The sequence below is a fragment of the Rhinatrema bivittatum genome, chromosome 1 (assembly GCF_901001135.1).
Source record: "Rhinatrema bivittatum chromosome 1, aRhiBiv1.1, whole genome shotgun sequence".
NCBI lineage: Eukaryota > Metazoa > Chordata > Amphibia > Gymnophiona > Rhinatrematidae > Rhinatrema > Rhinatrema bivittatum.
Genome location: NC_042615.1, coordinates 5,258,392 through 5,402,570, shown reverse-complemented (window position 1 = coordinate 5,402,570; position 144,179 = coordinate 5,258,392). Strand labels below are relative to the sequence as shown.

The following is a 144,179-nucleotide window of genomic DNA, read 5'->3' as shown; positions in this document are numbered from 1 at the left end:
AGAACCTGGCAAGTACCCAAACACTAAGTCTATTCCATGTTACCATTGCTAATGACAGTGGCTATTCTCTAAGTGAACTTAGTAGCAGGTAATTGACTTCTCCAAGAACTTATCCAATCCTTTTTTAAACCCAGCTATACTAACTGCACTAACCATATCCTCTGGCAACAAATTCCAGAGTTTAATTGTGCGTTGAGTAAAAAAGAACTTTCTCCGATTAGTTTTAAATGTGCCCCATGCTAACTTCATGGAGTGCCCCCTAGTCTTTCTACTATCCGAAAGAGTAAATAACCGATTCACATCTACCCGTTCTAGACCTCTCATGATTTTAAACATCTCTATCATATCCTCCCTCAGCCGTCTCTTCTCCAAGCTCAAAAGTCCTAAACTCTTTAGTCTTTCCTCATAGGGGAGCTGTTCCATTCCCCTTATCATTTTGGTTGCCCTTCTCTGTACCTTCTCCATCGCAATTATATCTTTTTTGAGATGCGGCGACCAGAATTGTACACAGTATTCAAGGAGTGGTCTCACCATGGAGCGATACAGAGGCATTATGATATTTTCCGTTTTATTCACCATTCCCTTTCTAATAATTCCCAACATTCTGTTTGCTTTTTTGACTGCCGCAGCACACTGAACCGACGATTTCAATGTGTTATCCACTATGACACCTAGATCTCTTTCTTGGGTTGTAGCACCTAATATGGAACCCAACATTGTGTAATTATAGCATGGGTTATTTTTCCCTATATGCATCACCTTGCACTTATCCACTGTCAAAATAGGAAACTCTGAATCTACACCCCGCCCTCTATCCCAAGGAGTCCCTCAAGGTTCTTCTCTCTCCTCCACCAATATATATCTATTTATATATATTTTTATATATTTATATATTTATATATATTTATATATATTTATACATATATATAACTTTCTAATCTTCATTTCCCTTCTCATTCCAAGTTATTGTTTTCCTTGTTATATGTAACTGCTTTTCTGCACTATTGTTTAAATGGTAAAGTTTATTATAATTTCACCCCTGTTTCTTGTGAACCAGCATGATGGGACCACTGTCTTGAATGTTGGTATATAAAAAACTTAAATAAATAAATAAAAATAAATATCTCACGCCCCTTTGCCAACTCCTCACTGACCTAGGCCTCAAGTTCTTTCTTTATGCGGATGACATACAGATTATCATCCCTGTCCACAATTCTCTTTCCAAAGCCCTCAAGCATTGGGACAAATGCCTGGTATCCATAAACAACTTTCTCACCAACCTCCACCTTGCCCTGAACATGTCCAAAACAGAAATGATCCTTATTTCACATCAACATTCCACTAAACTTAAATCCATCTCCAATGACCCGGCCTTCAGCTCTCTGTACTCGCAGTCAAGCGTAAGAGACCTAGGGGTCTTCCTAGGCCAACATCTCAGCCTGAAAAAGCATATCAATTTAACACTTAAAGCAGGCTTTTTCAAACTCAACGTATTAAAAAAACTCCGCCCTCTACTCCACTACCAAGACTTCCGGACCGTCATACAGGCCACCCTCTCCTCCAAGTTCGACTACTGCAATTCCCTCCTGCTTGGGCTCCCCTACTCCACCATTAAACCCCTACAGATGTTCCAAAATTCTGTAGCTAGGGTCATCACCAACACTAGAAAAAGCGCACATATCACACCGATACTCAAAGACCTTCACTGGCTCCCCATTCCCTCACGTATCTTGTTTAAAATTCTCACCATCATCCATAAAGCCATCTACAGTCATAACTCCTGCTGGCTAGAAGAACCTTTCAGCTTCACTCTATCTAACTGGCCCACTAGAACTGACAAAGCAGGAACCCTTCAAGTACCCTCTCTCAAAAAGGCCCACCTATCTTGCACTCGGGAGCGCGCTATTTCCATTGCCGGCCCCATGCAGTGGAACTCCCTCCCCTCAACCCTACGGCTTGAACCCTGCTCCAACAAATTCAGGAAGAAACTAAAGACTTGGCTCTTTGGACAGGCCTACCCTGAGACCTCTTCGTCCCTGTTAACGCCCCTCTGAGCCCGCTCAGCAGCACTGCTCTTTATGTAATATAGTCCCCTTGTATTAATTTATCTTTACCCAAGTTATTACCTTCACCTGTTATTACGTTGGCTGTTCCATTTTCTTTCTTCCTGCCTTTTCTGCTCCTCCCGTTTCCCCCCTCCCTACTTGTTTTAGCTCCTCCCGTTTCCCCTCTCTCTACTTGTTTTATGTATTTCCTACTTTTAGTTACAATGTAAACCGGTATGATGTTGTATACTAATGTCGGTATAAAAAAGTCCTAAATAAATTAAAAAAAAAAAAATTTCATCTGCCATTTGGATGCCCAATTTTCCAGTCTCACAAGGTCTTCCTGCAATTTATCACAATCTGCTTGTGATTTAACTACTCTGAACAATTTTGTGTCATCTGCAAATTTGATTATCTCACTCGTCGTATTTCTTTCCAGATCATTTATAAATATATTGAAAAGTAAGGGTCCCAATACAGATCCCTGAGGCACTCCACTGCCCACTCCCTTCCACTGAGAAAATTGTCCATTTAATCCTACTCTCTGTTTCCTGTCTTTTAGCCAGTTTGCAATCCACGAAAGGACATCACCACCTATCCCATGACTTTTTACTTTTCCTAGAAGCCTCTCATGAGGAACTTTGTCAAACGCCTTCTGAAAATCCAAGTATACTATATCTACCGGTTCACCTTTATCCACATGTTTATTAACCCCTTCAAAAAAGTGAAGCAGATTTCTGAGGCAAGACTTGCCCTGGGTAAAGCCATGCTGACTTTGTTCCATTAAACCATGTCTTTCTATATGTTCTGTGATTTTGAGGTTTAGAACACTTTCCACTATTTTTCCTGGCACTGAAGTCAGGCTAACCGGTCTGTAGTTTCCCGGATCGCCCCTGGAGCCCTTTTTAAATATTGGGGTTACATTTGCTATCCTCCAGTCTTCAGGTACAATGGATGATTTTAATGATAAGTTACAAATTTTTACTAATAGGTCTGAAATTTCATTTTTTACTTCCTTCAGAACTCTGGGGTGTATACCATCCGGTCCAGGTGATTTACTACTCTTCAGTTTGTCAATCAGGCCTACCACATCTTCTAGGTTCACCGTGATTTGATTCAGTCCATTTGAATCATTACCCATGAAAACCTTCTCCATTACAGGTACCTCCCCAACATCCTCTTCAGTAAACACCGAAGCAAAGAAATCATTTAATCTTTCCGTGATGGCCTTATCTTCTCTAAGTGCCCCTTTAACCCCTCGATCATCTAACGGTCCAACTGACTCCCTCACAGGCTTTCTGCTTCGGATATATTTTAAAAAGTTTTTACTGTGAGTTTTTGCCTCTACAGCCAACTTCTTTTCAAATTCTCTCTTAGCCTGTCTTATCAATGTCTTACATTTAACTTGCCAATGTTTATGCTTTATCCTATTTTCTTCTGTTGGATCCTTCTTCCAATTTTTGAATGAAGATCTTTTGACTAAAATAGCTTCTTTCACCTCCCCTTTTAACCATGCCGGTAATCGTTTTGCCTTCTTTCTACCTTTCTTAATGTGTGGAATACATCTGGACTGTGCTTCTAGAATGGTATTTTTTAACAATGACCATGCCTCTTGCACACTTTTTACTTTTGTAGCTGCTCCTTTCAGTTTTTTTCTAGTTTTTTCTCATTTTATCAAAGTTTCCCTTTTGAAAGTTTAGCACGAGAGCCTTGGATTTGCACACTGTTCCTCTTCCAGTCATTAAATCAAATTTGATCATATTATGATCACTATTGCCAGGTGGCCCCACCACCGTTACCTCTCTTACCAAGTCCTGTGCTCCACTGAGAATTAGATCTAAAAATGCTCCCTCTCTCGTTGGTTCCTGAACCAATTGCTCCATAAAGCTATCATTTATTCCATCCAGGAACGTTATCTCTCTAGCATGACCCGATGATACATTTACCCAGTCTATATTGGGGTAATTGAAGTCTCCCATTATTACTGCACTACCAATTTGGTTAGCTTCCCTAATTTCTCTTAGCATTTCACTGTCGGTCTCACCATTTTGACCAGGTGGATGGTAGTATACCCCTATCACTATAGTCTTCCCCGACACACAAGGGATTTCTACCCATAAAGATTCAATTTTGTATTTAGTCTCATGCAGGATGTTTATCCTGTTGGACTCTATGCCATCCCGGACATAAAGCGCCACACCTCCTCCCGAGTGCTCCTCTCTGTCATTGCGATATAATTTGTACCCCGGTATAGCACTGTCCCATTGGTTATCCTCCTTCCACCATGTCTCTGAGATGCCAATTAAGTCTATGTCATTTTTATTTTTATTTATTTATTTAAGGTTTTTATATACCGGCAATCATGAGCACATATCTTGCTGGTTTACATGGAAAGGGAGTGCATTAAATACAACAACTAGAACTGTGGTGATCGAAGGAGCAGTTACAAATAACAAGGGTAGCAGAACTTGGATAAGAAGGAAGAGATAGGAAAGAATAAACGGTTAAACGGTATACAAATAAATTAAATGCTATGTAAAAATGGCATGATTAATGGCTGAATATTTGAAGTCCTTGGTCATCATTCACTGCTATACATTCTAATTCTCCCATCTTACTTCTTAGACTTCTGGCAATAGCATTCAAACATTTCAAAGTTTGTTTTTTGTTTGTATTTTCATTCTGCTTTTTAATTGATAGGGATAAGTTAGAATTTTTTAGCTCAGGTGAGTTTTTAGTTACAGGCACTTGGACTCCTTTTCTTATTATTGGAACCTCACTGTCGGGATGCAACATTAGTATCCTTTGAAGATACCTCTCTCTGAACCATGCGCTGCTGAGCGACTGTCGGCTTTCCCCTTTGTTCTAGTTTAAAAGCTGCTCTATCTCCTTTTTAAAGGTTAGCGCCAGCAGTCTGGTTCCACCCTGGTTAAGGTGGAGCTCATCCCTTCGGAAGAGACTCCCCCTTCCCCAAAAGGTTCCCCAGTTCCTAACAAAACTGAATCCCTCTTCCTTGCACCATCGTCTCATCCACGCATTGAGACTCCGGAGCTCTGCCTGCCTCTGGTGACCTGCGCGTGGAACAGGGAGCATTTCAGAGAAAGCTACCCTGGAGGTTCTGGATTTAATCTTTCTACCTAAGAGCCTAAATTTGGCTTCCAGAACCTCCCTCCCACATTTTCCTATGTCGTTGGTGCCCACGTGTACCACGACAGCCGGCTCCTCCCCAGCACTGTCTAAAATCCTATCTAGGTGACACGTGAGGTCCGCCACCTTCGCACCAGGCAGGCAAGTTACCAGGCGATCCTCATGGGCACCAGCCACACAGCTGTCTATATTCCTAATAATCGAATCACCAATTATGATGGCCGACCTAACCCTTCCCTCCTGGGCAGTAGGCCTTGGGGAGATATCCTCAGTGCGAAAGGACAATGCATCACCTGGAGAGCAGGTCCTTGCTACAGGATCCTTTCCTGCTGCACCTGGTTGATGCTTTCCCATCATGAGACCTTCTTCCTCCAAGGCAGCACCAGGGCTGCCAGTCTGAAGTTGGGCCTTGGCTACTATGTCCCTGAAGGTCTCATCTATATACCTCTCTGTCTGCCTCAGCTTCTCCAGGTCTGCCACTCTATCCTCCAGAGGTCGGACTCGTTCTCTGAGAGCCAGGAGCTCTTTGCATCGCATGCACATGTACAACTTCTCACCGGTGGGTAAAAAATCATACATGTGACACTCGATGCAAAAGACTGGGAAGCCCCCCTCTTGCTGCTGGACTGCCTCCTTCATCTCAATTTTGAACAGTTCCTAGTTAAGGTTTAGGTTGCTATGGGAGTAGGAATGTGTCTAACTTCCTTTAAATGTATTAGTGAATTCACTATATGTCTGGTAGTGGCCTACAAGGGACTGATCAAACTCTCAATAAAGTTTTTGTTGTTGTTTTTGTTGTTTTTTGTTTTTTTGTGAAAGTGGCACCTGCCTATAAATTAAGGGATGAGCTAGGGGTGGGTGGGTTGGGAAATCCAAATAGTCTAACTTCAGTTAGTCAGCCAGAGTGACTCACTGCTCTCTTGATTAACAAATGTTGGTACCTATTCAAACCAAGTCACACTACCTCAACACCTTTCCAAGGTGAGTAACTGTGCAGCACTTTTCAACCTTTTTACTTAGATATACACTGCTCCTAGCTTATTTCTAGCTTCTGGCTACTTTTTTATTTTTAAATACAAACACTCAGTTCTGCTTACCAGCTGCCTTACTGACTGACTATTTAAAAATACAGTCTAATTTGTTTATTTGCTACCTTACTGACTATTAAAAGCACAAACACACTAAATAATATTCCCAAAAAGTTAACTTTGCCCCAGTACTTTTAAAAAAAGACAATGCCCCAAGCAAAAACTTACTGATTCCTTTCAGCCACCAGCAAGATGATCCTCTCCTCTCAGTGTTCCCACTGGAAATCATCCATTGTACCTGAAGACTGGAGGATGGCTAATGTAACAACAATATTTAAAAAGGGCTCCAGGGGCGATCCGGGAAACTACAGACCAGTTAGCCTGACTTCAGTGCCAGGAAAAATAGTGGAAAGTGTTCTAAATAATATCAAAATCACAGAACATATAGAAAGACATGGTTTAATGGAACAAAGTCAGCATGGCTTTACCCAAGGCAAGTCTGCCTCATAAATCTGCTTCATTTTTTTGAAGGGGTTAATAAACATGTGGATAAAGGTGAACTGGTAGTTGTAGTGTACTTGGATTTTCAGAAGGCATTTGACAAAGTCCCTCACGAGAGGCTTCTAGGAAAAGTAAAAAGTCATGGGATAGGTGGCGATGTCCTTTCGTGGATTGCAAACTGGCTAAAAGACAGGAAACAGAGAGTAGGATTAAATGGACAATTTTCTCAGTGGAAGGGTATGGGCAGTGGAGTGCATCAGGGATCTGTATTGGGACCCTTACTTTTCAATATATTTATAAATGATCTGGAAAGGAACACGACGAGTGAGGTTATCAAATTTGCAAATGATACAAAATTATTCAGAGGAGTTAAATCACAAGCAGATTGTGATAAATTGCAGGAAGACCTTGTGAGACTGGAAAATTGGGCATCCAAATGGCAGATGAAATTTAATGTGGATAAGTGCAAGGTGATGCATATAGGGAAAAATAACCCATGCTGTAGTTACACAATTTTAGGTTCCATATTAGGTGCTACAACCCAAGAAAGAGATCTAGGCGTCATAGTGCTTAACACATTGAAATCATCGGTGCAGTGTGCTGCGGCAGTCAAAAAAGCAAACAGAATTTTAGGAATTATTGGAAAGGGAATGGTGAATAAAACAGAAAATGTCATAATGCCTCTGTATCGCTCCATGGTGAGACCCCACCTTGAATACTGTGTACAATTCTGGTCGCCGCATCTCAAAAAAAATATAATTGCGATGGAGAAGGTACAGAGAAGGGCTACCAAAATGATAAAGGGAATGGAACAGCTCCCCTATGAGGAAAGACTACAGAGGTTAGGACTTTTCAGCTTGGAGAAGAGACGGCTGAGGGGGGATATGATAGAGGTGTTTAAAATCATGAGAGGTCTAGAACGGGTAGATGTGAATCGGTTATTTACTCTTTCGGATAATAGAAAGACTAGGGGGCACTCCATGAAGTTAGCAAGTAGCAAATTTAAAATTAATCGGAGAAAGTTCTTTTTCACTCAACGCACAATTAAACTCTGGAATTTGTTGCCAGAGGATGTGGTTAGTGCAGTTAGTGTAGCTGTGTTTAAAAAAGGATTGGATAAGTTCTTGGAGGAGAAGTCCATTACCTCCTAACTCCTATTAATTAAGAATAATTAGAAAATAACCACCACTATTACTAGCAACGGTAATATGGAATAGACTTAGTTTTTGGGTTCTTGCCAGGTTCTTATGGCCTGGTTTGGCCACTGTTGGAAACAGGATGCTGGGCTTGATGGACCCTTGGTCTGACCCAGCATGGCAATTTCTTATGTTCTTATGTATTCATCTGGTCTACCCTGCAGATCCTTTCTCTGTGTGTGTGTGTGGGTGGGGGAATGGCCTACCCTGCAAGTCCCTTATATACATTCCTCTTGCCCACCCTGCATCTCCCTTCTATGGGGGGAATTATACATTCATCTGTCCTTCTCTAGATATCCCTTCTATCAGTGAGGGGATGATATAATCCTCTTCCCTCCACTTTATTTCCCTTCTTTGGGCACAGGGATGAAACATTCCTCTAGCCAACCCTTCATGTCCCTTCTATGGAGGTAATGTAGCATTCCTCTGATACACCCTGCATGTCCTTTCTATGGGCGCAGGGATGATACAGTCTTCTTGCCCAGCCTGCATGTCCCTTTTATGGAAGAAATAATACATTCATCTGTCCCTCCAAAGATGTCCCTTCTATGGGTGAGGGGATGATACATTCCTCTTGCCTCCTCTTTATTTTCCTTATATCAGCGTGGGGATGGTTCATTCCTCTGGCCCACCCTGCATGTCCCTTATATGGGGGGAATGATACATTAATCTGTCCCTCTATGGATGTCCCTTCTATGGGTGAGGGGATGATACATTCCTCTCGCCACCCATTTATTTCCCTTCTATGGGCACAGGGATGATTCATTCCTTTGGCCCACTTCTATGGAAGTGATGTAACATTCATCTGTTCCACTCTGCATGTCCCTTCTATGGAGGTGATCTAACATTCCTCTGATCCACCCTGCAAGTCCCTTCTATGGAGTTGATGTAACATTCTTCTGGTTCACACTGCAAATCCCTTTTAAGGGTGGTGGCATGATACATTCCTTTGGCCCAGCCTGCATGTACCTTCTATAGAAGTGATAAACTATTCCTCTGGCTCATCCTGCATATCCCTTTTATGGGTGGTGGGATGATACATTCCTTTGGCCCAGCCTGCATGTCCCTTCTATGGAGGTGATATAACATTCCTCTGGCTCATGCTGCAAATCCCTTTTATGGGTGGTGCATGATACATTCCTTTGGCCCAGCCTGCATGTCCCTTCTATGGAGGTGATATACTATTCCTCTGGCTCATCCTGCATATCCCTTTTATGGGTTGTGGAATGATACATTCCTTTGGTCCAGCCTGCATGTCCCTTCTATGGAGGTAATATAACATTCCTCTGGCTCATCCTGCATATCCCTTTTATGGGTGGTGGAATGATTCATTCCTTTGGCCCAGCCTGCATGTCCCTTCTCTGGAGGTGATATAACATTCCTCTGGCTCATACTGCAAATCCCTTGTATGGGTGGTGGGATAATTCATTCCTTTGGCCCAGCCTGCATGTCCCTTCTCTGGAGGTGATATAACATTCCTCTGGCTCATCCTTCATGTCCCTTTTATGAGCAGTGGGATGATTCATTCCTTTGGCCCAGCCTGCATGTCCCTTCTATGGAGGTAATATAACATTCCTCTGGCTCATCCTGCATGTCCCTTTTATGGAAGAAATAATACATTCATCTGTCCCTCCAAAGATGTCCCTTCTATGGGTGAGGGGATGATACATTCCTCTCGCCTCCTCTTTATTTTCCTTATATCAGCGTGGGGATGGTTCATTCCTCTGGCCCACCCTGCATGTCCCTTATATGGGGGGAATGATACATTAATCTGTCCCTCTATGGATGTCCCTTCTATGGGTGAGGGGATGATACATTCCTCTCGCCACCCATTTATTTCCCTTCTATGGGCACAGGGATGATTCATTCCTTTGGCCCACTTCTATGGAAGTGATGTAACATTCATCTGTTCCACTCTGCATGTCCCTTCTATGGAGGTGATCTAACATTCCTCTGATCCACCCTGCAAGTCCCTTCTATGGAGTTGATGTAACATTCTTCTGGTTCACACTGCAAATCCCTTTTAAGGGTGGTGGCATGATACATTCCTTTGGCCCAGCCTGCATGTACCTTCTATAGAAGTGATAAACTATTCCTCTGGCTCATCCTGCATATCCCTTTTATGGGTGGTGGGATGATACATTCCTTTGGCCCAGCCTGCATGTCCCTTCTATGGAGGTGATATAACATTCCTCTGGCTCATGCTGCAAATCCCTTTTATGGGTGGTGCATGATACATTCCTTTGGCCCAGCCTGCATGTCCCTTCTATGGAGGTGATATACTATTCCTCTGGCTCATCCTGCATATCCCTTTTATGGGTTGTGGAATGATACATTCCTTTGGTCCAGCCTGCATGTCCCTTCTATGGAGGTAATATAACATTCCTCTGGCTCATCCTGCATATCCCTTTTATGGGTGGTGGAATGATTCATTCCTTTGGCCCAGCCTGCATGTCCCTTCTCTGGAGGTGATATAACATTCCTCTGGCTCATACTGCAAATCCCTTGTATGGGTGGTGGGATAATTCATTCCTTTGGCCCAGCCTGCATGTCCCTTCTCTGGAGGTGATATAACATTCCTCTGGCTCATACTGCAAATCCCTTGTATGGGTGGTGGGATAATTCATTCCTTTGGCCCAGCCTGCATGTCCCTTCTATGGAGGTGATATAACATTCCTCTGGCTCATACTGCAAATCCCTTTTATGGGTGGTGGGATGATACATTCCTTTGGCCCAGCCTGCATGTCCCTTCTATCGAGGTGATATAACATTCCTCTGGCTCATACTGCAAATCCCTTTTATGGGTGGTGGGATAATTCATTCCTTTGGCCCAGCCTGCATGTCCCTTCTATGGAGGTGATATAACATTCCTTGGGCTCATACTGCAAATCCCTTTTATGGGTGGTGGGATGATACATTCCTTTGGCCCAGCCTGCATGTCCCTTCTGTGGAGGTGATATAACATTCCTCTGGCTCATCTTGCATATCCCTTTTATGGGTGGTGGGATGATACATTCCTTTGGCCCAGCCTGCATATCCCTTCTATGGAGGTGATATAACATTCTTCTGGCTCATCCTGCATATCCCTTTTATGGGTGGTGGGATGATTATTTATTTATTTATCTATTTATTTATTTAAGGTTTTTCTATTCCGGCATTCATGATAAGATCATATCATGCCGGTTTACATATAACAGGGGGTGCAAAAACTGTTCTTTTAACAAGTGCGAAGGAAGCAAAAGTTACAATAAAACAAGGTTGTAGAACTGGGGGAGGAATGATACATTCATTTGGTCCAGCCTGCATGTCCCTTCTATGGAGATGATATAACATTCCTCTGGCTCATCCTGCATATCCCTTTTATGGGTGGTGGGATGATACATTCATTTGCCTCAGCCTGCATGTCCCTTCTATGGAGATGATGAAACATTCCTCTGGCTCATCCTGCATATCCCTTTTATGGGTGGTGGCATGATACATTCCTTTGGTCCAGCCGGCATGTCCCTTCTATGGAAGTGATGTAACATTCCTCTGGCTCATCCTGCATATCCCTTTTATGGGTGGTGGGATGATACATTCATTTGGTCCAGCCTGCATGTCCCTTCTATGGAGATGATGAAACATTCCTCTGGCTCATCCTGCATATCCCTTTTATGGGTGGTGGGATGATACATTCCTTTGGTCCAGCCGGCATGTCCCTTCTATGGAGGTGATGTAACATTCCTCTGGTTCATCCTGCATATCCCTTTTATGGGTGGTGGGATGATACATTCCTTTGGCCCAGCCTGAATGTCCCTTCTGTGGAGGTGATATAACATTCCTCTGGCTCATCCTTCATGTCCCTTTTATGAGCAGTGGGATGATTCATTCCTTTGGCCCAGCCTGCATGTCCCTTCTATGGAGGTAATATAACATTCCTCTGGCTCATCCTGCATATCCCTTTTATGGGCGGTGGGATGATACATTCCTTTGGCCCAGCCTGCATGTCCCTTCTATGGAGGCAATATAACATTCCTCTGGCTCATCCTGCATATCCCTTTTACGGGTGGTGGGATGATACATTCCTTTGGCCCAGCCTGCATGTCCCTTCTATGGAGGCAATATAACATTCCTCTGGCTCATCCTGCATATCCCTTTTACGGGTGGTGGGATGATACATTCCTTTGGCCCAGCCTGCATGTCCCTTCTATGGAGGCAATATAACATTCCTCTGGCTCATCCTGCATATCCCTTTTACGGGTGGTGGCATGATACATTCCTTTGGCCCAGCCTGCATGTCCCTTCTATGGAGGCAATATAACATTCCTCTGGCTCATCCTGCATATCCCTTTTACGGGTGGTGGGATGATACATTCCTTTGGCCCAGCCTGCATGTCCCTTCTATGGAGGTGATATAACATTCCTCTGGCTCATCCTCCATGTCCCTTCTATAGGAACATACTATGTGTTTTAGAAGTCGGCTGATTTCTGCCTTTTCTTTTCAGAGGTTAGATTTTGTCTTTGACTGAGGCCCTGGGTTTACCTGTACTGCACTTCCATCTGGAAATCAATTAGTGATTGAGAATTTGTTACATTTAAGGTCCAACCTTGTGTCCATGCTCTTTGCTCTCATTGATTCTCTGACACTGACTCACAGCTCGTTTAAGAAATGACTTGGACTAAGCCAGGCGGGAGGGGCACAGCTTGCCTGCAATTAGTGCTCCATGAATGCATCTCTGAGAAGCAGCGGACAGGAAGCCAAGGCTGCATTAAGCTCGGCCACACCTGGTGACCTCAGCTTTAGACTTGATGTGACCCTGGACAGCAGGGAGTTAAAGGGAGCCTGGTCAGAGACCTCAGCCTCAGTGAGGACCTGCAGCGGCTCCCTCTGCTTTGTGTAATTAGAGTGGTTCTGAAAGTGGGCATTTCACAGGCGCAGAGTGCATCCTCTTCTAGATCCAGGAAGCTTTCATGCCATGTTTTTCTGTGCAGTATTCTCAAAGGACAGTGAGGAGATTTGTGGTTGACACAAAATTGTTTTGAGTTGTTAAGAAGGCAGTGGATTGTGAAGAACTGCGTAAGGACCTTGTGAGACTGGCAGATGCAATTTAACATGGAAAAGAGCAAAGTGATGCACGCAGGGAGAATAATCCCAACTACAGGTACGGGATGCTGGGCCCATGTTAGGAGCCTCCACCCAGGAAAAGGACCTCGGAGTCTTACTGGATGATTCCTTTAAATATTCAGTGCGGCGGCGGTGAAAAAGGCAAATAAAATATGAAGAAACATTTGGAAAGAAACATAGAACAAAACTGAGAATATCCTAAATAATGTATTTGTACAGATCCATGGTGAGACTGAAAATTAAGAATTTAAGAACATAAAATAAGATGTGCCATACTGAGACAGACCAAGGGTCCATTAAGTCATGCTGGGCTGGATGGACCTTGCTCTGACCCAGCCTTGCAAATTATATCGCAATGACACAGAGGAGAACCCTGGAGGAGGTGTGGCGCTTTATGTCCAGGATTGCATAGAGTCCAACAGGATAAACATCCTGCATGAGACTAAATACAAAATTGAATCTTTATGGGTAGAAATCCCTTGTGTGTCGGGGAAGACTATAGTGATAGGGGTATACTACCGTCCACCTGGTCAAGATGGTGAGACGGACAGTGAAATGCTAAGAGAAATTAGGGAAGCTAACCAAATTGGTAGTGCAGTAATAATGGGAGACTTCAATTACCCCAATATAGACTGGGTAAATGTATCATCGGGTCACGCTAGAGAGATAACGTTCCTAGATGGAATAAATGATAGCTTTCTGGAGCAATTGGTTCAGGAACCGATGAGAGAGGGAGCAATTTTAGATCTAATTCTCAGTGGAGCACAGGACTTGGTGAGAGAGGTAACGGTGGTGGGGGCTGCTTGGCAATAGTGATCATAATATGATCAAATTTGATTTAATAACTAGAAGAGGAACAGTGTGCAAATCCACGGCTCTCGTGCTAAACTTTCAAAAGGGAAACTTTGATAAAATGAGAAAAATTGTTAGAAAGAAACTGAAAGGAGCAGCTACAAAAGTAAAAAATGTCCAAGAGGCGTGGTCATTGTTAAACAATACCATTCTAGAAGCACAGTCCAGATGTATTCCACACATTAAGAAAGGTGGAAAGAAGGCAAAACGATTACCGGCATGGTTAAAAGGGGAGGTGGGCAGTTGGAACTGGACTAAGACTCTGGGTGAGATTCTCCCTAAAGCGATACCATCTCTACTTCCTCCGTTTCGCCCCGATAACGTCATCAGGAGGGGCCCACGCGCCATAAAAGAGGCGCGAGAGCGGTGTTTCACTGCAGTTGCAACTGGACTAAGACTCTGGGTGAGATTCTCCCTAAAGCGATACCATCTCTACTTCCTCCGTTTCGCCCCGATAACGTCATCAGGAGGGGCCCACGCGCCATAAAAGAGGCGCGAGAGCGGTGTTTCACTGCAGTTGGAACTGGACTAAGACTCTGGGTGAGATTCTCCCTAAAGCGATACCATCTCTACTTCCTCCGTTTCGCCCCGATAACGTCATCAGGAGGGGCCCACGCGCCATAAAAGAGGCGCGAGAGCGGCGCACCGCCAAAGCCGCGCGCGCCCCTTAGGCGCGCGCGGCTTTGTCCGGCTTAGTCCGGAATAGACGGAGTAGGCGGAAAGTGTCTGAACCACCCAGCTGCCATAGAGGAGAACATATAAATAAAATATATGTCACACTGTAACAGAGGTTTGGCTTGCCTGAAGATCTCAACGGGTGGCTAACATCAATGCCCCCAAAGAGGAAAGGTCGGGTGAGGGTGTATCCCTCAACACCCTCTCTACCACCCGGGCAAAAGACTATCCCCGAACTTACTGCGATTTATCATGAAGGAGGAGCTAAAATCCCCGTTGACGAAGCACTGTTGGGAGCATTGCGATCGCCTGGGGAAACAACATTAAGCCCTCTAGATCTGAGGATTCCAATTGCTCCAGGTCAGTCTCCACCTTTTGTGACCATCAATTTGAACACAGTACCGGTGAGTCCAGTGAACAAATTGGAGGGAGTGGACACAATGAGTCAGGAACTGGGTTTATCTAGTGAGCATGGAAGTTCAGAAATGCAGCATTTGGGAGAAAGTAAAGATGGAGAAGATCTGGTTGGGGTACAAGGAGGAGCTGCAGCTTCTGAACTAATTAGGGAAGGCCCGGTAACCCTTGAGTCTCTTTGGGAATTAGTAGCCTCATATGGCTCACGTTTTCAAGGGCTAACGAGGCAACTGAACTCAATGTCTGGGAAATTGGACAAGATGTCCCAAGAACATGATGTAAAAATTAGTGAAAATTCAAGCAAAATTACGAAATTACAAACAGCAGTAAAAACGTCTCAGAATTTGTGTCAAGTGTTAATTCAAGATAAATTAGTTACTAACAGAAGAGTGGAATTCATTGAAAATAGTCTTCGTAGACTGAATCTAAGACTTTTGAATTTTCCAAAAGTTATAGGGGAATCTCCCCGAATTACATTAAGGAGATATATGTTAGAAAGTCTGAAAATGTCAACTGACCAGATTCCGTGTATAAATAAGATTTATTTTCTACCATTTAATAGGAATAGAGAAAGCAATCCACCGCAAGTAAATTTTAGTAACCTGACAGAGATATTAGAATCCTCTATAGAAATATATGAAAGGGCGACTTTACTGATTTCTATGACTACAGAATTGGATGTAAGCTTGTTTATGAAGTGTTATTTTCAAAATATTAATGAGAGTTTTATGGGCCAGAAAGTCCAAATATTCCCAGACTTATCAAAAACAACTCAGGAGAGGAGAAAGGCTTTTCTTTCTATGAGACAGGAAGTGAATGAACTTGGGGCTAAGTTCCTTCTAAGATACCCCTGTAAAGGGGTGGTTACCTATAATAGAGACGTATATATTTTTTATGCCCTGGAACAACTTAGAGTTTTCATAGACTCTAGAAAGCAGGCCTTTATTACCTCCTCTCCTAATCAGGAACCGGGTTGACGTATACAGATCATAAGGGAATGAGGTAAATTAATGAAGTGTGACTTAATTTCTTGATAGATTTATTCAAATTTCCTATTGAAACTCCCAAGGTTTCCTTTCTCCTCTATTTAGTTTTATTATTTTCCTTTGTTTGTGGTCTAATATAAAGATGATGTTTCGAGAGTATTATACAATATATATGAAAGTAATGTTTCACATTTCTGTACAAAGTATTTTCTTTGTAATGTTAAAAAAAATTAATAAAGAATAAATGAAAAAAAAAAAAAAAAGGGGAGGTGAAAGAAGCTATTTTAGCCAAAAGATCTTCATTCAAAAATTGGAAGAAGGATCCAACAGAAGAAAATAGGATAAAGCATAAACATTGGCAAGTTAAATGTAAGACATTGATAAGACAGGCTAAGAGAGAATTTGAAAAGAAATTGGCTGTAGAGGCAAAAACTCACAGTAAAAACTTTTTTAAATATATCCAAAGCAGAAAGCCTGTGAGGGAGTCAGTTGGACGGTTAGATGATCGAGGGGTTAAAAAGGCACTTAGAGAAGATAAGGCGATCGCGGAAAGATGAAATGATTTCTTTGCTTTGGTGTTTACTGAAGCGGATGTTGGGGAGATACCGTAATGGAGAAGGTTTTCATGGGCAATGATTCAGATGGATTGAATCAAATCACGGTGAACCTAGAAGATGTGGTGGACCTGATTGACAAACTGAAGAGTAGTAAATTACCTGGACCGGATGGTATAAACCCCAGAGTTCTGAAGGAACTAAAAAATGAAATTTCAGACCTATTAGTAATAATTTGTAACTTATCATTAAAATCATCAATTGTACCTGAAGACTGGAGGATAGCAAATATAACCCCAATTTTTAAAAAGGGCTCCAGGGCGATCCGGGAAACTACAGACCGGTTAGCCTGACTTCAGTGCCAGGAAAAATAGTGGAAAGTGTTCTAAACATCAAAATCACAGAACATATAGAAAGACATGGTTTAATGGAACAAAGTCAGCATGGCTTTACCCAGGGCAAGTCTTGCCTCACAAATCTGCTTCACTTTTTTGAAGGAGTTAATAAACATGTGGATGGACCTTGGTCTGACCCAGCCTGGCACTTCTTATGTTCTTATGTACAGGATGCTGGGCTGGATGGACCTTGCTCTGACCCAGCCTGGCACTTCTTATGTTCTTATGTACAGGACGCTGGGCTGGATGGACCTTGCTCTGACCCAGCCTGGCACTTCTTATGTTCTTATGTACAGGATGCTGGGCTGGATGGTCCTTGCTCTGACCCAGCCTGGCACTTCTTATGTTCTTATGTACAGGATGCTGGGCTCGATGGACCTTGGTCTGACCCAGCCTGGCACTTCTTATGTTCTTATGTTCAGGATGCTGGGCTGGATGGTCCTTGCTCTGACCCAGCCTGGCACTTCTTATGTTCTTATGTACAGGATGCTGGGCTGGATGGACCTTGCTCTGACCCAGCCTGGCACTTCTTATGTTCTTATGTACAGGATGCTGGGCTCGATGGACCTTGCTCTGACCCAGCCTGGCACTTCTTATGTTCTTATGTACAGGATGCTGGGCTGGATGGTCCTTGCTCTGACCCAGCCTGGCACTTCTTATGTTCTTATGTATGGGATGCAGGGCTGGATGGACCTTGCTCTGACCCAGCCTGACACTTCTTATGTTCTTATGTACAGGATGCTGGGCTCGATGGACCTTGGTCTGACCCAGCCTGGCACTTCTTATGTTCTTATGTACAGGATGCTGGGCTGGATGGACCTTGGTCTGACCCAGCCTGGCACTTCTTATGTTCTTATGTTCAGGATGCTGGGCTCGATGGACCTTGGTCTGACCCAGCCTGGCACTTCTTATGTTCTTATGTACAGGATGCTGGGCTGGATGGACCTTGGTCTGACCCAGCCTGGCACTTCTTATGTTCTTATGTTCAGGATGCTGGGTGGATGGACCTTGCTCTGACCCAGCCTGGCACTTCTTATGTTCTTATGTACAGGATGCTGGGCTGGATGGACCTTGCTCTGACCCAGCCTGGCACTTCTTATGTTCTTATGTACAGGATGCTGGGCTCGATGGACCTTGGTCTGACCCAGCCTGGCACTTCTTATGTTCTTATGTACAGGATGCTGGGCTGGATGGACCTTGGTCTGACCCAGCCTGGCACTTCTTATGTTCTTATGTTCAGGATGCTGGGTGGATGGACCTTGCTCTGACCCAGCCTGGCACTTCTTATGTTCTTATGTACAGGATGCTGGGCTGGATGGACCTTGCTCTGACCCAGCCTGGCACTTCTTATGTTCTTATGTACAGGATGCTGGGCTGGATGGGCCTTGCTCTGACCCAGCCTGGCACTTCTTATGTTCTTATGTACAGGATGCTGAGCTGGATGGACCTTGCTCTGACCCAGCCTGGCACTTCTTATGTTCTTATGTACAGGATGCTGAGCTGGATGGACCTTGCTCTGACCCAGCCTGGCACTTCTTATGTTCTTATGTACAGGATGCTGAGCTGGATGGACCTTGCTCTGACCCAGCGGGGCACTTCTTATGTTCTTATGTACAGGATGCTGGGCTGGATGGACCTTGGTCTGACCCAGCCTGGCACTTCTTATGTTCTTATGTACAGGATGCTGGGCTGGATGGACCTTGCTCTGACCCAGCCTGGCACTTCTTATGTTCTTATGTACAGGATGCTGGGGTGGATGGACCTTGCTCTGACCCAGCAGAGCACTTCTTATGTTCCTATGTACAGGATGCTGGGCTGGATGGACCTTGGTCTGACCCAGCCTGGCACTTCTTATGTTCTTATGTACAGGATGCTGACCTGGATAGACCTTGCTCTGACCCAGCCTGGCACTTCTTATGTTCTTATGTACAGGATGCAGGGCTGGATGGGCCTTGCTCTGACCCAGCCTGGCACTTCTTATGTTCTTATGTACAGGATGCTGGGCTGGATGGACCTTGCTCTGACCCAGCGGGGCACTTCTTATGTTCTTATGTACAGGATGCTGGGCTGGATGGACCTTGGTCTGACCCAGCCTGGCACTTCTTATGTTTATTTATTTATTTATTTATTTATTTATAACTTTTATATACCGGCATTCGTAAAAAAAACATCATGTCGGTTTACAGACAACTGAGAAAGGAAATTACAATGATAGATGGAGGAAGGATAGGAAGTTAAAAGGTGACAACTTTACTGTAGAGCCAACGGGCGCCACAGTTATTAAATGAGATTACATGTGGTTAACCAGGTTGGACATAAATTAATTATATACAAGAGGCGACAGAGTGGGGGGTAGCGCGGGGTGGGGGATGAAGCGCATAGGGGAGGCGGGGTGGGGTAGGAACTGTACAAGGGGGCAGGTGGTGGTGATGGGAAGGAGAGGTGGTGACTGAATATCAGGAAGCCATAAAATGGATGGGGTGGTGAGGGAGGGAGGGTGTGTGGGGGGGGGGGGGGACACTGTACTAGGGAGAGGGAAATAATGAGTGTTGAGGAGAAGTCAAATGCTAGGGTTGAGAGGCGTTGGGATAGGCCTGTTTAAATAACCAGGTCTTGATTCCTTTTTTGAATTGATTAAGTGAAGGTTCTAGTCGGAGCTCGGTGGGGAGGGAGTTCCAAAGGGTGGGGCCGGCGATGGAGAAGGCTCTCGCTCTGGTGTTTGTGAGGTGAGCAATTTTGAGTGAAGGGGTGTGGAGGGTGCCCGCAAGGGAGTTTCTGGTAGGACGGTTGGCCTGGTGGAAGTGTGGCATATCTTCGATCCAGGGGGAGTTATTTTTATATAGCGTGTTATGTATGATAGTAAGTGTTTTGTATTGAGAGCGATAGGTGATTGGTAGCCAGTGGAGGTTTTGTAATATGGGAGTAATATGATCAGTCTTTCTTGAGTTTGTAAGGATGCGAGCCATGGCATTTTGTAAGATTTGGAGGGGTTTGATTGTGGAAGCTGGAAGGCCTATTAGCAGTGAGTTGCAATAGTCAAGTTTTGATAGTATAGTGGTTTGCATAACGGTACGGAAGTCATGTGCGTGGAGGAGAGGCTTAAGTTTTTTGAGGGTTTGGAGTTTATAGAAGCCCCCTTTTAGGAGTGATTTGATGTGGGATTTGAAGCTAAGTTGTGTATCTAAGAGAACTCCTAGATCTCTGACAGTGGACGGAGGTGTGAGATTTTGTGAAGTGTTCTGTTGCAGTTGGTGAATGGATAAGCTGGGTTGATTAGTAATAATTAGGATTTCAGTTTTTGAAGTATTGAGTGCAAGGTGTAGGATGGAAAGGAGGGCGTTGATAGATGTGAGGCATGTCTCCCAGAAGTGCAGGGTTTCGTTGAGGGAGTTTTGGATGGGGATAAGTATTTGTACGTCGTCAGCGTACAAGAAGAATTTTAGTCCCAGTTTGGATAATAATATTTGGATTATGTTCTTATGTTCAGGATGTTGGGCTGGATGGACCTTGCTCTGATCCAGCCTGGCACTTCTTATGTTCTTATGTACAGGACGCTGGGCTGGATGGACCTTGCTCTGACCCAGCCTGGCACTTCTTATGTTCTTATGTACAGGATGCTGGGCTGGATGGACCTTGCTCTGACCCAGCCTGGCACTTCTTATGTTCTTATGTACAGGATGCTGGGCTGGATGGACCTTGCTATGACCCAGCCTGGCACTTCTTATGTTCTTATGTACAGGATGCTGGGCTGGATGGACCTTGCTCTGACCCAGCCTGGCACTTCTTATGTTCTTATGTACAGGATGCTGGGCTCGATGGACCTGGGTCTGACCCAGCCTGGCACTTCTTATGTTCTTATGTACAGGATGCAGGGCTGGATGGGCCTTGCTCTGACCCAGCCTGGCACTTCTTATGTTCTTATGTACAGGATGCTGGGCTGGATGGACCTTGGTCTGACCCAGCCTGGCACTTCTTATGTTCTTATGTACAGGATGCTGGGCTGGATGGACCTTGCTCTGACCCAGCCTGGCACTTCTTATGTTCTTACGTACAGGATGCTGGGCTGGATGGACCTTGCTCTGACCCAGACTGGCACTTCTTATGTTCTTATGTACAGGATGCAGGGCTCAATGGACCTTGGTCTGACCCAGCCTGGCACTTCTTATGTTCTTATGAACAGGATGCTGGGCTGGATGGACCTTGCTCTGACCCAGCCTGGCACTTCTTATGTTCTTATGTACAGGATGCTGGGCTGGATGGACCTTGCTCTGACCCAGCCTGGCACTTCTTATGTTCTTATGTATAGGATGCTGGACTGGATGGACCTTGCTCTGACCCAGCCTGGCACTTCTTATGTTCTTATGTACAGGATGCTGGGCTGGATGGACCTTGCTCTGACCCAGCCTGGCACTTCTTATGTTCTTATGTACAGGATGCTGGGTGGATGGGCCTTGCTCTGACCCAGCCTGGCACTTCTTATGTTCTTATGTACAGGATGCTGGGCTCGATGGACCTTGCTCTGACCCAGCCTGGCACTTCTTATGTTCTTATGTACAGGATGCTGGGCTGGATGGACCTTGCTCTGACCCAGCCTGGCACTTCTTATGTATAGGATGCTGGACTGGATGGACCTTGCTCTGACCCAGCCTGGCACTTCTTATGTTCTTATGTACAGGATGCTGGGCTGGATGGACCTTGCTCTGACCCAGCCTGGCACTTCTTATGTTCTTATGTACAGGATGCTGGGCTGGATGGACCTTGCTCTGACCCAGCCTGGCACTTCTTATGTTCTTATGTACAGGATGCTGGGCTGGATGGTCCTTGGTCTGACCCAGCCTGGCACTTCTTATGTTCAGGATGCTGGGCTGGATGGACCTTGCTCTGACCCAGCAGGGCACTTCTTATGTTCTTATCTACAGGATGCTGGGCTGGATGGACCTTGCTCTGACCCATCCTGGCACTTATTATGTTCTTATGTACAGGATGCTGGGCTGGATGACCTTGCTCTGACCCAGCAGGGCACTTCTTATGTTCCTATGTACAGGATGCTGGGCTGGATGGACCTTGCTCTGACCCAGCCTGGCACTTCTTATGTTCTTATGTACAGGATGCTGGGCGGATGGACCTTGCTCTGACCCAGCCTGGCACTTCTTATGTTCTTACGTACAGGATGCTGGGCTGGATGGACCTTGCTCTGACCCAGACTGGCACTTCTTATGTTCTTATGTTCAGGATGTTGGGCTGGATGGACCTTGCTCTGATCCAGCCTGGCACTTCTTATGTTCTTATGTACAGGATGCTGGGCTGGATGGACCTTGCTCTGACCCAGCCTGGCACTTCTTATGTTCTTATGTACAGGATGCTGGGCTGGATGGACCTTGGTCTGACCCAGCCTGGCACTTCTTATGTTATTATGTACAGGATGCTGGGCTGGATGGACCTTGCTCTGACCCAGCCTGGCACTTCTTATGTTCTTATGTACAGGATGTAGGGCTGGATGGACCTTGCTCTGACCCAGACTGGCACTTCTTATGTTCTTATGTACAGGATGCTGGGCTGGATGGACCTTGCTCTGACCCAGCCTGGCACTTCTTATGTTCTTATGTACAGGATGCTGGGCTGGATGGACCTTGGTCTGACCCAGCCTGGCACTTCTTATGTTCTTATGTACAGGATGCTGGGCTGGATGGACCTTGGTCTGACCCAGCCTGGCACTTCTTATGTTCTTATGTTCAGGATGCTGGGCTGGATGGACCTTGCTCTGACCCAGCAGGGCACTTCTTATGTTCTTATGTACAGGATGCTGGGCTGGATGGACCTTGCTCTGACCCATCCTGGCACTTATTATGTTCTTATGTACAGGATGCTGGGCTGGATGACCTTCCTCTGACCCAGCAGGGCACTTCTTATGTTCCTATGTACAGGATGCTGGGCTGGATGGACCTTGCTCTGACCCAGCCTGGCACTTCTTATGTTCTTATGTACAGGATGCTGGGCGGATGGACCTTGCTCTGACCCAGCCTGGCACTTCTTATGTTCTTACGTACAGGATGCTGGGCTGGATGGACCTTGCTCTCACCCAGCCTGGCACTTCTTATGTTCTTATGTTCAGGATGTTGGGCTGGATGGACCTTGGTCTGATCCAGCCTGGCACTTCTTATGTTCTTATGTTCAGGATGTTGGGCTGGATGGACCTTGCTCTGATCCAGCCTGGCACTTCTTATGTTCTTATGTACAGGATGCTGGGCTGGATGGTCCTTGCTCTGACCCAGCCTGGCACTTCTTATGTTCTTATGTACAGGATGCTGGGCTGGATGGACCTTGGTCTGACCCAGCCTGGCACTTCTTATGTTATTATGTACAGGATGCTGGGCTGGATGGACCTTGCTCTGATCCAGCCTGGCACTTCTTATGTTCTTATGTACAGGACGCTGGGCTGGATGGACCTTGCTCTCACCCAGCCTGGCACTTCTTATGTTCTTATGTACAGGATGCTGGGCTCAACGGACCTTGGTCTGACCTAGCCTGGCACTTCTTATGTTCTTATGTACAGGATGCTGGGTGGATGGACCTTGCTCTGACCCAGCCTGGCACTTCTTATGTTCTTATGTTCAGGATGTTGGGCTGGATGGACCTTGGTCTGATCCAGCCTGGCACTTCTTATGTTCTTATGTTCAGGATGTTGGGCTGGATGGACCTTGCTCTGATCCAGCCTGGCACTTCTTATGTTCTTATGTACAGGATGCTGGGCTGGATGGTCCTTGCTCTGACCCAGCCTGGCACTTCTTATGTTCTTATGTACAGGATGCTGGGCTGGATGGACCTTGGTCTGACCCAGCCTGGCACTTCTTATGTTCTTATGTTCAGGATGTTGGGCTGGATGGACCTTGGTCTGATCCAGCCTGGCACTTCTTATGTTCTTATGTTCAGGATGTTGGGCTGGATGGACCTTGCTCTGATCCAGCCTGGCACTTCTTATGTTCTTATGTACAGGATGCTGGGCTGGATGGTCCTTGCTCTGACCCAGCCTGGCACTTCTTATGTTCTTATGTACAGGATGCTGGGCTGGATGGACCTTGGTCTGACCCAGCCTGGCACTTCTTATGTTCTTATGTTCAGGATGTTGGGCTGGATGGACCTTGCTCTGATCCAGCCTGGCACTTCTTATGTTCTTATGTACAGGATGCTGGGCTGGATGGACCTTGGTCTGACCCAGCCTGGCACTTCTTATGTTCTTATGTACAGGATGCTGGGCTGGATGGACCTTGGTCTGACCCAGCCTGGCACTTCTTATGTTCTTATGTTCAGGATTTTGGGCTGGATGGACCTTGCTCTGATCCAGCCTGGCACTTCTTATGTTCTTATGTACAGGATGCTGGGCTGGATGGACCTTGCTCTGACCCAGCCTGGCACTTCTTATGTTCTTATGTACAGGATGCTGGGCTGGATGGACCTTGGTCTGACCCAGCCTGGCACTTCTTATGTTATTATGTACAGGACGCTGGGCTCGATGGACCTTGGTCTGACCCAGCCTGGCACTTCTTATGTTCTTATGTACAGGATGCTGGGCTCGATGGACCTTGGTCTGACCCAGCCTGGCACTTCTTATGTTCTTATGTACAGGATGCTGGGCTGGATGGACCTTGCTCTGACCCAGCCTGGCACTTCTTATGTTCTTATGTACAGGATGTAGGGCTGGATGGACCTTGGTCTGACCCAGCCTGGCACTTCTTATGTTCTTATGTACAGGATGCTGGGCTGGATGGACCTTGCTCTGACCCAGCCTGGCACTTCTTATGTTCTTATGTACAGGATGCTGGGCTGGATGGACCTTGGTCTGACCCAGCCTGGCACTTCTTATGTTCTTATGTACAGGATGCTGGGCTGGATGGACCTTGCTCTGACCCAGCCTGGCACTTCTTATGTTCTTATGTACAGGATGCTGGGTGGATGGACCTTGCTCTGACTCAGCCTGGCACTTCTTATGTTCTTATGTACAGGATGCTGGGCTGGATGGACCTTGCTCTGACCCAGCCTGGCACTTCTTATGTTCTTATGTACAGGATGCTGGGCTGGATGGACCTTGCTCTGACGCAGCCTGGCACTTCTTATGTTCTTATGTTCAGGATGCTGGGTGGATGGACCTTGCACTGACCCAGCCTGGCACTTCTTATGTTCTTATGTACAGGATGCTGGGCTGGATGGACCTTGCTCTGACGCAGCCTCGCACTTCTTATGTTCTTATGTTCAGGATGCTGGGTGGATGGACCTTGATCTGACCCAGCCTGGCACTTCTTATGTTCTTATGTACAGGATGCTGGGCTGGATGGACCTTGCTCTGACCCAACCTGGCACTTCTTATGTACAGGATGCTGGGCTGGATGCACCTTGCTCTGACGCAGCCTGGCACTTCTTATGTACAGGATGCTGGGCTGGATGCACCTTGCTCTGACGCAGCAGGTCACTAATTATGTTTGCATTTTTTTCTGTAAGGACTGAATGTCCATGATATGTTAGTGTGAGCTGAATAATCAATTTACTGCTCCAAATGTAACCTTTTTGCCTTCTCCTTGGAGCCTTTAGCAGCTAAAATCAGAGCAAGGCAGAGACAGAATGGAGACGGTCCAGAGAAGGGCGACCAAAAATGTGGATGGTCTTTATAAAATGACTTATGAGTAGAGATTGAAGAACCTAAATATGTACATCCTGGAGGAGAGAAGGAGCAGGGATGATATGATACAGACTTTCAGATACTTGAAAGGTTTTAATGATCCAAAGACTATGACAAACCTTTTCCGTTGGAAAAAAATCTGCAGAACTAGGGGCCATGATTTGAAGCTTCAGGGAGGAAGACTCAGAACCAATGTCAGGAAGTATTTCTTCATGGAGAGGGTGGTGGATGCCTGGAATGCCCTTCCGGAGGAAGTGGTGAAGTCTAAAACTTTGAAGGATTTCAAAGGGGCAATCTGCTTTTTAATTGATAGGGATAAGTTAGAATTTTTTAGCTCAGGTGAGTTTTTAGTTACAGGCACTTGGACTACTTTTCTTATTATTGGAACCTCACTGTCGGGATGCCCTAATTCTAATGCATCATTAGTATCCTTTGAAGATACCTCTCTCTGAACCATGCGCTGCTGAGCGACTGTCGGCTTTCCTCTTTGTTCTAGTTTAAAAGCTGCTCTATCTAGGGATGTGAATCGTTTTCCATATCGTCTTAACGATAGAAATCGTGTGGCAGGGCAAGAAAATCGTCTTAGGCACGATTTTTTAGTTAAAAAATCGTTAAAAATCGTTTTTTCCGATTAGTGCGCACTAACTCGAGTTAGTGCGCACTAACGGGAGTTAGTGCGCACTAACTGGGAGTTAGTGCGCACTAACTGAAAATGATACAATTTGACACTTTTCAGGTCAGTTAAGGTCAGTTTAGGAATGAATATGTATTCCTATTGGCTGCCCTCTTATTTATTCATGTTACCAAGTTTCCTACTGACAGTATATGGGGGATGGGAAATGGAAAAAGTTGGTAGCTTGACAAAACAAGTAATGTGATCAGTCAATGTGACTAGAACTTGTGCCCTAACCCTGATACCAGGGGTGTTGTGATCTTCCTGCACACAGTGCCCTATCCCTATTAATACCAGGAGTGTTGTGATCTTCCTGCACACAGTGCCCTATCCCTAATACCAGGGGTGTTGTGATCTTCCTGCACACAGTGCCCTATTCCTGATACTGGGGGTGTTGTGATCTTCCTGCACACAGTGCCCTATTCCTGATACCGGGGGTGTTGTGATCTTCTTGCACACATCCCGATATCAGGGATAGGGCACTGCATGCAGGAAGATCACAACACTCCTGGTATTAATAGGGATAGGGCACTGCATGCAGGAAGATCACAACACTCCTGGTATTAATAGGGATAGGGCACTGCATGCAGGAAGATCACAACACCCCTGGTATCAGGGATAGGGCACTGTGTGCAGGAAGATCACAATACCCCGGAGGAGTGAGGGTCAGGCAGCTCCCCCCTGTCTGTGAAGCCAGCCTCTCACTAGTAATGCAGGGAGGGAGCTGTCTCAGACTTCACCATCCTCCCCCCCCCCCCCTTACCCACACACCATTCACTAGCTGGGACATGGGGGAAGTCAGGAGTGAGGGTCAGGCAGCTCCCCCCTGTCTGTGAAGCCAGCCTCTCACTAGTAATGCAGAGAGGGAGCTGTCTCAGACTTCACCATCCTCCCCCCCCCCCCCCCCTCAGCCACACACCATTCACTAGCTGGGACATGGGGGAAGTCAGGAGTGAGGGTCAGGCAGCTCCCCCCTGTCTGTGAAGCCAGCCTCTCACTAGTAATGCAGGGAGGGAGCTGTCTCAGACTTCACCATCCTCCCCCCCCCCCCCCTCACCCACACACCATTCACTAGCTGGGACATGGGGGAAGTCAGGAGTGAGGGTCAGGCAGCTCCCCCCTGTCTGCGAAGCCAGCCTCTCACTAGTAATGTAGGGAGGGAGCTGTCTCAGACTTCACCATCCTCCCCCCCCCCTCACCCACACACCATTCACTAGCTGGGACATGGGGGAAGTCAGGAGTGAGGGTCAGGCAGCTCCCCCCCTGTCTGTGAAGCCAGCCTCTCACTAGTAATGCAGGGAGGGAGCTGTCTCAGACTTCACCATCCTCCCCCCCCCTCACCCACACACCATTCACTAGCTGGGACATGGGGGAAGTCAGGAGTGAGGGTCAGGCAGCTCCCCCCTGTCTGTGAAGCCAGCCTCTCACTAGTAATGCAGGGAGGGAGCTGTCAGACTTCACCATCCTCTCCCCCCCTCACCCACACACCATTCACTAGCTGGGACATGGGGGAAGTCAGGAGTGAGGGTCAGGCAGCTCCCCCCTGTCTGTGAAGCCAGCCTCTCACTAGTAATGCAGGGAGGGAGCTGTCTCAGACTTCATTTATTTATTTATTTATTTATTTAACAACTTTTAATATACCGACGTTCGTGAGGCACATCACGCCGGTTTACAAGTAACTCAGTTAAAGGAGGAAATTACAATGAACAGGGGGCCGGGGGATGGGAGCAGGCCAGAAAAAGGGGGGGGGGGGGTAAGGGAGACAGGAAGGAGAGAGGGAAAGATAGGTAGCGTGAGTGAGAGTATAAAAAACAACCGTTAACATAAGAAATAAAAGGAACTTATTTACAGAAAAAGGAATATTTACATTAGTGACAATTAGCATAGGATTGATTATATCGGACTAAAATGAACAATTTTGTAAAATTGTAGGAAGATAAAAGGGGAAGGGCGGGCAAGGAGAGGCGAAAGGGAAAGCCTTGGGAGGGGGGGAAAAGCCTAAGGAGGGGGGAGAAAAAGGCCTAAGGAGGGGGAAGAAAGGGAAAAAAAGGGAAAGCCTTAGGAGGGGGGGGGGGGGGGGAAAGGGCGGGTGGGGTGGGGGGGATGGAGGCTGGGAATCTGGGTGGGGGGGGGATTATGTGGGAATGTATAGGTTTGGTTGGTTTCGGGGTAGATTATGTGGGAATGTATAGGTTTGGTTGGTTTCGGGGTAGATTATGTGGGAATGTATAGGTTTGGTTGGTTTCCGGGTAGGCCTTTCTGAAAAGCCACGTTTTTATGCCTTTTTTGAAGGTGGCCAGGCAGGGTTCAAGGCGGAGAAAGGTAGGGAGAGTATTCCAGAGTGAAGGGCCCGCTATGGTAAAGGCCCTTTCTCTCGTGGAGGTGAGATGGGCGATTTTGAGGGAGGGGGTATGTTCACCATCCACCCCCCCCCCCCTCACCCACACACCATTCACTAGCTGGGACATGGGGGAAGTCAGGAGTGAGGGTCAGGCAGCTCCCCCCTGTCTGTGAAGCCAGCCTCTCACTAGTAATGCAGGGAGGGAGCTGTCTCAGACTTCACCATCCTCCCCCCCCCCCCCCTCACCCACACACCATTCACTAGCTGGGACATGGGGGAAGTCAGGAGTGAGGGTCAGGCAGCTCCCCCCTGTCTGTGAAGCCAGCCTCTCACTAGTAATGCAGGGAGGGAGCTGTCTCAGACTTCACCATCCTCCCCCCCCCCCTCACCCCACACACCATTCACTAGCTGGGACATGGGGGAAGTCAGGAGTGAGGGTCAGGCAGCTCCCCCCTGTCTGTGAAGCCAGCCTCTCACTAGTAATGCAGGGAGGGAGCTGTCTCAGACTTCACCATCCTCCCCCCCCCCCCCTCACCCACACACCATTCACTAGCTGGGACATGGGGGAAGTCAGGAGTGAGGGTCAGGCAGCTCCCCCCTGTCTGTGAAGCCAGCCTCTCACTAGTAATGCAGGGAGGGAGCTGTCTCAGACTTCACCATCCACCCCCCCCCCCCACCTCACCCACACACCATTCACTAGCTGGGACATGGGGGAAGTCAGGAGTGAGGGACAGGCAGCTCCCCCCTGTCTGTGAAGCCAGCCTCTCACTAGTAATGCAGAGAGGGAGCTGTCTCAGACTTCACCATCCTCCCCCCCCCCCCTCACCCACACACCATTCACTAGCTGGGACATGGGGGAAGTCAGGAGTGAGGGTCAGGCAGCTCCCCCCTGTCTGTGAAGCCAGCCTCTCACTAGTAATGCAGGGAGGGAGCTGTCTCAGACTTCACCATCCTCCCCCCCCCCCCTCACCCACACACCATTCACTAGCTGGGACATGGGGGAAGTCAGGAGTGAGGGACAGGCAGCTCCCCCCTGTCTGTGAAGCCAGCCTCTCACTAGTAATGCAGGGAGGGAGCTGTCTCAGACTTCACCATCCTCCCCCCCCCCTCACCCACACACCATTCACTAGCTGGGACATGGGGGAAGTCAGGAGTGAGGGTCAGGCAGCTCCCCCCTGTCTGCGAAGCCAGCCTCTCACTAGTAATGCAGGGAGGGAGCTGTCTCAGACTTCACCATCCTCCCCCCCCCCTCACCCACACACCATTCACTAGCTGGGACATGGGGGAAGTCAGGAGTGAGGGTCAGGCAGCTCCCCCCTGTCTGTGAAGCCAGCCTCTCACTAATAATGCAGGGAGGGAGCTGTCTCAGACTTCACCATCCACCCCCCCCCCCCTCACCCACACACCATTCACTAACTGGGACATGGGGGGAAGTCAGGAGTGAGGGTCAGGCCGCCCCCCCCTGTCTGTGAAGCCAGCCTCTCACTAGTAATGCAGGGAGGGAGCTGTCTCAGACTTCACCATCCACCCCCCCCCCCTCACCCACACACCATTCACTAGCTGGGACATGGGGGAAGTCAGGAGTGAGGGTCAGGCAGCTCCCCCCTGTCTGTGAAGCCAGCCTCTCACTAGTAATGCAGGGAGGGAGCTGTCTCAGACTTCACCATCCTCCCCCCCCCCCCCCTCACCCACACACCATTCACTAGCTGGGACATGGGGGAAGTCAGGAGTGAGGGTCAGGCAGCTCCCCCCTGTCTGTGAAGCCAGCCTCTCACTAGTAATGCAGGGAGGGAGCTGTCTCAGACTTCACCATCCTCCCCCCCCCCCCTCACCCACACACCATTCACTAGCTGGGACATGGGGGAAGTCAGGAGTGAGGGTCAGGCAGCTCCCCCCTGTCTGTGAAGCCAGCCTCTCACTAGTAATGCAGGGCGGGCGCTGTCTCAGACTTCCCCCTCCTCCCCCCCCCCCCCTCACCCACACACCATTCACTAGCTGGGACATGGGGGAAGTCAGCAGTGAGGGTCAGGCAGCTCCCCCCTGTCTGTGAAGCCAGCCTCTCACTAGTAATGCAGGGAGGGAGCTGTCTCAGACTTCACCATCCTCCCCCCCCCCCCCTCACCCACACACCATTCACTAGCTGGGACATGGGGGGAAGTCAGGAGTGAGGGTCAGGCAGCTCCCCCCTGTCTGTGAAGCCAGCCTCTCACTAGTAATGCAGGGAGGGAGCTGTCTCAGACTTCACCATCCTCCCCCCCCCCCCCCCCCTCACCCACACACCATTCACTAGCTGGGACATGGGGGAAGTCAGGAGTGAGGGTCAGGCAGCTCCCCCCTGTCTGTGAAGCCAGCCTCTCACTAGTAATGCAGGGAGGGAGCTGTCTCAGACTTCACCATCCTCCCCCCCCCCCTCACCCACACACCATTCACTAGCTGGGACATGGGGGAAGTCAGCAGTGAGGGTCAGGCAGCTCCCCCCTGTCTGTGAAGCCAGCCTCTCACTAGTAATGCAGGGAGGGAGCTGTCTCAGACTTCACCATCCTCCCCCCCCCCCCTCACCCACACACCATTCACTAGCTGGGACATGGGGGAAGTCAGGAGTGAGGGTCAGGCAGCTCCCCCCTGTCTGTGAAGCCAGCCTCTCACTAGTAATGCAGGGAGGGAGCTGTCTCAGACTTCACCATCCTCCCCCCCCCCCCTCACCCACACACCATTCACTAGCTGGGACATGGGGGAAGTCAGGAGTGAGGGTCAGGCAGCTCCCCCCTGTCTGTGAAGCCAGCCTCTCACTAGTAATGCAGGGAGGGGGCTGTCTCAGACTGGTATCAGGGTTAGGGCACTGTGTGCAGGAAGATCACAACACTCCTGGTATTAATAGGGATAGGGCACTGTAAGAGATGACTGTAGTAGATTGAATAAAGATCTGATGTTTCTGCTCTCCTCACACCAAACAAAAACAACACACAAGCAGAGAAGCCCTTCTTACAAAGCTGAGCTAGTGAGTTAAGTAGGAGGAAAAGTAAACATACTGGTGCCAGTGTGGCTACTTAAAAAATACACTTACCAACAATCAATTACATATATTTGAACTGTGTACAGTTCCAGCCAGGACCACCTTTCTAAAATGCACAGTGATTGGCAAATTCAACATGCACTAGCATTTCAGGTGCCTGCTAACAAAAATAATAAACAAACAAGTTCTAGTCACGTGAGTGCTGATCATTACATTACTTTTTTTGTCAAGCTTCCAACTGTTTCCATTTCACATCCCCCCAACCATATTGGTAACATCAATAGATAAGAGCACAGCCAGCCAATAGGAATACATACATACATATTCATTCCTAAGTGACCTTTACTGACCTGGGAAGTGTGAACACTTTGTTTCATTTTCTGTTGGTGTTCGTTAGTTTCCAGTTCCATTTCCCATCCCCCCAACCATCACCTCAGTGGTAACCTTGGTAACATCAATAGATAAGAGGGCAGCCAGCCAATAGGAACACATATTCATTCCTAACTGACCTTCAGTGACCTGGAAAGTGTTTATTTGTATCATTTTCAGTTAGTGCGCACTAAATCGAGTTAGTGCGCACTAACGGGGAGTTAGTGCGCACTAACTCGAGTTAGTGCGCACTAACACGATTTAACGATTTTAACGATAAATCGTTAGAATTTCTATTGTATCGTGTTCTATAACGATTTAAGACGATATAAACATTATCGGACGATAATTTTAATCGTTGAAAAACGATTCACATCCCTAGCTCTATCTTCTTTTTAAAGGTTAGCGCCAGCAGTCTGGTTCCACTCTGGTTAAGGTGCAGCCCATCCCTTCGGAAGAGACTCCCCCTTCCCCAAAAGGTTCCCCAGTTCCTAACAAAACTGAATCCCTCTTCCCTGCACCATCGTCTCATCCACGCATTGAGACTCCGGAGCTCTGCCTGCCTCTGGTGACCTGCGCGTGGAACAGGGAGCATTTCAGAGAATGCTACCCTGGAGGTTCTGGATTTAATCTTTCTACCTAAGAGCCTAAATTTGGCTTCCAGAACCTCCCTCCCACATTTTCCTATGTCGTTGGTGCCCACATGTACCACGACAGCCGGCTCCTCTCCAGCACTGTCTAAAATCCTATCTAGGAGATTGGGGAAAAATGTTTCCTTATTTATTGTCTAAGCCATTGTCTAAGCTTGTATCTTACGTCGATTGTTACGCTTGTTTCGCTTGTTAGAATTATGTTATGTTAAACTAATATCTTTCGCTCTTAACGCTCCCGTTCTGTAAATCCCTGTTCATTGTAACTTTATCTTCTATTTAATTGGTTACCCTTGGTTACGCTGTAAACCGGGACGGTAAGACTTTCATCTTGAGCATCGGTAAATCAAAAGAATTTAAATAAATATAAATAAATAAAACGGGGACCCCTATGTCTGTCAGTGCAGAGGAATCTGCTGCTAATGCTGGAAAGATTACACAAGATGAGCCTTCCTGACCGGGTGAGGATTGCTGGTGAGAATGAGGGAGCTTTCTTCTTGTACTGGGACATCTCCTATAGTGAAGACACTATCAGGTCGATTCCGTACGGTGCGCTCAGGCCGCGCGCACCTTTACCCCCGTTTGGACGCGCGTTTTCCACGCGCTATTATTACCCCTTTTACAGTAAGGGGTAATAGTGCGTGGAAAACGCACGTCCAATCCCCCCCTCGAAACTAATAGCGCCATCAACATGCAAATGAATGTTGCTGGCGCTATTAGTTATTCCAGAGCGGCCAAGCCGCACATTTACACATTTTACCAAGGCCCGCGGGTCAGAAAATGGACGCTCAATTTTGCCGGCGTCCGTTTTCCAAACCCATGGCTGTCAGCAGCTTCGACAACCGATGCCGGTAAAATTAAGCGTCGACTGTCGAACCCGCTTATGCCAATAAGGAGGCGCTAGGGAGGCACTAGGGTCCCTAGCGCCTCCCTTTTTACCGCGGGCCCTCAATTGCATAGAGAATCGCGCGCCCAGGAGAGTGGCCTGGGCGCGTGTCGGGAGAGTGGGCGCTCGCCTCGGAGCGCCCACTCTCCCGCGCGTTTTACTGAATCGGCCCGATTGGGAGAAATCTTACCTTGGATCCCTGACTTTATGATGGTGAATCTGCCTGGAGACCCTGGGCTTCTTCTTTTAGGCAAACCTTATGAGGATGTTTGCTCTGCCCACATGAAGGATTACATTTCAGAAGGAGCATGTGCACATCCATGTGCGTGCAGTTCCCGGCGTGCGCACATGGACGCACCGGCTTCATAGCACGCAAGCACCGACGTGCGCACATGGACGCACCGGCTTCATAGCACGCAAGCACCGGCGTGCGCACATGGACGCACCGGCTTCATAGCACGCAAGCACGGCGGGCGCACATGGACGCACCGGCTTCATAGCACGCAAAGCACCGGCGGGCGCACATGGACGCACCGGCTTCATAGCACGCAAGCACCGGCGGGCGCACATGGACGCACCGGCTTCATAGCACGCAAACACCGGCGTGCGCACATGGACGCACCGGCTTCATAGCACGCAAGCACCGGCGTGCGCACATGGACGCACCGGCTTCATAGCACGCAAGCACCGGCGGGCGCACATGGACGCACCGGCTTCATAGCACGCAAGCACCGGCGGGCGCACATGGACGCACCGGCTTCATAGCACGCAAACACCGGCGGGCGCACATGGACGCACCGGCTTCATAGCGTGCAAGCACCGGCGGGCGCACATGGACGCACCGGCTTCATAGCGTGCAAGCACCGGCGGGCGCAGGTTATAAAATGCATTGGCCGCGCGCACATGCGTGCTGCATTTTAAAATCTGCAAGCACGTGTACGGGCAGCGCACGCAGGGGGGTGAATTTTAGTAAATTACGTTCAGCGACGTAATCGGGCCTTCCCCAGTTCCCTGCCAGTCCGCTCCAGTTAAGGAACTTTCCAACCCTAACCCTACTCTTCCTACCTCTTCCCCTTTCCACCCTGACCCCTAACCTAACCCTGACTATCCCCATGTTTTTTGGGGTTTTTTTACTTACGGCTCTGTCGGATCAGAAGCAACTCCCGCGTACCATCCGGCTGCCCTGGAACAGCAGTAATGGTCACTGACCTGGCCGGTCTCCGTCCCCCCCGCCCCCCTCCACACAGACCCCGCCCCCCGGCCCACCTCTTTTTCAGGGCTCGGCACTCGTGCACATATCAGGACTTACACGCCTGGTCGGGCCCTTTTGAAAATGTGCAGTGTGCGCAGAGCCCGGCCACGCACGTGAGTCCCAATTATTATGCACACGGCCCTTTAGAAATTCTCCCTAAAGGGTGTAAGTTTAACAAATCATTTTTCCGTGGCTGCTGGAAGCTGAACTCGCCTCCTCCTGTAAGTGCATGGATTCATTTTCTTTGGCGAACCTATTGCATGGAGCTCATTACCTTTCAGCTATGGGATTTTTATCAGGATGTCCCGAAGGTCTCGGCTCCGTTTTTGAACAAAGCAGCTGCTGTATTGGATCTGGTGACTTAATTTGATTTACACTTATTATTTTTCCAGAGTCTTTGAAGATCTGTTTGGGAATAGGAGAAGATAATTATTTAAAGCGATAAAATTAGCCTATGCTGCTCTCTCCTTCTTAATCTGCTGGAAGTACCAGCTATGTTAGGTCCTTAATAAAACAAATCAGAGGCTTTTCTGGAGAAGTGAGGTCACAAACTTAATAAACTTTCTTCTGCTTTATTGTTCAGTGACTTTATCTGAAATCTGATCTGAGAGCTGTAAATATTCTTCGGTCATTTAATCAATGATCAGTAAACCTCATTGCTTCTCAGAGCGATTTTTGCTACAGTGGGTGGTGGAGATTATCAGTGCTGTTTACAAGCACAGGAACTGGGCTATGTGCTCTGGTTTTGGGAAAGGGTCATCGAGCTACGCTTCCCCCCACAGGGAGCCCTGGATCTCAGAACCGAAACACTGTCCATGGAGAACTGGCTACAGATAGGGTCCAATTTATTTCCGTGTGCCCCTGGGTGCAATCTATGGGAGCCTTCCCACCCAGAGGTTACGCAGTGCACTTCTTCAAGAGCTCTGTCCAGGGATCTCAGAGCACATTTCTGCAGATTATCTGCAACCTGTGGTGCATGAAGGGCGGCACTGGAAAAGCAAGAGACGTGCTCTTCACTGAATCTCACACGGGCCGATACAGTAAAGCACGTTCAGCCCAGCTCCCTGTTCAACACGTGGTTGGACGTGCGTTTTGGATGTGCATCCACAACCCCTTACACATGAATCCATAATGCGCGTCCAAATCCCCCTGAATCTAATAGCGCTCATCACATGCAAATGTATGTTGATGAGGCTATTAGTAATTTGCTACAGAGACCATAAAAAAATGTGCACCTGATCCGCACATTTCATGCTCAGAAATTAGCGCCTGCCCAAGGGCTGACGTTAATTTCTGAGCAGCCTGAAAAAGGGTTCAGAAAAGCAGAAAATACAGATTTTCTGTACATCCTCCGACTTAATATCCTAGCAATATTAAGTCAGAGGAACCGAAAGGTTAAAAAAAATGTAAAAAATAAATGTGCCAGCAGGTCAGGTTAGGAAAACGGACGCATCCATTTTTGTAAAACTGAGCATTGGTTACCTGAACCCGCTGACAGCCACCTCCTCGGCTTCCACTGCTGAGGAGGCGCTAGGGATGCGCTATTGTCCCTAGCGCCTCCTTATTAGTGCGACCCCTCATTTAAATACAGGAGAGGTGACTGGGCGTGTGTCGGGAGAGGTGACTGGGCGTGTGTCGGGAGAGGCGGCTGGGCGTGTGTCGGGAGAGGCGGCTGGGCGTGTGTCGGGAGAGGAGGCTGGGCTGTGTGTCGGGAGAGATGGCTGGGCGTGTGTCGGGAGAGGCGGCTGGGCGGGTGTCGGGAGAGGCGGCTGGGCGTGTGTCGGGAGAGGCGGCTGGGGCGGTGTGTCGGGAGAGGCGGCTGGGCGTGTGTCGGGAGAGGCGGCTGGGCGTGTGTCGGGAGAGGCGGCTGGGCGGGTGTCGGGAGAGATGGCTGGGCGTGTGTCAGGAGAGGAGGCTGGGCGTGTGTCGGGAGAGGCGGCTGGGCGTGTGTCGGGAGAGGCGGCTGGGCGTGTGTCGGGAGAGGCGTGTGTCGGGAGAGCCTGTTAGTGCAGCAGGGATGGTCTGTCCGCACTGCTTTCGGGAGAACAGAAGCTTTTTATCTTGCGGACTTGGAATGTGTTTAACATTGCAGGTGGGCGGCAGGAGATGGGAGATGACACCTTTCCCAGCCTGTGATGTCCATGTGGTGCTGCATGGAGTGGATGAGGTCTGCAAGTCACTGGAGAATTCACACGCCAGAGTGCTCACTCTGCTGAGTGTCTTTATCATAATCCGTTTCCTGGCTAGGGAGAGCGAGCATCCTCCCTCAGAGACATCGGTAAACTGCACAGATGTTAGCAGAAAGGGTCCCAAGGGTAATTCTGCTATCAGCCAGGAACCTATTCAGTCACTTTCCTGCCCCTCCAGCCTGGACATGTAAAGGGACTGTTTTAGCTATCAGATGTTGCTGACCATAACTTGGGCAAGCCATAGCTTCCGCACATCCCACCCCTCCCCTCCCCTCCCCTCCCCGCCCTTAACCCCTGACCACTAAGATGCAAAGTAAGGTAAACAATTCTCTTTTATTGAGTGGAAGAAAACGGCCACAGCCAATCGACATTAGCTTAAACATCAACAACCAGCAATACTTTGAACAAGCTTAACATTCGCAGATAAGGCTGGCCTATGCCCCCACCGGTGAAACTACATGTATTACCCACCCCTCCATTTGTTTGAGGCGGCAGATCTCCAGCTTTCCGCTCCGTGAAGGTGGTACAACAACCGCTGGCATCCCGCTCCGTGAATGCCGCTCCAGCCTTCCGCTCCGTGAAGGTGGTACAACAACCGCTGGCATCCCGCTCCGTGAATGCCGCTCCAGCCTTCCGCTCCGTGAAGGTGGTACAACAACCGCTGGCATCCCGCTCCGTGAATGCCGCTCCCGCCTCTCCGCTCCGTGAAGTGGTACAACAACCGCTGGCATCCCGCTCCGTGAATGCCGCTCCAGACGTCCGCTCCGTGAAGGTGGTACAACAACCGCTGGCATCCCGCTCCGTGAATGCCGCTCCAGACGTCCGCTCCGTGAAGGTGGTACAAACAACCGCTGGCATCCGCTCCGTGAATGCCGCTCCAGCCTTCCGCTCCGTGAAGGTGGTACAACAACCGCTGGCATCCCGCTCCCTGAATGCCGCTCCAGACGTCCGCTCCGTGAAGGTGGTACAACCGCTGGCATCCCGCTCCGTGAATGCCGCTCCAGACGTCCGCTCCGTGAAGGTGGTACAACAACCGCTGGCATCCCGCTCCGTGAATGCCGCTCCAGACTTCCGCTCCGTGAAGGTGGTACAACAACCGCTGGCATCCCGCTCCGTGAATGCCGCTCCAGCCTTCCGCTCCGTGAAGGTGGTACAACAACCGCTGGCATCCCGCTCCGTGAATGCCGCTCCAGCCTTCCGCTCCGTGAAGGTGGTACAACAACCGCTGGCATCCCGCTCCGTGAATGCCGCTCCAGCCTTCCGCTCCGTGAAGGTGGTACAACAACCGCTGGCATTCCCGCCTCCGTGAATGCCGCTCCAGCCTTCCGCTCCGTGAAGGTGGTTACAACAACAGCTGGCATCCCGCTCCGTGAATGCCGCTCCAGACTTCCGCTCCGTGAAGGTGGTACAACAACGCTGGCATCCCGCTCCGTGAATGCCGCTCCAGACTTCCGCTCCGTGAAGGTGGCACACCATTGACATCCCGCTCCGTGAATGCTGCTCCAGCCTTCCGCTCTGTGAAGGTGGTACAACAACCGCTGGCATCCCGCTCCATGAATGCTGCTCCAGACTTCCGCTCCGTGAAGTTGGTACAACAACCGCTGGCATCCCGCTCCATGAATGCCGCTCCAGACTTCCGCTCCGTGAAGGTGGTACAACAACCGCTGGCATCCCGCTCCATGAATGCCGCTCCAGACTTCCGCTCCGTGAAGGTGGTACAACAACCGCTGGCATCCCGCTCCATGAATGCCGCTCCAGACTTCCGCTCCGTGAAGGAGGTACAACAACCGCTGGCATCCCGCTCCATGAATGCCGCTCCAGACTTCCGCTCCGTGAAGGTGGTACAACAACCGCTGGCATCCCGCTCCGTAAATGCCGATCCAGACTTCCGCTCCGTGAAAGTGGTACAACAACCGCTGGCATCCCGCTCCATGAATGCCGCTCCATCTTTCCGCTCCGTGAAGGTGGTACACCATTGACATCCCGCTCCGTGAATGCCACTCCAGACTTCCGCTCCATGAAGGTGGAACAGAACCATTGACATCCCGCTCCGTGATTTCCGCTCCAGCCTTCCGCTCCGTGAAGGTGGTACAACAACCGCTGGCATCCCGCTCCATGAATGGCACTGTGGCCACTGCCGCTCCGGGCAGTGTGCTGCCAACTCAATCCCAACCCCTGGCCTTGCGGGCTACGCTTCTTTATTTATTTTCGCCAGGCTATCATTGGGCCACCCCAGACTGGCCATCATCTCGGTCTGTGCCATGCTTTGCGTATAGCCATACCCAAGCTTTCTCCCTATGCAGAATCATTGGTGCTCAGCTCCTCCCCTTCCCCTTTTCCCCTTTCCCCCGACACCAAACACGTCCCCCTATGCACCGGTGAGGGCCCTGCCATAGCAGGGAACAGTAACACCTTACTTGTTCCCTACCCCCCTCCTAAGCCGCCAGCGCTGCTGGTTGCTGCTGTGACCGTGGCAGGGAGAGTATAAAGATAACCTGCCTACGTGTGATAGATGAACCCCATCAGGCCTGTACATGCCCGTAATAGGTGAGATATCATCATGTGTGATGACGTGACCCCCTACAGCCCTCACCCCAGGTCCTAGTTCTTTATTAAATTCCAGTCACTTTTCCCGCCCCTCCAGCCTGGACACGTAAAGGGACTGTTTTAGCTATCAGATGTTGCTTTTCCGTAGCTTTATTAACAGTAAAACCACATGAATGAAACCAAATCCAAAATACCAGCAAACTGACCATAAGCGGATTAGTGTGCCTGGATATCTCCGGAGTACAATATGTACAATATGTACTGAATTCAGCTTCCTAGTTCATGGTCCTTGTTATTATGTAACTTTCTTACTTTTCTGCTTTACCTCCACTAATTATAAAACGTTGTTCCTTTGTTATGTTATGTTACACTGATCTACCCCTGTTCGATGTAAACCGACCTGATATGGTATTTAACCTTGAAGGTCGGTATAGAAAAATGTTAAATAAATAAATAAATAAAATGTACTGCCTGTGCAGAGAAATAAGACGCAGCTCTGACCGCACGCCTGCCAAGTGTGACTGGCAGCCATCACAAACATTTACACATTCCTGACAACTAAATTGCTCTGACGTGGCAAGAGGTTACTTAGAGCCACGTGCATTGTGGGACTAAAATTAGGGGTGTATGAAGTGATTGTTCAGGTCCAGAACAGACAGGGAAGGTGGGAGAATACGCTGCTAAATGAACAATGTAATTTCAGGTTAAAGAACTCGACCTAGGGAAGAGCAGGGGAAGCAACAAGCAAGTCAAAAAAAGATTTTAATGCAGAGCTGACAATAAAGTAAAAGTGGGACAGGCTTGGGTGAGGTAGCAGGGAGTCCCCATTGTAAGTCATGGGTGAGGTAGCAGGGAGTCCCCACATGTAGATCATGGTGAGTAGCAGAAAAAGACCAATCGGCCCATCCAGTCTGCCCAGCAAGCTCCCACACTTATTTTCCCCATACTTATCTGTTATCAACCACCAACTTCAGGGCCCTTGTTGGTAACTGTTTGATTCAAATTTTCCTGCCACCCCCTGCCATTGATGCAGAGAGTAATGTTGGAGATGCATCAAAGGTGAGCATAAAGCTTATGTTTAAGGGTTGTAACTGCCACATCAAGCAAGCTACCCCGATGCTTGTTCACCCAGACTGCACAGATCGATGCCTTGTTGGATGATGTCTGAATGCAAATCCTGTTTTCCTCACTTCTCCCTACCGTGGAAGCAGATAGCTATGCTGTATATGCTTTCAAAGTGATGTATCAGGCTTAATTGGTTTATGGTATAACTGCCGTAATAAGCAAGCTACCCCCATGCTTATTTGTTTACCCAGATTGTGAAGTTAGTCCTTGTTGGTTGTTGCCTGAATGAAAATCCTGTTTCTACTTTTGTCCCCCTGCCATCGAAGCAGAGAGAAGCACTGTATATTTATTTATTTTTATTTTTCTATACCGAACTTCCTGTATGAGATACAAATCAATCTGGTTTACAGAGAATATATGTATTCACAGCAATGTATCAGGCTTAATTGGTTTAGGGTAGTAACCGCTGTAATAAGCAAGCTACCCCCATGCTTATTTGTTTACCCAGATTATGAAGTTTAGTCCTTGTTGGTTGTTGTCTGAATACTAATCCTCTTTTCCACATTACCCCCTGCCGTAGAAGCAGAGAGCAATGCTGTGTATGCCTTCGAGTGATGTATCAGGCTTAATTGGTTTAGGGCAGTAACCGCCGAAATAAGCAAGCTACCCCCACTTTTATTTATTTACCCAGATTGTGTAGTTCAGTCCTTTTTGGTTGTTATCTGAATGCAAATCCTCTTTTTCACATTTCCCTTGCCATTGAAGCAGAGAGCAATGTTGGGGTTGCAATGACCATGCAAGGGATTTTTTTGAGTAAGGGTAGTAATCACCAGGTAGTAAACATTTCAGCAAGCCACCCCCATGGCTCTACTATTCATTCCCATCCTCTAGCCTTTATGGATCCACAGTGTTTATCCCATGCTGCTTTGAAATCTTTCACAGTTTTAGTCTTCACCACTTTCTCTGGAAGGGCATTCCAGGCATCCACCACCCTCTCCGTAAAGAAATCCTTCCTGACATTGGTTCTGAGTCGTCCTCCCTGGAGCTTCAAATTGTGACCCCTAGTTCTATTGATTTTTTTCCATTGTAAAAGGTTTGATGTTGACCATGAATCATTAAAACCTTTCAGATATCTAAAAGTCTGTATCATATCTCCTCTGCTCCTCCTCTCCTCCAGGGTGTACATATTTAGATTCTTCAATCTCTCCTCATAAGTCATTCGATGAAGACCCTCCACCTTTTTGGTCGCCCTTCTCTGGACCGCCTCCATCCTGTCTCTGTCCATTTGGAGATACGGTCTCCAGAACTGAACACAGTACTCCAGGTGAGGCCTCACCAAGGACCTGTGCAAGGGGATCACCACTTCCTTTTTCTTCCTGGTTATTCCTCTCTCTATGCAGCCCAGCATTCTTCTGGCTTTAGCTATCACCTTGTCACATTGTTTCATTGACTTCAGATCATTAGACACTATCACCTAAAGGTGATAGTGCAGGAGTGATGAGACATGATTGCCAGGTGCCTGTCCATAGGGCACCACCATGAGGAGAGTGGAATGGAGAAAGGAGAGAGCTGTCTACTCATGCTCTAATCCAGGGAATCAAAGCAGAAATGTGAGCCTTTGGAGAATAAGGTACAACAAAGGTCCTTGGGGATTGTAGTGGCTTGAAGGATGGCAGGTTTTGTCTTGCAGTCTGGATCACATCACACAAAGATACTAACAACATAATGACACCTGACTACAGCTTATGTGAAAGTATGAAAAGCTTTATTCTTTATACAATATTTGCACAAAACTGGTGCTTATGAGAACACTTGAGATAAATAAACAAAAGAGGATATATACTGTATATCAGCACTTGAGCAAAGTAAATATCTTCCCCGACTAGTAGGGACATATAATATATACTGCATGTCCAAGGGCTTAGCAATAAAGTTGTCACTTTCCTGTTGAGTGCCTGGCGTTAGCTCTGTCAGTGAATCAGCAAGGCAAAGGTGGGGTCTCGGACTGTCAGGCTGAACAGAGCTGGGGGTTTCTGAGACTTTCCCAAAATTGTCTTGCTAATCTAGCTCTTAGCAGGAATCCGTAGGTGCTACCGTGTGCTGGGGTACATATCTTTGGAATGGGCGTGCACAATGGAGATTGCTTTGTTCCCCTGCTTTCCTGACATGTTGCCAAACTTAACTGAAAGGAAAAAGCTACTGCGTGTGTTTCAGGACCACTCTAAAATGGTGAATTTCTTATGTTTTCTTTTCTTTCTTTTATTCAAATTTATTAATCATATAAATGGGACTAGGCGATGTACAAATAAAAACATACATAAACTGCTGATTAAAGATAAAGTAAATCTTTCAACAAGAGGCGAGGATAATCAAGGGCTGGGTGGAGAGTGCTCGCAATAATAGCGAAGCCTAATAAAAAGACTGCTTAAACAACCATGTTTCTAATAGCGTCTTGAAAGTTTTTAAACTGTCTGCTAGGTGCAACGTCTCTAGAAAAGAGTTCCATATAACAGGAGCTGCAGTAGAGAAAGCGCAGCCCCTAGTAATGCACAACCTGGCATGGACTGGTGAGGGTACGTCAAGAAGGCCCCTTTGTGAGGAACAAAGTTGTGTTGGGCAATACAAATGTAACATTGCATTGCACCATGGAGTGTTGGAGGCTGAAATCAGTTTGTAAGTATGACTGCAACTTTGTACTTAATCCGTTCAGTGATAGGTAGCCAGTGTAAGCCTATAAGTACAGGTGTAATATGATCAAGTCTTTTACTGCCAGAAATAAGATGAGCGGTGGCACTGAGCAATAGTTGAAGAGGTCTTAAAGTGACTGCAGGTAATCCCAAGAGAATAGAGTTACAATAGTCAACAATAGGAAGGATGGACACTTGGACTGCTGTCCAGAAATCGGACTTTTCCAATACGTATTTGAGGCTGCACAGGACTCAAAGTTTGAAGAAGCCAGACTTTAATATGTTTTTGATATTGGGGGCGAAAAGATAGCAAAGGATCAATTATCACGCTGAGATTATGTCTACACGAGTTGAGTAGAAACATGGAATTCTCAATAACGATTGAGGATCAAGAGATCTTGGAGTGAGGTCATTGGATCAAAATACATTGCATTTTAGAGATGTCCCTATTTCACCATTATATCTCATATGCTTGACTACTACCTAACATAATCTCTAAACCTAGAAAACTAAAAAGCCCTTTGCCCCGTTACTGACTTGGACCAAAATATTCGATGCCATCTGTTGAGTGTAAAGGGGTAGATCCCAGGAAGGATGTACAGCTCCAGGCAGTGTCTGTGCCATCCTGTAACATGACAGGAGACTGTGAGCATCAGCAGAGGGGGATGAGGTGGCAGGAGCACAGCTCCAGGCAGTGTCTGTGGCATCCTGTAACATGACAGGAGACTTTGAGCTTCGGCAGAGGGGGATGAGGTGGCAGGAGCACAGGTACAGGAGGCCTGGATTTCATCTTTCTTTATGCAAGAGGCCATTAACACTTTCTATTGGGCAGCCTCTCCTGCAGGTACGTGGGCATGCAATGATTACCCCAGTCTGCAAATGCCTGTGTTTCCTTTACCAGTATTGCTGTTTCTCTCATGTAGGTGTTAGATTTCCCTGCAATCTGCTATAGTTTTGTTGGATGGTAAATGGGGTGGATACATCATTACCCTGATGTAGGCATAGAGACCAAAATATGGCCATGTCGAACATAAGAACATGCCATGCTGGGTCAGACCAAGGGTCCATCAAGCCCAGCATCCTGTTTCCAAACAGTGGCCAATCAGGCCTTAAGAACCTGGCATCTACCCAAAAAACGAAGTCTATTCCATGTTACTGATGCAATTAATAGCAGTGGCTATGCCCTAAGTAAACTTGATTAATAGCCGTTAATGGACTTCTCCTCCAAGAACTTATCCAAACCTTTTTAAACCCAGCTACACTAACTGCACTAAACCACATCCTCTGGCAACAAATTCCAGAGGCTTTATTGTGCGTTGAGTGAAAAAGAATTTTCTCCGATTAGTCTTAAATGTGCTACTTGCTAACTTCATGGAGTGCCCCCTAGTCCTTCTATTATCTGAAAGAGTAAATAACAGATTCACATCTACTCATTCAAAAACTCTGATGCTGTACTCCTTAGCCAGCTCCCTACATCTTCATATGAGATCCTCTCCATCCCAAGACCCAAGAAAAGAGGCGGAGGCCTCCTCTTTGCTGCCAAAAAATCTTTAAAACTCAAACCCGTTCACTTAGAACCCCGCCCTAAACTTGAAATCGGTCTGTTCAAATCCCTGGAACTACAAGTTTGCCTAGTCTACTCCCCCCATGCCTTCCTGAATCCAACCCTTCCTCGCTTATTGAATTTATCACTGACAATATCCATATTGATATCCCTGCCATCATCATTATTTATTTATTTTATTTATTTATTTAAGATTTTTATATACCGGCATTCATGATACAATCACATCATGCTGGTTTACATTTAAACAGGGGTGCAACAAGCTAACCTGGTAGTGTAGAAGGAGGCAGTTACAAATAACAAGGAGGATAGAACCGGGAGAAGAGAAATAAAGGAGAGGATAACTTTAGATAGAGTTATTTACAAGGAGAAGAGGCTGACCTGGCTGGGTAACGTATGTTGATGGTGTGAGGGGTTAATTGGTGTCCAGGAATGCTTGTTTAAACAGCCAGGTCTTAAGTCTTTTCCTGAATGTTGGGAGGCTGGGTTCCTGTCTGAGATCGGGGGGGGGGGGGGGGGGGGATTGGAGTTCCATAAAGGAGGGCCGGCTGTAGAAAAGGCCCGATCTCTTAAGGTAATATTGTCTGGTGGTTTTGGCAGGAGGTACCTGGAGAGATCCTCTAAATACGTCTCTTGTTGGTCTTGAAGAGTTATATAATCGGAAAGGGACTTGTAGGTCAAGTGGGGTATGTTGATGGATGGTTTTGTATATAATGGAGAGAGACTTGTAGATGATTCTGAAGTGAATTGGCAACCAGTGTAGGTCTTTTAGGATTGGAGTGATGTGGTCTCTTCTCCTGGAGTTTGTCAGTAATTGTGCGGCAGCATTTTTTTGTACCATCTGAAGAGGTTTGGTGTAGGAGGAAGGGAGACCCAGAAAAATAGAGTTACAGTAATCTATCTTTGAGAAAATGATTGCTTGTTAGAATTGTTCTGAAATCTTGAGTGTGGAGAGCGGTCTTATTCTTTTCAGCACTTGGAGTTTGTGGAAACAATCTTTTGTAGTTCTGTTGATAGAAGCTTTCAAGTTCATCTGGTTGTCAATTAGCACTCCTAGGTCTCTCACTTGTGTGGTTGGAGGGATAACTGGATGATTAGAGATGAAGTTGCTGTTCTCAGGGGAAATGAGCAGTAGTTCGGTCTTGGAGGAATTTAATACTAGGTTTAGGTTGGAGAGGAGGTGACTGATTTCATGGAGACAATTTTCCCAGTGATTCCAGTGTTTTCACGAAAGACTCTTTAATGGGTATCAAGATTTGGATATCATCCGCGGTAAAGGAAGTGTTTGAGGTTAAGGTTGGTGAGAAGTTGGCATACCGGTAAGAGGTAAATATTGAAGAGCGTAGGTGACAAGGAGGAGCCCTGAGGGACTCCTATAGATGAGTCCATTCGTGATGATTCTTTGTTCTGGATCTTAACCTTGAAGCCTCTGTTGCTGAGAAAAGATTTAAACCATGAGAGTGCAGTGCCTGAAATACCTATGGAAGCCAGCAGGGATATAAGAGTGGAATGGTTGAATGTGTCAAAGGCCGCCGAGAGGTCCAGTAAAATCAGGAGGAAGGATTGACCTTGTCGAGGCCCATAATAAGGAAGTCTGTCATGGAGATGAGGAGGGATTCTGTGCTCAATGCTTTGCGAAATCCGTATTGGGAGGGGAATAGGATTTTGTTGTCTTCAATGTAGTCCAAAAGTTGAGTATTTACTACTTTTTCCAGAATCTTAGCTATGAATGGAAGATTGGCGATCAGGCGCTAATTATTGGGGTCTTTAGGGCCCAAATTAGGTTTCTTTAAGAGTGGTTTGATGGAGGCCAATTTGAGGTCGTCTGGATATGATCCTTGGGATAGAGAGCAATTTATGATGTCCGCCAGTGTTTTGGAGATGGAGTCAGGGATAGACAGGAGCAGTTTGGTGGGAATAAGATCCAAAGGATGGGAGGAAGGTTTCATTCTCCTTAAAAGAGCTTGTATCTCTATGATGGAAATGGGTTCGAATGCTTCAAGACAAATGTTTTTGAAGGAGGGCTGAGGAGAAGTCGGGAGAGAGGGGGGGGTTCGAGGGCAGTTGTGTTAGGAGGCTGATGACTTTGTTGCGGAAATGCAGAGCAAGTTATTCTGCTTTGGATTGTGCTAGGTTACTGGGGAACCTCCTGTGGGTTGATTTGAGTGAGATTAGATACATAGGCGAAGAGGGCTTTTGCGTCGAAAATCAGGTGGTGAATCTTGGACGTGTAAAAGTCCCTTTTAGATCTTAAGGTGGAGGACTTGTACTGATGGAGGGTAAATTTGTAGGCAGAGAGTGTATTGGCACCAGGGGTTTTACGCCAATTGCTCTCTTTCTGTCTTAGACTTTGTTTTAGCTTTCTAAGTTCTTCAGTGAACCAAGGTTGTCTTTTGGAAGCATTTGGGTGGGATTTTTTAGTTGCTAGTGGACATAAATTATTAGCTATAGATAAATTCTGTGATGGCATTCCAGGAGCGGAGAGCCGTGTTCGGATTGGAAAGGTCTATGACGGGAAGTTGTGAGGCCAGGTGAGAACTGAGGTCATCGGTGGAACAAAATTTTCTGTATGGGAAAGAGGATGAGGGCACCTTGGGGGTGATGGTTTCTTTCAGCGAGAATGAAGTTGAGATAAGTGTGTGATCAGACCAGGGGACCTTCTTGCTCCTAAGGTGAGATGTATGCTTGATGCCTGGGTTGATAAGATAAGGTCCAGCGTGTAACCGGCTTTGTGGGTGGGTTTGTTAACTATTTGCTTGAACCCCAAGGCTGAGAGGGCTGTGAGAAAGGTTTCGCAGCTGGATGAGAGAGTGGGGTTGTCAACATGCAGATTAAAGTCTCCTAGAATTATTGCTGGAGCATCCAGGTTGATGAGAGTTGTGGTTATTTCTACGAAGGGGGAGGGGTCTGTCTCTAGGAGGCCCGGAGGGGCGTAGACGAGTAGGATTTGTATTTGGTCTGATGTGCAAAAGCCGATTTCAAGTTTAGAATCTGAGTTGAATGGGTGATGAGTGAATCTGAGGTCTTTTTTGGATGCTAAAAGAAGTCCCCCTCCCCTTTTTTTCTGTCGAGGAAGGAAGAAGATGTCGTTGGTCAATGTGGGTAGTTGGTTTTATTATTGCTGTGGGCTTAAGCCAGGTTTCCGTTATTGCGCATATATCTGGCTTAGCGTTGATGAGATAGTCGTTGAGGATCAGTGATTTCTTGGTTAGAGATTGTGCGTTGAATAGGGATAGCGAGAATAGGGTGAGGCCTAGAAGTTGGGTGATCGGTACTAACAGAATTGGGGTGAGGGTTTTAAGGTTGCGGTGTAGGGCATGCCTGTTTGATTTTTCTGATGAGGGTAAGCAGTGCCTGTTTGATTTTCCTGAAGAGGGTAGGCAGTGTTGAAGAATCGGTATTCGGAAGGTTGGAAACATACTAGATTGTTAAGTTTGCAAATGTTTGCAGACTGAAGGTGTAGAGTGGTGACTGGTGGGGGAATGGAGGAATAGCTGGGAGCTGAATGTAGAATGCAGAATTGGAGTGAGGAGGCAAGTCAGCCCTCCGGGGCTGCACGAAGGGGCGCACAAAGGGGCCTGCCCCTTTGTTGCTCTCCTTTGGTGCGCGGCGCCGCCGAAGAGCAACTAAAATTTAAATGGACTCTTGGTCCCGCCTCCCAGGCATCGTGGGGACGCGGCCCTGGAGTCTGGTGGGTGGCTCAGGGGTGCAGGGAGGGACGGGGGGGCGGCGCAGAGCAGCGAAAGCTCTTACTTTTTCATTTCTATTTCTCCTTGTCCTGTTGTAATGATTGGGTGGTTTTTTTCTCTCAGTGGTCTCTTTGTTCGTGGCGTTCCTTTTTTGGTGCGGGCTTGAGGATCCTTCACTTCTGGTGGAGGAGCCGGTATGCACTGTGCCAAGAGGGTCGTTCGGGGTGCGCTGGTGAGCGCGATGGAGAGGAGGTCAGTGGTGTTCGGCTGCTTCCTGTCGGTGGTCTCGTCAAAAGGGCTGGCTGCCGAAGAGCGCCTAAAATTTAAATGGACTCTTAGTCCCGCCTCCCAGGCATCGTGGGGACACGGCCCTGGAGTCTGGTGGGTGGCTCGGAGGCGCAGGGAGGGACGGGGGGCGGCGCAGAGCGGCGAAAGCTCTTACTTTTTCTTTTCTATTTCTCCTTGTCCTGTTGTAATGGTTGGATGTTTTTTTTCTCTTGGTGGTCTCTTTGTTCGTGGCGTTCCTTTTTTGGTGCGGGCTTGAGGATCCTTCACTTCCGGTGGAGGAGCTGGTATGCACCATGCCAAGAGGGTCGTTCGAGGTGCGCTGGTGAGCGCGATGGAGAGCAGGTCAGTGGTGGTCGGCTGCTTCCCGTCGGTAGTCTCGTCGAAAGGAGAGATTTTAATCTCCATGGGGAGATTAAATCTCCAAGGGGAGATTTTAATCTCCATGTAGACTCCTTACCACTTACATCATCATGCGAAGCCTTCCTCAATTCCCTCCATGCTATAGGATTTCAACAAATCATATCACCCCCCCCACCCACAAAGCTGGGCACACTCTAGACCTGATATTTATCAATTCCTGCTTCTTCTCCCCTAACACCCTCTCTTGCACTCCAGTCCCCTGGTCTGACTACTTCCTCATCGAATCACTCCTCTCACTTAATGCCCTGACCTCCAGTAACTCTGCCCAAAGCTCTACCATAGGGGTGGGTTTTAAATGCCCTGCGCACCGGCTCGCCTATTTTGCATAGGCCGCCGGCGTGCACAGAGCCCCAGGATGCTCGTAAGTCCTGGGGCTTTGTAAAAGGGGCGTGTCGGGGGCATGTCGGGGGCGTGCCCGGAGCGACGTGGCGTTTTGGGGGCATGTCACGCGTGACGCAGCGTTTCAGGGGCGGTGACGCGGGCATGGTTTCAGCCCAGGGGTGTTCCGGGGGCATGGCTTGCGGCCTCCAGACCAGCCCCCGGGACCGGAACATGGAGCGGGGCTGCCAGCCGGCGCGCACAAAGGTAGGGGGGGTTAGATAGGGCCAGGGGGGTGGGTTTAGGTAGGGGAAGGGAAGGGAAGGTGGGGGGAGAGCGAAGGAAAGTTCCCTCCGAGGCCGCTCCGAAATCGGAGCGGCCTCGGAGGGAACAGGCAGCGCGCGCTGGGCTCGGCGCGCAGCAGGTTGCACAAATGTGCCCCCCTTGCGCGCGCTGACCCCGGATTTCATAAGATACGCGCGGCTACGCGTGTATCTTATAAAATCCAGCGTACTTTTGTTCGCGCCTGGTGCGTGAACAAAAGTACGCGTTTGCGCAAATTTTTTTAAATCTACCCCATAGTGTCCAGAAAGTCCTGCTCTAGTGATGATCTAATCTCAGCACTATCTACTTCCCTGCCCAACTTGACTGCACCAATCCAGAAGCTGCTCTAGCTTCATGGAGCAACCTCACTTTGGATATTGCTAACAAACTTTGCCCAATCACTAGACGTGAATTAGCCCTTTCCTCTAAACATATGAACCCATGGTACACCCCTGAGTTAAAAATAATGAAAAATAAACTCAGACAGAAAGAGAGAATATGGCGTAAGGACCCATCTCCCCAACACACCTCTAGTTACAAATCTGCCCTTCACTGCTATAGACTCACCACCCTTAAGTCCAAACAGGACTTCTAAGCCTCAAAAATCCATGAATATATGTATAACCCTAAAGCCCTATTTTCCTATGTTGCAGGTCTCACCAAATCTGTCCCGCCCACCATACCTGACTCCGAAGCCTCCATCAAATGTGAAGAATTGGCACTCTACTTCCACAGCAAAATAGCGAACCTACTCATTAGATTCCCCAACACTCAGTACTCCATCCCCCCAGGTACTGGCCCATCCACTGCCACCCTCGTCTCCCTTGACCTCACATCCTCCAAGGAAATCAAATCCATTCTCAAAAAAATTAAACCTGCCTCCCACCCTACTGACACCGTCCCCACCAAAGCACTCCTGTCCATTCTCAATTCCATTGCCAAAGCGATAGCCGACATTATTAATTGCTCACTCTCCTCAGGCATAGTCTCCGACACACTCAAGCAGGCAGTGGTTAAACCCCTCCTCAAAAAACCTTTGCTAGACCCTAACGATCCTTCTAATTTCCGTCCCTTTTCAAACCTCCCGTTTATCGCCAAAATTATGGAAAAAGTAGTCAACTCACAACTCATGGATTACCTTAAAAGCCATAATATTCTTCACACCTCACAATTTGGCTTTCATAAGCACTTCAACATGGAAATCCTTTTACTCACCCTCTCTGACCACCTCCTCAGAGGAATGGACCAGGGCCACTGCTACTTCCTTGCCCTCCTTGATATTTCCTCCGCATTTGACACTATAAGCCATAATCACCTCCTCTCCCACCTTGCGGACATCGGCATCTCTGGCTTAGCCCTTCTGTGGTTCAAATCCTACCTGTCTAACAGAAAATTCTCTGTTAAAATAGGTAACGCTATATCCACCCCCCACTCCCTCTTACAAGGAGTCCCACAAGGCTCCTCCCTCTCCTCCACCCTTTTTAACATTTACCTCACACCCCTCTGCCAGTTCCTCTCAAACCTTGGATTAAAGTTCTATTTATATGCCGATGATGTTCAAATTATCATACCGGTTCTTGACTCTATCTCCGACGCCTTAAAGTACTGGGAATCCTGCCTTTCATCCATCATCTCCTTACTCTCTAACCTCCACCTTGCCCTAAATACCAACAAAATGGAATTGCTGAGGATGTGTGTGAGAGAGTGTGAGGGAGCCTGTATGAAGGGGTTGTGTATGTGCACTAGAGACAGGGAGCCTGTGTGTGTGTGTGAGAGAGAGAGAGAGAGAGGGAGAGAGGGAGTCTATATGTGTGTGTGAGAGAGAGGGAGCCTGTGTGTGTGTGTGTGAGAGAGAGGGAGCCTGTGTGAGGGGCAGTACTGAGAGAGGGATCAAACTCTGGGATTGGAGATAGAGTGGAAGGCGTTGAGCCTAGAGATGGAGGGGAGAGATACTGCAGGTGGAGGAGTTGGGGCCTGAGAGGGCAAAGTGGCCAGGGGAGTAGGGAGAGCAAGTGGAAGGGGACACTTACAGTGAATTTCTAGGGAAATTCTGCATCTTTAAGCAATAACTGTTTTCTGTATTAATTTAAAATGTAATTACTTAAAGACTGTCATGTAAATTGTGTTATTTTCACCAGTATAAAGCATGCAGAATTCTGCAGAAGTTTGCGTTTTTGTGCAGAGAATTCCCCAGGAGTAGAGCTTGCTCCAGTCCTAATGAATCATGGCCAGGACGAGGGCTGGTGCGACAGCAGATCAGGAGCGTTTGGGCCTTCCTGCTGCAATGATCTCTGCCTTTGCAAGGTGTCCCTGCGCCTCTGCCAGGCCCCAGGCTTTCTGTTTGGGATTTTCCCTTCAGCAGCCGTCCTGAGCCTCTCTCCCGCTTTCCTGGGAGGAAGCATCGGGGCTTTCAATGTCTCTATCCCATCCTCCCTGCCTCTCCCACCTTGCAAACAGACGCCGGCCCTGCCCATGCAGAGCAGGCCTTCAGGGGAAATGGTTCAGGCAAGCTGTGGTTTCTGCCTCGCCTACGGCCCAGGCCTGCCTTTTCCACGCTCCTCGCAGGGATGGCCTTGAGCTCGCTGCTGAGATGTGAGGAGCTAGGGCTGGGGGTAGAAGCCCTGGCAGGCGCAGCTCTGATGTGCAATTACTGCAGCCGATCCCCTTCATCCTGGTGACTGGCCCTGGGGAGAAGCGGCAGGCAGTGGATCAGAGGAAGGTCTTAGACAGTAATCGCTCCTGGCAGAAAAATCTATTGCAAAGTGGAAAAGAGCTTGCCAGCAGGTCTTGCTAATGGGAATACTTCTCCAGTAAAGAAAATGCCTAATTAAAGCTCCTCGCCTCTCTTTTCTGCAGAACATGACACAAATTGTGCAGATAAGGCTTTACTGCCAGGTATCTGTCCCGCTGCACAAACCCCGCCATTCTCGCAAAATCCTGCAGTTATTATTACCACGCCGTCAGGTTCTCCCCTGTATGCTAATCATTCTGTACAGCCTCTTACTTCTGGAACAGGGAAAATCTCTCTGAAGCTGTCTCTGACTGCTGTAGCCTTCCTAACGCTTTGGCAAACCACGTCCCAGCATCCAAAAAATAATCCAAAGGCGCCAGATCCCTGCAGAGCCCTGATAATGAAACTGCAAAGCAGGGAGGGCTGAATGGCTCCTGCAGTCCCAAACAGCCGGGGGTGGTTCAGGATGAGCTCCCAGGCTTTGTCCTCCCTGGACCTGTGCCTGCCTGCCCTTCACAATCCCACTCTGAAGGGCCTCAGCAATGCAGCCCAGATCCCCACTGCCCACCTCACGTCTGGATTTAAGGAAACTACAGCAAGAGAAGTTCCTAGAGCAAGCTTAGAGCAGGCGATGCTGTTTCACATCAGCTAGTCATACGAGCAGGGCTGGATGTGTCAAGATGCACACGAGGCCTCTGCCTAGGGCGGCGGATACCTGGGGGCAGCAGCCTGGCTGACTGGAGATTTGTCATCTTTCAGCTGCGCTGAATCTCACTGGGCAGGGACCGGCGCTCTCCTGATCCAGCCCGTCCCCTCCAGGCAGCAAAGGGGGATCATTATGGGGAGATTAGGAGGGCCTGAGGAGAGAGAGGCTGGGAGGTGAGAGGGGGGTTTATGTCTATGTGTGAGAGAGAGGGGCACATGAGCAGGAGGCAGTGCTCATGTGTATGAAAGAGGAGTTTTTACTGTATCGGCCCGTAAGTTATCAAAACTGTGTAGCCTGTCAGCTCTCAGGTCAGGAATCCTGGGCATGCAATATCTGTCACAGAAAGAATGTTTAAATTGCAACACCCCTAGACCAGGATGGTGGAAATGTTCCTGTATCCCTAGCCTATTACCCCCAGGCAAACCGTGCCCCTGTTGCACAGCTACCGGACCAGCTGTTTCACAAAACACATCAGCCTGTTCAATTAGCCTGTGTTCTGCCCCTGGCCAGACAAACAATGTTATGACCATTGGCAGTTTGTGGATAAAGAATCCTAGCACATCTTCTCATGAAAACTTCTCACAAAAAAGCAATTTATCTCCCAGAAAGCCCTAGAACTCACCTGGTCAGGAATGCTCCTGTGACTTCCATGCCAGGGTCTCAGAAACAAGATCCTCTAAAGCAGAGAGAGCTGATTAACCCTAGCAGAGCTCTGCCTCCCACAGCTGCAGGTCAGTCACGACTAACGAGCTGCTTCCCAACACGTTCCAGAGCTGCCTGTGCGTTCACTAACCTGCAAACCCACACATCAAAACCAGGGAACTGTGATCAGGGGTTTGAGCCTGCTGTGCTGCCCCAGGAGGGGTTTGGGACTTTTCTGCCACCCCGGGAAGGGGTTGAATTAGTCGCGTCGCCCCAGGAAGGGTTTGAGCCTGCCACGCTACCCCAAAAAGAGTTTGAGACTGCTTCCCACCCCAGGAGGGGGTTGAATTTCCCACATGGTCCCAGGAGGGGTGTAAGACTGCTCCACCACTCCAGGAGGGGGTTGAACTTGGTACACTGCCCCAGGAGGGACCTGACTCAGTTTCTCAGGGGTTTCAACAGTTCCTGCATGTACTTAAGTTAATCCCACCAGTCCTTAGCAAATTTGGATACCCTTATCCTGCAAGAGGCTCCCATTTCCAGCAAGATTATTTTATGAAAGAGAGCTGTCCACACCAACCCTTAGCATCCTCCATTAGTCAGTACCCCCTGCAGAGTTGGGATCCAGGAGGAGGAGGAGGCCTTAAAGAAGGGGGCAGTGTTATGACTATGGCTGCTGTGCAGTCTCCTCACCACCAGAGGTCCCTCTTGAGCACGCTCTCTTGGCTGGCCCAGTCCATCCTGCCTATCTGCTCTATGTCCTGGACTTCCTTCTTAACCCTGCCTAGCCAATGCCTCAGTGCTTCGGCATTGAGTTCTTTTGGGCTCCCTGCTCTAGCCTCCCAGTTCCCTCTGTGTCCTGGTTCCCTGCCTCGCTGCCTTCGGGCTCCCTGTCCGGCTCCCTGCCTTGCTGCCTTCGGGCTCCCTGTCCTGCCTCTTTGCCCTGCTGCCTTCGGGCTCCCTATCCTGGCTCCTTGCCTTTCTGCCTTTGAGCTTCCTGTCTTGCCTCTTTGCCTTGCTGCCTTTGGGCTCCCTGTCCTGGTTTCCTGCCTCGCTGCCTTCGGACTCCCTGTCCTGGTTCCCTGCCTCGCTGCCTTCGGGCTCCCTGTCCTGGCTCCTTGCCTTGCTGCCTTCGGGCTCCCTGTCCTGGCTCCTTGCCTTTCTGCCTTTGAGCTTCCTGTCTTGGCTCCCTGCCTCACTGCCTTCGGACTCCCTGTCCTGGTTCCCTGCCTCGCTACCTTCGGGCTCCCTGTCCTGGCTCCCTGACTCGCTGCCTTCGGACTCCCTGTCCTGGTTCCCTGCCTCGCTGCCTTCGGGCTCCCTGTCCTGGCTCCCTGCCTCGCTGCATTCGGGCTCCCTGTCCTGGCTCCCTGCCTCGCTGCCTTCGGGCTCCCTGTCCTGGCTCCCTGCCTCGCTGCCTTCGGAATCCCTGTCCTGGCTCCCTGCCTCGCTGCCTTCAGGCTCCCTGTCCTGGCTCCCTGCCTCGCTGCCTTCAGGCTCCCTGTCCTGGTTCCCTGCCTCGCTGCTTTTGGGCTCCCTGTCCTGGTTCCCTGCCTCGCTGCCTTCGGGCTCCCTGTCCTGGCTCCCTGCCTCGCTGCCTTCGGGCTCCCTATCCTGATTCCCTGCCTCGCTGCTTTTGGGCTCCCTGTCCTGATTCCCTGCCTCGCTGCTTTTGGGCTCCCTGTCCTGGCTCCCTGTCTCGCTGCCTTCGGGCTCCCTGTCCTGGATCCCTGCCTCGCTACCTTCGGGCTCCCTGTCCTGATTCCCTGCCTCGCTGCCTTCGGGCTCCCTGTCCTGGCTCCTTGCCTTGCTGCCTTCGGGCTTCCTGTCCTGGCTCCTTGCCTTTCTGCCTTTGAGCTTCCTGTCTTGCCTCTTTGCCTTTCTGCCTTTGAGCTTCCTGTCTTGGCTCCCTGCCTCGCTGCCTTCGGACTCCCTGTCCTGGTTCCCTGCCTTGCTGCCTTCGGGCTCCCTGTCCTGGCTCCTTGCCTTTCTGCCTTTGAGCTTCCTGTCTTGGCTCCCTGCCTCGCTGCCTTCGGACTCCCTGTCCTGGTTCCCTGCCTCGCTACCTTCGGGCTCCCTGTCCTGGTTCCCTGCCTCGCTACCTTCGGGCTCCCTGTCCTGGCTCCCTGCCTCGCTGCCTTCGGACTCCCTGTCCTGGTTCCCTGCCTCGCTGCCTTCGGGCTCCCTGTCCTGGCTCCCTGCCTCGCTGCCTTCGGAATCCCTGTCCTGGCTCCCTGCCTCGCTGCCTTCAGGCTCCCTGTCCTGGTTCCCTGCTTCGCTGCTTTTGGGCTCCCTGTCCTGGTTCCCTGCCTCGCTGCCTTCGGGCTCCCTGTCCTGGCTCCCTGCCTCGCTGCCTTCGGGCTCCCTATCCTGATTCCCTGCCTCGCTGCTTTTGGGCTCCCTGTCCTGATTCCCTGCCTCGCTGCTTTTGGGCTCCCTGTCCTGGCTCCCTGCCTCGCTGCCTTCGGGCTCCCTGTCCTGGATCCCTGCCTCGCTACCTTCGGGCTCCCTGTCCTGATTCCCTGCCTCGCTGCCTTCGGGCTCCCTGTCCTGGTTCCCTGCCTCGCTGCCTTCGGGCTCCCTGTCCTGATTCCCTGCCTCGCTGCCTTCGGGCTCCCTGTCCTGGTTCCCTGCCTCGCTGCCTTCGGGCTCCCTGTCCTGGCTCCCTGCCTCGCTACCTTCGGGCTCCCTGTCCTGGTTCCCTGCCTCGCTGCCTTCGGGCTCCCTGTCCTGATTCCCTGCCTCGCTGCCTTCAGGCTCCCTGTCCTGGCTCCCTGCCTCGCTGCCTTCGGGCTCCCTATCCTGATTCCCTGCCTCGCTGCTTTTGGGCTCCCTGTCCTGATTCCCTGCCTCGCTGCTTTTGGGCTCCCTGTCCTGCCTCGATGCCTTCGGGCTCCCTATCCTGATTCCCTGCCTCGCTGCTTTTGGGCTCCCTGTCCTGATTCCCTGCCTCGCTGCCTTCGGGCTCCCTGTCCTGGATCCCTGCCTCGCTACCTTCGGGCTCCCTGTCCTGGCTCCCTGCCTCGCTGCCTTCGGGCTCCCTATCCTGATTCCCTGCCTCGCTGCTTTTGGGCTCCCTATCCTGATTCCCTGCCTCGCTGCTTTTGGGCTCCCTGTCCTGGCTCCCTGCCTCGCTGCCTTCAGGCTCCCTGTCCTGGCTCCCTATCCTGATTCCCTGCCTCGCTGCTTTTGGGCTCCCTATCCTGATTCCCTGCCTCGCTGCTTTTGGGCTCCCTGTCCTGGCTCCCTGCCTCGCTGCCTTCAGGCTCCCTGTCCTGGCTCCCTATCCTGATTCCCTGCCTCGCTGCTTTTGGGCTCCCTATCCTGATTCCCTGCCTCGCTGCTTTTGGGCTCCCTGTCCTGGCTCCCTGCCTCGCTGCCTTCGGGCTCCCTGTCCTGGATCCCTGCCTCGCTACCTTCGGGCTCCCTGTCCTGGTTCCCTGCCTCGCTACCTTCGGGCTCCCTGTCCTGATTCCCTGCCTCGCTGCCTTCGGGCTCCCTGTCCTGATTCCCTGCCTCGCTGCCTTCGGGCTCCCTGTCCTGGCTCCCTGCCTCGCTGCCTTCGGGCTCCCTGTCCTGATTCCCTGCCTCGCTGCCTTCAGGCTCCCTGTCCTGGTTTCCTGCCTCGCTGCCTTCGGGCTCCCTGTCCTGGTTTCCTGCCTCGCTGCCTTCGGGCTCCCTGTCCTGGTTCCCTGCCTCGCTGCCTTCGGGCTCCCTGTCCTGATTCCCTGCCTCGCTGCCTTCGGGCTCCCTGTCCTGATTCCCTGCCTCGCTGCCTTCGGGCTCCCTGTCCTGGTTCCCTGCCTCGCTGCCTTCGGGCTCCCTGTCCTGGTTTCCTGCCTCGCTGCCTTCGGGCTCCCTGTCCTGGTTCCCTGCCTCGCTGCCTTCGGGCTCCCTGTCCTGGTTTCCTGCCTCGCTGCCTTCGGGCTCCCTGTCCTGCCTCCTTCCCTTGCTGCCTTCGGGCTCCCTGTCCTGGTTTCCTGCCTCGCTGCCTTCGGGCTCCTGGTCCTGATTCCCTGCCTCGCTGCCTTCGGGCTCCCTGTCCTGATTCCCTGCCTCGCTGCCTTCGGGCTCCCTGTCCTGCCTCCTTCCCTTGCTGCCTTCGGGCTCCCTGTCCTGATTCCCTGCCTCGCTGCCTTCGGGCTCCCTGTCCTGGTTCCCTGCCTCGCTACCTTCGGGCTCCCTGTCCTGATTCCCTGCCTCGCTGCCTTCGGGCTCCCTGTCCTTGCTCCCTGCCTCGCTACCTTCAGGCTCCCTGTCCTGGTTCCCTGCCTCGCTGCCTTCGGGCTCCCTGTCCTGGTTTCCTGCCTCGCTGCCTTCGGGCTCCCTGTCCTGATTCCCTGCCTCGCTGCCTTCGGGCTCCCTGTCCTGGTACCCTGCCTCGCTGCCTTCGGGCTCCCTGTCCTGATTCCCTGCCTCGCTGCCTTCGGGCTCCCTGTCCTGGTTTCCTGCCTCGCTGCCTTCGGGCTCCCTGTCCTGATTCCCTGCCTCGCTGCCTTCGGGCTCCCTGTCCTGGTTCCCTGCCTCGCTGCCTTCGGGCTCCCTGTCCTGATTCCCTGCCTCGCTGCCTTCGGGCTCCCTGTCCTGATTCCCTGCCTCGCTGCCTTCGGGCTCCCTGTCCTGGTTCCCTGCCTCGCTGCCTTTGGGCTCCCTGTCCTGGTTTCCTGCCTCGCTGCCTTCGGGCTCCCTGTCCTGGTTCCCTGCCTCGCTGCCTTCGGGCTCCCTGTCCTGGTTTCCTGCCTCGCTGCCTTCGGGCTCCCTGTCCTGCCTCCTTCCCTTGCTGCCTTCGGGCGTTTGTGTTTTCTGTTCAGTGTAAGTCTTGTCTTGGTATTGTCTGTCCTGCTGTCTCGGTTCCCTCAGTCCAATTCACACATACCTACAGTCTGTCTCACCCTTACCTGCACCCAGTTCCAGTGTTCAGACCACGCTTACTGGCACTCACATCCCCGCGTACCCCCATGCTGCTCCAGTGTTTCCCAAAGCTCACCCTTACCCCCACGCACCTTGTACCAGAGACTCCACTCCAGGCAGCACCTGACACCAGAGTCTCCTTTCCAGCCAGCACCCAGCCCTACAGACTCCAGACAGCCAGCACTAGAGATTCCTCTTCTGTCTCCCTATCCTGAGTCACCCCTGCAGGTGGTGTTCACCACACCGGGCGATCGCCCCACCGTAACACACGGGGGTTATTGTACAGAATGGTAGTTACTACCATAAGCATTTTACTGGGCAAACTGGATGGAGCATTTGGTCTTTTTCTGTCATCTTACAATGTTAATTGTAGTGTAAAACAACTTCATTTCTGTAGTGTAATATAAAAGATGAACACGTTTGCCAATTTGCTTCAGAACTGTATAATCAGTGGCACAGGACCTGCCTCAGAAACGTGAGGTCTGTGCCTTAGACCTTCTATTCCTTGGTGTCCAACCTGGGGTGCGGGGGATGATAGAACCAATAGTGCCTTAGGGGCGCCAAAATCCTAAATCAGTCACTGCATTCAACCCCCAGCCTCTACCCAGTTACCCAGTACTGCGTGGTTAGTGATGCGCAGTCCCCGTGTGGAGAAAGTAATGAATGTAAAGCAGAAGTGAGCATGAACCCCTCAGACACAAGGAGGGCTCTGTGTCCCCAGTACCAAGCTGCCTCTCACACACCATTAGAAAAAATAACCCAAATCCCACAAACTCTCCCCATCTGCTTCATTTAAACCTGACTGCAAGACACACAGGGCCCAATGTGGAGCTGCTGGCAGGAGGTCCAGCAGTGAGCTGGGAACCAGAGCAGTCAGGGCTGAAATCCCTCTGGTGAGTCACTTCACCCTGCTTTGCCTCAGAGGCCGCTGAAATAAGATGCGCTGGGCAGAGCACACAGTTTCACCCCCAGCTGTGTGCAAATGAGACATCCCAATGCAGCAAGGACTTTTGTGTACAAAAAATGTGTGCGCCCTACATGGAAATCCCATGCAAATGAGAGCATTAACATAACCTCCTAATGCTCTTTATTCTCTATTTCTCGCTACCTATCTTTCCCTCTCCTCTCCTGTCTCCCTTAGCCCTCCCCTCTTTCTGGCCTGCTCCCATCCCCCGCCCCCTGTTCATTGTAATTCCTCCTTTAATTGAGTTACTTGTAAACCGGCGTGATGTGCCATACGAACGTCGGTATATTAAAAGTTGTTAAATAAATAAATAATGCAGAGAGGAGCAGTGGCTGAACGCGGGTTCTCTTAGCACTGGAAAGGTTGCTCCTGGTCTGAGGTGCGGCGTCCGTCTATGGGCAGCAGCTGGAGTTCTGCTGCTGGGACCTGTACTCAGGATTCTGTGCACAAATCATACTTTCTGGGCAGAAACCTCGAGGGCAGGCCCCGGTACTCACGTTAAGAGCACAACAAGAGTTAGGGGCACAAAGTTGAGCTCCCTTAAATAGCAACATAAATCATGTTTTATGTGCACAAATGATGTTTTCCATGCATAAAAATGCTACCTGTGCAGAATGTTCGCTCAAAGCGGACGATTCAGTAAGGATCGCAGGAGAACGGGCCGCGCGCCCAGCCACCTCTCCTGGTCATGCTAAAAGGAGGCACTAGGGACAATTACCCACACCTAACGACTCCTTGGCCCAGGAGATGGTGGCCCTGTCAGCATTGGTTTCCAAACCCGCTGACAGCCATCGGTTAGGAAAATGGACACCGTTAAAATTCAGCATCCATTCTCCTAACCAGACCGGCCCACACATTTTTTAAAAATGTTTTTCTTTATTTATTTTTTTTTTTTTTAACATTTTTGGTTCCTCCGACTTAATATCACTAGGATATTAAGTCAGACGATGTACAGAAAAGCAAAAAATTCTGCATTTGGGCTGCTCATAAATTATTTATTTATTTTAAAGTATTTATATCCTGCCCCTCCAAAGTTCAGGGTGGGTTACAGGGTAACATACATAATATCATTTAAATAAACACAAAGTAAATAGTAAAAACAATAAACATACATAATAATAAGGGATAAAATAAAACAATTAACTTAACTTAAAATATCCTAACCTAAAAACATGAGATAAATACTGTATGAACTGAAGGGAGAAACTAAATTGTTAGGACTTACATAAGTCGGAATATGCTTGAAGGAAGTGATAATGTTTGATGGCTTTCTTAAATGTATTTTTATCTTGGAATAATCATATTTCTGGCAATAGAAAATGCGCATTCTCTGGTGGAAACTAATCTGGTAGTTTCTGGCGATGGGACTTGGAGTAATAGTTTGTTTTTGAAAGGAAGGTCACTGCATGGGTTGTAAATATGTAATGAAGCAGAGAGCCAGGAAGTGTTATTATTATACACAGGCGTGTGGAGGATCATTATCGTTTTATATTGCACACGCCACTTAACAGGAAGCCAGTGAAGTTTGTGAAGGACTGGAGAAATGTGATCATGGAATGTGCTATTGTGTAGAAGCCGCGCTGCTGAGTTTTGTAGTAATTGTAATGGACGGGTGTGATTTGTGGTAGGTAATCAATACTGGAAAGAATTAACGATTGAACCACTGTGCGAAAGGAGAAGGGGCAGTGGATGGAGAAGGGGCTTGACATGTCTTAGTAATCTGATCTTGAAGAGAGAGTTTTTTTAGAAGTGTTTTGATGTCTACATTTAGGTTTTGCTTTGTATCAAGAATCATTCCTAGATTGCGTACCTGTCTGTCTATGTTAATGGTGCAGTTGTCATGTTGAATGGAAGATGGAATGTTCTCGAATCAGAGATTTCCTAATATAAGTGTTTGTGAGGTTTAAACTTAATTTTTGATCATTGAAAGACATAGGGAGAGGAATTTCAGAGGGTCTGACCAGATGTATGTTTTGGTGGGGAAAAAGAATTGTATATCACCTGTGTAGATTCTGTAAGTTAGGCTAAGCGAGGATAATAATTGACAGATTGGGGTAAGATAAATGTTGAATGATGCAGTGGAGAGGGCAGATCCTTGTGGAACTCCAGTTTCTAGTGCAAATGGAATGGAATGGTTGCGGTTGATAAAGATTTGTTGAAATCAGTTGGACAGATATGATTTGAACCAGTTATATACTGTTCCTGAAATGCCTATATGAGAAAGGCAGGTCAGTACAATTTGGTGATTGATGGTGTCGAATGCTGCAGAAAAATGGCAATGTAAGAAATTGCAGAGTCGAATCCACGCAGGATAATATCAGTGCTGGATATTAGTAACATTTCAATGCTGTAATGCAGTCTAGAGCAGAATTGTTATCGGTCAAATAAAGATTGCTGATCGAGGAAAGATGTTAATTGTTTTAAAACAACTGATTCCAAAATTATGGTGAGGAATGGAAGTGATGAAATAGGTCAAAAGTCTGAAAAGTTTGGATTGTAACTTTATTTCATTTATTTATTTATTTGACGATTTTTCTATACTGTCGTTTGGGGTGCCATCACAATGGTTCACAGTTCACAAAAAATATAAATAACAATCTTATCATTCAATTAGTTATAACATAATAATAAAATAATCAAATACTAATATCCAAATAAAACTTAAAAACAGTCATATTTAAATAAAATCACTAAAAGCATAAAAGAGAGAAAATTCTAGTAAAATAACATTATAAATCCTAAAAATTTAGTAAAATGCCGCTTATTTGCTCATTGCAACTCCTTCCATTTATTTAAAAGCCTGTGTGTATAACCGTGTTTTTAAATTGCTTATAATCCTGTTGCAATCTCAGGTTAGCTGGCATTGCATTCCAGACATTTGGTCCGGCTAGTGAAATGGCCTTTCCCTGACCTGTGTGAGACGTGCTGTTTTTATTGACGGAATTGGTAGTAAACCTTTGTTGGTTGATCTGTGGAGTATGTAATCGTATTGTTCTGTTAAGCCAGGTTGTATGTTCATCATAAATCAGTTTGTGTAAAATACTGAGCACTTTGTATTGTTTGCGCTATTTTACTGGGAGCCAGTGTAGTTCCACTAATACAGGCGTAATGTGATCTTTTTTTCTACTTCCTGTTATATTCTTTTTAGGGATAGGGATTACAGCTGCAATTTTTAAGTTGTCTAGAAGAAAGCCGTTAATGAGTGAGGAATTGACTAAATTAGCTATGGAAAGTGCAATGTCTTCCTTAGTCGCTTTGAATAAACTGAATGAACAAGGTGAACAGGGATGTGTAGATGGTTTCATTTTGGAGATAATATTTATGATTTTAGTACTTGCAATGGTGTCAAAAGCATCCCAAAACTAGGTTATAATGGGGGGTGTAAATGTCGGGTGCGTAGTTATTTAGCTATTTATTTACAACTTTTTACTATACCGACATTCAAGACGAAGATTCTTATCACACCGGTTTACATCGAACCCAAATTGGAAGAGTTACAAATAACACTTATCTTCAAATCAAATCAATTAAAAATATGAACAAAGATGGGAAAATAAAGTGTAACAGGACAAAAAATGTATAACAAGAGGCTGATCAAAACTAAATTATAGACTATCTCCAAGCATACTACGGTTCTAGTGAAGGGCAAGGTGGAGGGGGCAGGGAGGGGGGTCAGGAGGGAGAAATTTCAGAGTAGTAAAGGCTAGAATAGCATGTTAACTGGAGTCCGCGTTGGATTTAGGCGTCCGTGTTAGTGTTGGGAGTCCTTGTTGATGTGAGGAAAGGCTTGTCTGAATAACCAAGTCTTCAAATTCTTTCTAAAGGTGAGTGTGCATTGTTCCTGGCGAAGTTCTGGGGGTAAGGTGTTCCATTGCGTGGGTCCGACGGTGGAGAAGGCGCATTTTCTCAGTGAGGGGTGGAACGTAGCCTTGGCGGAGGGGGTGAGTAGGGACATTTTGTAGGCAGTTCTGATCGGTCTGGAGGCAGTGTGAATTTGGAATGGTATGTTGAGCTGTAGGGAAGACTGATTGTGGATAGTTTTGTGTATGATGGTGAGGGACTTATAGAGGAGTCTGAAATTAATGGGAAGTCAATGTAGATTCTGGAGCATCTGTAAAGGTTTGGTGGAGGTTGTGTAGAGACAATGGTTCGGATTTTTTTATCAAAATAATAGCCAAATGAATTGCAGAGTTCAGTTTGAGGACTGACATCAGGGTATCGAGTTGAATCCTTATTAGTATTGGGCAGTTGTAAATTTTAGATCGTAAAATGTGCGGATTGGCCACCCATTTTACTTTCAGTATCCCGAGCGACATAAACATGCATTTGCATGTGATAAGTGCTATTAGTTTCCAGGGGGTTTGGCCATGCGTTTTGGACACGCTAAACCCCTTACAGTGTAAGGGGTAATAGAGGCACATCAAAAACATTCAGCCAACTGCATATTAAACAGTGCGCATGGCCGAGCGCACTTTACAGACCGTGCATAGATTAGCACACCTCCATGCAAATCCTATTTTAACGAGGGCATTAGCTGTGAGCCCTAATGCAAGGAAGTGTGTTCAAGGCCGGAAGCCTTAAGTCACTGTTTCTAATGTTGGGTGTGAAAGTGCTTCCATCCCTTGGAGGAGATATGCACTTGGCAGAGACACTGCCTACCAGGTGCCCATAGTTGCTGGGTCTATGTCAGGCCCTGACAGCTTTCACAGCCCAGGGGGGTCCTACCAGCCAATAAATGTTCCCCTGCACACAGTCTTCAGTTAATCAAGCACGCTTTAACAGTTCATTTACGCTCATTAACTTTAAAACCCAGGCAATGCAAGTGGCCAAGCCATCTTATTTCATATTCATTTGCATAATGTTTGCTGTCATTCTTTAATTAAGTAATATGTCTTAGCACGTGTAGGAGCAAATAACCATTTTTCTCAGTACACTCTCTGGCACCCAGGCCCTACTGAAGAGACACAGGCGTTGCCCTGGCATGCACTAGTGCCGTCGGCCACAGAATTCAAGCCGCGCTACCTGAATTGCACAAATCTTTTTCCAATTGATTTCCTGTTGGATTTTTTTTTTAGAGAATCAGTAGAAAAATGATCATAAAAAAGAAACATTGGGGTTTAAGAATCAAACAAAAGCAGAGAAAGAAAGACCCTGAAAAGGACTGCAAAGCCCAGCAACCAATAGTCTGATCTGCACAATTAGTAATGAGGCATCTTCCCTGCAACTGCGGGAAGGGACACAGTAACCACCAAACAAAATGATGCAGAAAGCATTGGGAGACTTTTACCTGACTCTTCAATTGCAATCTTTCAGGTGCCTCCTAACACCTTGGGTTCATTTTGCATTTTTTTTTTTGTGGGATCTTTTCCCTAACTGAAGAGCTGTAGAGATGAGGTCTGTAACAGCAATGGAGTACTCAGCCTAAACTTGCTCTATATTCTTCAATAGAAATCAGTGTTTTAAGGCTCTCTGTGGCTATAGGCAAATCAGGGCACTCTGGTGCTGAATCCTGTTAAACCAGAGAGTTCTGGGTTATTCCATCAGTTCTAGGCACAGCGCTTCCAATGAAAGAAGTGACATGCAGCTTGGGTGTTGAGCCAGATTCTTAATCCAAGTGGTACTACCCTCAGCTCCTGATCTCTAGCTTAAGTGCCTAGACCTGTGCCGTAGCCACAAGTGTGCCTGGGTGGGCAGTTGCCCACCCAATTTGGACCCAGGTCAGAACTGCAAGGCCATTGTGGGATCCCAACCCCACAATGGCAAAGAGGAGGACCCAGGACCAGCATGACCGGGTGTGCCATTCCAAGCATTTGCACGACCACGGAGCAGCATGCATGGGGAAGCGGCAAGCCAGCGTCAGCAGGAGAGGCTGTGGGTCTGTGGCTGGTTAAGTTCCGCCAGTGGCCCCCTCCTGCTGCCGTACGGCCCCCTGATCATACTGCTTGGGGGGGTGGAGCAGAAGCTGTGTGCAGGCTTGAATGTGTACGTTGGGGTGAGAATGGGAGCCTGGGTGTGTGTGTGTGGGTGAGAATGGAAGCTTGAATGTGTGTAAGTGTGGGTGAGAATGGCAGCTTGAATGTGTGTATGTGTGGGTGAGAACGGGAGCTTGAATGTGTGTATGTGTGGAAGAGAATGGGAGCTTGAAAGTGTGTATGTGTGGGTGGGAATGGAAGCCTGGGTTTGAGTGTGGGTGAGAATGGAAGCTTGAATGTGTGTATGTGTGGGTGAGAATGGGAGCCTGGGTTTGTGTGTGGGTGAGAATGGAAGCTTGAATGTGTGTATGTCGGTGAGAATGGAAGCTGGAATGTGTGTATGTGTGGGTGAGAATGGGAGCTTGAAAGTGTGTATGTATGGGTGAGAATGGAAGCTTGAATGTGTGTATGTGTGGGTGAGAATGGAAGCTTGAAAGTGTGTATGTATGGGTGAGAATGGAAGCTTGAATGTGTGTGTGTGTGATGAGAATGGAAGCCTGGGTTTGTGTGTGAGTGAGAATGGAAGCTTGAATGTGTATATGTATGGGTGAGAATGGGAGCCTGGGTGTGTGTGTGAGTGAGAATGGAAACTTGAATGTGTATATGTATGGGTGAGAATGGGAGCCTGGGTGTGTGTGTGGGTGAAAATGGAAGCTTCAATGTGTGTATGTGTGGGTGGGAATGGAAGCCTGGGTTTGTGTGTGGGTGAGAATGGAAGCTTGAATGTGTGTATGTGTGGGTGGGAATGGAAGCCTGGGTTTGTGTGTGAGTGAGAATGAAAGCTTGAATGTGTATATGTGTGGGTGAGAATGGGAGCCTGGGTGTGTGTGTGAGTGAGATGGAGGCTTGAATGTGTATATGTATGGGTGAGAATGGGAGCCTGGGTGTGTGTGTGGGTGAGAATGGAAGCTTGAATGTGTTTATGTGAGGGTGGGACTGGAAGCCTGGGTTTGTGTGTGGGTGAGAATGGGAGCTTGAATGTGTGTATGTGTGGGTTAGAATGGAAGCTTAAATGTATGTATGTGTGGGTGAAAATGGAAGACTGGGTTTGTGTGTGGGTGAGAATGGAAGCTTGAATGTGTGTAAGAGTGGGTGAGAATGGAAGCCTGGGTTTGTGTGTGGGTGAGAATGGGAGCTTGAATGTTTGTATGTGTGGGTGAGAATGGAAGCTTGCATGTGTGTATGTGTGGGTGAGAATGGAAGCCTGGGTTTGTGTGTGAGTGAGAATGGGAGCTTGAATGTGTGTATGTGTGGGTCAGAATGGGAGAATGAATGTGTGTTTGTGTGGGTGAGAATGGAAGCCTGGGTTTGTGTGTGAGTGAGAATGGAAGCTTGAATGTGTGTATGTGTGGTTGAGAATGGGAGCCTGGGTTTGTGGGTGGGTGAGAATGGAAGCTTGAATGTGTGTATGTGTGGGTGAGAATGGGAGCCTGGGTTTGTGTGTGGGTGAGAATGGGAGCTTGAATGTGTGTATGTGTGGGTGAGAATGGAAGCTTGAATGTGTAATATGTGTAGGCAGGGCCAGTGCAAGGGTATTGGGTGCCCTAGGCGACCCTTACCCTGCCACCCTCCCCCCGGTCGTCCATCCCCCCCCCCCCCACCCACCGGTTTCAGCGTGACTGTGTGCTTCTCAGGGCACTGAGCCATAGGGGGCACGAAAGAGCAGCCACGTGGTGCCGCAAGAAGAAGAAAATGATTGCAGTATCTGAAAAGATTGTATGGATTCTCCCTGTTGGAACAAATGCTTGAAAATATCCAGAGATTCTGGGTGATAGCAGTAGCTGAAGCAAGCCGTGGAGTCCCTGAGTTAGCAGCACGCGAAACGAGACATCATGTCAGACTCTGGATTTAAAATCAAGAAGAGGAAGTACCATTTTTTGCATTTTTAAAGCGCAATTATATAGGCATAAAAAATGACTTTGTGGACTGATGATTAAAGGTGACCCCAAGCAGTGAATACACAAGGGAAAGCTATGAACTTGTAAACCGCGGGGTGGTAAGGTCCAAGGTATTTATATATAAAAAAACAAAAAATTAAAAAATACTAGCATAAATTTAGAATGATATTTTTGATACATCAAAAAGGATGAGACATCGATAGAATGTGTTTCTTATATAAGCAATTTAAATATTCCATCTTTGGGAATGTGCATTCATTATATTTTTGCATTTTGTTCTTTCTTCAGTATTCCACTGTTCAGAGACTTTAGTTTCTCAGGCTTTCTATTTTGGCTTTATCTGCATGTTTCTGTTTCTAATTTATAGTCTCTTATTTCTATGTTAGGTAAGGGTCGGTCTCAGTTTTGCCTGCGTGTGTGTGACTGAAGTGCAGTATTTCTGTTAGTGTGCAGTTTCTCTGTAGCAGTCCGGCTTGTTCTGTAACTCTGATAGGTGATATATTAATGTTCTAGGGCTTGGTGTAGTATTTGCATTGCTACCTTTTCATAAGGTTGCTGTTATTCGAGTCCTGAGAGTCAGTATTGTAACTGTATGGTATGGCAAGGTTCTAGATGTCTCGTTCTTTGCAGGAGTTTGTGTTACTTCACCGGAGATTTCTTGCTGAGTTGACACCAGAATTTGAATATTCTTTTTTCATGTTGGTTGTAATGTAAATTGTCCTAGCTCTGCTCTGCAACTGTTCTGATGATTGATTATATTTTATTGTATTTATGAAGATTTCTGGCTTTCTGCAAAGATGGTTCATGAAAGAATACATTACTTTTTGTTTTATTACATGATTGATTTGATCTGATTGTTTGTTTTCTTTGCTTTTTACAAGATATACTTGTGCATTTAAAAAACTGCAATAAATATAAATTCTGTTATGTTCTGGTGGTTTAGTGCGCCCTTAGGCCTCAGCCCGACCCAGACCTTCCGGACTGAGCCAAGGGTTGACGGTGGATCCGCATGGCTGAACAATCTTGCCCTCGGCCAGGCCGGCAAGCTCCCATGGCCAACATCCGAGGATGATGGAAGGTGAAATGTCCTCCGACCATTCCGTGCCCTTTCAGACCTGCTGCGAGCAGCCTGGAGCAGCAGGCCTGGCCTGGGGTTGAGGGCAGACGGACCTTGACACGAAGACTTGGATTGATGCGATGGCATGACATGGCACGAAGACTCAGGGTTGATGCAGCGGCATCCATGGCGAAGACTTGGGTTGATGCAACGGCATCACATGGCACGAAGATTCTTGACATCCACATAGGCAACACAAGGCATGGACATTGGCACTGTCTCTCAGGGCGCCCTACTCAGGCCACCCGCGGGACTGAGTCGCGGACCACCCTGTCCCAGTACGCACCCTACACAGCCCCCAGAGGCTGGTCATGGACCACGACGGGAACGGGACAGCACAGGGACACACATCCGGGACTTGACGACTCAGGAGCACAGGACAACCGTCCACCAGCAGGCTAGTCCACTCAGGAGTACTGCATCTGAGGGACCCCCGGCCTACCGGACCAGAAGGCTCGAGAACATTGAAGGAGGAAGGAACATCTAGGAAGGCAGGAACACCAGGACATAGGAGAACGAGACACCTGGACGAGGACCTCAGGCACGAGGACATGACATGGTAGAACAAGAAGACATAATGATGAGGAGCTCCACAAGACTAGAAGACCTTACATGGACTCTGGCAGGCCGGAGCCTCCAGAGCGAAGACTCCACGACGATGCAAGGCCAGGAACAACAAACGGAGCAGCCCTTTATAGGGCTGGTACAGGAAACAGTCAACAAGGTGGGGCCAAGACAATTCCTGTGACTGGCCCTTTAAATCTTGAGAGAAGACGCGGCCGCGCACCTAGGAACAAGAAACAGAGGCTGTGCAGGACCATGGCCAGCGGCCTGCACAGCCTCTGTGCGTCAGACGCAGGGCAGGGCCTGAGGAGCCGGCCCTGACGTCGGCAGTGGCTCCAGCCGCTGCAGGGAGCCCCAGGGGCGGCTCCAGCCGCCGGATGACACCGGGGCTTGCGTCCTGGCGCCGCGAAGAAGGAAACAACGTCGGGGGCACTCCCAGCCCCGAAGAGGGTGGAAAAGTCCGCGGCTCCGGCCGCGGTGAAGACTGGAAGCACGAGCGGCCTCCGGGCCGCGTGGGTCGGCCAACGGCGGCGTCCTGCCGCGTCGGTGAAGAAAACGTGGTGAGTGGCCTGCTTGCGGGGAAACCCGCAGGCAGAGTGATTCATGACAAATTCTGATTAATTAGGAATTTTTAATGCTGGTAAGTGCTTGAAATAATTGAGATAAATTATTTTAAAGTTTCACACATGATGCATAATGGCTGTTCAAAACTACTTAGAAAACCATTGTAGGGTGCAGTATGTGGCATTATTTATTAATAAGAATACCTGCATGCCTACAGCCCACCCATGTTAAACTTGTGCTCACCCTAAAAATCAATTCTGCCTATGCCACTAGCCTAGCAATCACTTAAACCTTTCTCCTAGCTTCAGATACCAGAGGACTCAGTTCTTGAATAGCGAACAACATCTGTTAGAATGGTGAGACAGTTCAATACTCACTGGGGCGGATTTTAAATGCCCTGTGCGCCGGCGCGCCTATTTTGCATAGGCCGCAGGAGTGCGCAGAGCCCTGGGACGCACGTAAGTCCCGGGGCTTTCTAAAAGGGGCGTGTCGGGGGCGTGTCTAAAATGACGCGGCATTTTGGGGGCGTGACGCGGCGTTGCGGGGGCGGGCCCGGGGGCGTGGCGCCGGCCCGGGGGCATGGTCGAGGCCTCCGGACCAGCCCCTGGGTCGGGTGATGACGCGCCAGCAGCCCGCTGGCGTGTGCAGATTTATGTCTCCTTTTAGCAGGCGTAAATCATGCAACAAAGGTAAGGGGGGGTTTAGATAGGACCGGGGGGATGGGTTAGGTAGGGGAAGGAAGGGGAAGGTGGGGGGAGTGCGAAGGAAAGTTCCCTCCGAGGCCGTTCCGAAATTGGAGCGGCCTCGGAGGGAACAGGCAGCACGCGCTGGCTCGGCGTGCGCAGGTTGCACAAATGTGCACCCCCTTGCGCATGCCGACCCCGGATTTTATAAGATACGCGCAGCTACATGCGTATCTTACAAAATCCACCGTACTTTTGTTCGCGCCTTGTGCGCGAACAAAAGTACGCGATCGCGCAAATATAGAAAATCTACCCCATTGTGAATTGCAGCACAAAGAAGAGCCATATAGACAGCAGTGCCTGGTTCAGCTGTTATGAGTCACTTGAAGCCCAATACCTAGAGGAAAATGAACTGCAGCTGCAGTTGAAGCTGTAGATACTAAGGAATAGTATAGATTAGGAATAGTTGAATAGGAAAAGGAGAATAAGAATAGGTAAAAAGTGAAGCTTATTGGGAGCTTGCAGAAAGAGATTCACGATGAGCTCTTATTTATTTATTTATTTTAAATTTTTATATACCGGAATTCCTGTATGCAATACAAATCAGTCCGGTTTACAAGTAACGAAAGAGGTTGCCCTGGTCTGGGAAGTTAGACCTGGGTTTTTTTACATAGAACATGGAACAATAACAATAAACCATTGAACATTATTACAAATAACATAGAGTGTAACAATAGCGTTTAACAGATTTAACCTTTTTTACAAGGAACTTTAGTAGCGAATATGGTCTGCAGTAGACGGTTATATAAAGGTGAATAATGACTGTTAGAATTGTGAATAAGCAATTACGGTATGAAAATTAAGTGGCAAGGTGTTGGTGATACCCTGCAATGGTTGGATCTGAAAGTCAGGAGGAGGTGCCTATTGGAAAGCTTGCCTGAAGAGCCAGGTTTTTAACTTTTTTTGAACTCTAGTAGATTGGATTCGAGTCGAAGGTCTGGTGGGAGCGCATTCCATTGGTGTGGTCCCGCAGTGGAGAGTGCTCTTTTTCTTAGTGTTGATTTGGCAGGAGCTGCAGCTAATGTGCCTTTGTAGGCGCTTCTGATGGGTCTGGAAGATAAGTGTGGACGAAGTTGGGTTTGTAGAGATATAGGTGCGACGTTATGAATTGCTTTATGAATGATGGTTAATGTTTTATATAGGATTCTCTGTTTGATGGGTAGCCAGTGGAGGTTGCTCAAGATGGGGGTAATATGGTCTCTTCTCTTCGTGTTAGTTAGGATTCTGGCTGCGGCATTTTGTACTATCTGTAGGGGTTTGATGCTGTTGGAGGGGAGGCCAAGTAAGATTGAGTTGCAGTAATCAAGTTTCGAAAAAATAATGGATTGAAGTACGAGGCGAAAGTCATTGAAGTGAAGGAGTGGCTTTAGTTTCTTTAGGACCTGTAGTTTAAAGAAGCAGTCCCTGGTGGTTGTGTTTATGAATTTTTTTAGGTTAAGTTGATTGTCCAGCCATGCTCCTAGATTCCTGACGTCAGCAGAGAGCTCAATGTTTAAAGATGTGGTTTGTGTCAGGTTAGGTGTGTGGGTGTTCGGGTTGTGTGAAATCAGTAGCAACTCTGTTTTGCTGGAGTTTAGAATCAGGTTCAGGCTGGAGAGTACTTGTTTAATTGGTTGAAGACAATTCTCCCAGTAGGCGAAGGTTTTTTGAATAGATTCTGTGATAGGGATGAGGATCTGGATGTCGTCTGCATAGAGGTAATGAGTAAGTTTAAGCTGTGATAGCAGATGGCAGAGGGGGAGGAGGTAGACGTTGAACAGGGTGGGAGAGAGGGAAGAACCTTGAGGTACACCTTGGTCTGATAGGATGGGGTTAGAATCCTTGTTATTAATTCTGACCTGGTAAAACCTGTTTGATAGGAATGATTTGAACCAACTGAGAGCTGTGCCTTTAATTCCTATGTTTGATAGTTGTTCCAAGAGTTGTGAGTGATTTACCGTGTCGAACGCTGAGGTTAGGTCTAGTAGGACCAGTAAGAATGATTGTTTTTTCTCAAGGTTCAAAAGTAAATTATCAGTGAGAGAAAGCAAAAGAGACTCTGTGCTTAGTGATTTTCGAAAACCATATTGTGCAGGGGAGAGAATGTTGTATTCCTCGAGATAATCGGAAAGTTGTTTGTTTACGGCTTTTTCCATCAATTTGGAGATCAGGGGCAGGTTTGCAATGGGTCTGAAGTTAGCTGGGTCCGTTAGTGATGCATTTGGTTTTTTCAGTAGGGGTTTGATGATTGCAAGTTTTAGTTGGTTAGGAACTGTGCCCATGGCCAAAGAGGTGTTGATGATTTCTGCAATAGGTTTTGCGACGGTGCTAGGGATGGCAGTGAGCAGATTGGTAGGGAGTGGGTCCGATGGATGTGCAGATGGTTTAATTTTTTTAAGTAAATTTTCAATCTCCATGGCGGATGTGGGCTCGAATGACTTTAGTCTAGAATTCAGAGTGGGTTGGTATGAGCTATGAGGTATTGGTAGAGTTTGATGGGTTGTGAGGGAGCTAGTGAGGTTTGAGATTTTTGTTTTGAAGTAGGTGGCTAATTCGTTGGCCTTGCTGAGCGCTAGTTGGTCTGGAATGGATGGTGGTGTCGGTTTGGTGAGAGATGATACGTAAGAGAATAACGCTTTAGAGTCGAAGATGAAGTTATGAATTCTTTTTGCATAGAAGTCCTTTTTTGTTTTGTGTATGGCGTTTCTGTAGGTGTTGAGTGTGGCTTTGTAGTCCAGTCTGGATGTGGGTGTAGGGTTGATTCTCCAGCTTTGTTCTTTGTTTCGTAATTTTTGTTTTAGGGCTTTGAGTTCCGGGGTGAACCATGGTTTTCTGTTGTCTCGTGCCGATTGGATTACTTTTGAGGAGGTTGGACAGAGTTGATCCGCTATTTTGTTCGTGAGTTTGATCCATGAGGTGGTGGCTGTGTTGGCGTCTGAGAGGTCTATTTGTTTGAGATCTTTGGAGCAGTGTTCTGAGAGTAACTCCAGAGAGCATGGTTTCCTGAAATGAATGGTGGTTTTGGAGATGTTTGGAGGTGGTGAGTTTTTCATTTTGAGGGTTGTGTCTATGATCTGATGGTCTGACCAGGGGATTGGTGTGCAGGTGGGATTGGTATGGATGGACCAGCTATCGTTGATAAATATGAGGTCTAATGTATGACCTGCTTTGTGGGTGGGCCCGCTGATTATTTGTGAGAATCCAAGATGACTGAGGGAGGAAAGGAAGGTTTCGCAGTTAGTAGATTGAGGGATGGAGTCCACGTGAATGTTGAAGTCTCCCAGTATGATGGTTGGTTTGTCTGAGTTTAGGTGTTTGGCTATTATCTCTATTAGAGGGGAGGGGTTAGCCTCTAGAGTTCCTGGTGTGGCGTAGATGAGGAAAATTTGTAGATGTTGAGATTTGAATATGGAGCATTCAAGATTTGAAGTGGCGTAAGATAGTTGTAGGGTTATGCCCAGTTGTTTTTTTGCAGCAAGTAGAATTCCTCCTCCTTTCTTTTTTGGTCTGGGTATTGAGAAGAGGTCGAAGGATTGTGTAGGTAATTGGTTGGTTAATGATATGTCCGTGGGTTTTAACCAAGTTTCTGTTATTGCACATATGTCAGGGTTGTTGTCAATGAGGTAATCATTGAGAAGGTGCATTTTTTTGGAAAGTGATTGTGCATTGAATAAGGTTAAAGTGAATAATGAGAGGCCTAGAAGTTGTGTAATGGGAGATGTCATGATGTTGATGAGTCTTTGTTGTCTGGGTGTCTGAATGGGGTCTGGTGGAGAGTTATTTCTGGGTTTTCTCTTGAGTATGGGGATGGAGTGGCAGTGTGTCATTGTATGCTGATTTGCTAGTGTTATAACAGGAAGGTCTGTGACCGGTTATGTTCAGAATCTGCTAGGATGGATGCTGGAACAGCTGGAGTGGAAGCTGGAACTTGTGGAATGGATGCTGGAACTACTGAAGAGGATGCTGGAACAGCTGAAGAGGATGCTGGAACAGCTGAAGAGGATGCTGGAGCCTGTGGAGTGGATGCTGGAATAGCTGGAGTGGATGCTGGAAAGCAGGAGTAGATGCTGTGAGGGCTGGATAGCATGCTGATTTGTCTTGGTGGACTCTGGTGAGATTGTAAAGGGTGCAGTATTTTGGCTGGAAAGGAATGGTAGAGATGTTTGGAAGTGGTTGGTGCGTGCTGGCTTTATTCGTTCCGAGAACTCCGTTTGTCCATGGTCGTTGGCATTTGTATAAGTTATATTTTCCTCTGAGGATGGGGATAGTGGCTTCCTCGGGGCTGAGACGAAGGGGCGAGACAAAGGGGCAGGCCCCTTTGTCGCGCTCCTTAGGCGCGCGACGCAGGCGCGCGGCGCCGGGCTTAATCGAATTTAAAGCCCCTCTGGGCTGGTTCCTATTGGAGGTTGGCTTCGGCGGTTCGCGATTGGCTGCGGTAGGTTGCTAGAGGCGGGTCTATCTCCCTCAATTCAGTGCGGATGGGACGGCGTCTGGCCGGCGCGGCAGGCCTCGTGGTCGCCCACGGACTCAGCGGGGGGAAGGGAGAGGTTGACTGGCCTTACCCCGATGGGTCTGTGGCGCCAACCGCGCAGGCCCTCCCTCGATCCCGAGAGCGTTTGTTCTCCCTGAAAGCGCTGCTGCAGTAGGAGCAGTAGGAGCTCTTAGCCTGCCAAGAGCCTGCCAAGAGCAGTAGGAGCTCTTAGCCTGCCAAGAGCCTTTTCCCAATTACAAATCCCTCCAAGAAGAAAACAGTCCCAGCATACCTCAGGTCCAAAGACCAAAAGGAAGAGGAGAGAGAGAGGGAGAAGAACAAGTGTGGAAATTATTCCAAAGAACAAAATCACAGAAAATAAAGATAAGACATGGTTTAATGAGACACAGCCAGCATGGATGTATACAAGGGAAGTTGTCTTTCCAATCTACAAAAGTAAAAAATGTCCAAGAGGTGTGGTCATTCTTAAAAAATACCATTCTAGAAGCACAGTCCAGATGTATTCCACACATTAAGAAAGGTGGAAAGAAGGCAAAACGATTACCAGCATGGTTAAAAGGGGAGGTGAAAGAAGCTATTTTAGCCAAAAGATCTTCATTCAAAACTTGGAAGAAGGATTCAACAGAAGAAAATAGGATAATACATAAATGTTGGCAAGTTAAATGTAAGACATTGATAAGAAAGGCTAAGAGAGAATTTGAAAAGAAGTTGGCCGTAGAGGCAAAAACTCTCAGTAAAAACTTTTTTAAATATATCCGAAGCAGAAAGCCTGTGAGGGAGTCAGTTGGACCGTTAGATGATCGAGGGGTTAAAGGGGCACTTAGAGAAGATAAGGCCATCGCGGAAAGATTAAATGATTTCTTTGCTTCAGTGTTTATTGAAGAAGATGTTGGGGAGGTACCTGTACAGGAGAAGGTTTTCATGGGCAATGATTCAGATGGACTGAATCAAATCACGGTGAACCTAGAAGATGTGGTAGACCTGATTGACAAACTGAAGAGTAGTAAATCACCTGGACCGGATGGTATACACCCCAGAGTTCTGAAGGAACTAAAAAATGAAATTTCAGACCTATTAGTAAAAATTTGTAACCTATCATTAAAATCATCCATTGTACCTGAAGACTGGAGGATAGCTAATGTAACCCCAATATTTAAAAAGGGCTCCAGGGGCGATCCGGGAAACTAGAGACCGGTTAGCCTGACTTCAATGCCAGGAAAAATAGTGGAAAGTGTTCTAAACATCAAAATCACAGAACATATAGAAAGACATGGTTTAATGGAACAAAGTCAGCATGGCTTTACCCCAAGGCATGTCTTGCCTCACAAATCTCCTTCATTTTTTTGAAGGAGTTAATAAACATGTGGATAAAGGTGAACCAGTAGATGTAGTATACTTGGATTTTCAGAAGGCGTTTGACAAAGTTCCTCATGAGAGGCTTATAGGAAAAGTAAAAAGTCATGGGATAGGTGGTGATGTCCTTTCATGGATTGCAAACTGGCTAAAAGACAGGAAACAGAGAGTAGGATTAAATGGACAATTTTCTCAGTGGAAGGGAGAGGGCAGTGGAGTGCCTCAAGGATCTGTATTGGGACCCTTACTTTTCAATATATTTATAAATGATCTGGAAAGAAATATGATGAGTGAGATAATCAAAGTTGCAGATGATACAAAATTGTTCAGAGTAATTAAATCACAAGCAGATTGTGATAAATTGCAGGAAGACTGGAAAATAAATTTAATGTGGATAAGTGCAAGGTGATGCATATAGAGAAAAATAATCCATGCTATAGTTACACAATGTTAGGTTCCATATTAGGTGCTACAACCCAAGAGATCTAGGCGTAATAGTGGATAACACATTGAAATCGTCGGTTCAGTGTGCTGCGGCATTCAAAAAAGCAAACAGAATGTTGGGAAATATTAGGAAGGGAAAGTTGAATAAAACGGAAAATGTCATGATGCCTCTGTATTGCTCCATGGTGAGACCGCACCTTGAATACTGTGTACAATTCTGGTCGCCGCATCTCAAAAAAGATATAATTGCGATGGAGAAGGTACAGAGAAAAGGGCTACCAAAATGATAAGGGGAATGGAACAGCTCCCCTATGAGGAAAGACTAAAGAGGTTAGGACTTTTCAGCTTGGAGAAGAGACGGCTGAGGAGGAATATGATAGAGGTGTTTAAAATCATGAGAGGTCTAGAATGGGTAGATGTGAATCGGTTATTTACTCTTTCGGATAATAGAAAGACTAGGGGGCACTCTATGAAGTTAGCAAGTAGCACATTTAAAACTAATCGGAGAAAGTTCTTTTTCACTCAACGCACAATTAAACTCTGGAATTTGTTGCCAGAGGATGTGGTTAGTGCAGTTAGTTTAGTTGTGTTTAAAAAAGGATTGGATAAGTTCTTGAAGGAGAAGTCCATTACCTGCTATTAATTAAGTTGACTTAGAAAATAGCCACTGCTATTTCTAGCAATGGTAACATGGAATAGACTTAGTGTTTGGGTACTTGCCAGGTTCTTATGGCCTAGATTGGCCACTGTTGGAAACAGGGTGCTGGGCTTGATGGACCCTTGGTCTGACCCAATATGGCATGTTCTTATGTTCTCCTGGCTCAGCGAACCTTTCTGATTCACACAGTCCTCCCACCCAACCAGAGCAAACCTCAAAGGTACTCTACATATCCCACCTCTCAAGAATGCCGTCTCATATCAACAAGGGACCGCGCCTTATCAATTGCCGGCCCCACCCACTGGAATACTCTACCCACAAACCTCCGCCTTGAGCTCTGCCCCTTTAAATTCAAGAAAATGCTAAAGACCTGGCTTTTCCACCAGGCATTCCCAGACTAGTTCCAGGCACCCCTCTACGCCACCTCCTCTCATCTTTTCAGTTAACACTATCCCTCACTAAGTATTACGTTAATATGTTTCCATGCTAATATGTTAATATTTTAATATGTTATCTCTCTAGTTTATCCTTCAGGCTCACCATTAGAGCCTCCTCCAACTGCAGCACTGTTGTTGCAACATGTTACTCTTGTTGTCCCTCTCCCCCCTCCCCGTTCATTGTATTTTCCACCTATTGTTTCGATGTAAACCGATATGATGTGCATTCTAATATCGGTATAGAAAAGCTGTTAAATAATAATAAATAAATAAACACACACACAGGCTCTCATTCTCACACACAGGCTCTCTTAGACATAAACACACACACTCTCAGATTCACATGCTGTCTCATGCATTCACAACTCTCACATGCTCTCGCTCATACATACATACCCACTGTCTCTGTCTTGCACATGTTGACTCACTCTCACACACACATGTTTTCTCAGACACAAACACACACACAGGCTCCCATTCTCACACACAGGCTCTCTTAAATATAAACACACACACAGACTCTCACACTCACATGCTGTCTCATGCATCCACAACTCTCACTCTCACATGCTCTCACTCACATATACATACACACTGTCTCTCTCTTGCACTTGTTGTCTCGTACTCACAAACACATGCTCTCTCACTCTCACATGCTTCTTAACCACACACAGAGAGGCTGTCACAAGCTGTCTCTCCAAACATTCAGGTTCTCACTCACACACACAATCTCTACCCACTCTCATACACACACACACACTCTTCAGGCCCACAGCCTCTCTCCCGCCTCTGGGCCTCCTCTTCATGGGTCACCATAGGATAGGCTCTGTGGCGACCCTGATCTTCTCGGGCTACCGCAACATGGGATTCGCGATGGTCCACAAATGCTGCTCCTCTTCTGCACGCGGCCAATGCTCCTCCTCCGTTCTGCCCATGCGGCTCTGGCAACGTTTTTCTTCCAGGGCTGCACAGGCAAGAAGGAGGAGTACCTGGAGGTTTGGAGATGACCTTTTTCTTTGGGCTGTAGTGAGATGAGCTCCACCATGGCCCCGCTGACCTTCCTGCTGAGTGCATCCGGCACACAGCTCAGCAGTAGTTCCCTACTCAACCACTGGGGGAGGGGTGGGTTGTCAAAGAAGAATCCATCCCAGGTGCCAAATACTCTAGGAAAGCCTCTGGGTACCTCCCCAACATCCTCCTCCTCAGTAACACTGAAGCAAAGGATTTGTTTTGTCTTTTTGCGATGGCAGAACAAGATGCAGTTCTGAGACCAAGAAAAGAAACTGTGTTGGATGCCTGCAGGACCAAAGGAGCGGTGGTGCCAGTCTGGAGCTGCATCTGCCTAAGGGATAGGGGATAAATCATCCCAGAGAATGACGCTGGGGAAAGGGAAGGGAGACTTTCAGCTACTCCTGGGTCCAAAGAGGATCTAGGAGGGTGAAGAAGATAAAGGCTGGGCTGGACAAGGATTGCAGGGAGAGGGGGCCAAGGCTTGTGAGGTCATCCATGGGTACTGCTGGGGGATTTCCTGCCTTGGGCTCTTTAGGTTTAGGGATGTCAGGCATGCACACGCCTATGAATGGCAGCGACCTGCCGCGTGTAGCCTCAGGCCTGTCTGAATGTAGAGATCTGCCTCGTAACAGCCTGGGCACTCCTTGGTAGCATCAGGAACTGGAGATAGTGACTCAGGGCTGGAGGTGTCGGGATTCCCTAACTCTCCTGCGTCATTGGTATCCTTTGAAGATACCTCTCTCCGAACCATGCGCTGCTGAGCGACTGTCGGCTTTCCCCTTTGTTCTAGTTTAAAAGCTGCTCTATCTCCTTTTTAAAGGTTAGCACCAGCAGTCTGGTTCCACCCTGGTTAAGGTGGAGCCCATCCCTTCGGAAGAGACTCCCCATTCCCCAAAAGGTTCCCTAGTTTTGTGAATACCGCCATAGGACAGTCCAGCGAGTGGTCTCACTCACCTCCTGGTGTGACCTTGGAACGCTGCGGTCATCCATTACCATCTCCCCTCCCCTGTGCAGCCTCTCCTTCCCAGACACCACCCCTGTCTCCATGTGGCCCTGGAGTGCACTGACTTCCTGGATGCCTCCGACATGCCTACGTGGCTCCTCCTTAGGTGCATGCGAGCGCCTCAGCCAGAGATTTACAGGGACCATGGCGTGAAAAGCCCCGCGGCTTCTTCTGAAGATGTCATCCGCCAGGCCCACAAATGGGACTTTCTTCAGTCTAGTTTTTCCTTCGCAAGGCTTCCTTGTTCCTGTGATCATCAATGGACTTCATGTTCCTGCTCCAGTATTCCTTCTCTTCAGCCTGTTCCTTCGTCCCGAGTCCTATCCAAGTCTTCAGTCAAGCTCCTGCTGTTCCAGTCTTTCTCTCCAAGTCTTCATCTTCATTCTTGAGTTCTTTGCCTTGCTTTTAATCCCATGTCTTCATTCCTGGTTTCATCGTGTTGGTTTATGAGGCTCTTGAGTCCTGTTCCTGGTCCACTTCCTGGCCCAGAGTCTTCGTTGCTGGTTCAAGCCTTCAGAAGTCCTTCCTTGTTTTTAAAGCCTGAGTGGGTATGAATTCCTGAATCCAGGTTCCTGAGTCCACTCCCTGGTCTTCGGAGTTTTGTTCTATCTTCCACCTTGATCCTCAGCCCAGTGCCTGCACTGGTATTGTCGAGATCTGTGAGGGTTGTGTACGGTAAACAGCAGTGTAGAGCTCTTCCAGAGCTTCTTCATGTTTCCAAGTCTTCAGTGCCTTCATCTCGTCCAAGTCTCCAGAGTCATCTCAGTCCTCACCTCTGTCTGTCCTGATGCTCAAGCCATTCCCAAGTGGCAGTCTGAAAGGGATTTCAGAGTGGCCAGAGGGCTACCCCAGAGATCAACATTGCATTGCTGACTCTCACTCATATGCGTGCAGGTTCAGTGAGGTCTTCAAGTCATTTGCCAAGTTCAAGAGTATTCCAGTTTCAACCCAGCCCATGCTCAGATGCATTCGCCCGCCAGCAGGGTGGACAGCGGCCATCCCTAGGGTTGTACAGGTCAAGCCGTGGCACACAGGCTCACAAGCACATTCTGTGCGCCATCCACAACATCCAGTTCCTTACAAAACTGAATCCCTCTTGCTTGCACCATCGTCTCATCCACGCATTGAGACTCCGGAGCTCTGCCTGCCTCTGGTGACCTGCGCGTGGAACAGGAAGCATTTCAGAGAATGCTACCCTGGAGGTTCTGGATTTAAGTTTTCTACCTAAGAGCCTAAATTTGGCTTCCAGAACCTCCCTCCCACATTTTCCTATGTCGTTGGTGCCCAAATGTACCACGACAGCCAGCTCCTCCCCAGCACTGTCTAAACTCCTATCTAGGTGACGCATGAGGTCCTTCACCTTATTACCTGTGAGGGATAACAGGCTATGTTAGTTATTGGCAAGACAGTTAATCTGGTACCTCATTTACCGTTGTTTCTAACGATGTGCCAGTAGCCAGTGTCCTGGGAGAGTGCCAGGAATCACTACATAGTCCAACCCTCTCTGACTTCATGCATTTACTTCTATAAAGATGCTGATGTATCCAGTAAGGGATCAAGCTCTGTCTGTCTGGCTGAAGGCACAATGACTTCAAAAATGGATGAAAAGTCACCAAGTTTGATGTGCATGAAGAAGAAGGGAAGATAACCCCAAATGACCACTTACATTACGACTTTAGGAAAGTAAAAGGTGTTTGGTGCTTTGATCAGGCCTGACAGTGGGTGAATGTGGAGAATTGTAATAAGATGTAATGTGATGTAATAAGATGTAATTGTGATGTAATAAGATGTAATTGTGAGCGAGGGGAGGTGGGGAGGGGATGCCTGTGTTTGCTGATTCTCCTCTTCCTCCTCTGAGGGGACAGTGAGCAGTAATACATTCCTGGACCAGGGGGAGTCCGGTAGGGCTGGGGAGATGGGGAGGGGATGTCTGTGTTTGCTGATTCTCCTCTTCCTCCTCTGAGGGGACAGAGAGCAGTAATACATTCCTGGAGCAGGGGGAGTCCGGTAGGGCTGGGGAGGTGGGGAGGGGATGTCTGTGTTTGCTGATTCTCCTCTTCCTCCTCTGAGGGTACAGTGAGCAGTAATACATTCCTGGACCAGGGGGAGTCCGGTAGGGCTGGGGAGGTGGGGAGGGGATGTCTGTGTTTGCTGGTTCTCCTCTTCCTCCTCTGAGGGGACAGAGAGCAGTAATACATTCCTGGACCAGGGGGAGTCCGGTAGGGCTGGGGAGGTGGGGAGGGGATGTCTGTGTTTGCTGATTCTCCTCTTCCTCCTCTGAGGGGACAGAGAGCAGTAATACATTCCTGGAGCAGGGGGAGTCCGGTAGGGCTGGGGAGGTGGGGAGGGGATGTCTGTGTTTGCTGATTCTCCTCTTCCTCCTCTGAGGGGACAGAGAGCAGTAATACATTCCTGGAGCAGGGGGAGTCCGGTAGGGCTGGGGAGGTGGGGAGGGGATGTCTGTGTTTGCTGGTTCTCCTCTTCCTCCTCTGAGGGGACAGAGAGCAGTAATACATTCCTGGACCAGGGGGAGTCCGGTAGGGCTGGGGAGGTGGGGAGGGGATGTCTGTGTTTGCTGGTTCTCCTCTTCCTCCTCTGAGGGGACAGTGAGCAGTAATACATTCCTGGACCAGGGAGAGTCCGGTAGGGCTGGGGAGGTGGGGAGGGGATGTCTGTGTTTGCTGATTCTCCTCTTCCTCCTCTGAGGGGACAGTGAGCAGTAATACATTCCTGGACCAGGGGGAGTCCGGTAGGGCTGGGGAGGTGGGGAGGGGATGTCTCTGTTTGCTGATTCTCCTCTTCCTCCTCTGAGGGGACAGAGAGCAGTAATACATTCCTGGACCAGGGGGAGTCCGGTAGGGCTGGGAAGGTGGGGAGGGGATGTCTGTGTTTGCTGATTCTCCTCTTCCTCCTCTGAGGGGACAGAGAGCAGTAATACATTCCTGGACCAGGGGGAGTCCGGTAGGGCTGGGGAGATGGGGAGGGGATGTCTGTGTTTGCTGATTCTCCTCTTCCTCCTCTGAGGGGACAGAGAGCAGTAATACATTCCTGGACCAGGGGGAGTCCGGTAGGGCTGGGGAGGTGGGGAGGGGATGTCTGTGTTTGCTGGTTCTCCTCTTCCTCCTCTGAGGGGACAGAGAGCAGTAATACATTCCTGGACCAGGGGGAGTCCGGTAGGGCTGGGGAGGTGGGGAGGGGATGTCTGTGTTTGCTGATTCTCCTCTTCCTCCTCTGAGGGGACAGTGAGCAGTAATACACTCCTGGACCAGGGGGAGTCCGGTAGGGCTGGGGAGGTGGGGAGGGGATGTCTGTGTTTGCTGATTCTCCTCTTCCTCCTCTGAGGGGACAGAGAGCAGTAATACATTCCTGGACAGGGGGAGTCCGGTAGGGCTGGGGAGGTGGGGAGGGGATGTCTGTGTTTGCTGATTCTCCTCTTCCTCCTCTGAGGGGACAGAGAGCAGTAATACATTCCTGGACCAGGGGGAGTCCGGTAGGGCTGGGGAGGTGGGGAGGGGATGTCTGTGTTTGCTGATTCTCCTCTTCCTCCTCTGAGGGGACAGTGAGCAGTAATACATTCCTGGACCAGGGGGAGTCCGGTAGGGATAGGGAGGTGGGGAGGGGATGTCTGTGTTTGCTGATTCTCCTCTTCCTCCTCTGAGGGGACAGAGAGCAGTAATACATTCCTGGACCAGGGGGAGTCCGGTAGGGCTGGGGAGGTGGGGAGGGGATGTCTGTGTTTGCTGATTCTCCTCTTCCTCCTCTGAGGGGACAGAGAGCAGTAATACATTCCTGGACCAGGGGGAGTCCGGTAGGGCTGGGGAGGTGGGGAGGGGATGTCTGTGTTTGCTGATTCTCCTCTTCCTCCTCTGAGGGGACAGAGAGCAGTAATACATTCCTGGACCAGGGGGAGTCCGGTAGGGCTGGGGAGGTGGGGAGGGGATGTCTGTGTTTGCTGATTCTCCTCTTCCTCCTCTGAGGGGACAGTGAGCAGTAATACATTCCTGGACCAGGGGGAGTCCGGTAGGGCTGGGGAGGTGGGGAGGGGATGTCTGTGTTTGCTGATTCTCCTCTTCCTCCTCTGAGGGGACAGTGAGCAGTAATACATTCCTGGACCAGGGGGAGTCCGGTAGGGCTGGGGAGGTGGGGAGGGGATGTCTGTGTTTGCTGGTTCTCCTCTTCCTCCTCTGAGGGGACAGAGAGCAGTAATACATTCCTGGACCAGGGGGAGTTCGGAAGGGATAGGGAGGTGGGGAGGGGATGTCTGTGTTTGCTGGTTCTCCTCTTCCTCCTCTGAGGGGACAGAGAGCAGTAATACATTCCTGGACCAGGGGGAGTTCGGAAGGGATAGGGAGGTGGGGAGGGGATGTCTGTGTTTGCTGATTATCCTCTTCCTCCTCTGAGGGGACAGAGAGCAGTAATACATTCCTGGAGCAGGGGGAGTCCGGTAGGGCTGGGGAGGTGGGGAGGGGATGTCTGTGTTTGCTGATTCTCCTCTTCCTCCTCTGAGGGGACAGAGAGCAGTAATACATTCCTGGACCAGGGGGAGTCCGGTAGGGCTAGGGCTTGCTGTTGGCTGTCACTAAAGAATAATCACCTTTGCTGTGCTCCTATTTCTTTCTGATATACTGCAGGGACACATTTTGCTAGCAAAACATTTCTTTGTGGACAAACTCTGTTCAGTTTTCTTTTCCCAATTCAATTACAGCCCTGAGCTGAAGATTATTTCTGTGGAGAGTGAAGGGGGTTCAGGCGAAGGGCATCGCAGCTCCTGGTGCAGTGAGCTCCACTCAGCTCTCAATAAATATTTATGACTAAACTTTGCAAGGCTGCGAGGTCTCTGGAAGTCTGTCCTCTGCATTTAGAAGGCTCAGGGAACATTGGTCTGCTGTGAAATAATCCTGGGCCTGATTTCCATGTGCTGTAGGATTTATTTGATAAATGACACTGCACTCCCCCCTTGTGATTATGCCTCAGCGCTAGGCTGGGACAGGCACAGAGTCAGAAGTAGAAACCTTGAAAGTTGAGGATGTCAGAAATGCAGAATATGCTGTGCTCTGCAGGGCGGGCAGATCAGCTTGTTCAAATGTGACAAGAGCATCCGGGTTTATTTGTGCACAGTGCTGAGCTGCATCTGTACACTGCTGAGAATTTCGGGGAGGGAGCGCCATAGTCGTGACTACGGAGCCTTTCTCTATATGTGATCAGCTGGGCATGCCGCAGCTTCGTGATACGGACCAGAATGAAGAGTACAATACAGGAGCACTCTCAAGGCCATACGGGCCCTCTCTTCAGAGGGGAAGTATTTAAAAAGGTTACTGGTGCCAGGCAAAATGGCAGAAACTGCTCTTAACCATAAAGATATCAATAGTGAGCAGCGCAGGGAGCAGGATATTCAGGAAGACTGGAAATACGAGGGTAATTTTTTACATGTCTAACATGAGGGACAGTGTTTACAACTCAATATCAACCCTACCCAACTAAATGTGAGCCCTGGCTGTGTGACGCCCTAAGCTCCACCACCTTTAGAACATAAGAAGATGCCATGCTGGGTCAGACCAAGGGTCCATCAAGCCCAGCATCCTGTTTCCAACAGTGGCCAATCCAGGCCACAAGAACCTGACAATTACCCAAACACTAAGAAGATCCCATGCTACTGATGCAATTAATAGCAGTGGCTATTCCCTAAGTAAACTTGATTAATAGGACTTCTCCTCCAAGAACTTATCCAAAGCTTTTTTGAACCCAGCTACACTAACTGCACTAACTCTGGCAACAAATTCCAGAGCTTTATTGTGCGTTGAGTGAAAAAGAACTTTCTCCGATTAGTCTTAAATGTGTTACTTGCTAACTTCATGGAGTGCCCCCTAGTCCTTCTATTATCTGAAAGAATAAATAACCGATTCACATCTACTCGTTCAAGACCTCTCATGATTTTAAACACCTCTATCATATCCCCCCTCAGCCGTCTCTTCTCCAAGCTGAACAGCCCTAACCTCTTTAGTCTTTTCTCATAGGGGAGCTGTTCCATCCCCTTTATCATTTTGGTCGCCCTTCTCTGTACCTTCTCCATCGCAACTATATCTTTTTTGAGATGCGGCGACCAGAATTGTACACAGTATTCAAGGTGTGGTCTCACCATGGAGCAATACAGAGGCATTATGACATTTTCCGTTTTATTAACCATTCCCTTCCTAATAATTCCTAACATTTTGTTTGCTTTTTTGACTGCTGCAGCACACTGAACCAACGATTTCAATGTATTATCCCCTATGATGCCTAGATCTCTTTCCTGGTTGGTAGCCCCTAATATGGAACCTAACATCGTGTAATTATAGCATGGGTTATTTTTCCCTATATGCAACACCTTGCACTTGTCCACATTAAATTTCATCTGCCATTTGGATGCCCAATTTTCTATTCTCACAAGGTCCTCCTGCAATTTATCACAAGCTGCTTGTGATTTCATTACTTTGAATATTTGTTTAATCTGCAAATTTGATAACCTCACTGATTTATTTATTTATAAAGTTCTTATATACCATCGTTCAGACTGGCCATCATAACGGTTTCCAAACTTGTCGTATTCCTGTCCGATCATTTATATATATATTGAAAAGCACCAGTCCAAGTACAGATCCCTGAGGCCCTCCACTGTTTACCCTTTTCCACGAAGAAAATTGACCATTTAATCCTACTCTCTGTTTCCTGCCTTTTAACTAGTTTGTAATCTACGAAAGGACATCGCCTTCTATTCCATGACTTTTTCATTTTCTTAGAAGCCTCTCATGAGGGACTTTGTCAAATGCCTTCTGAAAATCCAAATACACCACATCTACTCGTTCACCTTTATCCACATGTTTATTAACCCCTTCAAAAAAATGAAGCAGATTTGTTAGGCAAGACTTCCCTTGGGTAAATCCATGTTGACTGTGTTCCATTAAACCGTGTCTTTCTATATGCTCTACGATTTTAATTTTGAGTTTAGTTTCCACTATTTTTCCAGGCACTGAAGTTAGACTCATCAATGTACCTCTCTGTCTGCTTCAGCTCCTCCAGGTATGCCACTCTAGCTTCAGAGATCTCACTCGACCTCAGACAGCCAGGAGCTCTTTGTACTTGGTGCACACATACAACCTCTCACTGGACGGTAAACAAATCATGCATGTGACACTCAATGCAAAAGGCTGGAAAGCCCCCCTCTTGCTACTGGGCTGCTGCCTTCATCTTAATTTTGTTGAGTTCCTAGTTAAGTTTAAGTTGCTATGGGAGTTGGAATTAGAGTCCTTTAAATTTATAGGTGTATTCACTAATTAATCTGGTAGTGACCTACAAGGAGATGATTAAACTCTCAATAAGGGCTGTTGCAATGATAAGATTTAGATAAGCACCTGATTGATTTTTAATGAGAAAGTGTCTTTTGCCTATAAATCAAGGGATGAGCTAGCAGTAATTGGGAGGGAAAGATAGACACTGGAATTAACTCCCTCTGGCTTGCTTATTATCTCAGACACACACAAACGCTAAAGAATATATCCCACTATTTCACCTCTCTGCACACTTTTTTTTTAAGTCCTAAGATTTCTCAAAGGTATACTTACCAATCCTCTTCAACCACCAACAAGTTGACGTTCTCTCAATGGATTGAGAGGTTTGAGTTTTCGGTCCTCTTCTACCTCCATGTAATTCATTTTTATTTACATTTGTGCCATTAATACCAAGGCTCAAAGTGACATACAAAGTAACGCACACAACTAAAATATTCAATTAAAGCAAAATAAAAAACATCTGGCTTAAACAAGTCAACGATAATACAACAGAGCTTCTTCAAATTAAAATTAACAGAATGCCTGCTTAACACACTTTTAAATTCCTTTGCACATGCCATCAGCCTAAGTTCCTGGAGGGGAAATTCATAAACCATTTGTAAACACCCCCCCCCCCCACCCCCACCCCTGCACCACAGGGGTGGAAAAGCCATTCTGCAACCCCTGGCCCAGGATCCAGCTGTAAGGCCCAAGAGAACTCACACACCAAGAAGGTTTGTTCCAAAATAGAATAATAATTTATTAAAGTCCACAGATTAAAGTCCAGAAAAATGGTAGAAAACATCAGCAGACAGTCCACAAGGCACAAAAAAACAGCAAAGAGATAGCTTCTTAGACAATTCACCACAGAGTCATTGTCATATCTCAAAATCCTGTCATGCAACTTGAGTCAGCAACTTCATCTTTCCTCTTTTCCCATCAGTGGCAGCAGATCTTCCAGAACCAAGGAATGACAGTGCCCTCTGGACTAGGGACAGTTCTGTCTCGGTGATCTGTGCACTGTGTCAGGTCAGATTTGACAGATCTCTCTTATGGATCAGCAAAGCACCAAGGACGATGCCCCCTGGACTAGAAACAGTTCTGTCACGGTGATCTGTGCACTGTGTCAGGTCAGATTTGACAGATCTCTCTTGCAGACTAGCAAATCCCCAAGGATGATGCCCCCTGGACTAGGGCCAGGGCTGTCTCATGGTTTTGTGCACTGTGTCAGGTCAGATTTGACAGATTTCTCTTGCAGATCAGCAAATCCCCAAGGATGATGCCCCCTGGACTAGGGACAGGGCTGTCTCCTGGTTCTGTGCACTGTGTCAGGTCAGATTTGACAGATTTCTCTTGCAGATCAGCAAATCCCCAAGGATGATGCCCCCTGGACTAGGGCCAGGGCTGTCTCATGGTTCTGTGCACTGTGTCAGGTCAGATTTGACAGATTTCTCTTGCAGATCAGCAAATCCCCAAGGATGATGCCCCCTGGACTAGGGACAGGGCTGTCTCCTGGTTCTGTGCACTGTGTCAGGTCAGATTTGACAGATCTCTCTTGCAGATCAGCAAAGCCCCAAGGATGATGCACACACTGGGAATGCCCTCCCTGAGCTCCTTGCAGAATGTTTTACTCTGACCAGGATTGTCTCAGTTATGATAACAGCTCTGGAAATGTAGGTGGACATTTCTGAAGGTAAACAGCTTTTGAGAGTGCTGAGAAGATTTGGTAGCTGATGGAAATTGGCAGTATCTTAAGTCTTGTTACTTATTAATGCAGGAAAAATGAGTTCTCTGGAATGATAGAAATCGCAATGAAATTGTTAAAGTGCTGCATTCTTTAAGTGGCAGAAGGGTGAGAAATTTGTGGAGAGTTAAAGTATAAAAGACTGTGCTCTGTGAGCACTGGACTGTGAATGTGAATGGAGATTACACAGCCTCCTGTGAAAGGGAGGCCGGCAGAGAAACGTACTGCTCTGAAGCCATCCGTAAGAAAAATGTTATAAATAGAGCTAGCATTGTTGAAAGCAACAACATGGACTGGGAACATATAAAATAGTAAATTCCTCTGTTGCCTCAGCTGCAGACTTGGGAGGTGAGTTTTCAAAGGAGTTATGCATGTTAATGTAACATACTATTGCAGGAATTTTCAAAAGCCCATTTACGGGCAGGGAGGAGAACTTTTAAACAGCTGCATGAATGCCCGTATACATGTATGTACGGGCACATGAAAATCTATTCCTGTATTTTATATGATATACTCGTAAATCACCATGCAATAGACATGTACAAGGAAAAATAACACACACAAACATATTCCACTTAGCCAGATAAATTCTGATTTAACCGGCTAAGTAGGGGGTATTTATCCAGATAAGTTCTGATAAGTAGTGCCAAAGTCATGAATTAGACAAATAAGTCTTAAAAGGCCACTAAGTAGGATAGCCAGATAGGTAATGCTTTTTAGATTTATCTGGATAAGTAGTGACTTTGCTGCTACTTATCCACATAAGTTGAAACTTGTCCGGATAAGTGCTGCTTCCAAGATTTAGTTGGCTAAATCAGAATTTATCCATATAAGTATGTGCAGCTATTATACCTGTGTATTTTTACAACTAACTTTAAAAATATATGCGTGGAGACTTTACCTGTATACTTTACTTGCATTTCTCTCTTGTAAGTCGGGTTTTACGAGTGTAAGTCAGGAGACTTTCAATCATGCGCAGCAATGAAATTACCAGTTTTAACAAGTAGTCTACCAGTTCACCCAGTCCATCTGCAGGTCATCGAGACCATCCTGGCTCTTCAGCCTCAATTCTCGCCATTTCACCCAGACCCCACCCCACCCAATCAATGTTTCAATTTAAGATGTTTACTACCACTTGCTACAAATATAAGGCAGTGTAAATATACGCAAGTAAGCTGCCAAATCTGCATGCATAAATTAACTTATAAAATACTAACTTGCATAAATGTTGGCCCCGCCAAATTGAGCAGCCCTTACACTATCTAATCTCTGGGCTGAGGGTTAGGGAACAGCATAGCTGAAGGAGGGGAAAGCTGTGAGTCTGTGCCTGGGTTTCTCAGTTATTAAATGGACAATTTTCTCAGTGGAAGGGAGTGGACAGTGGAGTGCCTCAGGGATCTGTATTGGGACCCTTACTTTTCAATATATTTATAAATGACCTGGAAAGAAATACGACAATTGAGGTAATCAAATTTGCAGATGACACAAAATTGTTCAGAGTAGTTAAATCACAAGCAGATTGTGATAAATTGCAGGAAGACCTTGTGAGACTGGAAAATTGGGCATCCAAATGGCAGATGAAATTTAATGTGGATAAGTGCAAGGTGTTGCATATAGGGAAAAAAAAACCCATGCTTTAGTTATAGTTACACAATGTTAGGTTCCATATTAGGTGCTACCACCCAAGAAAGAGATCTAGGCGTCATAGTGGATAACACATTGAAATCGTCGGCTCAGTGTGCTGCGGCAGTCAAAAAAGCAAACAGAATGTTGGAAATTATTAGAAAGGGAATGGTGAATAAAACGGAAAATGTCATAATGCCTCTGTATCACTCCATGGTGAGACCGCACCTTGAATACTGTGTACAATTCTGGTCGCCGCATCTCAAAAAAGATATAATTGCAATGGAGAAGGTACAGAGAAGGGCGACCAAAATGATAAAGGGAATGGAACAGCTCCCCTATGAGGAAAGACTAAAGAGGTTAGGACTTTTCAGCTTGGATAGAGGTGTTTAAAATCATGAGAGGTCTAGAACAGGTCGATGTGAATCAGTTTTATACTCTTTCGGATAATAGAAAGACTAGGGGGCACTCCATGAAGTTAGCATGTGGCACATTTAAGACTAATCGGAGAAAGTTCTTTTTCACTCAATGCACAATTAAACTCTCGAATTTGTTGCCAGAAGATGTGGTTAGTGCAGTTACTATAGCTATGTTTAAAAACGGATTGGATAAGTTCTTGAAAGAGAAGTCCATTACCTGCTATTAATTAAGTTGACTTAGATAATAATCACTGCTATTACTAGCAACAGTAACATGGAATAGACTTAGTTTTTGGGTTCTTGCCTGGTTCTTATGGCCTGGATTGGCCACTGTTGGAAACAGGATGCTGGGCTTGATGGACCCTTGGTCTGACCCAGTATGGCATGTTCTTATGTTCTTGTGTGTGTGTGTGTGTGTGTGTGTGTGTGTGTTCGATGTGTGTGTCTGAATCTTTCTTCATTAGATGTATGTGTATCCTATTTTGCAAGATGTGTGTGTTTGTTAGATTTATTTATTTATTGAGTTTTGTATACCGTCGTTCAGTTTCGCCATCACAATGGTTTACAAGGTTTTGATGTTTAACAGAGTTTTCAAAAGGTTCGTTCATATGGTTGTTAACATAGATATTATCATTTTACATAGATATTATCGTTTTATAAACTTAGTTTGTAGGTTAGACTATACATGTTTTGGTTCATTGTTATGTTATTTTCTTACATTGGTTCCACAATTTTGCTTAGTGTCAATAGGAGGGGAGTGGTGTTTTAGAGTCATTGGGCGAGTTGGTAGGCTTTGGTAAACATCCAGGTTTTTAGATCTTTTTTGAAAGTGTTTAAGTTTTCTTGTGTTCGGAGTTCAGTTGGGAGGGTGTTCCAGAGTTTAGGGCTTCCTAGTGAAATTGCTGTCTTTTGAGTTGAGGTGTGTTGTTTAGAGCGAGCAGGTGGAATCTTTAGTAGTCCTTTATTTGCTGATCTGAGGTTTCTGTTTGGAGAATGCATTTTTATGGATGAGCTTAGCCAGTTTGTTTGTTTTTCATATATTATTTTGTGTAGTATGGATAGTATTTTGTATTCAATCCTAAATTTTATTGGGAGCCAGTGAAGTGATATAAGTGTAGGAGTAATGTGATCATGTTTTTTCGATCCAGTGAGTATTCTTGCAGTTGCGTTTTGTAGGATTTGGAGTGGTCGGATGGTGTTAAGGGGTAAGTTGAATAGTAGGGAGTTGCAGTAGTCCAGGAAGGAGAAGATGAGTAGTTGAAGGACTGATCTGAAGTCATTGGGGGAGAGGAAAGGTTTTAATTGACTTAGTGTTAGGAGTTTGTAATATCCATCTTTGATTTTAGTTGTGATGTGGTTCTTGAAGGAAAGTTCCTTGTCAATTATGACTCCAAGGTTGTGGGCATGATTAACCGGAGAGATTGCCACTTTATGGTTCATTAGTTTGAGTGATGGTAGTTGGGGAGTGTTGTTCTTTCTATCCAGTATGATTATTTCAGTCTTATCGAAGTTTAGGATTAGTTTCATGTTGGTTAGTAGTTGTTTTATTTTGTTTAGGTAAGTGGCTGTTTTTTTGCAGATTTCTTCCACAGATTTTTGTATTGAGATTAGTATTTGAATGTCATCCGCATATATGAAGTGGGTCAGCTTAAGGTTTGAGAGGAAGTGACAAATCGGAAGGATGTAGATGTTGAAGAATGTCGCTGATAGAGCAGAGCCTTGGGGAACTCCTGTGTCTAGGTTTATTTTTTTTTTTGAAAGGGTGTCATTGATCCAGACTTCGTAGGTTCTTTGTGATAGATATGATGTGAACCATTGTAGTGTTTTTTCTTTTGCACCAATTTCTGATAGGCGGTCAATCATGATAGATTGGTTTACCGTGTCAAAGGCTGCTGACAGGTTGAGAAGGACTAGAAGGTAGCTCTGTCCATTTTCGAAACCTTTAAGTACGTTGTCGTTTAATGATAGTAGTAGTGTCTCCGTGTTTTAGTTGTTTTCTGAAGCCAAATTGCATGGGTAGTAGGATGTTGTTTTCTTCAAGGTGGTTGCTGAGTCGTGAGTGGACTATTTTTTCGATTATTTTGGTGATCAAGGGTAGGTTTGATATGGGTCAATAGTACAGTGGGTTTTCTGGATCAAGGTTGTTCTTTTTTAGTATGGGTTTTATAATTGCTGATTTTAGGCATTCTGGGTAGTTTCCTTCTATGAGGGATAGGTTTGATTGTCGTTATGGGTATGCAATCAATAGGGTGTTTGGCAGGGTTCATTTTTTTGATGATCATTTGGATTTCCAGTGATGATGCTGTATCAAAGTTGGTCCAACTTGATGTTTGAATGTTCTGTATGTTCAGGTTTTGTGAGTTGTTGTTGAGGTTGTTAATTATGAGGTTTTTTATTTTTTCATTAAAGAAATCTACGAAATCGTTACTTGTGATATTGGATGTTGATGATGACTGGTCATCATTGGATGATTTGGTTAGACTTTTTATGATATTGAAGAGCATCTTTGGGTTATGTTGGTATTTATTTATTTTGTTTGAGTAGAATTTGTTTTTGCTTTGTGGATGAGTTTTTTTGTATTCTGCTAGGTGTGCTCTGTATGCGTTTAGTAGTGTGATTGTTTTGTTGTTCTTCCATGATTTCTCTTTTTTTCTGAGTTCACGTTTGGCTGCTCTGATTTTGTCATTGTACCATTGGTTCTGATGTTTTGGGTTTTTTATAGTTTTCTTGATCATGGGGTTTATCTTATCTACAATTGTTTTAGTGATGTGAGCCAGGACAAAGTTGCGTTCTCTGCATTAGATAGGTCTATGTTTGTTAGTTCTGTTTGTAACTTTTCTTGAAGTGTTTCGATGCAAAACTGTAGTTGGCATGAGAAGGATTTAGGTGGGTTTTTTATTGTAGTAAATTTACTGTTTGAATATAAATTGCAGTGGATTAAAGAGTGGTCCAACCAGGGTATCTTCATGATCTATGTTTGGTGGTTAGTCCATATGTCAGTATTGATGAAGACGAGGTCCAATGTGTGACCAGCCTTGTGTGTTGGGCCATTGATTATCTGATTAAGACCAAGGGATGAGAGTGCATCAATGATTGAGGAACATGTGGGGGAAGGTATCTATATGTATGTTGAAGTCACCTAAGATGATTATGGGTTTATTAATAGATATTTTGGTCAAGAAGAATTCTATAAGTGGTGAGCAGTTCCGATCCAGAGTATTAGGGGGGCAGTATAAAAGACAGATTTGTAGTTTTGGTGAGTCAAATAGTGCAATTTCTATTGGAGTGTAGTTGTTCGTTGTAAGTAATTTCATTTGAAGGTTTTTTTTTATGAGTAGCAAAAGGCCTCCACTTTTCTTTTTTGTTCTGGGGATTGAAAAATATCTGTAGATAAGGTTGTTGATTTGGTTGATTAGTTCTGTGTCTGTGTTTTTTAACCATGTTTCTGTGATTGCTATGAAGTCCGGCTTGACATCTTGAAGTAGATCGTTTATGATGGGTATTTTCTTTATTATGGATTGTGCGTTAACTAGCAGGAAAGATTGTGCTAGGTAGGTGTTGTATGTTTTAGTGTTGTTGTGAGTTATATATTTAATTTATTTATTTAAGGATTTTTATATACCGCGGCTCGTTAGCAAACATCACCTCGCTTTACAATGAACATTAAATTAGCAACAAGCTTTACAATCCAACATAATTAAATAATGATACATAGCTGGTAACATTGAAATTATAATATAATTAAAATAAACTAAACTAGATTTAGCAGGGGCTTCATAGGGCTGGCGTATCAAATTAATAGTACATTATTAACAGTACAGATATTTACAAGGTCAGAATTAGTTGACAGATAAATTACAATATTAATAATATTGCAAGTAAATAGGTCACTATGGTGTGTTTAGCGTAATTGAAAAGTAACTGATTGGAATGAGGAGATAGTATTATATAAATGTCATATTATATATTTTAATCTGAAGGGAAAGGTTCACAAATTGTAGGCTTGTTTAAACAGCCATGTTTTTAAGTTCTGTTTAAATTTCTTGTGGCAGGGTTCCAGGCGCAGATCAGTGGGTAATTTGTTCCACATGTTAATTCCAGCTATCGTAAATGTTCGTTCTCTCGTTGAGACATATTTTATCTGTTTAAGCGTTGGAGTATTTAGCTTAGCCTGGTGCATTTTTCTAATTGGTCTGTCTGAAGTATGGAATGTAAAGAACTCAGAAGACCAATGCATGTCTTGGTTATATAATGTCTTGTGTATAAGGGTGAGTACTTTGAATATTATCCTAAATACAATCAGAAGCCAGTGTAGGAGTTGTAGAGCTGGAGTAATGTGTTCGTGGCGGTGTGTGTTAGTAAGCAAGCGTGCAGCTGCATTTTGTAGCATCTGTAGTGGTTGTATTGAGTTATTTGGTAGACCTAGTAATAAGGAGTTACAGTAGTCCAATTTAGACAATATAGTAGCCTGTAGTACAGTCCGGAAGTCATTTGGGTGTAGTAGTGGTTTTATCCTTTTCAAAGTATGAAGTTTGTGGAAACCATTTTTAATGGTGGAAGTGATGAATTTTTTAAATGTAAAATGATTGTCAATTATGACACCAAGACTGTGGACTTGTTGTATAGTGTGATTGGTCAGATAGAGATTGTAGAGTAGGGCTAGCATGGTTGTTGTTTTGTGAAGAAATAATGAGAAGCTCTGTTTTGTTGGTATTTATTGCCAATGAATTTTCAGTTAGTAGACTCTCAATTTCCGCTAGTGCAGTATTCCAGATTTTGAGCGCATTGGGTAGGGAGTCATTGATAGGGATTAGGATCTGCACATCATCTGCATATATAAAGTGCGGGAGACCCAGTTTCATTAACAGTTGACAGAGTGAAGTGAGGTATATATTGAAAAGTGTGGAGGATAGAGAGGCGCCTTGGGGTACTCCTTGTAGCAGATTTTTTGGTTTGGATTCATGCTGGCCAATTTTTACACTGTATTTCCTGCCGTTAAGAAAAGATTCAAGCCAACCTAGCGCAGTGCCAGTAATGCCAATTTGAGAGAGGCGAGTTAAAAGGATGTTGTGGTTGACTGTGTCAAATGCCGAGGAAATGTCCAGCAGGGCAAGTATATAGGATTGACCAGCGTCTAATGCTTTTAGGATTGTATCAGAGAGTGTTAGGAGAAGAGTTTCAGTACTATGGTACTTGCGGAATCCATATTGGGATGGGGAGAGTAATTGATTTTTGTCCAGGAATTCAGTGAGCTACTTGTTGATGACTTTCTCTAATATTTTGGAAAGGAAAGGTAGGTTAGAAACTGGGCGAAAGTTTGCTGGTTCTGTTGGGTTTAAATCTTGTTTCTTCAGAGTTGGTTTTATTATGGCGTGTTTGAGTTGGGTAGGTACAATTCCTGATGTGATGGATTTGTTAAGAATCTTTGTTATAGGTATTGCAGTTCTTGACAGGATGGCGAGGAGTGTTTTTATAGGCATGATGTCAAATGGGTGCGTTGCTGGTTTAGCTTTTTTGAGTATACCTTCAATTTCTAGTGTTGTGGTTTCGAATTTTGTAAGTGAAGCTGAGCAGGGACTGTGTGGATTTGTATTGTGAATGGGTGGTCTATGTGTAGAGGAAATAGTGGGAGAGGTAGAGTTTGTAAGGAGATTAGAAGGGGGGAAGAAGAGATGCGGTTCATAATAGCATTGATTTTGTCATGAAAGTAGGATGCAAGTGTTTCACATCTATTTTTATCATCATTATCTGGATTGAAGTTGGTTGGGGGAGTGATGAGTTAAGTTCGAGTGTTGGTACTTGTGGGGGTTTTTTGTTTTCCTGTTAGTGTCATTATGATGTTTATCTAAGTTTAGATCCTTTCTGTGGTTCTTGCTGTAGTCAGGAGGTTGAAGGTTAGCCATTTCTTTCGTAGTTTAGGAGGAAGGATTTGTGGTTTGGGGTGTTTAATAGTGCTAGCGCTAAGGCTTGCACTAAGGGGTGCACAAAGGGGAATGCCCCTTTGTCATGCCCCTTCGGCAAGCGACGCACTGCGCGTGACGCCTGGTGGCCGTGCCTCACTTGTAGGTCCGGCGCCTGAGCTGATGTCGTTGGGGGGGGGGGGGGGGGCCTCCCGATCGGGCCTCTCGTTGCGGTTCCTGCCTTTCTTTCCTCTTTTTTTCACTTCCTTTTTCTTTTTGAGGGCGCCGGGCATCTGCCGCTGTGGTCCCTTGTGGTGCAGTCGCCATTGGTCGAGCGACGGCTGGTGGTCGTGCCTCACTTGTAGGTCTGCCTCTTGAGCTGATGACGTCGGGGGGGGGGGGCCGGGCCTCCCGATCGGGCCTCTCGTTACGGTTCCTGCCTTTCTTTCCTCTTTTTTTCACTTCCTTTTTCTTTTTGTAGGTGCTGGACGCCTGCCACAGTGGTCCCTTGCGGTGTGGTCGCTGTTGATATGTGTGTGTGTGTATTGTATGTGTGTGTGTCTGTGTTTATTAGATATGTGTGTGTATATGTGTGTATGACTGTTTGTTAATTGTTAGATATGTGTGTCTGTATTTTTTAGATGTGTGTGTGTGTGTGTGTTGTTTGTAGCTGATACATGTGTATGTGTGTGTTTGTATTCATTAGATGTGTGTTTCTGTGTTAGATATGTGTCTGTTTATTACATGTATGTGTGTGTTGTGTGTAGCTGCAACGTGCGTGAGTGTCTATATTCATTAGATGTGTGTGAGTATGTGTGTGTGTCTGTGTTTGTTAGATTATGTGTGTGTGTATGTTTTTGTTATATGTGTGCAGGTGTATGAGTCTGTGTCTGTGTTTTGTTAGATGTGTGGATGTGTGTGTGTGTCTATCTGTATTCATTAGATATATGTGTGTGTGTGTGTTTATGTGTTTGTATGTGTCTATGTTTGTTACATATGTGTGTGTATGCGTCAGTGTCTGTGTTTGTTAGATATGTGTGTGTGGCTGTGTTTGTTAGGTATGTGTGTGGCTGTTACATGTGTATGTGTGTCGATATTCCTTAGATGTGTGTGTGTGTGTCTGTGTTTGTTAGATGAGTGGATTTGTTTGACGTGTGTGTGTGTGTTTGTGTTTGTTATATGAGTGTGTGTATGTGTCTGTGTTTGTTAGATATGTGTGTTTGTGTCTGTGTGATTGTTAGATGTGTGTGTATCTGTAGTCATTAGATGTATGTGTGTGTGTTTGTGTGTGTGTCTGTGTTTGTTAGATATGTGTGTGTATGCATCAGTGTCTGTGTTTGTTAGATATGTGTGTGTATCTGTGTTTGTTAGACATATGTGTAAATGCGTCAGTGTCTGTGTTAGAAATGTGTGTGTATCTGTGTTTGTTAGATATGTGTGTGTATCTGTGTTTGTTAGACATGTGTGTGTGTATGCATCAGTGTTTGTGTTTGTTAGATATGTGTGTATATCTGTGTTTGTTAGATATGTGTGTGTATCTGTGTTTGTTAGACATGTGCGTGTGTATGCATCAGTGTTTGTGTTTGTTAGATATGTGTGTATATCTGTGTTTGTTAGATATGTGTGTATCTGTGTTTGTTAGACATGTGTGTGTGTATGCATCAGTGTTTGTTAGATATGTGTGTGTTTCTGTGTTTGTTAGATATGTCTGTGTGTGTATGCATCAGTGTCTGTGTTTGTTAGACATCTGTGTGTATGCATCAGTGTCTGTGTTTGTTAAATATGTGTGTGTGTATGCATCAGTGTCTGTGTTTGTTAGATATGTGTGTGTATATCTGTGTTTGTAAGATATGTGTGTGTGTGTGTAACAAGCACAGACACATATGCATCAGTGTCTGTGCTTGTTACATATGTGTGTATATGCATCAGTGTCTGTGTTTGTTAGATATGTGTGTCTATCTGTGTTTGTTAGACGTCTGTGTGTGTGTATACGCATCAGTGTCTGTGTTTGTTAGATGTGTGTGTATCTGTGTTTGTTAGACATGTGTGTGGGTGTGTATGCATCAGTGTCTGTGTTTGTAAGATGTGTGTGTGTATGCATCAGTGTCTGTGTTTGTATGATGTGTGTGCGTATGCACCAGTGTCTGTGTTAGACGTGTGTGTGTGTGCATCAGTGTCTGTGTTTGTTAGATATATGTGGGTATCTGTCTTTGTTAGACATGTGTGGTGTATATGCATCAGTGTCTAAGTTTGTAAGATGTGTGTGTGTTGTGTTTAATTGTTACATGTGTGTGTGTGTGTGTGTGTGTCTGTGTGTGTGTGTGAGGGAGAGTATGCTTACAAGAGGTGACTAATTGAACATGAAGACAGGAAATACCCTGACCCAGCAGTGTTCCTGCACTACCACAATCCATCCTTGTTTAATCTGGCATTTTAATTCTAGGGCAAATATTTCACTACTGCCAAGCAGATGATAACTCTATCCTGTCTGGCGGCTTTATAAAAGCTGCTGCAGAGCAGCGACCGCTGTGAACCGCCGCTAATAAGTTTCTTGATATATAAACCCAGCTCCTGGGCCCGTAGCCTACATCTCCTGGCCCTGATGAATGAGCAGAGACAAGGATCTTCAGCAAGGACTAATGAGATTCCAGATGTACAGCTCCAACGCAAAGCCAGTGTGCGTAGCAAGTGACTATGAATGCCCAGCCTGAACGACTCGGCACTGCTGATAGCTGGCACCCGGGCTAAGCGAGGGAAGACTGGATAGAGTGATGCTGGCACGCACATGCACTGCTGACAGCTGGCACCCGGGCTAAGCGAGGGAAGACTGGATAGAGTGGTGCTGGAACGCACATGCACTGCTGACAGCTGGCACCCAGGCTAAACGAGGGAAGACTGGATAGAGTGGTGCTGGCACGCTCATGCACTGCTGAAAGCTGGCACCCAGGCTAAGCGAGGGAAGACTGGATAGAGTGGTACTGGCACGCTCATGCACTGCTGACAGCTGGCACCCAGGCTAAGTGAGGGAAGACTGGATAGAGTGGTACTGGCACGCTCATGCACTGCTGACAGCTGGCACCCGGGCGAAGCGAGGGAAGACTGGATAGAGTGGTACTGGCACGCTCATGCACTGCTGACAGCTGGCACCCAGGCTAAGGGAGGGAAGACTGGATAGAGTGGTACTGGCACGCTCATGCACTGCTGACAGCTGGCACCCGGGCGAAGCGAGGGAAGACTGGATAGAGTGGTACTGGCACGCTCATGCACTGCTGACAGCTGGCACCCGGGCTAAGCGAGGGAAGACTGGATAGAGTGGTACTGGCACGCTCATGCACTGCTGACAGCTGGCACCCGGGCGAAGCGAGGGAAGACTGGATAGAGTGGTACTGGCACGCTCATGCACTGCTGACAGCTGACACCCGGGCTAAGCGAGGGAAGACTGGATAGAGTGGTACTGGCACGCTCATGCACTGCTGACAGCTGACACCCGGGCTAAGTGAGGGAAGACTGGATAGAGTGGTACTGGCACGCTCAGGCACTGCTGACAGCTGGCACCCGGGCAAAGTGAGGGAAGACTGGATAGAGTGGTACTGGCACGCTCAGGCACTGCTGACAGCTGACACCCAGGCTAAGCGAGGGAAGACTGGATAGAGTGGTACTGGCACGTTCAGGCACTGCTGACAGCTGGCACCCAGGCTAAGCGAGGGAAGACTGGATAGAGTGATGCTGGCACGCTCATGCACTGCTGACAGCTGGCACCCAGGCTAAGCGAGGGAAGACTGGATAGAGTGGTACTGGCACGCTCAGGCACTGCTGACAGTTGGCACCCAGGCTAAGCGAGGGAAGACTGGATAGAGTGGTACTGGCACGCTCAGGCACTGCTGACAGTTGGCACCCGGGCAAAGTGAGGGAAGACTGGATAGAGTGGTACTGGCACACTCAGGCACTGCTGACAGCTGGCACCCGGGCTAAGCGAAGGAAGACTGGATAGAGTGGTACTGGCACGCTCATGCACTGCTGACAGCTGGCACTCAGGCTAAGCAAGGGAAGACTGGATAGAGTGGTACTGGCACGCTCAGGCACTGCTGACAGCTGGCACCCAGGCTAAGCGAGGGAAGACTGGATAGAGTGGTACTGGCACACTCAGGCACTGCTGACAGCTGGCACCTGGGCAAAGCGAGGGAAGACTGGATAGAGTGGTACTGGCACACTCAGGCACTGCTGACAGCTGGCACCTGGGCGAAGCGAGGGAAGACTGGATAGAGTGGTACTGGAACGCTCAGGCACTGCTGACAGCTGGCACCCGGGCTAAGCGAGGGAAGACTGGATAGAGTGGTACTGGCACGCTCAGGCACTGCTGACAGCTGGCACCCGGGCTAAGCAAGGGAAGACTGGATAGAGTGATTCTGGCACGCACATGCACTGCTGACAGCTGGCATCCAGGCTAAGCGAGGGAAGACTGGATAGAGTGGTACTGGCACACTCAGGCATTGCTGACAGCTGGCACCCGGGCGAAGCGAGGGAAGACTGGATAGAGTGGTACTGGCACGCTCAGGCACTGCTGACAGCTGACACCCAGGCTAAGCGAGGGAAGACTGGATAGAGTGGTACTGGCACGCTCAGGCACTGCTGACAGCTGGCACCCGGGCGAAGCGAGGGAAGACTTGATAGAGTGGTACTGGCACACTCAGGCACTGCTGACAGCTGGCACCCGGGGTAAGCGAGGGAAGACTGGATAGAGTGGTACTGGCACACTCAGGCACTGCTGACAGCTGACACCCAGGCTAAGCGAGGGAAGACTGGATAGAGTGGTACTGGCACGCTCATGCACTGCTGACAGCTGGCACCCTGGCTAAGTGAGGGAAAACGGGATAGACTGGTATTGGCATGCTCAGGCACTGCTGACAGCTGGCACCCTGGCTAAGTGAGGGAAGACGGGATAGACTGGTATTGGCATGCTCAGGCACTGCTGACAGCTGGCACCCAGGCTAAGTGAGGGAAGACTGGATAGAGTGGTACTGGCACATTCAGGCACTGCTGACAGCTGGCACCCAGGCTAAGTGAGGAAAGACTGGATAGACTGGTATTGGCACGCTCATGCACTGCTGACAGCTGGCACCCAGGCTAAGCGAGGGAAGACTGGATAGAGTGGTGCTGGCACGCTCATGCACTGCTGACAGCTGACACCCAGGCTAAGCGAGGGAAGACTGGATAGAGTGGTGCTGGCACGCTCATGCACTGCTGACAGCTGGCACCCAGGCTAAGCGAGGGAAGACTGGATAGAGTGGTGCTGGCACTGTCATGCACTGCTGACAGCTGGCACCCAGGCTAAGCGAGGGAAGACTGGATAGAGTGGTGCTGGCACTGTCATGCACTGCTGACAGCTGGCACCCAGGCTAAGCGAGGGAAGACTGGATAGAGTGGTGCTGGCACTGTCATGCACTGCTGACAGCTGGCACCCAGGCTAAGCGAGGGAAGACTGGATAGAGTGGAGCTGGCACTGTCATGCACTGCTGACAGCTGGCACCTGGGCTAAGCGAGGGAAGGCTGGATAGAGTGGTACTGGCACGCTCATGCACTGCTGACAGCTGGCACCCAGGCTAAGCGAGGGAAGACTGAATAGAGTGGTGCTGGCACTGTCATGCACTGCTGACAGCTGGTACCCAGGCTAAGCGAGGGAAGACTGGATAGAGTGGAACTGGCACTGTCATGCACTGCTGACAGCTGGTACCCGGGCTAAGCGAGGGAAGACTGAATAGAGTGGAACTGGCACTGTCATGCACTGCTGACAGCTGGTACCCAGGCTAAGCGAGGGAAGACTGGATAGAGTGGTGCTGGCACGCTCAGGCACTGCTGACAGCTGGCACCCAGGCTAAGCGAGGGAAGACTGGATAGAGTGGTACTGGCACGCTCATGCACTGCTGACAGCTGGTACCCAGGCTAAGCGAGGGAAGACTGGATAGAGTGGTGCTGGCACGCTCAAGCACTGCTGACAGCTGGCACCCAGGCTAAGCGAGGGAAGGCTGGATAGAGTGGTACTGGCACGCTCATGCACTGCTGACAGCTGGCACCCGGGCTAAGCGAGGGAGGACTGAATAGAGTGGAACTGGCACTGTCATGCACTGCTGACAGCTGGTACCCAGGCTAAGCGAGGGAAGACTGGATAGAGTGGTGCTGGCACACTCATGCACTGCTGACAGCTGGCACCCAGGCTAAGCAAGGGAAGACTGGATAGAGTGGTGCTGGCACGCTCATGCACTGCTGATAGCAGGTACAGGGCTAAGCGAGGGAAGACTAAATAGAGTGGTACTGGCACGCTCAGGCACTGCTGACAGCTGGCACCCGGGCTAAGCGAGGGAAGACTGGATAGAGTGGTGCTGGCACGCTCATGCACTGCTGACAGCTGGCACCCAGGCTAAGCGAGGGAAGACTGGATAGAGTGGTACTGGCACACTCAGGCACTGCTGACAGCTGACACCCAGGCTAAGCGAGGGAAGACTGGATAGAGTGGTACTGGCATGCTCATGCACTGCTGACAGCTGGCACCCTGGCTAAGTGAGGGAAGACGGGATAGACTGGTATTGGCATGCTCAGGCACTGCTGACAGCTGGCAGCCAGGCTAAGTGAGGAAAGACTGGATAGAGAGGTGCTGGCACTGTCATGCACTGCTGACAGCTGGCACCCAGGCTAAGCGAGGGAAGACTGGATAGAGTGGTACTGGCATGCTCAGGCACTGCTGACAGCTGACACCCAGGCTAAGCGAGGGAAGACTGGATAGAGTGGTACTGGCACACTCAGGCACTGCTGACAGCTGGCACCCGGGCGAAGCGAGGGAAGACTGGATAGAGTGGTACTGGCACGCTCAGGCACTGCTGACAGCTGGCACCCGGGCTAAGCGAGGGAAGACTGGATAGAGTGGTACTGGCACACTCAGGCACTGCTGACAGCTGACACCCGGGCTAAGCGAGGGAAGACTGGATAGAGTGGTACTGGCATGCTCATGCACTGCTGACAGCTGGCACCCTGGCTAAGTGAGGGAAGACGGTATAGACTGGTATTGGCATGCTCAGGCACTGCTGACAGCTGGCACCCAGGCTAAGCGAGGGAAGACTGGATAGAGTGGTACTGGCACACTCAGGCACTGCTGACAGCTGACACCCAGGCTAAGCGAGGGAAGACTGGATAGAGTGGTACTGGCACGCTCATGCACTGCTGACAGCTGGCACCCAGGCTAAGCGAGGGAAGACTGGATAGAGTGGTGCTGGCACGCTCATGCACTGCTGACAGCTGGCACCCAGGCTAAGCGAGGGAAGACTGGATAGAGTGGTGCTGGCACTGTCATGCACTGCTGACAGCTGGCACCCAGGCTAAGCGAGGGAAGACTGGATAGAATGGTGCTGGCACTGTCATGCACTGCTGACAGCTGGCACCTGGGCTAAGCGAGGGAAGGCTGGATAGAGTGGTACTGGCACACTCAGGCACTGCTGACAGCTGACACCCAGGCTAAGCGAGGGAAGACTGGATAGAGTGGAGCTGGCACTGTCATGCACTGCTGACAGCTGGCACCTGGGCTAAGCGAGGGAAGGCTGGATAGAGTGGTACTGGCACGCTCATGCACGGCTGACAGCTGGCACCCAGGCTAAGCAAGGGAAGACTGAATAGAGTGGTGCTGGCACGCACATGCACTGCTGACAGCTGGCAACCGGGCTAAGTGAGGGAAGGCTGGATAGAGTGGTGATGGCACGCTCAGGCACTGCTGACAGCTGGCACCCGGGCTAAGCGAGGGAAGACTGAATAGAGTGGAACTGGCACTGTCATGCACTGCTGACAGCTGGTACCCGGGCTAAGCGAGGGAAGACTGAATAGAGTAGAACTGGCACGCTTATGCACTGCTGACAGCTGGCACCCGGGCTAAGCGAGGGAGGACTGAATAGAGTGGAACTGGCACTGTCATGCACTGCTGACAGCTGGTACCCAGGCTAAGCGAGGGAAGACTGGATAGAGTGGTGCTGGCACACTCATGCACTGCTGATAGCTGGCACCCAGGCTAAGCAAGGGAAGACTGGATAGAGTGGTGCTGGCACGCTCATGCACTGCTGATAGCTGGTACAGGGCTAAGCGAGGGAAGACTGGATAGAGTGGTACTGGCACGCTCAGGCACTGCTGACAGCTGGCACCCAGGCTAAGCGAGGGAAGACTGGATAGAGTGGTGCTGGCACGCTCATGCACTGCTGACAGCTGGCACCCAGGCTAAGCAAGGGAAGACTGGATAGAGTGGTACTGGCACGTTCAGGCACTGCTGACAGCTGGCACCCGGCTAAGCAAGGGAAGACTGGATAGAGTGGTACTGGCACGCTCATGCACTGCTGACAGCTGGCACCCAGGCTAAGCAAGGGAAGACTGGATAGAGTGGTACTGGCACGTTCAGGCACTGCTGACAGCTGACACCCAGGCTAAGCGAGGGAAGACTGGATAGAGTGGTGCTTGCACGCTCATTCACTGCTGACAGCTGGCACCCAGGCTAAGCGAGGGAAGACTGGATAGAGTGGTACTGGCACGCTCATGCACTGCTGACAGCTGGCACCCGGGCTAAGCGAGGGAAGACTGGATAGAGTGGTACTGGCACGCTCATGCAGTGCTGACAGCTGGCACCCGGGCTACAAGGAGTAGGAAAGATAGGGTTGGGATGAGGGGTGGCTTACTGGGAGCGGGGGGTGGGAGGGTAAGATCCCTGGCCCTGCTGCTAATTTGAGTAGTTGGGGCCGAGTCTTTGAAGCTGCAGTAAAAGGGAGAAAGGGTCTGGATACAGCCTGTAGTCTCGCGACCTTTCTATTTATTTATTTATTTTATTTACTTATTTAAAATATTTTATATACTGTTTTATATACTGTATGTAATCAAAACAGTTTACAATATAACACATAAAATCACAAAGTTAAATTTAATACAAGGTAAATGACTTTAAGAAACTTAAAAAATAAAGACAATATATTGTTAAATAAAATGAACAAATTAAAATCTCTAGAAAGAGGAAAGGAATGAGGACAGTGGATCTTGACACAATTCAAAGCAGTACAGGAGCGGTGAGATTAATTGGCCTCATGGATGTTAAAAGCACATTTTTTAAATTTTGTTCCTGCTATTTAGGTGTCTGATATAGTCCACGATGGAATTCCAAGGTTGCGGGCCAGCTACTGAAAACGCATGGCATCTTGTTATATCTAGTCGGGCAATTTTGATTGTAGGAACTTGTAGAAAGTTATTTTGGGATAAGCATAGGTTTCTGGAAGGTCTATAGATGCGTAATTGGGTGCTGAGTTAGGTTGAGGTGTCGTCATTTAATAAATTTGAATAATGAAAAGAACTTTGAATTTGATCCTGAATTCGATGGGTAACCAGTGTAGAGAGTAAAGTACAGGAGAAATATGTTTTCTACGTGACTTGGCAGTGAGGATGCGTGCTGCTGAGTTTTGAATTTGTTGTAGTGGTCGGATAGCATTTTGGTGGAGCCCAAAGAACCGGGATTACAGTAGACTAAATTGCTAAAGATTGAAGGATTGTTCTGAAGTCTTGATGAAAGAGTAGGGGTTTGAGATGTTTCTGCATGTGAAGCTTAAAGAAAGAATTTTTTACTGTTAGGGATATGTAGTGTGACATGGAAAGACTGGAGTCGATAATGACTCTGAGGTTGCGGGCTTTGGATGTGATTGGTAAAAGAGTACTATTTATTTATTTATTTATTTTTAATTTTTATATACCGGTGTTCCTGTATGAGATACAAATCACATTGTTTTACATTGAAACATTGAAACAGAAGATAAGAATTCGCCTGGAGGCGGTACATGGAACATAGGGTACAAAACTTGGACCTGGGAGACTATTCTAGTTTAAATTTTGAGTTAGACAATCAAACCAAACAAACAGATAACAGTATAAAGAAAAACAGGACCCTGATAATGGAGCGTGGATGCAAAAGTGACACTTGTATGAGTAAGCAATCAGAGACTTGCTACGGTGTAATAGAAGAATGATACATCTTGACTACAACGTCCTTAATTAGTTCATAAAGTAAAAGTAAGCAGAAGAGCTTGCTAGATAGATGCGAATCAGGGGCTCTTGCTAGATGGATGCAAACTAGGGGCTCATAGTCCTTGAAAAGCTTGGCCGAAGAGCCAGGTTTTGAGTTTCTTTTTGAATAACGAATGGCAAAGTTCTAGTTGGATGTCTGGCGGGACTGCGTTCCATTGTGTGGGGCCTGCTGTAGATATGGCGCGTTTTTGAAGTGAGGATTTTGCTGGGGGGCATAGAGTGTGCCTTTATATGCTCCTCTGATGGGTCTGGTTGATGTGTGAGGGCACAGTTGGGAGCTTAGGTGGAGTGGGGAGATGTTGTGAATGGATTTTTGGATGGTTGTGAGAACTTTTAAGAGGATCCTGTGTTTAATGGGCAGCCAGTGGAGGATCTTAAGGATGGGGGTGATGTGTTCTCTTTTGTTAGTTTTGGTAAGAATTCTTGCTGCGGAGTTCTGAACCATCTGGAGAGGTTTGATGGTGCTGGCAGGGAGACCAAGCAGGAGCGAGTTGCAATAGTCGATTTTAGATAGTATGATGGCTTGTAGAACCATTCGGAAATCGTTGAAGTGAAGTAGAGATTTCAACTTTCTAAGGACTTGCAGCTTGTAGAAACAGTCCTTATTGGTGGTGCTTATAAATTTTTTTAGGTTAAACTGATTATCTAGAATGACTCCTAAATCTCTTACATGAGGAGATTGATTTAATTTTGGTGTGGTTGAAAGGAGGGTGTCAGTTGGGTTGAGAAGTTTGTTGTTGTCATCTTGAGAGATGATTAGGATCTCCGTTTTGTTGTTGTTAAGGATGAGGTTGAGGCTGGAGAGCAGCTGATTGATCCGTTGTAAGCAATTGTTCCAGTGAGTCATAGTTTTATGTAAGGATTCTGTGATCGGGATGAGGATTTGTATATCGTCCGCGTAGAGGTAGTGCATCAGTTTTAAATTGGTGAGTAGCTGGCAGAGCGGGAGAAGGTAAATGTTGAACAGGGTCGGAGAGAAGGAAGAACCTTGGGGGACACCCTGATTAAAGAGGACCGGATGTGATTCTTTATTGTTTATCTTTGCCTTGAAATGTCTATTAGATAGGAAGGACTTGAAACAGCTGAGGACTGTTCCCTTGATGCCTATGTCGGCCAAAAGTTTTAATAGTGTTGAGTGGTTTCCCGTGTCAAAGGCCGCGGAGAGATCTAGTAGGATCAGGAGATATGGTTGTTAAGATGAAGATGAGCAGGAGGTCTGTAGTCAGACATTGGGATGGAAGATAAATGTACAATTTCTGATTTTGAGGTGTTAAGTTTCAGACGATTGTGAGAAAGCCAGGATTTTATGGTGTTGTATAAGGAAACCAAAGATAGAGTGTTGGGCCATGATTTTGAGTACGGAACGAAAAACTGGATATCATAGAAACATAGAAACATAGAAATGACGGCAGAAGAAGACCAAACGGCCCATCCAGTCTGCCCAGCAAGCTTCACACACTTTTTTCTCTCATACTTATCTGTTTCTCTTAGCTCTTGGTTCTATTTCCCTTCCACCCCCACCATTAATGTAGAAAGCAGTGATGGAGCTGCATCCAAGTGAAATATCTAGCTTGATAAGTTAGGGGTAGTAGGGGTAGTAACCGCCGCAATAAGCAAGCTACACCCATGCTTATTTGTTTTAATCAGACTATTTTATACAGCCCTTATTGGTTGTTTTTCTTCTCCCCTGCCGTTGAAGCAGGGAGCTATGCTGGATATGCTTGAAGTATCAGTTTATTCTTCTCCCATGCTGTTGAAGCAGAGAGCCATGCTGGATATGCATCGAAAGTGAAGTATCAGGCACATTTGGTTTGGGGTAGTAACCGCTAGAGATGTGAATCGTGTCCTCGATCGTCTTAACGATCGATTTCGGCTGGGAGGGGGAGGGAATCGTATTGTTGCCGTTTGGGTGTGTAAACTATTGACTGCAGGAGGTCGTTCAGCGGGGGTTCCGGACCGCCGCTGAACGACCTCCTGCACTCGATCTCCTGCCGGCGCCATTTTCCGTACGAAAACGATTCGCGGCAAGAAATCGCTCCCGGAACCCCGCTGGACTCCCAGGAAACTTTTGGCCAGCTTGGGGGGGGCCTCCTGACCCCCACAAGACTTGCCAAAAGTCCAGCGGGGGTCCAGAACGACCTCCTCTGTCGAATCGTTTTTGTCTATGGCCGCCGCCATTTTGCGGCGGCCATTTTGAAAAATGGCGCCGGCTGAAGACAACACGATTCTATTGAGGGGGCGTTCCGGACCGCCGCCGTTCTGGACCACCGCCGGATCCCCAGGTAATTTAAAGCATTGGGGGGGGGGTTCGGGAGGGTGGGGGATTTAATTTAAAGGGTCGGGGGTCGGTTTTAGGGGGTTTTAGTGTGCCGGTTTTCCTGCCCTCCCCCTTCCCCCGATTTACGATTTTTTAACGATAAATCGGGGGAATTGGTATTGTATCGTGGCCCTAACGATTTTTTGACGATTTAAAATATATCGGACGATATTTTAAATCGTCAAAAAACGATTCACATCCCTAGTAACCGCCGTAACAAGCCAGCTACTCCCCGCTTTGTGAGTGCGAACCCTTTTTTCTTCTCCCCTGCCGTTGAAGCAGAGAGCTCTGCTGGATGTGTGTAGTATCAGTTTTTCTTCTCCCTTGCCGTTGAAGCAGAGAGCTCTGCTGGATGTGTGTAGTATCAGTTTTTCTTCTCCCTTGCCGTTGAAGCAGAGAGCTCTGCTGGATGTGTGTAGTATCAGTTTTTTCTTCTCCCCTGCCGTTGAAGCAGAGAACTATGCTGTATATGCATAGAAATTGAAGTAACAGGCTTATTTGGTTTGGGGTAGTAACCGCCGTAACAAGCCAGCTACTGCCCCCTTTGTGAGTGCAGATCCTTTATTCCACATTTCCTCTTGCTGTTGAAGCTAGAACGATATCATCTGCATATATTTTGAATTGGATATTGAGACTGTCTAAAATATAGCACAATAGTTATGTTTAAAGTTATCCGGCTACTGTTAGCCAGATAAGTACAGAGGGATATTCAGTAGGATGTTAGCTGGATCGCTTTTCTACTAAACGTCATACTGAATAGGGACCCTATTAGATAGATAGCTAGATAGATAGATATGTATGTATATATATATATATGTGTTCTGTCCCCAGCAGTGGGTACGTTTGTATCTGTACATATTGTAGTTTAACTGTGTTTAGTGCAGTCCTCCCTTCTGAGGATTCTTAATACTGAAACACTTTTCGTAACCATGATAAAAATCTGTGAGCCTTTGCCTTTAAGAGGAGCCTTTGCCCTTAAGAGAAGCTCCCTCCCCCCTCCACCTTCTATCACTATCAGAAGAGCTTGAATGCCCCTCAATCTAATTTGAGTCTTCCCAGGTGCCTTATAGGCTCAAGGGACTGCCCTTCATGCTCCCCGTGTCACATGGTTCTTAGGCTCACTGCCATTGGACCTTACCCCCTGCCCCCAGCTTGTGGAGGCGTTTTCTTTAGCAGCTCTCGACGAGAGTTCAGTTCACCCCTTGCTTGCTTCTGAGCCAGTAGTGCTCTGTAAAACTCCCTGAAGCGATTGGGGTTTTTACCTTCTCTCTTACTGCCTTCGTCTGAAGGCTAAACCAGCCTCATATTCCTCATGCTTCCTATCTCTACCATAAACCAACTCCTGCAACACAAGAGACCTCCTTCTCCCTCCTGCTACCCTGGCTCCAGTTACCAAAGATAAGAACATAAGAACATGCCATGCTGGGTCAGACCAAGGGTCCATCAAGCCCAGCATCCTGTTTCCAGCAGTGGCCAATCCAGGCCATAAGAACCTGGCAAGTTCCCAAAAACGAAGTCTATTCCATGTTACCGTTGCTAGTAATAGCAGTGGCTATTTTCTAAGTCTACTTAATTAATAGCAGGTAATGGACTTCTCCTCCAAGAACTTATCCAATCCTTTTTTAAACACAGCTACACTAACTGCACTAACCACATCCTCTGGCAACAAATTCCAGAGTTTAATTGTGCCTTGGGGCTTGCGTTTGAGATGCAACAATTGTAAGTAGAATTTACCTGTACAATAAATAATTTCAAACGTAAAGAATCTTTGTCTTGAGGACTGATTGGAGAGAAAGTTTAGCTGCCTGGATGGCAAACTCGGATGTCTGCCTGATGCAGAACAATATATTTAATATTCCACCCTTCGTGGCATTTGAAAGTGGATTGCATTCAGGAGCTGCAGGTATTTCCCTGTCTGTAGAGGCTTTATTTATTTATTTATTTATTTATTTAACAGTTTTTAATATACCGACGTTCGTATGGCACATCACGCCGGTTTACAAGTAACTCAATTAAAGGAGGAATTACAATGAACAGGGGGCCGGGGATGGGAGCAGGCCAGAAAGAGGAGGGGGGTAATGGAGACAGGAGAAGAGAGGGAAAGATAGGTAGCGTGAAATAGAGAATAAAGAGCAACCGTGAAAACAATAGAAGGAACTTATTTACAGAAGGATCTATTTACAATAGTTACATCTAAAATAATATTAATTACTTCAGTTTCATTGAAATACTTTATAAAATTGCAGAACGATAAAAAAGGGAGGGCAGGCAGCGGGAGGTGGAGAGGTATTGCCTTAGGGAGGGAAAGGCGGGCGGGGTGGTAGGGAGGGAGACTAGGAGGCTATAAAGGTGGGGGTGGGTAGGACTGGGTAGAAGTGTCTAGGTTTGGTTGGTTTCAGGATAGGCCTTTCTGAAAAGCCAAGTTTTTAAGCCTTTTTTGAAGGTGGCCAGGCAAGGTTCAAGGCGGAGAAAGGTGGGGAGGGTATTCCAGAGTGAAGGGCCCGCTATGGTAAAGGCCCTTTCTCTCGTGGAGGTGAGATGAGCGATTTTAAGGGAGGGAGTATGTAGAGTACCTGCATGAGAGGATCTGGTTGGACGATTGGTTATACGGAAATGCGGTGAGTCTTTGAGCCAGGGGTTGGTTTTGTAGAGGAGGTTGTGGAGGGTGGTCAGGGTTTTATACTGTATACGGAATGAGATGGGTAACCAGTGGAGGTCCTTAAGTATAGGGGTGATGTGGTCTCTTTTTCGGGTGTTCGTTAAGATTCTCGCCATGGCGTTCTGTAGGATTTGTAGGGGTTTGATGGTCGACTCTGGAAGGCCAAGGAGGAGGGAATTGCAGTAGTCCACTTTGGAGAGGATAGTGGCCTGGTTTACCCTGCATTTTCCCTATAGACACGTCAATGGGGCTGATTTAATAAAGTGCGCCCAGCCTAGAGCACAGGTTAACCCGCGGTTGGATGCGCTAGACTGACACCTGATGCAATAAGGAGATTAGTGCGTCCAAAATGCATGCCTTTAGAGCAAATTTAATGGCAGCCCTGGAGCTGGTGATAATCCGTGAGTCAAGGGCTCAGGAGAAATTTTAAAATACCATCCTAGTGGAGCCAAAATGGTGGCTTGCTAGGCTACAACACTGCTGGCGTTTTCCTCGCTATTACTAAAATTTCCAAACCAAAAGGGCAAGCCCTGGCAGTACCTCCCATCTGGCCAGAAGGTGCCGGGTCCACTTCTTTGGCAATCATTGGAAACTGGGGATGTGAGGTCCCTTGTGGAGCCTGCCAGGGGAGTGCAGGCACTGCTGGGCGTCAGTCTCAGTCCTCCTCCTCCTCAGCCCAGCTTTGCTGAAGCAGCAACGTTGGAGCCCTCGCAGCTGCCTAGCATGGAAGTCATCCTCTCAGGAGGAAATGGAGAGATGCCATTTGTGCATCCTCTACCTCTCATGCTGTGGGAAGATGCTGAAAGCCTTTCCTAAGAAAATCTCCAATTTCCTTGCACTCGGTTCTAGTGCACGTGGATTCGGCCATTAGCAGCTGTGCTTCAAATATTGGCCTATTGGATATGGGAAAAAAAGTTCAAAAAGTGAATACGGCCTTAATTCAGGATAAAAATACAACCTGTAGGACATTAGAAGAAGTGGACAATTTTTCAAGACGTCCTGCAATCTCTATTAAGAAAAACATTTAGAAAGTACGTCCTTCAGATTCTGGGACTGCCCGCTGAAGCCTTCATCCTTCCTGCACCCTGGGATGCTTCCGCTCTGCTCGACGAGGTTGCGCCCAGGGTCTCTAAACACAGGGCCGCCATCAGGAATTTTGAGGCCCCATACAGCCAAAATGTCTGGGCCACAAGCATTCAGTGGATAAAGTATATGCAATAATGTTTATTATACCTATGTGTAAACTCCACCATAGGTGTAAAAAAATAAAAACAAGTCAACAAACTCAAATCACTTAGATAAATGCACAGTATCTGAGAAATCCAGTGGGTTCTATCCAATAAAGCAGTTCAGTGTGAGTACTGAATTGTGTCCATCTCGACTCATAGTGGAAATAACAGCAAATTCAGGTTTATGAAGCAATCAGTCTTCTTACTTTCTGATTTGCAAAATCTTTAATTAAGTCTTTGTAACTGAGTTGTCTGGCAAGCTCATGCTCAATAGAGAGAATTGCCAGGCCGTTTAGACGTTGTTCACTCATTGTAGAACGCAGATAGTTCTTGATTGATGAAAGTTTGCTAAATGCCCTCTCTCCTTCCGCCACTGAAAGTGGGAGGGTGGTGAAAATCCGAAGAGCAATACACACCTCTCCGAATATTCCTTGAAGCTCTAGTTTGTAGATTGAGTTAAGCAAATCTAAGGGACCCATGTCTTCTGGAAATGTAGCTTCGTACACTTTCCGAAGATGTTGCAGCTCACTGAGTAAAGATGATGTAAAATCTTCAGGGTATGCTGAGATCAATTCCTCAGTCGATGCCATCAGATCTTCTTCACTCATTGTTCTCACTTTTAAGATTGGAGAAAATAGCTTGCAGACTTCCTCCATAGACTGGAAGCGTTGATGAAGGTCAGAAATTATTGTGTCCATTGCCACAAGGAAGACATTAGCTTTAAAATGATCTTCAGGATCTATTGCATCATGATGCCTTGAATTTATTTGCCGCAATTGTTGAGGGTTCAGTAGTTCCTTGGGAATCTCCATGCAATCTGCCACAGCTTTAGCTTCAGAAAGTAAAACAGGCCACTTTTCTCGAAGCAGTTTCATCTCTTCAGAGAGAGCTTTAATGTTAGCGACACCAATTTCCATAGAAATAGACCTTGATTGAAGTATTTTGTTTCTCTCCTCGAAGCTGGTAAGCACTTTTACCCAGAAAGTTGCTAAAACCACTGCCCGAAAGGATAAAAAATAGTCATATAGACCTTGGGCATCTGAATGCGCATCATTTGTGAGTTTTCTGGATGCAAGAACTTTTTCCAGAGCCTTTAAAATGCTTGGCAGATTCTGCGCAATTGGACGTACAGCCTCTATTCTTGAACTCCACCGAGTGTCACTTAAACCATGCAGGGACCTTCCAACTTCTTCAATCAATGTGTTCCATCTTGCAGGGCTGCTACTGAACAGAACATATAACCTGTTAACACTTCCAAAAAAGGTCTTCATTTCAGGGCAGCTTGCGGCTGCATGCACTCCCACAAGGTTTAAAGAATGTGCAGCACAGGGACAAAAAATAGCTGTTGGGTATGTCTCCTGGATTTTGGCTCTTACACCTTTAATTCTGCCAGACATGTTGGCACCATTGTCATATCCCTGTCCTCTGCAGTCTTTAAGGTCAATGGCATGTTCATTCAACCTAAACATGATCATGTCTGCAATTTCTTTTCCAGTCTTCTGAAAAAAATCAAAACATTCAATGAATCTTTCCCGAATGTTCCATTTTCCGTCTTGGGGCTTTCTGTAAACGTATCGTAAAACGATTGCATTCTGTTCCGTATGTGAAGAATCAGGTGTAGAATCACATATTATTGAAAAGTATATTGCTTCTTTCCTTTCTGACAATATAGAATTCAGGACATGTTTTCCACAAATATTAATGAATTCGTTTTGTGTGGCCCAAGACAGACAATGAGCTGAAAGTTTCTTTCCCTTTTCCTGACTAGCTTTGACTTTTTCCAAATGCTCTCTCAGTAAATTATCATATCTTGCCAAGATTTCCAAAGTTCCCAAAAAATTGCCATTATGGATTTCTCCAATTCTTTGAGAACTTCCTCTGAACGCCATGTTTCTTGAAGCCAGATGCAATGTGACATCCAGAAGTCTTTCTAAAAGAGCTATAAACTTATCGGCTTCCTTCGACAAATTTCTTTGAATCTCATAGTCAACACCATGACCACCTATAGAATTTTGAAGTGTTCTCCACCTCCAGTAGTTCCTTCTGTGCTGTGAAGAGTGTTCATGCTCTGGCAACTTTATGTACAACCGATGCCACTTGTGCTTCGATGGATCAAAACCATCCTTCCTACTAAGCATGCTTCCTGTTTTACATATAGAGTCATTAGTAAATGCCATGCAAGTTACACAATACAGTACTTTATTGCTTGGACTCCATCTCAGCCAATCTCTTAAAATCTTCTCACGTCCATTTGATGACTTGGCATATAGAAGAAAATCACTGAAAGAACGAGTGTCAGCATCTTTAGGTAGTGATTGTGCCATATTCTTTAATTGCTCGACATTGAAAAGTCCAGAAAGGACAATCTTCTCTCTTTCTTTGTCTTTGAGGACATCTGGCCATAGTGCTGGGTCTTTCCAGTCAATTTCTTCCTCGTGTGACTGTTCTATTGAAGTTGTGTTTAGGGCAACATCGTCATTCTCAGGGTAGGAACTTGCATTTGTGCAGGAAGGTGTTTCTTCTTCCACCTCTGTACAAACACGGGATGTCACAATTTGGTCTGAAGACGAATCTTCATCTATAATGACAGGTCTTTTCGGTGACGAGGTGCAGGACCGTGTGTCTGCATCGTCTTCTGATACTGCACATGGTGGCATACTACACAATGTTTCAGCCTCTTCTTCTATCACTGAAGAAATGCTCACAGGTGCAGCTACCTGACAGGATGAAGTAGTCGGCTCAACTGTTTCATGAGAAGCTTCTGTTTGCATTTCCTGAACTTCATCTCCCCTGTCACTTTGTGGCTTTTGAAAGTACTGTTGTATGAGTTTTTTTTTCTTCAACTTTTCCTCTTCTTCTTTACGCTCTCTTTTCTGCTTCCGTTTTTGAGAGCCAGATTTGTGATGGTACATTCTTTGGGGTTATCAGAATTTACTAGAGACAAATAATGAACATTTGCTAGTAATCAAGGTCTATGATAAACTGCTTACTATGTATAAGGCCGTGTTCCAACTGTGTTCTATATAACAAAGAAAGTCTGTTGCAAAATCATTTTAGTAGCTGCTGCTTATAATAAAAAAATGCATTTAATCAAGAAAAGAGAAAAAAGTGCTTCTCGCACATAAAAAAACTGTCTTACTATGCTTTGGGCTTTCCCGATCATACACATTATGTGCTTGATTACGGAAGCCGAAAATTCAATGTAAACCCTCCCTCATGTGGCCATTCATTCAGCGGTTGACTTGTTAGGCCTAGTTCACACTAATAAATAGATAATGCACCAGCCCCCCAGTAATAAATAGATAATGCACCAGCTCCCCCCAGTAATAAATAGATAATGCACTAGACATCCCCCCAGTAATAAATAGATAATGCACCGGCAAAACAAACTTGTTACTTACCCTTTGCGCTCCGGGGACTCCGCGGCTCCTCGGCCTCCAGCTAGCAAGCAGACAGCGACGGCCCGCGCGCTTTGCCGGCGCATACTGTCTGACGCGGCGGTGACATCACAGCCGCGTCAGACAGTGAACGCTGGCAGGACAGAGCGCGCGGACGAGTCTCTGTCTGCGGTGCTCTGTAAATCAATGCTATGTGTGTCTAAAAGACACGCATAGCATTGATTCTCTCCCTTCTCTGGGGCCCGCACCCAGGGCCGGCTCCAGGTTTCAGTAGGCCCCTGGGCGACAGACTGTCGGAGAGAGCCTCAGTGGGCCTCTTTGCCATGAACTAATACATCCCCCAAGCGCACCTGCCGCCTGGCGGCTGCGGGCCCCCATATGTGGCAGTAGATCCTGGGGCCCCATACTGCAGGCCCAAGAATACTGCCCTGATGGCGGCCCTGTCTAAACATGACCCTGAGACTGTATTTCCCTGAAGCTGAAAGTCTGCACATGGGATTTGTATTTACCTGGATGTGGTTAAGAGAGTACTCGGGGAGGAAGGAAAGTGTCTGCTGTGATGCGTCAGGAAGAGCTGCAGCATTTCTTCTCAGACTGGCCACCCATGCAGGCATTAATAGAGATCGTGTTTTCCTTCCTGACCACTTACGCTTTTGTCTGGATGAAAAGAAAGCTTCTCCCCCAGCATCAATTGCTCCCATTAGCGAACGACCTCGCCATGCTTTATAGCAAGGTAAAGCTTGAGTCTTTGCCTTTCTTACTCTGCAGCTCTCCCTGTCTTTAATGTCCAGCCCAGATTATTCTGCTCCGGGGCTGATATGGCAGATGTTTTTCTTTACATTTCTTAATTAATTTTGTTTCCCGTGTTATGGTTTCGAATGTCTCCTGCCTTTTTGTTAAATAAAAGAAAACAATACTGCCCCGTGTGGTTCCAACCTTTATTCTCAAACGCCAACTGCTCGCAGTCTTTAAAAATAAAGGTATAATGTAACAGCATCGTGAGAAAGCAAATCTAGACACATAATGTACACGCCGGGGCGACGTCACCCCTTACTACTGGGCGTGAATATTGGGTGAAATCGACCGGAAGCGATAAAACGGACGCGCGCATTCAGCACCCATTGCAATTGTGCGCACACAGCCACCGCTCCGGGGCGCCCGACACATTTGCGCACCAGGGACGCACAGTTCTTCCCTAGCACGCCCTTTTTATCGCAGCGGCTCATTTAAATATTGCATCGGGTGCCCGGGAGAGGTGGCTGTGTGTGCGGCCTGAGAATGGGAGAAAAGTCATTGAATCCGGCCCTGAGGCGGTGGAGGGGAAGGGACTTGGGCTTATGGGAAAAGTCTGCCTTCAGTGTAAGAGAATATTTCACAGGTTCTTTGTACCATTCTTTGTAAAATCAGGGAAAGTAAAGGTACAGTGCGACTGATACTCAGCAGTTTGAATATCCAGGCACAGGAGCCGCTGCCACTTGTCCGGCTAACTTGTGCAGCTGGATAGCGGCTGAATACCGGCTCCAGACTCAGAACGGGGAATAACATCTGAAATCGCAGCAATAAAGGGCTTCCTCTATAAAGCAGGGATGGTTAATAAGATTGAGGAAGACAATTGCAGCCTAAACAGCCCATTTGGATGCCTGAAATCCATCAGGGATCTCGTTATCTGCTGATAATTGCACCTCACTAGCCTGCAAGCTCAGCCTTCCAGACGAGGGATTTTGCCAGCTTGCACAAGGGGAAGTTTGAGAGACTGAGGTGAGGGAGACAGAACCAGCCGGAGGACCCTCCAGCTATTAAAAACCTGCATCAATCGGTCATACATGAGCAGCTCAAGCTGGCACGCACGTCTGCTCTTCAACACAGTTTTTATAAAATGGACATACAGAGGGAGTTTTTGAAGTCATTTCCACGGGAAAAACACATGTAACAGAAATGGTCGTTTATAAAACTTTATGTAACGTCACCTTGACCGCTTGCCTCGTGGGGCATTCCTGGATCTGGGACCGACCTGGCGGGAGCCCCTCTAAGGCAGACTCCATCGGTCCTCACGTTCTTGGTGCCTGGTGCCTCCACCTGGGGGAGAAGGTGTTAGTGGGTGGGATTTCCCTCCCTTCACCCCAGGAAAACAAATGGGACTGTGAACAAGGCTGGCAGGATGTACAAATATATACAGGTTTATTACACAATATAGGTATATACATTTCTAAATTGCTAATAGGATGTCAGACACCACACCTATCTACTCAGAGTTAGTAGTCTCAGGCCATGCAACTGTATAAATTTCTACAACGTAGCAAGACATTTAATATTTGTCAATTTGGGGTTATTGGCCCCACAATACACCACCCTATAGAATAGAAGGGACCTCTTGCATTCCCGCTTACTCAAGTATTATTGTTATCCTCTCCCCCTCTATCCCAAGTCTTTCCCATGTGAAAAGATGCAACTGGGCTGGTGGGCAGTGCTAGCCTGGGGGAGGGTCCACTGTATCTAAACCGTCTCCTTCCGCTGAAAGTTCCATGCCAATGCTTGGGTCCCCACCCTCCTGGGGGTCCTGACTCCACCTTCCAGTCTGCCACTGGGGTCCCTGCCCTCCTGGGGGACTCAACCCTGCCTCCCAGACTGCTGCTGGGGTCTACACCCTCCTAGTAGACCCGAATCCTCCTCCCTGTCTGCTGCTGGGTCCATGTCCTCCTACAGACTCTGCTCTGCCTCCCGGACTGCCACTGGAGACTCTTGCTCAAAGGGGACTGCTTGATTTTCATATCTGCCACTGGGGTCCCCTCACTTAAGAGGGAAGAAACCACTGCAGGCCTGCTGCTGTTCTTCAGGTCTTTCCCTTCAGAAGGAAGGTTTTACATGGGTTGGGTTTACAGCTCCACTAGGCTCATGACTTTAGAGTTCAGGGATTCTGCCCCTCTATGGTCTCAGCTTTTAGTAATTTTATATCCACTAAGCTCATGGTTAGTTTTATGCTGTTATCCAGTCAGGATAAATCACCTTCTATCAACCTGATTTTTACAGTATCTGTTGTCTGACCCTGTATAGGTCACCTCTCTACTAAAAGGCCAAGAACCAGGCAGAACTACAGCAAGAGAGACCATGTACACATTCCTCTAGCCTAATTAATTCTTCCCCCTATTGACTGGGATCTCAGTACCCACATGTCTCAAAACCCTTGTTAGTCAGGGTGAAAATCTGTTTGCTTCCTAGGACTGTTTTCCAATACATTTCTCTCATAAATTCCTTCCCCTATCGTGGTTCTGCAATTTAAGAGTTTGAATCCTTCAATTCTTTAGTGATATTTCCTACAAATTTTCCAGCAAAAATCCAGGGGGCTGTGTTATGCAAATCCCCTACCTGAATATCTGACTAATCTATTGAATGGTCAGTTAAGTACCTTCACACTAAGGAGTCTGCCAGCCTTTTCAATTTCATTCCGTGTTTCCTGGGCTGGCGGTTCATGTTACACAGCTGCATTGTCCTCCCCTTTTTTATTTCTATAGTTTACTTAAATGGTAGCATGCTCAAACCTCCATCTCTTGTGTGTTGTGGGGGTTCACTCTCCCCCAATTAAATTTCTTGTTGGCCTCAACAAGACACCACTCTCTTGCATGTATCTCCCCTTTAGACCAAAGTCTCAAGGCATTTCTTCATTACTTTTGAGTAATGTTTGAATGTATAACAAATGACTGAAAAGTATTACTAGTTGGATTAGTATCTGTTGTCACTGAGGCATAGACCTAGAATGAATTATTTAGAATTAAATTAAATAGGAACATAAGAACATGCCATACTGGGTCAGACCAAGGGTCCATCAAGCCCAGCATCCTGTTTCCAACAGTGGCCAACCCAGGCCGACTGTACCACCCTCAGTCCAATCATTACTCTTGGGGTCTTCTTAAATTTCCCTCTCCTGGGTTTCCATTTCCTGGAACTCTCTTACCAAGTCCCCATCATGTGTCTGTTGGTTAGGGATACGGTCTCTCCAGTGTGGCTCCCAGGTGAACCTCATATGTCCCCCACCTAACTCTTCTTCTGAATCCTCACTATCATATCCACTATATCTGTCTTCCAATGGATACTCAGGGTCCCGATGGGGATTCCTGTCAAACTCCCAGTGAGGTTAGGTCTCAGGTCTTACTGTTCCCGTTATTCTTGGTCGAGGTGGAGGATGTTCAGCTACAACTTGGGGCTCCTCTAGGGGAAAAACCAACTGTCCAATGAGCAGGAGATGGTTTCTATGTACCATTTTTACAGGTCCTTCACCCCACTCTGGCCTCACCTGGGAAACAGGCAGGTTGTTCAGTTTTTCCTCAACAATATAGGGGATAGACTTCCACCTATTAGCAATATTGTGTCTCCCAGTCAGCTCCCAGTTCTCTAAGAGTACTCTGTCTCCTGCCATCAAGTCATTGTGCCTCGCCTTCTGGTCATATTGGTGCTTGTTTATCTGGCTCAGCTTCTAGGCAGACTCCGCAGTCAACCTATAGGCTGCCCCCAACTGTTCTTTTAGCCTCTTCACATAGGGCCGGAGTTTAAAAGGGTTACGCGCATAAAGTACGTGCGTAACCCTTTTAAAAACCCCCCCTGCACATGCTGAGCCCATTTTGCATAGACTCGGCGGCGCGCGCAAGCCCCAGAACGTGCGTAAGTCCCGGGGCTTGCCTGGGGGCGTATCAGGGGGGCGTGTCAGGAGTGATGCGGCATTTTTGGGGCGTGTCCAGGGGGCATGTTTCCGGCTTGGGGGCGTTTCGGGGGCGTGGCCGAGTGCCCGACACAGCGGCCTGTGTTGGGGCCTGCCGCTCCGGCGCGCTTAAGTTGCTAGTGCCCGGAGGCAGTAGTAACTTTTAAGATAAAGGTAGGGAGGGGGTTTAGATAGGGCCAGGGGGGTGGGTTAGGGAGGGGAGGGTGCGGGGGGGTGAATGGAAAATTCCCTCCGAGGCCGCTCTGATTTCGGAGCGGCCTCGGAGGGACCAGGCAGCATGCACAGGGCTCGGTGCGAGCAAGGTGCACAAATATGCACCCCCTTGCGCGCGCCAACCCCGGATTTTATAAGATACGCGTGGCTACGCGCGTGTTGCAGTTGGGTGCTGCAGACAGGATAGTGGACCCTTGGGCCGGACTACCCAGGGTGACCGGGTAGGCCAGGAGGCGGAGCCACAGGCTAGCGGTGTTCACCCGGGAACCAGGAGCCCCCCAGAAGGAGCCCGTAGGGTCCTGGAACCTTGGGACTTGGGATATCAGCTCAGAGTCAATGGCAGATAAACCTGGGCAGGGAGTGTAGTAAGAAAAGTCCAAAGAGTGAAGGATAGTCTCTAGGCCGGCAGTGCAGGTCGAGGGCCAGCTGATGACAGGACAGTGGGTGGCAGCGATACCTGTAGTAAGCCTGACCGTGAGGCAGGGTTCATGGAATACTGAAGCGGGAACAGGCTGAAGGCAGAGGCAGGATCGATAGTAGACTGTGGACTGGAACAGGCTGTAGACTGGAACGGAGTCTGTAGCTGGCTGTGAACCGGAGCAGGCTGTAGACTGGAATGGAGTCTGTAGCTGGCTGTGAACCGGAGCAGGCTGTAGACTGGAATGGAGTCTGTAGCAGGTTGTGGACTGAAGCAGGCTGTAGACTGGAGCAGGCTGAAGCGAAGTCAGGAACGGACCAAGGTCGGAGGCAGGCGGCAGGCGGAAGCGAAGTCAGGAACGGACCAAGGTCGGAGGCAGGCGGCAGGCGGAAGCGAAGTCAGGAACGGACCAAGGTCAGAGGCAGGCGGCAAGCTGAAGCAAAGTCAGGAACAGTCCAAGGTTGGAGGCAGGCGGCAGGCTGAAGCAAAGTCAAAGGCAATCCAAAGGTCAGTCAGGAACGAGGAACAGACGAAGCGCAACTCAGAACTAATAGGCAGTAGTGAACCTCGTTGCAAGGCAAAGAGAAGGCGTCCGGACGCCGCTTATATCAGGCGTCGGGCGTGGGGTAATTAGCTCAGGCAGGGCCAGACTTCCAGGAACTGTGCGTACATAGTGTGCGTCCTCACGTGCGCGCGAGGCAGCGGGGAGACGGGCAAGCAATGGCGGCCGCCACGAGGAACCAGCAGAGCCGTAGGCGTCCCGGGCATGCGGAACGCGGCGTTTCCAGCAGCAGAGGTGAGCCCTGTTCAGAGCTAAAGAGGGGGAAGCGGTGGAGACCGCAACAGCGCGTATCTTATAAAATCCCGCGTAGATTTGTAAAATCTACCCCATAGTGTTGAAAAGTATGAGGCAATGACCCATCTACTGAAACCCCAAAACACAGATCAATTGGCCCTCTCAACCAAACATCAGAAAATAGGGTAAAAACCGTGTAGCATCATTATATGTGCAGTTGTAAGCATGCACAAAATAGCTCACATACTGGCCCCGGTTCCTCTTTTGAGCTGGCTTCAATGACCCCTGGAGGAGTCGGTTAAATAGTTAGAACCCTAGTGGACATATAAATGTGGTTTTCTACTTGTCAGTCTCACTAAAGTATTTGGTAATACCCACTGCGTAGGTCCAGGACAGAGAACCACTGACTTCCAGTTAGAGAGTGAAGGGCATAAGAACATAAGAACTTGCCATGCTGGGTCAGACCAAGGGTCCATCAAGCCCAGCATCCTGTTTCCAACAGAGGCCAAAACCAGGCCACAAGAACCTGGCAAGTACCCAAACACTAAGAAGATCCCATGCTACTGATGCAATTAATAGCAGTGGCTACTCCCTAAGTAAAATTGATTAATAGCCATTAATGGACTTCTCCTCCAAGAACTTATCCAAACCATTTTTGAACCCAGCTACACTAACTGCACTAACCACATCCTCTGGCAACAAATTCCAGAGCTTTACAGTGCGTTGAGTGATAAAGAATGTTTTCCAATTAGTCTTAAATGTGGTACTTGCTAACTTCATGGAAAGTGTAAATAACTGAGTCACATCTACTCGTTCAAGACCTCTCATAATCTTAAAGACCTCTATAATATCCCCCCTCAGCTGTCTCTTCTCCAAGCTGAACAGCCCTAACCTCTTCAGCCTTTCCTCATAGGGGAGCTGTTCCATCCCCTTTATCATTTTGGTTGCCCTTCACTGAACCTTCTCCATCGCAACTATATCTTTTTTAAGATGCGGCGACCAGAATTGTACACAGTATTCAAGGTGCGGTCTCACCATGGAGCGATATAGAGGCATTATGACATTTTCCGTTCTATTAATCATTCCCTTCCTAATAATTCTTAACATTCTAATTGCTTTTTTGACTGCTGCAGCACAATGAGCCGATGATTTTAAAGTATTATCCACTATGATGCCTAGATCTTTTTCCTGGGTGGTAGCTCCTAATTTGGAACCTAACATCGTGTAACTAAAGCAAAGGTTATTTTCCCTATATGCAACACTTTGCACTTGTCCACATTAAATTTCATCTGCCATTTGGATGCCCAATCTTCAAGTCTTGCAAGGTCCTGTATCACAGTCTGCTTGTGATTTAACTACTATGAATAATTTTGTATTATCCGCAAATTTGATAACCTCACTCGTCGTATTCCTTTCCAGATCATTTATAAATATATTGAAAAGCACCGGTCCAAGTACAGATCCCTGAGGCACTCCACTGTTTACTCTTTTCCACTGAGAAAATTGACCATTTAATCCTACTCTCTGTTTCCTGTCTTTTAACCAGTTTGTAATCCACGAAAGGACATCGCATCCTATCCCATGACTTTTTAGTTTTCATAGAAGCCTCTCATGAGGGACTTTGTCAAACACCTTCTGAAAATCCAAATACACTACATCTACCAGTTCACCTTTATCCACATGTTTATTAACCCCTTCAAAAAAATGAAGCAGATTTGTTAGGCAAGACTTCCCTTGGGTAAATCCAGTTGACTGTGTTCCATTAAATCATGTCTTTCTTTATGCTCTACGATTTTGATCTTGAGAATAGTTTCCACTATTTTTCCCGGCACTGAAGTCAGGCTCACTGGTCTATAGTTACCCGGATCGCCCCTGGAGCCTTTTTTAAATATTGGGGTTACATTGGCCACCCTCCAGTCTTCAGGTACAATGGATGATTTTAATGATAGGTTACAAATTTTAACTAATAGATCAGAAATTTCATATTTGAGTTCCTTCAGAACCCTACGATGCATACCATCCGGTCCAGGTGATTTGCTACTCTTTAGTTTGTCAATCTGGCCTACTAAATCTTCCAGGTTCACAGTGATTTCGTTCAGTTCGTCTGAGTTATCACCCCTGAAAACCATCTCCAGAACTGGTATCTCCCCAACATCCTCATTAGTAAACACGGAGGCAAAGAATTCATTTAGTCTTTCTGCAATGGCCTTATCTTCCCTAAGAGCCCCTTTAACCCCTCTGTCATCTAATGGTCCATCCGACTCCCTCACAGGTTTCTTGATTTGGATATATTTAAAAAAGTTTTTATTATGAGTTTTTGCCTCTATGGCCAACTTCATTTCAAATTCTCTCTTCGCCTGTCTTATCAATGTTTTACACTTACCTTGACAATGCTTATGTTTTATCCTATTTTCTTCAGATGGATCCTTCTTCCAATTTTTGAAGGATGTTTTTTGGCTAAAATAGCCTCTTTCACCTCACCTTTTAACCATGATGGTAAACGTTTTGCCTTCCTTCCATCTTTCTTAATGCGCGGAATACATATGGACTGCGCCTCTAGGATTCATTTTTTAAACAATGTCCAAGCCTGTTGAACACTTTTAACCTTTGCAGCTGCACCTTTCAGTTTTTTTCTATTTTCCTCATTTTATCAAAGTTTCCCTTTTTAAAATTTAGTGTTAGAGATGCAGATTTACGTATTGTCCCCCTTCCAGTTATTAGTTTAAATTTGATCATGTTATGATCACTGTTGCCAAGTGGCCCCACCACCGGTACTTCTCTCACCAAATCTTGCATTCCACTAAGAATTAAATCTAAAATAGCTTCCTCTCTTGTTGGTTCTTGAACCAATTGCTCCATGAAGCAATCATTTATTACATCCAGGAACTTTATGTCTCTAGCAAGTCCTGATGTTACATTTACCCAGTCAATATTGGGATAATTGAAATCCTATGTCCTATGTCCTATGTCCATGACTCGGCACACCTAATTACCATTCTAGCCCAATTGGAATTTCCCCAGGAACCATTTTTCTTGGTGACCCTTGATGTCATATCTTTATACTCGAATATACCCCAGGATGAGGCATTGACCGCTATCTCACAAGTATTGGACATGCGCCCCCTGCCACACCGGATTTCGACGTCCTTTTTGATTGAGCTTTCTGAAATTGCCTTGACAAAAAATTTTTTTCAATATCAAGATTCGTTTTATCAGCAAGTTAAAGGCACTGCTATGGGTGCCACAATGGCCCCTAGCTTGGCTTGTCTGTTTATGGACAAATTTGAAAGGGACTTTTTATACTCCTCTGAATGGTCTAGCTTTATCCATGATTGGCGACGGTATATCGACGATGTGTTCCTCATTTGGAAGGGCACTGATCTCCAATTTTACATGTTCCTGGATTGGCTCAATTCTTTACATGCCCACATTGAATTCAATTTCTGTCTACATGCTTCAAAAATCTCCTTTTTGGATGTCTTGATCTCGGTGGTAGGGGACAGTTTCCATACTACACTGTTTAGAAAAGACACCGATCGCAACACTCTTTTGCAATATCAGAGTTGTCATCCCCGGCCCCTAAAAGATAATATTCCCACCGGGCAGTTTCTGCGGCTCCGCCGCCTCTGCTCTTCTCAGTCGGAATTCCTGACACAAGCACAGGGCTTAACAACCTGTTTTTTAGAACGTGGCTACCCCTCCCGGGTGGTTAAAAAAGCTTTCAAGAGGGCACTTCACACACACAGGGATTGGCTATTTCTTCCCCCTACCGGGTCAGATGAGGTTGCGAACAATTGTATTTTACCATTTTCCATTCTGGGGAACACGATCGTGACTATGATCCGCCGCCATTGGACGTCACTGTCACTTTCGGAATTACTGCAAAGTCCCCTCCGTTCCACTTTTCGGCGGGGCACAAACCTTCGTGACAGGCTGGTGCATACAGCCTTGCCTTCACACACCGCTCTGCCCACGGCTGATTCCACATCCTCCATGCATGCTACACATAGACCGTGTGGACACTGTAGCATGTGTTGTCACACTGAATTGTCTACAGGCTTTACTCATCCATCTACGGGTCGTTTGTTTAAAATTTGCACTTCGTCTGATTGTGTCACAAAAGGTATAGTCTATGTTATAACATGCCCCTGCCCCCTACTGTATGTTGGTAAGACCACTCGTATGCTTAAGACCCGTATTATCGAGCATTGCTCGAACATCCGTTTAGGCAGAATAGATGAACCCCTGGTTACACATTGGCTGGAACGCGGCTACTCCATCTCTGATCTCTCCTTCTCGGTCCTCGAGGTGGTTTGCCGTCCCTTCAGGGGTGGCAACTACCCCGAGGTACTGGGTCGGAGGGAACAGAAATGGATTTTTATTTTGGATACCGTTTTTCCTAAAGGCTTAAATAAGGATATTGACTGGTATCTGTTTCACTGAGTCCTGCATTTGGCTGTCGCGATCACATTTGACAGCTCTCGCGAGAGTGTCTGCTTTCGCGCCTTTTCTTGTTCTTTAAATGGCTGTCAGTATTGAGGGCGTTCGCGCTCCACTGAACACCTTGAGAAGGTATGTGTACCGTTTTTAGAAACTGTTTGGCTTTTCGCACCACCCTTACTAAATGATTATATACATTTTGTTTATGTTTTAGATTTAGATGCGTGTGCTGGTCCCTCCCGATGCAGCCTAGCGAAACACGGTCTGTGTCGGGGGATCGCTGTAAATTATGTGCTATTTGAATTATGGAGTTGCCATGTCAACATTTATTCACCTGGTTTTGCTTTGAATTGGAATAAAAAGTTCATTTGGAATACTTGGTGGTGATATACTTTATCCTGCACCAGTGTACTTTGTTACTTGCAGATGTGGAAGGTCTTTGCTTCTTTTCTCCTTGGATAATTGAAATCTCCCATTATTATTGCACTGCCAAATTGGTTTGCTTCCCTGATTTCTCTTAGCATTTCATCATCTGTCTGACCATATTGTCCAGGTGGACGGTAGTATACTCCTATCACTATACTCTTACACAATACACATAGGATTTCTACCCATATAGATTCTACTGAGCATTTAGTGTCTTGTAAGATCTTTATCCTGCTGGACTCTATACCCTCCCGGACATAAAGTGCCACACCCCCACCAAGTTGATCTTCCCTATCATTGCGATATAATTTGTTCCCTGATATAGCACTGTCCCATTGTTTATCCTTCTTCCACCAAGTCTCTGTGATGCCAATTATGTCAATCTCATCATTTGCTGCTATACACTCTAACTCTCCCATCTTACTTCTTAGACTTCTGGCATTGGCATACAGACATTTCAAAGTGTGGTCTTTGCTTGTTTTAACAACCTGCTTTTCAGTTGTTTGGGATAATTCAGAAATCATTAGCTTTGGTGATTTTTTACATATAGGCATATGAACTATGTTTGCATTTAATGGAACCTCTCTGTTGGGATGCCCTAACTCTCCTGTTTCATTAGTATCCTTCAAGGATACATTTCTCCGAACCATGCACTGCTGAGTGACTGTCTGCTTTCCCCCTTGTTCTAGTTTAAAAGCTGCTCTATCTTCTTTTTGAAAGTTAGTGCCAGCAGCTTGGTTCCACTCTGGTTAAGGTGGTTCCCATCCTTTCGGTAAAGTCTCCCCTTTCCCCAGAAGTTTCCCCAGTTCCTTACAAAACTGAATCCCTCTTCCCTGCACTATCGTCTCATCCACGCATTGAAACTCTGGAGCTCTGCCTGCCTCTGGGGACCTGCACATGGAACAGGAAGCATTTCAGAGAATGCTACCCTGGAGGTTCTGGATTTCAGCTTCCTACCTAAAATCCTAAATTTGGCTTCCAGAACCTCTGTCCCACATTTTCCTATGTCGTTGGTGCCCACATGTACCACGACAGCCTCCCCAGCACTGTCTATAATCCTATCTAGGTGATGCATGAGGTCCACCACCTTCGCACCAGGCAGGCAAGTTACCAGGCGATCCTCACGTCCACCAGCCACCCTGCTATCTACATTTCTGGAATTTAGGGTACGGTAATCAACACACAGTCATACCATTCCATCCTTTTTCCTAACAACTACAATGGGGGAGGCATAAGGACTATGTGATTCAGCGATAATCTCTGCCTGCCTGAGTTCCTTCAGATGTCTTCTCACATCAGTTAAGTCACCTGGGACTATTCTCCCTGATCTGTATTGGAATGGGGTGTCATCTGTAAGATGTATGTGGTGTTCTACACCTTTGCACACCCCACATCCCACTCAGACCATGAGAACACGCTAGCATGTTGTGCTAATTTTTTCTGTAGTCTGGCCTTCCAACATGGGGGAATCATGTAGTCTCCAAACTGGAAAACATTCAGATCAATAGTGTGGGTACAGCTCCCTTTAGGTTCTACTTTCTGAACAGCCTCCACTCGGCTCACTGTGGCTACTCTTATCCCTGGGGGTAGCTGGATAGGGTGGTCAGACTCATTCTTCAGGCTAATAAACACTTTCTGTGTCCATCCCCCATCTAGAGTTAGTACACCATTCTGCATCAGTAACCCTGCAGGCAATCAGTCCTCTGCTGGGGCTTCAGTTATCACTGTGCTGTGTGAAAAGGTTGCATTGACTGTGGAACAGTTATTTAACACCTCCTGGAGATCTTTCAATGGGTGTTTTGCTCCATTGCTGAATCTCCCCCACTAAATCCAGCACCTCACTTCTGTGCTGTCCCCCTACAAAGTATACTTGCAACAACATTACATCTGGGGAGGTTTGCCAATCTTGGCCGCCCATGGCCTCCTGACATGCCTGTGCCGATTGGTCAAACATGTGTGAATCGGTGCCTAATAGTACTGGGATATGGGGTTCCAAACTGGGAATCTGGACACACCAGCATCAAAGCTTCTAGCTGCTGGGCTCCCCCAGTAAGGTGTTGGGGAAGCTCCACTGTAACCACTATATAGCCCTCATGGGGACAACTATGGTTATTTATGCCCCTCAGCTCCAGTCCCTGCAATGGTTGGAGTGGGATGTGTGACAACCTAGAATCAGGGAAGCTCCAGTATATAAGGGAGACTTGGGACTCACTATCCAATAAGGCCTGGGTAGCCACACCTTCAATTCGGGTTGGGACAGTTGTTTTGGGTCCCTCTAACCTTTCTGGCTGTTATTGTTTGATGAAGTTGTGAACCCCGGGCCGAGGTGAGAGATGTCTCCGCCCATAGGGAGGAGCCCCGTGGGCCTCACTGTCAGTGGGCGTGGTCTCAGCGACATAGGACACAGCTGTGAGAGAGACTTTATTAAGGGAGAAAAGATGATACATAACCCGAGGAGTGGGAAATGTAATAAACTCAGTCCTTGTAGAAATACAGTAGTCCAGATGATGATGTTGGTACGAAGCTCTGGTAGTGGCCTGCAGTGCGGGGTATGCCAGGAGATTCCTGCAGACTGGTGGAATTACCTCTGAGGGCAGATCCGGTAGACCCGCAGCGCGGGGTATGCCAAGGAAACTGTACAATGGTGCTGAGGTGGTAGCAGTCTGTGATACGAGAATCAGCTCGTAGACACTGTATAGAGGTAACAAGGTCCTGAGGCACAGGATGAGTTGCGTAGACAGACTGAAGAACGGTAGTGGCCCGAGGAACGGGGTACACCATGGAATCTGCAGGCAACGTTGATAGAAGTAGTGAAATGTACTCACACAAGGAAGTCCCAGAGAGAGATATCCGAGGAACAGGTCCAGAAGTCCTAGGCAGGAGGGCCTTCCAAGGAGTGGACAGCCAAGATACGGAAGAGCCCCTGAGGAGCGGGTACTCAGAGCGTCCGAATGCCAGGAGCAGAGTCTGGAACAGAAGATCCAATTTAGAGGGGATTTAACAAGCGAGTAAACTCCTTGCTAACTGTTATTGGCAATGGGCCAGTCGGTATAAGTACACTAGCGGTGCTGACGTTATCGGGAGGGGATACCCTCGAGGTTCCCACCATGACGTACACTTAAGGAGGCCCTGGGCGCGTGCATGTGCCTATGTGATGCTGGAAGTAAGATGGCGGTCGGCAGTGCCCACGCTGTCCTGGGGACGCCAGGGAAGTTGGCGTTGACTGGCAGAGGCTGCCATTCTCCCAATGATGGATGGTGCAGAGAAAAAAGAGGTGAGCATGAGAGGTCACAGCCGTCTGCGACTGACGGTCGCAACACTGGCATAGGAGCTCCTGCCCAATTAGATGAGTTCTGGGATGACTGAGCGCTATCAACATATAGGGCTCCCAGGTGCTCTCCCTCTCTGGATCCTCCATGGCTCTTCTGATTTTGGTAGGTCCCCAATCCTCCCCGTGTGGCTAGGGAGAACCAACATTGTCTCTTATAGTGCCCTGGCTTCCCACACTTGTGACACACACCAGAATGCTTAGTGTTTCTTCCTGATGCGAGTGCATAGTTTCTGTATTGTCTGGGCAGTTTGTCCCCCCTCCCGTTCCTCGGGGGGGGTGGGGACAGCACTCATTGGAGAGTTGAGTCTGGTCTGAAGGGCCTGCAGCCTTGACTCCAACTCATGAATTCTAGCCTGGTACTCCTTCTCTGTGGTTGAGGTGGGTTCATGATGCCCTTCCCCATCCTTTTGTTCCCATGGATTCTGAACCATAGCAGGGGTTTTGGATGATCCTGGATGGTCTTAACCGCTGGTACTATTCTCCCTTCCTCTCTGTTGGAGTGACTTAAAGAGCTTCTCAAAGTCTCTCAGTTTTCTTCTTCCTGATCCCCCTCATTACAATAGCAAAGGGAGGAGAGCCCCTCCTCTTTTCTGCTAACCCACTTTGATCACAGATACATTTGAGTATAAGGCCTCCCCTATCTGTTCAATTTGTATCTATGCCCTGTGCCATGATTGCCCCCTTCCTCACAGCTCTAGACGGGATGCATATTGGGAGAGCTTTTCCCCAGGCCTCTGCATGGTAGTTTTGAAGTGGATAAAGCAATCCTCTTTCTATTCTGTACTACCATACATGCCTTCTAAAATGTCCAAGCAGTCCTGGGCAGTAACATCAGGCTTGGAAAGGGTCAGAGACATTACTGCATCAAGGGCTGGGGCACGCAAACTCTGTACCACACTCTTCTTTTTCTCCAACTCAGTGCATTTCCATTCTTGCAGCATCTGAAGGGCCAAGACCATCCAATGGTCAAATTCCTCCTCTCCTGTTGTGGTGGGATGAACTCCTGAGAATACTCTCAACCTCCTATGTGGGTTGGTATCATAATGGGGCTGCAGGTACGTCTCTAACACCTTCCCCAATGGAACACAATAGTGTGTCAGGGGAATCGGCTGGCTGTCCTGCATGGGGTAGAAATCCCTGCTACATCCTGCAGAGTTTTACCTTCACTTCTTCCAGCGGCAGTATGGGTGGCAGAGTCGGGTCCCCCAGGAGGGCATGGACCACAGCGGATGATCGGGAGGTGGAATTGAATTCCCCAGGATGGCATGGACCCCAGCGTTGGTTCAGACCTTTCAGCAAAGTGGAAGGAGACGGTTTAGATACAATGGACCCTCCCCCCAGGCAAAACACTGCTCACCAGGCCAGTTGCATCTTTTCTCATGGGTGAGACTTGTGAGAGAGGGGAAGAGGATAACAATAATACTTGAGTAAGCGGGAATGCAAGAGGTCCCTTCTATTCTATAGGGTGGTGTATTGTGGGGCCAATAACCCCAAATTGCTAAATACAAAACGTTCTTGCTACCTTGTAGAAATGTACACAGTAGTGTAGCCTGAGACTACTAACCACAATGCTTGACATCCTATTAGCAATGTACATAGTCATGTAGAAAAAGAAATGTATATGCGTGTATAGTCTAATAAACCTGTATGTATTTGTACAAACTGCCAGCCTTGTTCACAGTCCCATTTGTTTTCCTGGGGTGAAGGGAGGGACATCCCACCCACTAGCACCTTCTTCCCCAGGAGGAGGCACCAAGCACGTGAGGACCGATGGAGTCTGACTTAGAGGGGCTCCCACCAGGACAGCCCCAAACCGAGGAATGCCCCACGAGGCAATTGGTCAAGGGGGCATTACATAAATGTTTGGAGGTGTACCTCTGGGAACCATTTGATTTATTTTGATTTTTCTTGCTGTGAACAGGACTGGCAGATTGGGGAAAGATGGATGCTAAGGATGCATTGGTGTTGAAAAATTGGTATAGAGGTGAAGGGGTTAACTTGTCACAGGCTATATTGGTGAATGGTGTCCCCAAGGATGTGGAGTCAGCTGCCATTGAGCAGGCCCTAGAAGATCTCCAGTTGTTTGGGAAGTAAAGTTTTAAGGGGAGATTTTATGATGATGCACAGGGGAAGATGAAAGCTTTCTGTACTTCCTCTATGGATTTGGGTGGATTTGGTTAGTGCAGTTAGTATAGCTGTGTTTAAAAAAGGTTTGGATAAGTTCTTGGAGGAGAAGTCCATTACCTGCTATTAAGTTCACTTAGAGAATAGCCACTGCCATTAGCAATGGTTACATGGAATAGACTTAGTTTTTGGGTACTTGCCAGGTTCTTATGGCCTGGATTGGCCACTGTTGGAAACAGGATGCTGGGCTTGATGGACCCTTGGTCCATGGCATGATCTTATGTTCTTATGACTGAGAAGGAGGTAGAAGTATCCTGTGTGTCAGTTGTCCTGTATAGTGGGTGTTCATGAACTCCCCCCCCCCTCCCCTGCAAACCCACATAAGAGACAGGGGTTTGAGCATGCTACCATTTAAGTGAACTGTCGAAAAAAAAAAAAAAGGGGGATGGACAATGCAGCTGTGTAACATGAACCGCCAGCCCAGGAAACACAGAATGAAATTGAAAAGGCCGGCAGACTCCTTAGTGTGAAGGTACTTAACTGACCATTCAATAGATTAATCAGGTATTCAGGTAGGGGATTTGCATAACACAGCCCCCTGGACTTCTGCTGGAAAATTTGTAGGAAATATCACTAAAACTTCAGAGGATTCAAATGCCTAAATTACAGAACCATGACAGGGGAAGGAATTTATGAGAGAAATGTACTGGAAAACAGTCCTAGGAAGCAAACAGATTTTCACCCTGACTAACAACGGTATTAAGACATGTGGGTACTGAGATCCCAGACAAAAGGTTGAGTGGGCAGGTAGGATAGAAGGATATGTACATTACTATGTGGTCCTGCCTGTTTTTTTTTTGCCTGAGAGTTGACCCATACAGGATCAGAAATAGCAAAAGCCAAGCTTAGTGAAGGTGACTTATCCAAGCTGGGTAGCGATATATGACAGGCCATGAGCTTAGAGGAGCTAAAATCACTGAAAGCTGCAACTGTAGTAGGCCAGGACCACTGAATGCTAAAAAAAAAGGCATGAGCCTAGTGGAGCTGTAAACCCAGGCCACAGAAAACCTTCCTGCTAAGGTAGGAGAACTGAAGGACAGCAGCAGGCCTGGAGTGGTTTCTCTCCCCCCCCCCCCCCCCCCTCCTCATGTGAGAGGACCACAGCAGATTTCAAAATCAAGTGGTCACCTGTAAGCAAGGGGTCCCCAGCAGCAGTCCAGGAGGCAGAGTTGGGTCCCCCAGGAGGGCATAGCAACAAATTCCAGAGCTTAATTGTACATTGAGTGAAAAACAATTTTCCCAGATTATTTTTAAATGTGCTACTTGCTAATTTCATGGAGTGCCCTCTTCCATCCCTGTACTACTTCTACCTCCTCCTCAGTCTCTCCCCTCCTCAATCTCCATCCTCATTCTACCATCACCTCAGTCTCCCCCTCCTCAGTCACATCCTCCTCAGTCTCCCTCCTTCTTCTATATCTTCTTCAGTCTCCCTCTCCTCAGTCTCCCTCCTCCTTCTATATCTTCTTCAGTCTCCCCCTCCTCAGTCTCCCTCCTTCTTCTATATCTTCTTCAGTCTCCTCCTCTGTCACCTCCTCCTTCTAAATTCCTCCTCAGCCTCTCTCCTCTTTCTACCTCCTCCTCAGTTCCTCTCCTCCTCTGTCTACCTCCATCTTCTATCTCCTTCTCAGCCTCCCTGCTCCTTCTAACTCCTCCTCAGTCTCTCTCCTTATTCTTCCTCCTCCTTCTCTTTCCTCCTCCTCCCCAATTCTTTGTCCCCCTCTTTCTAGTCAACTCTCAAGCCTCCCTCTCTCTTCTATTTCTCCTCTGACACTGCCCCCTCCTTGACCCACCTTTTCAGTCTTTCATTTTTGCCACTCCCCCTCCCACTTCCTACCGCATAGGTTTTAAGATCCGTTGTTTTGTTGCTGCAGGGACCAAGATAAAGCACACACCCAGGAGATGTACACTGGCCATGTCCCATTTATGGGGCTCACTGAACCACATCTGTACAAGAGCAGGGCTTCTAGTTTTCCCTCTGGAATTGTAAGTCTGGACGTTGAGTATTTCTGGCTGGCCCCTCCCACACTGATTACCCTGAGGTTTGGAGCAGCCCTAGGACTGGCCCCTCCCACACCGATTACCCTGAGGTTTGGAGCAGTCCTAGGACTGGCTCCTCCCACACTGATTACCCTGAGGTTTGGAGCAGCCCTAGGACTGGCCCCTCCCACACTGATTACCCTGAGGTTTGGAGCAGCCCTAGGACTGGCTCCTCCCACACCGATTACACTGAGGTTTGGAGCAGCCCTAGGACTGGCCCCTACCACACCGATTACCCTGAGGTTTGGAGCAGACCTAGGACTGGCCCCTCCTACACCGATTACCCTGAGGTTTGGAGCAGCCCTAGGACTGGCTCCTCCCACACCGATTACCCTGAGGTTTGGAGCAGCCCTAGGACTGGCTCCTCCCACACCGATTACCCTGAGGTTTGGAGCAGCCCTAGGACTGGCCCCTCCCACACCGATTACCCTGAGGTTTGGAGCAGCCCTAGGACTGGCCCCTCCCACACCGATTACCCTGAGGTTTGGAGCAGCCCTAGGACTGGCCCCTCCCACACTGATTACCCTGAGGTTTGGAGCAGCTCTAGGACTGGCCCCTCCCACACTGATTACCCTGAGGTTTGGAGCAGCTCTAGGACTGGCCCCTCCCACACTGATTACCCTGAGGTTTGGAGCAGCTCTAGGACTGGCCCCTCCCACACTGATTACCCTGAGGTTTGGAGCAGCCCTAGGACTGGCCCCTCCCACACTGATTACCCTGAGGTTTGGAGCAGCCCTAGGACTGGCTCCTCCCACACTGATTACCCTGAGGTTTGGAGCAGCCCTAGGACTGGCTCCTCCCACACTGATTACCCTGAGGTTTGGAGCAGCCCTAGGACTGGCTCCTCCCACACTGATTACCCTGAGGTTTGGAGCAGCCCTAGGACTGGCCCCTCCCACACTGATTACCCTGAGGTTTGGAGCAGCCCTAGGACTGGCCCCTCCCACACTGATTACCCTGAGGTTTGGAGCAGCCCTAGGACTTGCCCCTCCCACACTGATTACCCTGAGGTTTGGAGCAGCCCTAGGACTGGCTCCTCCCACACTGATTACCCTGAGGTTTGGAGCAGCCCTAGGACTGGCCCCTCCCACACTGATTACCCTGAGGTTTGGAGCAGCCCTAGGACTGACCCCTCCCACACTGATTACCCTGAGGTTTGGAGCAGCCCTAGGACTGGCCCCTCCCACACTGATTACCCTGAGGTTTGGAGCAGCCCTAGGACTGGCCCCTCCCACACTGATTACCCTGAGGTTTGGAGCAGCCCTAGGACTGGGCCCCTCCCACACTGATTACCCTGAGGTTTGGAGCAGCCCTAGGACTGGCCCCTCCCACACTGATTACCCTGAGGTTTGGAGCAGCCCTAGGACTGGCCCCTCCCACACTGATTACCCTGAGGTTTGGAGCAGCCCTAGGACTGGCTCCTCCCACACTGATTACCCTGAGGTTTGGAGAAGCCCTAGGACTGGCCCCTCCCACACTGATTACCCTGAGGTTTGGAGCAGCCCTAGGACTGGCCCCTCCCACACTGATTACCCTGAGGTTTGGAGCAGCCCTAGGACTGGCTCCTCCCACACTGATTACCCTGAGGTTTGGAGCAGCCCTAGGACTGGCTCCTCCCACACTGATTACCCTGAGGTTTGGAGCAGCCCTAGGACTGGCCCCTCCCACACTGATTACCCTGAGGTTTGGAGCAGCCCTAGGACTGGCTCCTCCCACACTGATTACCCTGAGGTTTGGAGCAGCCCTAGGACTGGCCCCTCCCACACTGATTACCCTGAGGTTTGGAGCAGCCCTAGGACTGGCCCCTCCCACACTGATTACCCTGAGGTTTGGAGCAGCCCTAGGACTGGCCCCTCCCACACTGATTACCCTGAGGTTTGGAGCAGCCCTAGGACTGGCTCCTCCCACACTGATTACCCTGAGGTTTGGAGCAGCCCTAGGACTGGCTCCTCCCACACTGATTACCCTGAGGTTTGGAGCAGCCCTAGGACTGGCTCCTCCCACACTGATTACCCTGAGGTTTGGAGCAGCCCTAGGACTGGCCCCTCCCACACTGATTACCCTGAGGTTTGGAGCAGCCCTAGGACTGGCCCCTCCCACACTGATTACCCTGAGGTATGGAGCAGCCCTAGGACTGGCCCCTCCCACACTGATTACCCTGAGGTTTGGAGCAGCCCTAGGACTGGCCCCTCCCACACTGATTACCCTGAGGTTTGGAGCAGCCCTAGGACTGGCTCCTCCCACACTGATTACCCTGAGGTTTGGAGCAGCCCTAGGACTGGCCCCTCCCACACTGATTATCCTGAGGTTTGGAGCAGCCCTAGGACTGGCCCCTCCCACACTGATTACCCTGAGGTTTGGAGCAGCCCTAGGACTGGCCCCTCCCACACTGATTACCCTGAGGTTTGGAGCAGCCCTAGGACTGGCCCCTCCCACACTGATTACCCTGAAGTTTGGAGCAGCCCTAGGACTGGCCCCTCCCACACTGATTACCCTGAGGTTTGGAGCAGCCCTAGGACTGGCCCCTCCCACACTGATTACCCTGAGGTTTGGAGCAGCCCTAGGACTGGCTCCTCCCACACTGATTACCCTGAGGTTTGGAGCAGCCCTAGGACTGGCTCCTCCCACACTGATTACCCTGAGGTTTGGAGCAGCCCTAGGACTGGCCCCTCCCACACTGATTACCCTGAGGTTTGGAGCAGCTCTAGGACTGGCCCCTCCCACACTGATTACCCTGAGGTTTGGAGCAGCTCTAGGACTGACTCCTCCTACACTGATTACCCTGAGGTTTGGAGCAGCTCTAGGACTGGCCCCTCCCACACTGATTACCCTGAGGTATGGAGCATTCCTAGGACTGGCCCCTCCCACACGGATTACCCTGAGGTATGGAGCAGTCCTAGGACTGGCCCCTCCCACACGGATTACCCTGAGGTTTGGAGCAGCCCTAGGACTGAGTCCTGAATTCCTTAGCAAACACCGCTGCCAGCAGCCTTGCCTCCTCCCCACTGAGGTGGTAGAGGGGTGGAGCGGGAGCACCCAAGAGATGGGGGCTGTGCCAGCTCTTTTATTTCAGGTTGGTAGGTAGTAGGATGCACTGGGGTGGGATGCTTATTCTGGATTGTTACTGATTTTGGACACTATTGAGAATTTCATGTTAGTGTGATTATTGTAATCTGATTTATCCCTTAGTTAGAGCAGGAGATAAATGTAGAATTAGGCCTTAGTGATGTAAGCTGTTTACTTAGCATAAAATTACATAAATATAAAACTAAACATTGTTTTTTTATTTTAAGAACATAAGGACATAAGAAAATGCCATACTGGGTCAGACCAAGGGTCCATCAAGCCCAGCATCCTGTTTCCAACAGTGGCCAATCCATGTCATTTTTATTCATTTAAAAGATTTATTGCCAGCATCCTGTACAGTTTGAGGCATAAAAACATTCATAAATAGTGTTAAAACCAAAAACAAACAGACAGCATGAGACAAGCACTTCAAGCCATAACTCAGCTGAAAAACCAGGCAGTGCTGCCAAGATCAGAAAGCTGCAGATAGCAGGGCGCCCAGTCAGACAAACTGTGTGCTTGCTGGAAAAGGAAGATGTTTCACTGCTTCCTACATGTCTGCTGAAAATTATCTGGCAAAGAACTGCAGAAGAGGGGCCCAGTGACAGAGAATGCCAGACGCACTAACCGTGGCAAGGCCACGAGCAGGACCTGCCTGGGGGTACTCAGGATACAAAGATTACATAAGAACATAAGAACATGCCATACTGGGTCAGACCAAGGGTCCATCAAGCCCAGCATCCTGTTTCCAACAGTGGCCAATCCAGGCCATAAGAACCTGGCAAGTACCCAAACACTAAGAAGATCCCATGCTACTGATGCAATTAATAGCGGTGGTTATTCCCTAAGTAAACTTGATTAATAGCAGTTAATGGACTTCTCCTCCAAGAACGTATCCAATCCTTTTTTAAACCCAGCTACACTAACTGCTCTAACCACATCCTCTGGCAACAAATTCCAGAGCTTTATTGTGCGTTGAGTAAAAAAGAACTTTTCTCGGATTAATTTAAATCTGCTACATGCTAACTTCATGGTCTGCTCCCTAGCCTTTCTATTATCCGAAAGAGTAAATAACCGATTCACATCTACCTGTTCTAGACCTCTCATGATTTTAAACACCTCTACCATATCCCCCCTCAGCCATCTCTTCTCCAAGCTGAAAAGTCCTAACCTCTTTAGTCTTTCCTCATAGGGGAGTTGTTCCATTCCCCTTATCATTTTGGTAGCCCTTCTCTGTACCTTCTCCATCGCAACTATATCTTTTTTGAGATGCGGCGACCAAAATTGTACACAGTATTCAAGGTGGGGTCTCACCATGGAGCGACAGAGGCTCCATTATGACATTTTCCGTTTTATTCACCATTCCCTTTCTAATAATTCCCCACATTCTGTTTGCTTTTTTGACTGCCGCAGCACACTGAACCGACGATTTCAAAGTATTATCCACTATGACGCCTAGATCTCCTTCTTAGGTTGTAGCACCTAATATGGAACCCAACATTGTGTAATTATAGCATGGGTTATTTTTCCCTATATGCATCACCTTGCACTTATCCACATTAAATTTCATCTGCCATTTTGATGCCCAATTTTCCAGTCTCACAAGGTCTTCCTGCAATTTATCACAATCTGCTTGTGATTTAACTACTCTGAACAATTTTGTGTCATCTGCAAATGTGATTATCTCACTCGTCGTATTTCTTTCCAGATCATTTATAAATATATTGAAAAGTAAGGGTCCCAATACAGATCCCTGAGGCACTCCACTGTCCACTCCCTTCCACTGAGAAAATTGCCCATTTAATCCTACTCTCTGTTTCCTGTCTTTTAGCCAGTTTGCAATCCACGAAAGGACATCGCCACCTGTCCCATGACTTTTTACTTTTCCTAGAAGCCTCTCATGAGGAACTTTGTCAAACGCCTTCTGAAAATCCAAGAATACTATATCTACCGGTTCACCTTTATCCACATGTTTATTAACTCCTTCATGGGGGTAACCTGCACAGAGTGGCAGTTACTGCCCTTAACAGAAACATGGGGATAACCTGCACGGAGCAGCAGTTACTGCCCTTAACAGAAACATGGGGTTAACCTGCATGGAGCAGCAGTTACTGCCCTTAACAGAAACATGGGAGTAACCTGCATGGAGAGGCAGTTACTGCCCTTAACAGAAACATGGGGGTGACCTGCATGGAGCGGCAGTTACTACCCTTAACAGAAACATGGGAGTAACCTGTACAGAGCAGCAGTTACTACCCTTAACAGAAACATGGGGGTAACCTGCATGGAGCAGCAGTTACTGCCGTTAACAGAAACATGGGGGTAACCTCCACGGAGCTGCAGTTACTACCCTTAACAGAAACATGGGAGTAACCTGCATGGAGAGGCATTTACTGCCCTTAACAGAAACATGGGGGTAACCTGCATGGAGCAGCAGTTACTGCCCTTAACAGAAACATGGGGGTAACCTGTACAGAGCGGCAGTTACTACCCTAAACAGAAACATGGGGGTAACCTGCATGGAGCGGCAGTTACTACCCTTAACAGAAACATGGGGATAACCTGCATGAAGCGACAGTTACTACCCTTAACAGAAACATGGGGATAACCTGCATGAAGCGACAGTTACTACCCTTAACAGAAACATGGGGGTGACCTGCATGGAGCGGCAGTTACTACCCTTAACAGAAACATGAGGGTAACCTGCACGGAGCGGCAGTTACTACCCTTAACAGAAACATGGGGGTAACCTGCACGGAGCGGCAGTTACTACCCTTAAGAGAAACATGGGGGTAACCTGCACGGAGCAGCAGTTACTGCCCTTAACAGAAACATGGGGGTAACCTGCACGGAGAGGCAGTTACTACCCTTAACAGAAACATGGGCGTAACCTGCATGGAGCGGCAGTTACTGCACTTAACAGAAACATTGGGGTAACCTGTACAGAGCGGCAGTTACTGCCCTTAACAGAAACATGGGGGTAACCTGCAGGGAGCGGCAGTTACTGCCCCTAACAGAAACATGGGGATAATCTGCATGGAGCAGCAGTTACTACCCTTAACAGAAACATGAGGGTAACCTGCATGGAGCAGCAGTTACTACCCTTAACAGAAACATGGGGATAACCTGCACGGAGCGGCAGTTACTACCTTTAACAGAAACATGAGGGTAACCTGCATGGAGCGGCAGTTACTACCCTTAACAGAAACATGGGGATAACCTGCATGGAGCAGCAGTTACTACCCTTAACAGAAACATGGGGATAACCTGCACGGAGCGGCAGTTACTACCCTTAACAGAAACATGGGGATAACCTGCACGGAGCGGCAGTTACTACCCTTACCAGAAACATGGGGATAACCTGCACGGAGCGGCAGTTACTACCCTTAACAGAAACATGGGGATAACCTGCACGGAGCGGCAGTTACTACCTTTAACAGAAACATGAGGGTAACCTGCACGGAGCGGCAGTTACTACCCTTAACAGAAACATGGGGGTAACCTGCATGGAGCGGCAGTTACTGCACTTAACAGAAACATTGGGGTAACCTGTACAGAGCGGCAGTTACTGCCCTTAACAGAAACATGGGGCTAACCTGCAGGGAGCGGCAGTTACTGCCCCTAACAGAAACATGGGGATAATCTGCATGGAGCAGCAGTTACTACCCTTAACAGAAACATGGGGGTAACCTGCATGGGCAGCAGTTACTACCCTTAACAGAAACATGAGGGTAACCTGCATGGAGCGGCAGTTACTACCCTTAACAGAAACATGGGGGTAACCTGCATGGAGCGGCAGTTACTACCCTTAACAGAAACATGGGGATAACCTGCATGGAGCGGCAGTTACTACCCTTAACAGAAACATGGGGATAACCTGCATGGAGCGGCAGTTACTACCCTTAACAGAAACATGGGGATAACCTGCATGGAGCGGCAGTTACTACCCTTAACAGAAACATGGGGGTAACCTGCATGGAGCGGCAGTTACTGCACTTAACAGAAACATTGGGGTAACCTGTACAGAGCGGCAGTTACTGCCCTTAACAGAAACATGGGGGTAACCTGCAGGGAGCGGCAGTTACTGCCCCTAACAGAAACATGGGGATAATCTGCATGGAGCAGCAGTTACTACCCTTAACAGAAACATGGGGGTGCAGGGGATGGGAGGATAGAGGGAATGTAGGAAAGGAGATGAAATGGGAGGTGTATCAGACATTAGAGGAGTGAGGGGTAGGGGATTGGAGGGGAGGAGAGGAGAGGGATGAATGATGAGGCTGAGTGAGAGGGCAGGAGTGAAATGCCCACAATGAGTTAGACACAGACACCAGGCTGGAGATAGATTTATTGTGAAAGGATATTCTTACAGCTTGAGATACTTTATATCCGTAACCTCCCTGCTTGTATAATTATATGCAGATTCATGCAAGGAAGCTGTTGAATCTTGAAAACTCGTGGCAGAATGTGCCCTGGAGCTGCCGTGGGAGAGCGGCCACCTTCCCAGTGGGGAGTGTGGCACAGCAGCCTCCCATGATGGATAAAACTAGACCAGCAGCTTTGCTGGGAGGTCCGGAAGACTGCCTCGAAGCCGGCACCAGTGCAAGCTGGGATTTCTAGCTCCCGTCCCCATGCATCTGCAGTGAGGAAGGTTTCGGCCTCTCTCTTAAAGAAAAGATGACAGCCCAGGAGAGCTGGAGGGAGGCTCTCATCAGGACTGGTCAGTAATCAGGGAGGCCCTTACACCCCCGGTCACGGCCTTCTCTGGGGCCGTGCTGAAGCTTTCTATGAACATATTTTGTGCTCTGAGATCAGATTGGGGGGGGGGGAAATTGTCACAGCTCAGGGCTGGGGTCGGGAGATGTCACAGATCAGGGAAACTTCTGCCCGAAGGTGGAATGCCCTGCTAGGCCTGGGGCAGACAGAAAAGCTTGCAAGGCACAGATGTGGCCTTCATTATAAGAACAGCTGGATCCTAGGCGGCTCATTTGCCTGGAAGTCGTTTTCTTTTCCTGTTAATTACTGAGTGCCCCTTCACATCTCTTTCCTCTTCCTGTCCTGTGCTTCTGCTCGCTTTCTGGCCTCACTGTCCTGCTTGTACTGCACTAGGTCTGTTCTGCTAACATGCAATTTATTTTATTTATTTATTTTGTGTTTTTTCTATACCGGCATTCGCGATGGGAATCGCGTCGTGCCGGTTTACAAATAACAAAGGGGTGCGATAAAAAGGAGGGTTTTTTTTAAAGAAAGCCAGATTAAAATAAAAAGGTGCAATTAAAATAAAATAAAATAAAATAAAATAAAAAAATAAAGAAAGCCAGAATAAAATAAAAAGGTGCAATAAAAAGGAGGATTTTTTTAAAGAAAGCCAGAGCTGGATTCTCTTCTCCTGATGACATGGAAGAAAGCTAGCAATGCAGGGGCTGGAAAAGTTACCTTCTCTTCCTGGCTGCAGCGCGTGCCTGGATCTGCCCCTTCCTGAGACGGTGAGTCCTCGGAACAGCGCGAATGCCAGCAGACACAGAGCAGGCTCCCCAGGCAGCATTCCTCATCTCCAGATTTCTACCACATTGTGCAAATGAATATTTGTATTTCCAGGCTTAAACCAAAACCAGATTCCACACTCCCTGCACCTCTGCTCCTGCTCCCCATCTCTTGTCATTTCTCAGTCGAACCTGCTGCTCCCATTGCCCTCCGTATCTGTCCAAAACATGCCCAAATTCAATTACGGGGCTGGACTCCATCATTCAAGCCTTAACTTCCTCTCTGATTCTTACAAGAGCAGCACCAAATCCAGCACCCAGTGTCCTTCTATGTCACATTACCAAGTTTTATAACAATATACA

The 144,179-nt window shown here is 47.7% G+C and overlaps 1 protein-coding gene across 1 annotated transcript; it reads right to left on the bottom strand.

The window, feature by feature from the left end:
* Nucleotides 1-54,756: 54,756 nt before the first annotated feature.
* On the bottom strand, nucleotides 54,757-116,228 carry LOC115082227 (zinc finger CCCH domain-containing protein 13-like). The gene is made up of 3 exons (XM_029586486.1): nucleotides 115,562-116,228; nucleotides 57,223-58,706; nucleotides 54,757-56,796 (listed from the first exon to the last, which is right to left on the bottom strand). Exons 1-3 carry the CDS (start codon nucleotides 116,226-116,228, stop codon nucleotides 54,757-54,759), a joined length of 4,191 nt encoding a protein of 1,396 aa, XP_029442346.1.
* Nucleotides 116,229-144,179: the final 27,951 nt, after the last annotated feature.

What these genes read in the sequence shown, in the direction of transcription:
- LOC115082227 (XM_029586486.1), bottom strand. Translation starts at nt 116,228, where the DNA reads ATGTACCATCACAAATCTGGCTCTCAAAAACGGAAGCAGAAAAGAGAG. An exon ending in TGCCAAGTCATCAAATGGAC is followed by an intron (nt 58,707 to 115,561) that starts GTGAGAAGATTT and finishes AAACGCCCGAAG; the next exon opens with GCAGCAAGGGAAGGAGGCAG. An exon ending in GGGAGCCCAAAAGCAGCGAG is followed by an intron (nt 56,797 to 57,222) that starts GCAGGGAATCAG and finishes GCATCGAGGCAG; the next exon opens with GACAGGGAGCCCAAAAGCAG.